The sequence below is a fragment of the Panthera onca genome, chromosome B1 (genome assembly GCF_046562875.1).
Source record: "Panthera onca isolate mPanOnc1 chromosome B1, mPanOnc1 haplotype 2, whole genome shotgun sequence".
Taxonomy (NCBI): Eukaryota; Metazoa; Chordata; class Mammalia; order Carnivora; family Felidae; genus Panthera; species Panthera onca.
In genome coordinates this window covers 3,125,374-3,247,269 of record NC_138342.1, presented here as the reverse complement: position 1 = coordinate 3,247,269, position 121,896 = coordinate 3,125,374, and the positions used below count along the sequence as shown (strand labels likewise).

Below are 121,896 nucleotides of genomic sequence, written 5' to 3'. Positions count from 1 at the left end.
AGCCAGATTTCCAGTCTGTATGACATGCCAGCCCTGTGCTGGGCCAACGATGTTGGGACAGCCATGCAGGGGACCTTGTGCCCGGGCCAGCCCCCCACTTCCTGGCTGTTTGGCCCATGGCGGTGATTTAGGCGTTTGGGGGTCAGCGGGCACGGTAACACGACTCCCCTCACACCGTCGTCTGAGGGTCCAAGGAGGTGGGGACAGCAAAGTCCCTGCACGCAGTAAGTGCTCATCGGAAGTCGCCCCTGTTACCCACTGATGTGCTCCTGGCAGCCCTGGGGGCTCGGGGATTGGGGGGGGGGTCCCGCTTTTCTAGGCATGGCGGCTGAGGCTTGAGAAGTCAGGGTCACCACCCAGGGGATTTCCGAAGCTGGAAACAGAGCTCAGGGCCACTCTGGGCTGTTTGGGAAGATAAGACTCCGTCCTCGTCCGCTTGGTGCTCTGCGGGCGCCTGGGTCACATGTGCCTGCTGTGCTCAGGCCAAGGGGCAGACCCCCAAAACGGAGAAGGGCCCCCAAGCCCGTCATCTGGGGCTGGGACACACAAGTGACCGGGTGGGTGTCTGGCAACCTCTGACCTGGCCCCCGCCGGAAGGAGCTCGCACTCACGCGCGGCGTGGGGAGCTCCGAGCCGCTGGCTGACTGTGCAACAGACCCACCCGAGCAGCCGACCGCTAGACAGCAACGTGCACGCGGCCGGCGGGTCAGGACTGGAAACTGACCAGACCGATGTCACGCGTCTTTTTTCTTTGGAAACACTTCCTTGATGGAAACTTCTATGTTCGCATAAGGAAGTCATGAAATAGATTTTCTTCTCCTTAAACATCTAACACTACGTCATCCGGGTATGATTAAAATACAATTTAATTACCTGATAAAGTCACATTAGTTAACAAAAAGCATCACGCTGGCATCATTAAGCGTTCAGCGAAGCAGAGCTTTGTAGAAAAATCAGAAAGCAAAAGATCATCCGACCAGAGAACCTCTAATAACGAGCGGCTGGCGGCCTCGTCGGGCCCACGCCCCGGGGCTGAGCCCTCCCGGTGAGGTCGGGAGACGGGACGGGCACGGGAGCAGCAGACGAGCGTTCAGAAGGCGGCAGCCATTTCCAGTATCTTCCGGAACCAGCATTTGAGGTCAATGTCCTCATCAGCCTACAGCCTCGACTTCAGACTTTCCACGTGGGTCTTACTGGCAGGAAACTCTGCCCACCACGATGCCCGCTCCAGCACTTTGCTCTCCTGAAGGACGGCGGTCCAGAGGTTTTTATAGAGCTGCGAACAAGGAGCACACGCGTGAACAATACACAAGGTTCCTGAGAACGGCCGAGGGGGCAGACGCAAACCCCCTCGTTAGCTTTTGCTGAAAACACAGGACGTTCTGTCACCTTTTAGAAAACTTTAAGGGGATCTAATGCACGGAAATCTTTTTCTCTAACCGAAAGCAAAGGGTAGAACGCGTTTACGAGGATGGCTCCTCGCGCCTCCTGCCCGGACTCTGCAAGCGTGCGCTAGCCTTCGGCCCTGACGTGCCCTGTCCCCACGCGGCTGCCGGCGGGGCGGGCGCCCGGCACGCGCTGTCCCCCTCTGTCCGGCTTGCCGCCTCCTCCGGGACCTCCGCACTCAACTGCCTCCCGCTGGGCAGCCCCGCGGGACAAGGAGAGCGGCCGCCGTCCCGGACGAAAGGCCGTGAGCGTCGCGGGAGCTGGTGGCTGGTCCTCCGCCCGCCCCAAACCCGGCCCCCAGGCTGACCTCCAGCCCGCGGAGACAAGGAAGGGGCCTACGCTGTGCCTGGCTGGGATCGACAGATTTTACTTTGGAGAAGCGCCTGCAATTTGCCTCCGACACTGTGCTCTGCTCCCTCCCAGACGCACACACTCGGGCTCGCCTGGTGCACGGGCTCCGTGGCCGCTTGGAGCTTCGGGCTTCGCTTAACGATAGTCTCTAATAACCTCTGGCGGCTGTGTTCGTTCACTCAAGACGAACGTCTCACGTGGCGGCACCTGGCTACGGTGTGTGCCACAGAAACCACCCCGACAGGTGAGCCTCGGGCCGGCTCTGGTTCCCACCGTGGGGTCCCCACACCGCGGGACGTGCCCCCGGGCACCGGTCGCTCTCCTGCCCGTCAGCCTGGCTGCCTCTGCAGGGCAGCCGCACGGGCACGGGCTCGAGTGGGCCAGCCGCACTGGCGCCTTCTGCGAGCGCCAACGCCCCCCTGTGCTCAGGGCCCCGGGGGCGGCCACGTCCCCGCGCTCCGTGACGCCACCGCCCCTGCCGTGTCTCCTCCTCACGCGCCCCCCACGGGCCCGGGCCAGCCCTCTCTCGTGGCCTTGTCGGCACGTCCTCCTCCGTGCGCCTGAGGGGGCCCTGGCCACACCGGGGACCCATTTCGGCCTCCTGTCTCCCCTCCAAACGGTAGATCTGTCCCCAAACCCTGGCTCCGTTGCCCCTGGCGGGGCAGCTGTGGGCAGGCCACGTGGCTTCTCCGGAGGGTGGGTTTCTCCCCGGCACGATGGGCGTGCGACATGCACCGTGTGGGAGGGGGCCAGACGCCCAACCCTGCAGCGCGAGGACGGCAGGCCTCCGCGGGGGCCACTGTCCCCCTGCCAGCCTGAGTCAACGGGGGACTTCTGTCCTGCCCACCCCGGGGCCCAGTGCACCATCCCAACCCCATGTGTGGCCTGGGCCGTGCCCCCTTCCCGGATGTGATCTTGCAAAGTACCGACTCCAGCGTTCCCCTGAGCACACGTGCAGGGGTCCTGTCCCCTTTTGTCCGATTTCCATCGAAACAGAGCCTGGGTCAGTGGCACGTGTCCCCACAGAAAACACATGGTCTTGGGGGTCGGGGGTCAGGCGGGAGTCAGTCCTGTTCCACTGCTCACAGTCGGGAGACCTCAGGTAAGTGACTTTAACACACTGAAACGCCCCCGCAGTAACACAGGGGCAAACACGGGGCCGCCTGTTGGTAGCGCGGTGCTGGGCATCAGCCAGCACACAGGGTTATGAGCTGGCTCAGTAACGAGCACAAGGATCACACGGCAGGACAAGGTGGGGGCACACGCCTGGGGGGGGGGTCACACGCCTGTGGGGGGGCACTTTGGTTGGAGCCAGAGAAGACATGAGAGGGGGCATTCTGCTTGGACCCAACGAATGGAAGTGCTCCAGGAACAGCAGGTACAAAGGCCCTGGGGTGGGAAAGCTCACACACCACAACAGAGAGGGATGGTGAGGCTGGAGTCCAGAGGGCCGGAGGAGCACGGCACAAAATGACCTCGGAGAACCAGGCAGAGGTCAGGCCGCCAGGCTGGGGGTGTGGGAAGGGCCGTGTGCCTGCAGTTTCCGGTATGAGGGCTCAACAGAAGAGCAGCCCGACGGGATCACTTTAAGAAATCATCCTGCAGCATGGCGCGACAGGACAGATCGGGGAGCCGAGGGGGGGCTGCCGGGAAGTGAAGGAACGAGGGGTGAGCGCCCGGTGGCCAGAAGGGGTCAGGAGCCAGCACGGGAACAGGCCCCCGGGGGTGTGAGCGCGAGGGCTGCACGAGGGCCTGTGCTGACCTGGCGCCCCGGGCCGACGAAGGTGGTGCCGCCGCCCCCATCTCAGAGGAAGGTGGGCTGGGGGGGGGCAGGATGGCTAAGTCACCCCAGGCATCTCCTGGCCGCTCCCTCCACCACCGCCCGAGCGTGACAAGTCCCCAGAAGGCGCCAGGGCGCTCCGGGCCCACGTCGGCATCTCGGGCTCTGCCACAGCCCCCACCAGCCCCCGGAGCGGCCCCTGCTCGCGCTCGGACACACGGCCGTTCCCGCCGGGCCGCAGGGGGACAGCTGCGCTCACCTCGCCGTCGGCTCTGCCAATCGGTGAGTCCAGGATAAAGTCGGGAGGGGCGATCACGTCCACCAGGGCAACGGCGTCGTCTTTCAGCTGTTGGGAAACAAAGTCCGTATGCCTGGCAACCCCTGCAAATCTCCATGGCGACCCCTAAGAAACAGAGCCCGGGCCGCCTGTTGCCACGACCCGCTAGCAACGCTGACCGCAGCAGGCGCGCGCGCGGCTCGGCCAGTAACGCATTATCTCTTCGTTGGCCTGGACTACAGATCCCCCGGGGGCGCGTCTGAATATTTTCACCACGTTGCTAATCACTCAGGACTTCCAGCGTGTTAACTGCCTTTCAGTAAGGTAGGGGCCCCTCGTAAAAGCGTCCTGCAGGCTCGCTAACTGGCAGCCGTCCTCCGAGATTTGTGTCTGAATCCTGACCCATCTGGGCAGCTGCCGCCGCAGCAGAGGAAAATACGTCCGGAAAAAATGTGACGGGGAAGGCGTTTACGGGGGCCCGGGAAGGCTGTCCCACGAAGGCGGCTGGTGCACAGTGCTTTTATGGCTCTCCCCTCGTGCGAGTCGCCTTTCACTGGGACACGTGGAACTTATGTGAGGAGCCTCCCAAGGACGTTCTTGAAACGCAGAAGCGTTTTTTTCCGAAAGTAACCGTGAAGTGTCCCGGCTGCACTGACCGGAGCCCTGGAGGCGGGCAGCCTCAGCGATGGAGGCAAGCAGGCGGCCAGCGCGGGACAACGGAGTCCGCGAAGCACAGGAAAGGAGAACACCCGCGGGGCTCAGGGGCTGCTCTTTAGCGCCCCCGCCCGTCCGCCCCGCGGCTGCGTGCCCTCTGCCCCTCGGGCCTCGCATGAACAAGCCTGGAGCCGTCAGCGGAGCGAGGCCCCTCGTCCAGACAAGGAAACGGTCCGGCTCGGGGGCCGTGCGTGGGGTCTCCGTCTCACCGCGTACCTCGGCCTAGGCCGCACACCCGCCCACGACGCCCACGTGACCCACTGGACCGGGCTGGCGCCCCTCCGCCTGCCCGACCCGGGCCTCCCCGAGCGAGAATGGGGACCTGGCCCTGCCAGGCGGTGGACGGAGACGAGGCGTCGGCCGCACACCGTGCACGTGACCACCTGCCTGCGGGGGTCACGGTCACCGGGCGGGGGTCTCGGGGGGCTCAGGTGTTTGAGAGCAGAGGAACACCCGCCGCACTCTTTGTGAACGGCAGCTGGCCCCCGCGGAGCCCACACAGGAAATCCCTGTGGTCGCTGGTTTTGCTCGAGGAACAGTAAACGTGGCCACACGCCGGGGCGGTGCAGCCACAGACGCTGATCCAGAAACCAGGAGGCAGAGGGAGCACGCTCACGAGGGGTCCGGGGAGAGGGGTCACCTGGGACTACATCAGCTCCGAGCACGGAGAGGGGACAAATGAGGTGGCCCGTCACCGGCCATTGAGACGTCTGATAAAATGCTGGCGGGGCCTTGACTTAACTGCCCAACGTCAGGAAGACAGAGGACGCAGCTACCTGCGGGGGCCCGACAGGGCAGCACCAGCACGTGTGGCCCTTTAACTGCAAATCGGTTCAAAGTAAGGACAGACACCCTCAGCCACGCTGGGCACACTTTCACCTGCCAGCCGCCCACGGGGCTGTGGTGGTCACAAGGGACAGCACGGCCCCAGGACACATCCACCCCCGTAGGCGTTCCCACTGGATATGGTGCCACCCGAACATAAAGCGGGGGCTGGACCCACCTGACCTTTCTGGACGACAAAGGTCAAAGAGTACAATACACAAAAAAATAACGAGGCACCTGGGCGGCTCGGTTAGGCGTCCGACTCCCGATTACGGTTCAGGTCATGATCTCATGGTTCGCGGGATCGAGCCCCAGGTCGGGCTCCGCGGTGTGCTGACAGCACGGAACCTGCTTGGGATCCTCTCTCTCCCTCTCCCTGCCCCTTCCCCACTCGCTCCTGTGCACTAAGTACCTAAATAAATAACTAAATAAGCCACGAAATGAATTGAAGCTGGCCACCGAGTACCTTGGAAGGCTCGAAAAAAGAATTACCCAGGTAGCTGTAAAACAGTGTATTACAGAGTCCGGATTCTAAGACGCTCCCTAAAAATCACGCTTTGCCTAACATTTCTGACACGAGCCTATTTTCCCGTTCTGGCCCAAAGTCGCACGCACGCTCCTGTGTGTGTGTCACCAGGCAGCGGTTACCTGGAACGCGGGTGAATCACAGGAGGGTGATGGCGACTCACCTGTGCGCACAGGTCCAGGATGGTGTTCTCGATCATTTTACCCGCCTGCTCACCAGAAAAGTAGCCACCTGCAAGCAGAGGGCGGGTCACACTGGGCACTGGTGCCCTGCGGCCACGCGGGCCCCTCCAGGCGCCCCGCCCCGCCCCCGGTGCAGAAGGGCTCCCTGCCCCCCAGGCCGGGCTGCAGCCCTTTTCCAGGAACACGCTGGCCGGGGCCAGGGCTCCCACGTCCCTGTCCCATCACTGCGCATGCGCCTGGAGGCCGCGGCCACCACCGTGGCCGGCTTGTGGCGGCGTCTAGTGGGCCCAAGCATGCAGCCTGTGCATTTGAGAGCAATTTGCCGCAGAATCTTTTCTTTGCCTTTTGTGATGGAAACTGCCCGTCACTGGGAGTTGTGTCGTAAAGCACGCGGTCTCCTGCCCTGCACCTGCCGCACCCTCTGTTTGAACCGCCCTCCCCTCTGCTAGCCTCGCATGAGCTCTCGTGGCCTCCGGGGGCAACACCAGCCCCGAGGGGGAACCTGGCTCCTGGCAAGGGGAGTAGGGCACACAGGCTGACTCCTCACCAGGCCGGATGCACGCACAGGACACTTACAGACACACAGGCAGGCTGTCTGCAGCATGAACGTGTCCAGAGGGAGATTGGGGAAAAAGGTCTAAAGTCTCTCCTTGGAAGGACAATAATGAAAACAGGTTGGGAAGCTCAGGCTTGCCCCATGTTCACCAATCTCCCGGGAATCAGCCCACACACCACCTCCTCCAGGCTGCCCTCCTGGGTCCACAGGCTGGGCGTTCCTGAGGGTGCCTCCCAGCAGCCTGGGCTTGTGTCTGTGTAGGACCTATGGGACTCGAGGGGTGGGTAACCAACTCCCTGTCTGGCTAATGTGGGCCTTCTGGAATATTCTCTGAACTGGAAGTGGACTTCAAAGGGACCCTGAGTGAAAGCGAAACTACGTCGGCAACATCGTCCTGATGCCGCTTTTCTTACCACGGGGCTGGAGCTCCTCATCTGCCCACAGGCTCACGCAGCCTGTGAGGACCGCTCAGGACGAGGAGGCCAAGCCTCCCGGACAGAACAGGCTGCACTCCGGGGCGGGCCGGGGCGGGCCGGGGCGGGGAGGCGGGCTCAGGGGCGGCCGCAGGGCCTCACCTCGGTAGAGCAGGGCCGTGTGCTGGTTCAGGGACCACAGGGCGTAGAGGGCACTGAGCCGCTGGAGCGTGGCCCGCAGCGGGGGCGGCACGCCGGGCTGGTGCACGTACTCGTGGAACCTCCGCACCACCGTGAGCTCCAGGAACGCCAGGGCCAGGGAACGGCAGCGGTACACCTGAAGACAGAGCACGGCCCGGGGCCACCGACCCCCGTGAGCGGGCGGCCGGGGCTCCCGGCACGGCGGTTTCTGGTGGAAGAAACCCTCGGGAACGCAGACGGAGGTCTGAGCTCCGGCGCACGTCCGGACGCGGGGACGACGACAGCAGGTGAGGCGGTGCACGGAGGGGTTACGGCGTGAGAAGCGCCCCCGCGGGAGCGCTGCAGACGGGCCCGCCCGCCAGAATGCCCAGCTCGAAGCTGGCGTTTACGCTCTCCGAGGCCTCGGGAAAGCCGGCGTCAGCGGCCCCGTCTGGAGCACACGGCCACGACTGCGCCCCCAGGAGGCACGGGGGCACGCCGCGGGTCCCCTTCCGCGCCCGGAGCCACGGAGAAGTCGCCGGGTGACCCGGGCCAGCCCCTCGGGGTGACGCTGTGCCCCCTCTCCTGGGCTGCTGAGGAAGCCGCTTCTCCATCCCACTCACACATCTGTCTGGAAGTTCGGGGACGGCTGACGGGCAGCCAAGGCGTGGGGCCGCCCCCGGCCGGGTCTCATCTGCGGGCGCGGTGCTGACGCTGGCTGGGTCTGTGAAAGCAGGAGGTCAGGCTGGGTCTGTGAAAGCAGGAGGTCACTGCAGACCTCTGGGCCCGGTGTCTCCTTTTTCACCCGGCATCCGAAGTACCTGCTGGTCATTGTTAGCTTTGCTCGCCGGCTTTTCTTTCTCCACTCGATCATCCGACCGGATTTTTTTAAGTCAGAAAAACTGCACTGGCATCACCTGACCTGTTATAACGAGCAGGTGGCGCCTCCGCACGGCAGCCTCAGGGGCCGCGTCTACGCGGGGACGGCTCCGCTGGCTGGGCGTCGGCCACCCCGCGCGTCACCTGAGAATCTGCGCAATGACGGCCGTGGAGCCCACGATGTGAGGGCCGCACGTGCTAGGTCCAGACGGCCGGGGAGGCAGGACGCCTGTGTGAGGGAGGCGCGGCCCAGCGGGAGAGGCCTGTGGGCTCTGAGACTCGGTGGGCCAGAGGGCAGGTCTGCTTCCGTGGGCTGCGGCCCCAGACCCCCCGAGGACCGCTGCACTCAACGTCAGGGGCTCTCTGCTCGCTTAAGTCTGCCCCCAGGGACGTCTGCCACCTCAGACACATCTCCGGTTCTCAAAACTCAGGGGTGGTGTTGACATCTTCGTGGGTAGAGGTGGGGGCGCCGTTGAGCACCACACAGAGCACAGGACAGGCCCCCGTCCCACCGAGAACTGTCTGCCCACGTGTCCACACTGTGGGGGGCCCCTTGCCCCTGGACGGGTCCGGATGGAGCCCCTGCTCCCCCAACCTCCACTAGCCGGGGACACGCGGTGGGGCCACAGCTCTGCTGTTCAGCTCCCAAGCGGTCTTCTGACCCTCCAGCGCCGTGCTGTTTAACCGTCCCCTTTGGGAGTCTGACGAGGCACACCTCGGACCCGATGTGGCCAAGGGTCACCCGTCACTACGCAGCAATGGACCTGGGACCCCGTTTGCAGAGAGCGAGCACTCAGAGGCAGGGCCGGTCACACGTGCAGAGTCAGGAGGGGTGGCCCCTGCCCCCAGCCCCGTCCCCTCCCCACAGTGTCCCCCGTGCCGGGCTCCCCTCTCCCACGAGCCCCCACCCCCACGACGTTTAAACCAATCGGGGTCCAGGTATTCATTTCTGCTGTGCTCTGATCACTGAGGACATCTGCACATGAACAAGCGACGGATACTTCCGGCAAAAAACTAACTCCTAACTGTCCCGGTGTGGACGTCGGCACAGCTGAGCCGGGGCACTTCTCTTGGCCTCGATTTCCTTACGCATCAGAGAGGCCGGCACGAGACGAGAATACGCGAGGAGCCCGTGTGTGGCCGGGGGAGGAAAGCTCATCTGCGTTTGCGAGGCAGACGGCTCTGGACGGGGGGCTCCGGGAGGGGGTCTCTGCCGCCCACCTGTTCACATTTTCTCACTTTGAGCCCGGGAGGGGATTACTCGGCCCAAAGAGGCAATAAACGCAACTATTCGAGAGCCTACTGTGTGCGGGCAGGTGGCGGGTTAGCAGAACGGCAGCGGTCTCTGGCGGCCTCCCCTGCCGAGTCCCGGCCAGCTCGTGCTGGGACGACACGAGAGCAGCCAGTGTCTGCCCCCAAGGACACAGCAGGTTCACTCCCTCCGTGACCCGCCGGTCACTGTCCTTCGACCCGTGTGGCCCTGGTTCACGTTAAGCAACTGTCGTGCCTGCCGCCTTGGGCCAGCGGCTGGTTCCCCGCCCGGGAGCCCTTTCCCTAACGGGGACGCTGTCTGTGGGTCATGCTGTACGTGCTTCCCCAGTCTGTGGTCTGTCTCCTGATTTCTGTTTATAGAAATGGTGAAAGTTTACATAGTCTGATCTGACAGTTTTTTTTCTACAGCTTCCGGGTTTCCTGTCTTAAGAAGGCTGGTCCCACGCCGAGGCTGCATCAGCGTTCTCTGACACGTTCTTCTCACGCCGTCCTGCTGGTCCAGTCATGATACGGGAAGAGACGGCGTCTTCTCTGGGACACATGAACGTCCAGCCCCGGCCGTGAGAGCTCTCGGCTGTCGGAAACGACCCAGTGCTCGCTCTTAAAATGCTCCGTGATCCAGACCAGGTGCGGAAAATGCAGACTGCTCTTGGGTCATTACCTCCCTTCCAGGCCTCACGGCTGCTCCCCGTGCTACACCCCAGCTTCTGAGTGCCGGTCAGCTCAGCAGCTCTCCCCAGGCACCCCACCTCTGCTGGACCCAGAACCCAGGCTGGGCCAGCTGTGGCCTCTCCGTCCTTTTCAGCCATGCCGCTCACTGAAATGCTGCTACGAGGTCCTTCGATGAAGGTCTAAGGGTGAATTATTTCTAAAACGGCTGCGCCCCTGCTCGGGGCCCGCCGTCAGGGTGTCGGGCACAGGCCGGCCGGCACAGGGGCGGAAGGACAGCACGGAGACCCACAGCCACCCCCGGGCAGCTCTCTGGCATCCGGACGGAGGTGCCTTTTGTCCCCTCCTCCCCTCCAGAAATGGAGGACCTGTTCCATGTCAACAGTGACGGCCTCACACGCAGAGAACAGAGGGACGTGGGACAAGCTACCGTGCTGCCGTCGCTGTCCAAAAGGCTAAGCCTGCCGTGGCCCCAGCCATTCCACAAGGATCATTTCCCTGCCCCCCCAGTTTTGGTCATTGTGACACGAGCTACAGTTTGCTAACTGCAGCCACCTGCTGAATTCGCTTCCTTGAGGCCCTGGGGCCGACCTGGGTCTACTCTTCCAGGACTTTCCAGTCAAGACGCCATCCTGTTCCCTGAGCTCCACACCTGGGCAGGTGTGCGCGGCAGGTCCCGGGAGACACCACCCGCTTTGCTTCTGGCCGCGTCCACCCGAGCGCGGAAGCCGCCGTCCCAGTGTAACGGGAGGGGGCGGGGGCATCTGCAGATGCGCGGATGAGGACGCCGAGTTCTCGACGCAGAGCCTCACGGAGCGAGACCAAGGAGAGGGGACGCCATCAGTTCTAGAGACTTCTTGTCTCCTTCATCCATGGCCTCCCCAACAATACCCTGGGTCATGACGGGCCAGCTCCTGACACCAGGGGGCGTTTCAGAGCAGGCTGCCTCCATACCGTGGATTCCGGAACCCAGGAGCTGGCCCTGACCGAACACGAGAACCAAAGCCACCCTGGGACCTGAGGCTCCTTGAGAAGGGCAGTAATGACCTGAGAGCAACCAAGTGCAGGGCCGGGGGGACCTCACGTGAGTCACCAAGCTGTCGCTGGTCGGCTGGGAGGGACCAGGGCTGGTGCCTGGCCCCAGAGCCCAGCGTCCCAGCTCCAATAGTGACAGCTCTGGACACTGAGCACTTTGTTTTTTTTTAAATTTTTTTTGAATGTTTATTTTTAAGAGAGAGAGAGACAGAGCATGAGTGGGGAAGGAGCAGAGAGAGAGGGGGACACAGAATCCGAAGCAGGCTTCAGGCTCCGAGCTGCAGCACAGAGCCCGACGCGGGGCTCGAACCCACAAACCACAACATCATGACCTGAGCTGAAGTGGGACGCTCAACCGACTGAGCCATCCAGGTGCCCCGAGGACACTGAGCACTTTAAACATGACACCCACAATCCAGCAAGGTCCCTGCAGCAAACTAGGGTGCAGACAGGTCGTGCACCTGAGGGCACAGGGGCAGGAGGGCCTGGCCGGCCACCAGCAGGACATTCAGCTTACGGGGACAGGGCAGCACAGAAATTCAAAGCAAATTCAAAAAGCAGTTTCAAGAACAAGCATACCTGGCTGTTGTTTCTTGCTTCAAAATCACTGCTTCCTGATCTCTTCTCTTGGTTTACCTTTTGCACACTCTCTCGGAGCAGGTAACAGACCAGCCACTCGTATGCCGCCAGCGGGACTTCAAGACAAGGACACAGAAGGGAAAGTAACGATAGAGCACCCACGTGTGCAGAGCACTTACACGGGCAGGAGGGGCTGAGGCTGCACGGTGCACAGTGATCTTCGTGGCGAGAGTGCGAGGCGGGCCCGGTTCACGGACACGGAGGCACCGGGAGGGCACGGCCCCAGGCCGGGACAGGCACCGGGAGGGCACGTTCTGGCTCCGGCTGAGGCCATGGGGCCACGAAGCCACTTTGGGATGGCGGCAAGTTCTGGGTGACGAGACGGGGCGCGTCGCCTCAGTGTCACTACGGCCCTGCACGGACGAGAGGACGGCTTCGCGGCAGATGGCGGGCGAGTGGCGGGAGGAAGGGGTGTCTGTTCAGTGGCCAGCACGGCCCTTGGTCTCCCTGGGACTAGCGGGCAGCTGAGCGGGGGCTTCTCGCTGGCCCTCCCGGGGCCTCAGCCCACGCGCCTTCCTCCCAAGGAGCTCTAGGCAAGAAAGGAGGTGGCACCACAGAGTGTAGACAGACAGGCACGTGCTGGGAGGGGCCGGAAGAGGGAAGGCCGCAGGGCGCCCCCTGGCCTGGGAGCCCTTGTGCTCAGCGGTCGCCCTCGGCGCGGGGCCCCCAGAAGGGACCACGGGGACCTGGCCACACTGGGTCCGGCCCCAAAGCCTGGGCGGAGGGTCCCGGGGATTCCTCCTGCGTCACACAGCCCACTCCCGGGGAAGACAGGCGGCACTCGCCGGGGCCCTGCCGCGGACACTCGACTGTCTCAGCACAACTGAGAGGTCCGTGAAAGAACAAATAAACTCACTCACGGGGCCGAGACAAAGCTCACACGCCGAGCGCACACGGCGACCCCGGTTCCTCTGGGGCCTCCTCGAGCCCGTGCCAGAGTCTGGCCACGTGTGGTGGCTCTGCGGGGGCCCCCAAAAGACACGCTCACGTCCTGACGCGAAGCCTGCAAGTGTCTTTCTTGGGAAAAGGCAGCCGTAAGCAGCTAAGGATTCTAGAGACTCCCCTGGAGAGTGCGGGCCCTAAATCCAACAAGTGTCCTCTCAGAGGGGAGATACACATATGGGGGGGGCCCATAGGGCATGGAGGAGACACGGAGTGATGCGACCAAGAGCCGAGGAGTGCCGGGGGCCCTGGAGGCTGGGAGAGGCAGGAAGGACCTCCCACCCCCAGCCTCTGCAGCGAGCACAGCCCTGCCCCACCTCCTGGTCCCGGGGCATCTGGACATACCCGCCGGGCACTTGGCTCCACGAGTGACACCAGAACCCCCCGTGTCATGACCCCTCCCCTCCCCTCCCCCCGGGGGCTTTGTTCTCACCCAGCCCTCCGTCCAGCAAGCCCCTCTAGGCCGGCCAGCCACCTTCCAACCACCTCTCTGCCTCCCCCGACACTGCCTCTGCTAGACCCCTGTTTCCTGGCCGATCCCCCCTTCCAGGGTGGGGCCCCAACCTCGGTGGGCCCAGAAAGCAAGGCTCGGCTGACTGGCACCAGCCCCAGGGCTGGCGTGGCAGGGTCTGGGTGTGGCCTGCTCTCCGTCCGTGCCCCCACACCCGGTGCTCCCACACGACCTCCTCTAAACCCGCAAGACCCCCCGCGGAGCCGGCCGCCGGGGAGACAGCTGAGTTCTCCCTGCTCCGTCCCTCCCGAGGGAGGGCTTGGAGCGGTGGCCCCCAGTGAGAGCGCACCGTGGGCCAGGCCCCACCGAGAGCAGCGTGGGGACGACTGTGTACTGCAGGGGAAACTGAGGCTCGGAGAGGCCAAGTGCCCAGCCGTAGGTCTCGTGGACTCCAGAGCCTGAGCCCCGTGACTGCGGCCCGGAACCCGCTGAACGGGTGGTAGGAGGCGAGCCTCTGCCTGGTGCGCACACGGCTGTGAGAAGCGCAGGTCGGACTGCAGATCAGCCAAGGAAAGGAAAGAACCGGGCCTCGTGTCAGGTGGCAGCACAGGTCCTCAAAGGCGCCGGGACATTTGCGAAACCCGTCCTCAGCACACACGCTGGCCTGCGGGTCAGAGGAAGCGGGGAGATGCGGAAGGCAGAGCCGTGACCCCCCGCCCGCCGCTGAAGGAAACCCTCTGCACCTTCCCGGCAGGCGGCTCTCTGCACTGAAGGGTCTCGTGTCCCGGTCCTACAGAGCTCGAGGGTCAGGAAGACTTCCCGTACTCTTTAGCAAGGACGCAGCCGACGCGAGCCACGGCCCACGTGTGGGATGTGATGGCCACACGCCCCAGGGACAAGGGGCCGGCCACGCGCCGCACGCTGCCTCCTCCGTGCGCGGAGAGGAGCGTCGGCATTCGGGGTCGGGCACTGTCGCCAAAGGAACTTCAGCTGCATTGTTTCCTCCCGAAAACGCAGGCCAGGGCAGTCACAGGGAAAACATGACTCTGTCCGGGCACGTGTCCTGCCGCGGGTTCGCAGGTGCTGCCTCGGCTTTCGGTGTCCGCGAGGGGCAGCGGGGGGGACCCGTGCGGAGTCCTGGGGACGTCACGCGGCTGGCAGACCGCTGGTGTTCCGTCTGGTTTCACGACGGGTGACGGTTTCTGGGGAAAAATTCTGGTGGCGTTGACGTCGCGAGAGGCATTAGGTTATTTTCCGGCGCGTTCTGTAGCAACGCTGGGCTGGGGAGCTCTGCCACCATCTGAAACCGATCTTCAATCGTGTCCCACCGCGTGTACCGTGTGTCCGGAAAGCCGTGACAGAACGTGGCGACCGATGAGAAATCAAGCGGTTAGGGCAGAACCTTCCTGGATGACGATGGAGGAGAGCCAGCTGGGAAGCCAGCCCGCCTGGGTCCTACTCTTGCCCCGGCTGCTGACATGGGCTGGGCCGGCCGGGGCCACCCGGCCCAGCCACCTCTAGGGAGACGTGAGCAGTGCGTGCCCCGCGGGGCCAAGCGGACGGTGTGCGGCCGGTTCCAGCACCCGCGGCTACTGCGATGTCTCGGGCTCTCGGTCCCTGGCGGGTGGGCGGGCGGGCGGCAGGTCCTGTACCCGGAGGACCCAGCGGCCCCCGGACCCCAGCGGACGCGGACTCTGGGGTCTCCTGACGCAGCTGCCCTCCTCCCACGCCGCAGGCGCTCTGCTGACAGCGGCCGGGGGAACAAAGGGCATCTCGCGGTGAGTCTGGGGAGGCCAGAGCCACGCGTGGCTGCGTTTACCGCAGTGGCCGACGAGTCCCGAACACAAGATGATAGGAGCACGGGGCCCAGTGTCCCCACGAGAGCCTGTCCCTGCCCACTCAGGGACGCCTGTGCTTCTGGAAGAAGTTGCCTTTCCCCCTGCGGCTGCTGGGTTAAGAGTTGGCTACGTGTCCGGCTCTTGATTCTGGCTCAGGTCATGGCCTTACGGTTCCTGGGTTTGAGCCCCGAGCCAGGCTCTGTGCGCTGACAGTGGAGAGCCCGCTTCGGATTCTCTCTCTCCCTCTCTCTCTGCCCCTCCCCGCTTGCTCTCCATCTCAAAAATAAATAAACGTTTAAAAAAAAGAGAAGAGCCTGGAGAGGCGGATGCTGCTATCGCCCCGGGCGTGGCCAGCAGGCCGAGGCGGGCAGGGCCGGAGCAGACCCAGGCGGCCGGGCGCCCTCTCGCTCTCCTGGCGGGTGGGCTGCACTTCCAGGTCCCGGGAGGCTCAGCGGAAGAGCGGCTCCTTTCCAGCCGCAAGGACGCGTGCTCCGAGGTCCGCCTCGCCACCAGCCCACAGAGGCAGTCCGCGAGGGCGCGGAAACAGGCGTTTCGGGGAGGAATGAAGCAGGTGCGTTCGGTGCTCACGGGTCGGACGACGGTGAGACCAGTGACGTTTCTGCGGTGGCTTCGAGCGCCGCGTGTCTGACACGGGACTTGACAAAAAGCTGAGCGGGGCCCCGCGGGAGGTGCAGGCCCGGGCACGAGTTCCAGCCCTGTTCCTGTGGGAGTCTCCTCCGGGAGCTTCTGGGGGCTGGTGCTGGGCCTCGGAGCGCAACAGGCCGGGCCTGACCCGGGCTCGGCACGGATACCACGGACGCGCCGCTGGACCTTCCTGGGCCTGGGCGCCGGGGGAGCGTGGGGACGTGGAGGGGACCGGACGGAGCGGGGGACGCGACCAGAGCCGCCCCACCTCACACTGCCCCCCGACCAGCACCGCCACCGCCCCGTCCGGGACACCCATCTTCTCTCGTGTTGCTCTGTTCCCAAGGCGGACAGAGCGGCCTTCGCTCCAGAGGGACGTTTCAGAGTGAATCGTCACAGCGCACACACAGACCTGTCAGTCAGCCGCTCTCTTCTCCAGAGTCCCGTGTTTCCCCCAGCCCTGGATCAACGCGCACGCTCCGCTGGGCACATCCCCGCCCCCGCCCCGTGGCCACCCCGTCCGTGTCACTGAGATCTCAGACGGGCTGTCCTGGGCAGCCAAGCCCAGTGTGTGGGCCCCTGCCATGCAGAGCCCCTGCTCCTTTGCACAGGCCTGTCCCTATTGGACCATAATGCCGCGTGAGAGCAGGAACCCAGTCGCGGCTGGCTCTGCCCCCCCGCCAGGCTGTCACGGCCACACAAGACGAGCACGGGGACCAATGGTCACGGCCGCTGAGCCTGTGCAGAGGCCGAGGGGGGTGAGCACACTGCAGAGCGGGGGCCGCGGAGGTGATGCCAGTGTGGCCGGCACGTGCAAAGGCCCTGAGCAAAAGGGCCCCAGCTTCCTGTGAAAACGGCTCAGTCACAGGGGCAGCCGGTGGGCAGGAGCCCAGCTGCCCAGCGAGGCAGGAACCCAGAGCCTCTCCGTCTTCGCCCTCAGAGGGGGAGGCAGCACCCGACTCAGGAGTCAGGCTGGGGAGGTGCTGGGTGAACGTAGGAACCGACCAGCCGCCTACAGGCCCTACCAAAGCCCCCCACTGCGGTACAGTGTGCCCCCCAGGATCACGAGGGGAGGGACATAGGGAGAGAGAGTGCTCACCTGACGATTCCAAGCAGCCGGCGATGCTGGGGCACGAGAACCTCTGGTTGAGGATGTCGGGATAGGCTTCCAGAAAGTCCACGGTCCCCAGAGGGCTCTCAAGGCGAGCGCTACCTACAAGCACACCCAGGACCCGGAGTGACGGACGCCGCCCCGCCTCGCTGACCCCCCCGCCCCCACCGGAAGGTGGTGAGTCACTGCCTGAGGACACACGTCCTTCCTGCAGACACGGGTGGACGAGCTGGCCCGGCGGGGGGGGCCCGGACGGCTCAGCTGCACCAGCGGGGGCGGGGCCTTACCCTGGAGGCGGAGCTCCAGCAGGCCGAGCAAGTAGCCGCTGGTCTGCTGCAGCAGGACGTTGTTGTCCCCTTCGTACGTGCAGTTGGGGTCGTTCTCGTTCCTGAGGTCGCCCAGGCGGTTCACTGCAACGGAGCCACGCGCTTCATCACTCCCTGCGCTCACGGGACGGTACTGCCACCATCCCCCGGCCCGACCGAGACACCGCACTCCGAGGCAGCAGAGGCCCCGCTCCTCCCCAGCCAGGTTTCCACCTCCCAGCCTGGCCGCTCTGCCTTTAAGGGGACACACGGAGCCACGCGGCCAGGCCCCCGACGCCCACGGCGCGGCGCTCGAGAAATGCCCTGCGTCGCCCGCGTCTCCCTCTCCCCTGCTGACCGTGGGCCTCGCTAGGGTCGCTCACAGACATGGGCCCCTCAGGGGAGCTGCCCACCCCGTGGCATTTTTTTACACAAGAAACGTCAGGTATCAGAAGACGACGCTCAGCTTTTTTTTGTTGTCTCCCCCGCCGATTTCCAGACCCTCCCGTCTGGGTCTCCATCCCCTGATGGAGAATGTTCTCCACAGGCCAGGCTGGGCCGGGAGGAGCAAGAGGGAAAAGCGGGAGCCTCCCAGGCTCACACGCTGCTGGGAAAGGGGCCAGAGAGGGCGCACGAGGTTCTGTAGCCGCCGCCGGGCTTGCGGTCACCTGTGCCACCCTGATCGTTTTCCCCCGACTCGGTGCCCCAGGCCGTAGAGAGACCTCCCTACAGAAACAGTCGGGTGAGGCCACGGAGAAATAACTTGCAATTGCTATTAAACCTGGACAGGGCCCGTGACATCCGCCCCGCTGAGTCGGGTCTCGCCCACTGCGGCCTGGCGTTTATACACAGGACACGGACACAGGAGTTTCTTGTCGTCTGCACTGCTGCACGTTCAAGTTCATTATCCCACTTACGGCCCAAAACGGCCAACTGTTTACAGGGACTCCAGGAGTCGTAACGACAGAAACTACAGAACGCTGCACAGAGGACAGCATGGGTGAGTGACACAGCACAGCCACGGTCGCCTGTTCGTCAGCAGGGAAGGGGGAGGCGGAGGCAGCCGAGGGACGGCCGAGGACCGCCCACGTGACAAGGAACGGGACAGATCCTCACTGGGAGCACGTGATCATCCACAGCCCGTCACTGACATGCTCGAGCTCGGCAAGAGCCTGCAACGCTTCTGAAGGTATCCGCTGATACGAGGCTGTCGCGTTCTGCTGTTTGGGAGGCGCATGGCCTTCTGGGAGTAACTGGATGTTAGACGCCTGGGGGGCTCAGTCGGTTGAGCGTCCGACTTCAGCTCAGGTCACGATCTCACGGTGAGTTCGAGCCCCGCGTGGGGCTCTGTGCTGACGGCTCGGAGCCTGGAGCCCGCTTCGGATTCTGTGTCTCCCTCTCTCTGCCCCTCCCCTGCACACGCTCTGTCTCTCTCTCTCTCAAAAAAATGAATGAACGTTGATTTTTTTTTTTTTAATTATTTCAGAGTGGCCCACGGGAAGCTCACGAATGATTACGGCATCTGCGAGAGTACCGAAAGTTCCAACGGTGACGCGGCCCCTGGCCACGTGCCACAGGCCCGACGCGGTGCCAACCACTTCACGTGTATTAACTCACATAAGCACCGCACGTGCCCGTGTCGCGGTACGCTCCTGTTGACCCTGGTTCGTAGGTAGGGAAACTGAGGCGCAGCGAGGCTAGCTGGCGGGCCCGTGACTGGCAGGGCAGGAGCTGGTCAGAGGCTGTCGCCTGCCTGCTCTCTTTACCACACACCAGCTGCCCAAACGACAGCCAATGCCAAGAAAAAACTCTCTTTTCCTACGTTTGAGAATCTTTCACCAGAACAAAGTCCGCTGTTGGTTTACTGCCAGGTCAGTCGCCGAAAAGTCACGACTCAACAAACGGATCACGTGCTTTCTGCTCTGGTCGTCGGCGGGCCCTTCGCACCGTCTCTCCTCAGACGTGGGAACATGAGGCCTCGGAGAGCGCAGGGATGTGTCTAGGCCAGGGGGTCGGCAAACTTGCTTTGGAAAAGGCCAGACGCTGAGCCTGATCTCAGGCTCGACGCAGACGACGCGACTCCGTTCGTCGTGCGAATGCGGCAACAGGAAACCCATGGACGGACGGGTGTGGCCACGTGCCGATGAAACTTGATTCGCAAAAACCGGCGGTGGCTGACTTTGGGCGCCTGGCTGCAGTCTGCGGACCCCTTGAGCCAAAAGGAGGGCTACGGACAGGAAACCGTCACGCCTCTCAAGACCTACCCGCCAGATAGCCGTGTCCTCCGCACGCCTCCCGGCATTCCTGAATTCCCCGCTGCGCGGTCCACGAAGCCAGGGGCTTGCTGCCCGACACCAAGGCGTGGATCTCACGTCCGAGCTCTGCCTTGGGAGAGGAAATCGACAAGAAGAGATGAAAAGAGGCTGACCTCTTTTCATCAAGAGATGACCGGAGGTCAGAGGTCAGTTCGCCCCTAGCGTCGAAGGCTCACGTCCCCTCTAGTCTTATCTAAGACACGCGACAGCTGCGGGACAAAGGAAAAAACAAAAAACCACCTTAACCTGAAAAGGGGAGTGGCTACACTGTGGTACAGACGGTTCCATGGCAACGAGCAGATGGACCGGGGCTCTGTGCAGCAAATAGACGCCGGGGGCATAAGGGTGATCACAGACGCAAAGCACAGAAGCAAGGAGTCCATCACGGCTCCCTTCCCGTGAAGCTCGTGAACCTGAAGCGGAGCACCTGCGGAGGAAGGAAGACCCGAAGGCGGGGCGGGGAGGGTGCGCCCCTCTGAGGAGAGGGGCGGGCGGGCCCGGGGCCCAGGAGACAGCGTGGGTGACAGGGAGCCACAGTCGTCTCCGTAAGGGTGTCCCGGCCAGCGTCTCGGGGCGGGTCTCACCCTTTGCTTCTACCTGACGTTTCACAGAAACAAGAGAGATGAACACACAGCCCCGCTAAATGAGATGGTCCGTTTTGCCAATGTTTTCAACTTGAAAACGTCAGGGCCACTCCCAGGCCCTGCCGTGCGCCGGTTAAACCGCTGGGTTTCGGAAAGAATAAAGCGTGATCACCCTAACGTTACGAACGGGATGAGTCCGATGTCAGCTGCGGAAGCTTCAGTGACTCATCCCCGTGCTCCCAGGGCCTGTGCTTTGCCGCGCAGTGCACCCTGCTGGCCGCCTCCCGACTCCCGGACGTTTACGCTGAATATTCCAAAACGTGCTAATTTGGTACAGGCTTTTTAGGGTGTTGGACTTCACACCGATCGGCAGGATTTCTGACCTGTTTTCAAACCTGTTTTCTCGTGATTCACATTTCACTCGTGCCCGGGAGGCAACGTGAGGGACTATGGAAAGTCTGTCGTAAACTGTTTACGCAGGAATCAGCCAAGGATGACTTTACACAGTGCCTGAGCTCAGCGGACGCTCAAATCTGGCATAAATCCTTGACTGTCCATTCAAATCCAGTCAGCTGGATTCAGCCTTTGCAGGATTGTTTACGAAAGGATCGGAGCCGTGAAATCTACTGAGGGGCCGGTAATGTGGATTGTGCAAACTCATCATGTTTTCAAAAGCAGAAGGCCAGCTGAGCTCACGGACTGGAATTAGGAGTCACGTCAGCCCGTCCTTGAGGAGCAGGAATACGGACGCACACCCGAACGGTCCACACCGCAGCGAGGGTTCTGGGGGTCCTGAGCGGGGGGGCGGGGCACGGCTAAGGACACGCCTCACGTTCGCCCCACGAGGCCGCCACGGACGGACAGATGTCGTTCGGGAAGACGGGTTGATGTGTGCCGTTCAACCTCGGCGACAGCTAACGAGGTTCAACACCGCGGAGAAAAGAGAATCGCCTCTCACCTGCCTGGTGCTGCGGTCCGTTGCCATGAGGCCTTGCTGAAACTCCGCCAAGTTCAGGAAGAGCCATTTGGAAAAGTGGTCTAAGGCATACACAGCCGCCAGGTAGGGAAGTAAGCGCCATCGCTAAAATCGACGAGACGCTCACGTTAACACAGCACGGTCCTCCCACAGAGCCCGCCCCCGCCCGCAGACAACACCCTCCTCCTCCTGAACCCACCCCCTTGGCGGAGAGCCCCCCTCGCCCCCGGGCAGAGACACACCCCTCCCTTCGTAGGGAACCAACTCCTCCTCAGAAAACGCACCCCCGCCTCGTAGGGAACCCAGCACCCCCCTCAGGGACCCCCCACCCCCCCCGGCCGCTCGCAGGGAACCCAACTCAGCCTCACTCAAAGGTGCTCTCTGTGTACCAGGTTCAGGGGTCTCACCAACGGGACCGCTGGGAGGGTGACTATCGGCCCCCCCGCCACGCCGGGCTGCACAGGTGATCGCTTGGGCTTTGAATGCCCACCAGGGGCCAAGTGATGACCCCTCAGCCACCTGGGAAAGTGAGGCCCACAGGGGGCCAGGAGTCCGCCCGGGCAGGGAGGGGGTCTCTGCACGCCCAGCGCCGCACGGCTGGAAGGGCGTGGAGGAAAAAGCGGGAAAGGACCCGGCAAACGGGCACCACCCCCGCCTACCGCTTACGGAACAGAGGGCCACACATCCTGCCAACCGCTCTCCATGGACTCAGGCGTTTAATCCTCATAGCCACCCCACGAGGAGGCGTCATCATCGGTTCTGGTCCGTGAGGAACCCAGACCCCGGGGAGGCGGCACAAGGCGGCCCTGCCCAAGGGCACGCGGCCAGCAGGGTGGAGCCCGAGCGTAGTGGCCCGAGTGGGCTCCCGGACCGTGATTCACCCTCGATGACCAGCAGTCGGGCGCGCTGACCTCGCAAAGGCCACGGGGCTCGCGGGGGAAGGAACGGCGTGCGCCACAGACATTCTGCTTCTCCTAGTTTGCTTATTACTAAAACAGGCACGCGGCCACGGTGAGAAGCGGGAGAAGAAACAGAGATTCTCTTACGGTTCCCTCAGGCTCTCCCTCAAACACCCCTGCGTTTCCACAGTGCTCGGCCCGAGACGGGGCCGGGCTTCACTGCCGGACTCGGACAGGAGCCCCCTGTCTGACCCTCGATGCCCCCACCTGTGAACTGGGACTGCGCCCCACCCGGTGAAGGCCAAGTGCGCCAGGAAGGCGTGTGAGAAGCGTGGAGGCCGGGCGGGAGAAGGGCGGATACCGCACAAGCACCGCGTGCTCCCGGGATAAAACCGCGCCCCCTTTGGCATCCAGGCCGCCTCATCCCCAAGGACGGGCCGGACGAGCATCCCTCCCGCTACTCTAAATGCTGTCACCACAAACGGCCCGAGCGCCCGGCTGCCACGGCGGATTTTTCCCGCGGGGTCGCTTCTTCGGGACGTGGTGAGGGAGCCAGAGAGTGGGGCCCGGGACGAGCCGCCACCGCCGGACCCCGCGGAGGCTTTGCGCGCAACCGCGCGGGAGCCTCACCAGCACACGCTTCTTCCAAGGGCCTCATTCGGGCTACCGCACACACGCCTTTTCCCGAAAACCCAGGTTCGAGAAGCCTCCCGCCCAGCGGCCAGGCTCCTTCCCGTCAGTTGCCCTGACCGTTGCCTGACGGGGTCTGACGGCCCCCCAGCAGCCAGAGCGCAGCGGCTCAGAGACCCGCAGGTGCCCCCGCGACAGGAGGGACAGGCCGGGACGCCCGCCACAGCCGTACCTGCGTCTGATACTCGAGCACCGGTACCTCCTCCTCGTCTGTCGGCCCAAACTGACGCCGCGTGGCTGAGAAACGAAGGGCTATGGAAACGGCCAGCTTTAAGTTCACCACGGACATGGCCACGATGATGGCCCGACCCATGGAGAGGTTGTTCAGGGATGCCCCGAAGCGCTGCTTGGCGTCCTACAGAGAAAGCACACGTGGTGAGCGCGAGCGGGACTCCTGGCGGCCTCGGGGACAGCAGCACGCAGACGGCCGCGCCTGATGGTTCCCTGGGCGCCCCCCGCCGTGCACCCCCATGCCAGGACCGCCGGGCGGGCCGGGCTGCGGAGGCACAGGTGTCATAAGGCCCCCAGCAGGGACCCTCCGGCTGCAGGAGGAGGGATGAGTGCCCCACAGGGCGCCACCCCCAGCCGCCCGGAGCCCCCCAAGGCTTAGCCACGCCCGGCACGAAGCAGGGACCCAGCGCCAAGGCGTCGCCACTTGGTGCCAGCGTCCCGTTCCCGTGACCCCCGGTGCCCCAGAATCCTCCCTCCCTGCGGAAGACGACCTTCCTGATGGCGTCCTTTCACGTGTTCTTTCACGACGCGAACGGCCTCACGGCATCACGGCATCGTGTCAATCCGCTGCAGACCTCAGGGCCCCGGGCACCGTGTCCCACAGTGGCGGTGCCGTGGGCACATCCCGCTGCCAGTCTTAACTCCTCCGGGCACCCCGACCTCCCTCACCTCTTGCCGCCTCTCCCGGCTTCGCTTCTTTCATTCTTTAGACTTTTCTTCCGCAGTCACACCCACGGTGGAACCGGCGTGGCCACCTCGCGAGCCCGCGCCTGCCGGAGGGCGTTCCCCACACCCCACACGCGCACGACACTTTGGGGGTCACCCCGCCGCCTCCTCGCACGCAGAAACCCGGAGGCTCAGGGAGCTTCGCTCCGTGGGAGCCAGAGCTGCGCCCTCTCCGGAGATCCCGGGTGCGTCTCTGGGAAACGTTCTCATGTCTCTGCGGCGTGCCGCACGGGCCCTCGGTCGGGTCTTCTCCCCGTCCTCGGACGCTCTTCGCCCCTGCTGCTCCCACACTTGCCTCCTCTCGCGCTGCTTTGGCCTCTGCTGCGCCTTCCGCGGACCCTTCCCTCGGGCCTCCCAGCCTCTGACCCGCACCTGCTCCGTTCGTCCCCTCCTCGTGTGCCTTCCGTTCCTTTGCCGTCTGGTTAGCGTCTAGCGAACGGTTGATGTTACTCTTTCCGTTTCGAAGAGACTCTGGTGTCGTGCTGACTTCTCGTCCCTAGCGCCCGTGCCACGCTTCCTTCCAATCCTGCCGTCCCGACTCCAGTCAGGCGGTGCGTGTCCTTGGACAGAGTCCTCCTCCGACGGGCCCACCTGACCTCAGACACCGGGAGGCGACCAACTGCTCCAGTGTGTCCGTGACCACCGTGTGTCTATCACTCAAAGGACTCCGGGATGTGGTGAGCCCCGGACACCAGAGAACACTGTCACCCCCATTTGGGATGGCCGCCACACGCCCTTAAACCCTTTGGGGGAACAGCACCAACAGGGGGCAGCCTCCCTGAGCAGCCCTGGAGGGCTGGGGGGGTGAGCAGCGTCTGGCATCATGCCCTGGGGGTGCAGGGGACCCAAGTGCCGCCTTCCTTGTTGGTGACACTGGAACCTGAACCGAGCGGGGTTTGCCACTGGCCAACCCAGCTGGGACGGGTCTCCGGGCAAGCCCCGGGAGCGTCCTGTGCAGCAGAGGGCCTTCCACCCGCAAGCTTCCCCACCTGGAGACACCTGTACCTTAAAGGGGGTGACGTAGGTACCCTCGGGGGTGACGTCTCCAGTCTGGTTCAGGAGGGCTCGGCGAGGAATTCTCACCTTGTGGAACATGGCAAATCTGTGGGGAGATATGGCAGGACTTCTGGTGACACGGGGCTCTGGCCCTGGCATCAGTCTCCTCTCCTTCCAGAAACCCAGTCAAGTAAGGGCAAAGGAAAGCCAAAAGGGTGCCAATCCCCCAAAGAAAAAGAAAATGGGAGAAGATAACAGAGACAGGAAATTTCAACGAGTTTTTCTAGCTAAAAAGCTTCAATAGAGGCTGCATGGGTGGCTCAGTCGCTTAAGTGTCTGACTTCAGCTCGGGTCACAATCTCACAGTTCGAGCCCCGAGTCGGGCTCTGTGCTGACGGCTCAGAGCCTGGAGCCTGCTTTGGATCCTGTCTCCATCTCTCTCTGCCCCTCTCCTGCTCTCACTGTCTCTGTCTCAAAAGTAAATAAACATTAAAAGAAAATGGTTTTTTTTCTTTTTTTTCTTTTTAAATTTTTTTAATGTTTATTTATTTTTGAGACAGAGAGAGACAGAGCATGAATGGGGGAGGGTCAGAGAGAGGGAAACACAGAATCTGAAACAGGCTTCAGGCTCCGAGCTGTCAGCACAGAGCCTGACGTGGGGCTCGAACTCACGAATTGTGAGATCACGACCTGAGCCGAAGTCGGCCGCTTAACCGACTGAGCCACCCAGGCGCCCCAAGAAAATGTTTTTTTAAAAAGGTTAAATGAAAAAATGTGGTGTGCGTGAGGCGGGGCTCTGGGCCAAAACAATGGCCACATACTGGGAATCATGAGCCAGGTTCCTGACGCTGCTGGGACAAAGCTGGTCGGTCAAGAAAAAAGGAGACGACTGACTTTTTTCAGGTTCTCACCCTTCAATTTCATACCAGAATCCACGATACGATGTGAAAAATGAACAAACTAAGGTTTTGAACTCTCGTGTGACACAAACGAACACCGTTACCGTATCAGTGATCCAAAAGCAATCAAATCCGTTTCTTCCGAAACGCTGAGAAGAGCCAACTCACTCCCACGTCACTTAGGGAAGCTATTTTTTATCGTTGTCAGGTTGGGAAAGCCTATTCCCTTGTCTAAGGGACAAGGTCAGGCAGAGGACTGGATGTTCCATAACCCGAACAAAAACCCCAAACCACCTTGTGAATACCGAGAGCTCCCACGGCGACCGATCTCATGACCAAGAGCACTTTGAGTGCCATCCAGAACGCTCTCTGGCTTACCCACGGGAGACGGCGGTTTAAAGCATGGCGTCATCGAGCCAGAGGGGAGCAGGGCGCCAGTTCCGCCCAAGCAGGGTCCTGGCCACCCCCTCCCTCCGTCCGTCTTCGTCTAGCGCCCACCCCCTCCGGCCCGGCTCACTGACACAACCACTGCTGGGCTCTCTGCCGGGCCACGTCCTCAGTCTGTCCTGCACGCGGGAGCACGGCCCTTTCCAAACTGCTGACCGGAACGGGGACGCCCCGCACAAGTCCCTTCAAGCCCCCAGCCCCTCAGAGAGATGTGGGGAGCCCTCAGACAGGGGCCCTGCCGAGAGCCGGGGGGCGCCCGCCGTGACCCTCAAACAGGCCAGGCTCTCCCGTGGTCCCCGCGCAGGCGGCCCTCAGAGCCCGCCACCCCCTCCAGAGGCCCATCAGGACTCTCCTCTCACCCCCCTGCAGGGGGTACCGGCCCTCTCCCTGCACCACTGCAGGGCGGCCCCACTCTGCAGTGACTGCCTGCTGTCCACGTCCTTGCTCAGCCACCTACTTCTCGGTGCCAGTTTCTGTGGGTCCGATTCACCCTCTTATGACGGGGCCATCGGGCCTGGCACCTGGCGGATGCTGAGAGAGCCACGAGGCGGGCCGACAGCAGGTGACGCGCTGTCCCCTGGGTGCCGCTGATCTCTACGCCACTCCCCGCGTCCAGGCCGGCCTTCCAGGACCCCCGGGGCTGTGCGCAGGGCGGGCAGGAGGGGCCCCCTCTCAAATTCCTTAGGAGGCGCCCAGGGGATCTGCAGGTGAGGGATGCTCGGCCCCTGGGGACCTCCAACCTCCGCGGGCCGCCCTCCCGAGCACGAGACGAAGGGGAGCGGCAGACGGGCCCCGCTGGGAGACTCTGAGGCCCTGCCGGGATCGGCCGCCTTGTCCGGGCCTCGTGGGGTGGCTCTGACCGGGCGTGGTGGAGGCCGCGGGGGGCCCAGACGAGGCCCAGACGGGGCCCCCCCCCAGGGCAGTGAGGGCAGCCATCCACCTTTTAAGAGCAGACTGGGCGCCAGCACCCCCGGAGAGCTCCAGCTTCTTGCTTGAAAGCTGAGGAATGCTTCTTCGAGCACGACTGAAAACTCCAAGCGCCCTTTTTAAGGAGTGGAAAATCTTCCCCTGTCGTGCCACAGGAGCTGGAACGAGGCTGAGCCACATTTCTACTTGTGCAAGAATTTGCTGGAGTTCGACCGAAAGCACAATCTCACACACTCTCGTCTGGGCATGTGCGGACCACAAAATCTGTTCCAGAAACAGATGGTGGCTAGCCCGCGGGTGTGGGCGTGACAGGGGCTGTGTGACCCCAGAGTGTGTGCAGCACGATGTGTATATGACACGGGGTACGTGGGACACAGGGTGCATTGGACACGATCTGTGTGCATGTGAGAGAGGGTGTGACACAGGGTGTGTATGTGACACAGCTCTCAAGTGACAGGTGACGTGTGCATCCCAGCACGCTTTCCCGGCCCCACAGGCGGCCGGGAGGGTGAGGACAGCACTGAGGGTCCTGGGGGCTCCCAAGCTGGAATCAGCAGGCACCAGAGAGCCGAGCAAGCACCCTCAGGTTAATGACCCTGCAGAGGAGACCGCGGCCATCGGGGCCGGGCACACACTCACCCGTTGTCGATGCCGTTCAGCCCAAGCTTCTTCCCTATGTCGCCAACCATCACCCCCGGCATGGGAAGAAGGGTCTTGGGGTTCCGGATCTGTACGAGACACAGAAAGCCGCAAACGGCAGCTGTTAGGACCACACAAAAATCTCAAGAAGACGTTACAAAACCCCGGTGACTAAGCCGTGGGCTCCCTTCGTGTATCTGCAGGGGGTAAGTGGTGCCCTTCAGAAACGTGACCTCGTCTGGGATCTTTGCGACTCTAATTAAGTGAAGGATCTGGAGACGAGGGGGCCCCGGATGACCCAGCTGGGCCCCAAGTCCAATGACAAGTGTCCTGTAAGAGACAGAGGAGGGGAGGACGTGGGGAGAAGAGGGTGCGGCCACCAGGGGCTGGGACGAGGCAGGAACAAGATGTCCCCTAGAACCTGGCGGGGGGTGGGGGGTTCGACACGGATCTCAGACTCCCGGCCTCCCGGACCGTAACCGCCTGCTGTTTTAAGGCCCCGGTTCGTGCCATTTGGCTACAACGGTGCCGGGCCAGCAGCTGAGGAGTCCTCGCAGCCTGGAGGCCGTCCGGAACACCCATGTCACGTTCAAGTCGGCCACCGGGCTGGCGCCGGGCTGTAGCGAATGACAAGATGGCCGTGCACCTACGTGCGGGGGGAGAACCACCCCCAGATTGGCTTTGGGCGACCGGTAAACACGCTTCCCTAAGTACAGGTGCGGCGAGCCGACAGTTCTCACTGTGCGAGCTCCGTGCAGGGACACGGAGCGTCCCCCCTGAACACCTTCACGGGGGCGATTCCGCACCCGCTGTGAGCCGGCACCCTCCCCCCGACCGCCGGGGACGAGGGCGCCTGAGGCCGGCCGGCTGTCCCTCCCAGAGGGCGCCCCAGGCATCCAGCGCACGGGTCGGCCCCACCCCAAGAGGATCACCCAGCCCGAAGGTCAACAGCATCTGGGAGCGGGAATACTGAGCCTGCACTATTGGGAATTTTTATTTTAGAGGAACACTCTTCTGCCTACACTGACCATCACGATAACGGTATTTTGGGGACAACAAAGGCTGAACCCCCAATGCAAACGCTCTTCCCCCTTCCGACTCTTCGGTAAGACCCAGTGACAGTTCAGACGCTACCCTTTTATAACATTTTAAAATAGAAAATCGCTGGTAAGAAAGCGCACATGGAGAGAAGAGGCACTAAAAGAAAACAAGCCGGTGCGTTTCGGGTCATCGCACAGAAAAATACCGCCAGGGTGGGTTCCGGTTCACGGGGAAATCTACGATGGTGCGGTGGCCCCAAATACCGCACTGACCTCCCAGTGAAGGAAAGGAGGCGGACTTGAGTCCACGGCAGAACGCGTTAATGTCAAACTCCTCGAACAAACCTGATCGCGTGGATTTCCGTATCACGTTGCCACAATCTGCGAAGGCTCCCCGCCTGGTATAGAACCAACCTGCGACAAATCGCGCCACATCGGCTGCGACCTGTGAGGTGCGTCACAACCCTAGAAGAGTCTTGTGATCACTCCTTTCAGGCTCTCTCCCTCCACGGGGACAGGGAAGCGCCCCCCCGCCCCACCCCACCCCCCGCGAGCCCCGGCCTGACGCACACTCGGCCTCAGAAATGCTCCCCTGGATGGAGGCACGACACAGCCCTGCTGAGTCCCTAGAGCACGGTGCGTAAAGAGTCTAAAACACCACGGCGCTCTCGACCACGGCACAGAAAGACTGAACAGGGCCAAAAGCTAGCCAGTTTCCCCCTAGAAGTTCACGTCGGGTACAAACACACACACCCAGAAACAGCAGGGGGCGGCCTGAGGTGAACCTGGTCTGCAGTGGCTCCGATGCGAATTGGAAAATAAGGACACGAGCAACAAGGGAAAAAGGGGCTGGAATTAAAACCCTTTGCGCCTCCAAGGACACGAACAAGAAAATGGGACGACGACCTACGGAACGGGAGACAACCACCTACCGGATAAGGGGTCGGCCTCCGGGACGTGCGGAGAGCTCTCCGACCCCAACAACAGAGACAAACCGCCCACTTCAGAAATGCACCGAGGGCACCTGGGGGGCTCAGCCAGTGGAGCATCCGACTCCCGATTTCGGCTCGGGTCACGATCCCCGGGCTCGGTGCTGACGGTGCAGAGCCTGCCTGGGATCCTCTCTCTCCGCTCCTCTCCTGACTGCACGCACTCACATTCTCTCTCTCTCTCTCTCAAAATAAACAAACTCAAAAAAAGAAAAGAAAAGAGACTGAAAGAGACTGAATGTATGGCACCGATGGACGGCCTCCCGACCAGTGACACTGGAGCTCTGACCCATAACCCACAGCAAACAGTGCAGGCGGCCAAGCAAGACGCCTGTGACGGTCGGTCAGAGATGGGGTCACTTAGCTTGGCAGGATGCTAACAGCTTCTCCTCTTGTCCTGCTGCCAGCCCGGGACCAGCCTGAGAAAACCAAGCCCACTCCCCCGGCCAGACGCAGTCACTGCCCCAACCTCCCAAGGGACAGTGGCCAAACCTCCCCCTCCAGGCAGCACACAACCTTTGCCTTTCCCATAAGGGAGGTCTTGGCTTATTTCCACAGGGCAAGGGACGTGAACAGACATTTCTGCAAAGAAAATATACACGTGGCCAACTGGCACACGAAAAGATGTTCAGCATTACTGGTCATGAAGAAAATGGGAATCCAGAGGCGCCTGGGTGGCTCAGTCGGTGGACCGTCTGACTCCTGACTGCAGTTCAGGTCATGACCCCAGGGTCGTGGGATCGAGCCTCCCCTCCCCCCGCCCCTTGCCCCCGTCGGGCTCCGTGCTGAGTGTGGAGCTCGCTTGGGATTCTCTCTCTCCCTCTGCCCCTCTCCCCTGTGCGCACTCTCCAAAAAGAAAAAAAGGAAAAGGAAATGCACATCAAAAGCACAACAGGGGCGCCTGGGTGGCTCAGTCGGTTGAGCGTCCGACTTCAGCTCAGGTCATGATCTCACCGCTCGTGAGCTCAAGCCCCGCGTCGGGCTCTGTGCTGACAGCTCGGAGCCTGCTTCAGATTCTGCGTCTCCCTCTCTCTCTGCCCCTAACCCACTCGCATCCTGTCTCTGTCTCTCTCCAAAATAAATAAATGTTAAAAAAAAAAAACAAAAACAAAAACAAATACTACCATGCCCACTCGTGTGCGTATTTAAGAAAAAAAGGAAGATACGTATTGGCGAGGATATGAGAAAATCCGAACCCTCACGCGCTACCGATGGGAGTATAAATTGGCAGAACCGTGGAAAGCAGTACAGCAGTTCCTCCAACAGTTAAACACGGAATCACCCCAGGACCCGGCACTTGCGCTCCTGGGTGTGGACCCCCGAGAACGGAGAACACGTGGTCAGACAGACAGGTGCTCGTGAACGTTCACGACAGAAACAAGGTGGAAACAGCCAGAATGCCCATCAGCAACCAGGTGCACGAACGGCGGTCCATCCACACGAAGGCTTATCGCCCCCCTTAAAAAGCACGGAAGTTCTAACACATACTGAGCACGTTCTGACGTGGATGGCCTTCAGAAAACAGGCTGAGGCACAGAGGTTCACGTTGGAGGGTTCCTTGCGTGTGGAACGTCCAGTGCAGGCGAATCCGTGGAGGCAGAGAGCAGGCGAGCGGTTGCCGGGGGCGGGGGGGTGGGGGGGGGGGGCGAGGAACGGTGCGGGGCGCCCTCCCGGAGACGGAAACGCTTTAGGACTAGACACGGGTGCGGATGCCCGACACTGGGAAGGCACCAAAGGCCCCTGAATTTCGGTTCACTTCGTATTACTTGAATTTCACCTCAATGAGGACAAAGGGACGCGGCTTACTTTCTTCTCTTCCGAGAGGCCCCTCACCCGGAAGGTCTTAACAAGAATGCCAGAGTGGGGTTGGGGTGCAGGGCAGCGGGGCTTCGGTCAGGATCCAGGTGGCCGGGACAGGAAGGCCCGGAGGAGCTTCCGGAAGCTCCGGGTTCAGGGACACCGCAGCCGCCCCGGGCGGTCGGGAGACAGGCCCCACCAGGGAGGCAGGAAGCCCAGGCCTGGCCATCGGTCCCAGGCGCCCCCGTGGCAGTAGCTGCTGCGTGTGGCCCGGGAACAGGAGACGTCAAGGCCCCGGAGTCAGACTTTACGTCGGCACGGGAGCCCACATCGGACGTGCTGGCTCAGAACCGCAGGAAGGCGGGGCCGGGAAGCCCAGGTTTGCGAAGAGTGTCTGGAAAGATGGCGACGTGGCCACGGGAGGAACAGGACGACTCTGCCTCAGACGACCTCAGGTCTAGACCAGGGTTGACCAAGCCCGGCCCACCGCCATCGGGGGCCGGATAATTGCCTCTTGCGGGTGGGCGGGCCGTCCTGTGCGTTACAGGGCGTCCACCGCGTCCTTGCGGTGTGCTCACTGGAAGCCAAGGGCGCCCCCGCCCCAGCTGCGATGAAGGCGCCTGCCAGTGAAGCCAAGCGCCCGTGGGTGAGACCTCCCCGCCGAGAGCCCCCTCACCTGCACCAAGAAGGAGTGCAGGCCGTGGCAGCGGCCCCCGGGCGTGTACAGCTGGGCAAACACCACGGCGTGGGTGGCCGTCTTGCCCATGTTGCCGACCCAGAATTTGGCGGCCTCGAAGTCCGGGGAATGTAGGATGAACTCCTGCGCGAGGGGAAAAAGAAGGTTAGAGCCGTAGTCCAAGTTCCAACGGACACGCCAAACACGTGCAGAATCCCACGTTCTCTGCTCAAAGTCCCCGAAGAAGAGCAGAACCGAGCGAACGCTTTAGCTCCCGTGTGGCACGAGGGGGGGCCCGTACACGGAGCGGATCCCTGGGTGTTGTGACTTAACGAAGACACCGGTACGGAAAACCACTCCGGGGTCGGACGATGAAACATACGCCAACTTCTCCGGAAGCCGGCCGGTGCCCGGGGAGCGGTCACCGCGACGCTCGTCTTCTGCGGCCCCTCCTCTGTGCGCTCCTCCCTGACCCCTCCCTGGGCTCTGACCGGCGACAGACCTTCTTTTCCCACGGTCTCCCCCCGCCTACGAGCTCCATGAGGGCCACGTGCCCAGGAGCACAAGGCACCTCAAGACATCAGGGTGAGTGAAGCCGGGGGTCACGGGAGGGGCCGGGAGGCTCGCCGGGTATTCAGCAAGGCAGGAGACGAGCAGGGGAGACACGGGGCGGGGGCCCTGGCTGGGGGCCGGGAGGGTCCATGAGTCGGGTGGGGTAGGGGAGCCTGTGAGCGATTCCAGGGTTGGGCGGGGGGCTTGACAGCTGGACAAAGCCAGAGTCCGACGGCGAGCTGCCTCCCCTGTAACCTGCAGGCCACTGCGGGCAGACCCCGCGGGTGTCCTTCTCCCCGCAGGTGGGAAGCTGTGAAGGGCTCACGGGGAACCCCCTCGTGCCGCCCAGCGGTGTGTACGGAGTCACGGCCTCCAAGCGCACCGTGTGACTACCTCGCAGATGTTGACGCCCCGCTGAAGAAAAGCGGGGGGATGGGGGACTGGAGTCCCCCCTCTGCTCCCCGCTCTGCAGGCGTCCTCCCTGCATGTGGCGTACCGCCACCGTCCCCTCCAGGTCTCCATGGCCCCCTGGCACACCTAACTTCTTCCAGCTGTCTGTCCGTGTCTCTGCTCCGGCACGAGGGATCCCCCAGAGCAAAGATTCACGTGTCACGTTCACCGCTAGCTGCCCGGTCCCTGAAAGCAGTGCCCGGCACGTAGCAGGTGCCCGACCAGCGGCCCACAGAGGACTTCGGGCTCCCGATCTCCCCCGCTGCGACGTCACGCTCACTGAAGTACGGGTGCCGAGAGGAAGCAGGTCAGAAGCAGGCCGCCCCATGGACGGCCAGGCTTCGCCCAGGCCCCCAGGCCACGTGGGATCTGCCCTCTCCGCCTCCCCACTCAGCACCGAGAGCCCTCGGCACCAGAGGGCAGAGAAAAGAGACGGGGCCGGGCCAGCAAAACCTGGGTTCGGATAGAGGTACCTCGTGGCTGAAAGGCCAATAGAAAACCCAAGAGGGCTGTCGCTGACGGCTCTCTGCCCACCGTTCTCCGGTGCACGGGACCACGGGCACTGCACCACGACCACCTTCCCCTTGGCCCTGCCCTGCCCCGCCTCAGCCCCCCTCGGCTTCATGGCTCTGCTCTGCTGGCACACAGCCCCTCAGCACACAGTGTGCACGGAGCCCACATCACTGAACGCACGAAGGAAGGAATGAGAAGCAAATACACAAGCACAGGGCTTTACTTTCCGTTACACGGACTCTTGCAAACCACACTACCGACAAGGGGCAGGCGAAGGGCTCCTGGAACACTAGGGCAGGTGCAGACCAAGCAGCGGGGACCGCGGTCCTCGGAGGAGCGGACGAGACTGACCCGGCGGTGGGAGAGGGGCCGGGGGGTGGGAGCGGCACAGCACGGAGGCCACGGGCGGAAGCTTCCCGACCCGTGCGCCCCATCCTCTCCCTGCCCTCCCTTCCCTCCGCGCCACCAGCCACCCGATAAATCATGACCCCATTTGCGGACACGTGTCTCCCCGAGAGCGAGGACAAAGCCCGCGACCGCACCGTGCTGCGACCGACACCTGCACAGGGACGTGCTAGACGGAGATGCGGACATGGGAGGCAGCGGCCAACGGCGCAAACGCCACACACGTCTGCACGCGGGCCACGGGATGCAGGAGGGCAGTGGGGCCGGAGGGGCCAGACACGGGGGCAGGAGTGGACGAGGCAGGCCCCGGCCGGCGGAGCCTGGCGCACACAGGGGGCAGGGGCAGCCAGCAAAGACCAGCGCCGGGGAGAGTCTTCTTCACGCTGTTGGTTTTGTAAACGATCCGGGCCGCATCCAAACCCCAGCAGGCAGGTGAACAAAGAAAGGAACCTCTCCCCCCAGGAGCTGCCACCCTCCCGGGTGAGGGGTCTCCGTGTGCACGGTAGAAGCACACGTGTCTAAAGACGGGTTTCTGGGCGTAAGGACACCGCATCACACGCGACGCGCACGTAACACCTACCTCCGTGGCGGGGTCGTAGTGAGCGGTCGTTCTGATGGCCTTGGCGTTACTCCCGTGACTTACTTCAGTCACAGCAAAACATCCAAAAATCTAACGCGGGAGCACAAAACAATGTAAGGCAAGAAAGGTTCCAGGAGGGACCCGCTGCTGTCCTTCCTTGAAGGACAAAACCCCAGGTCAAAGCGCTAAATCCCCACTCCCCCGCCTGACCCACCAGGGTGTTAGGGACACCACGTCCCTCAGCCTGTGAGGACGGCGGGGTAGGTGAGGTGACAGCCGCCTTGCCAGGGCCGTGGAAGGAAAGGGAAGGCCTCGCTTCGACGGCAACAAGCTAAATGCACCGGGTGCTGGGGTTTCGGCACACACGGCTCCCCGGAACCTCCTCTGGCACGCGGCCCTTTGCAGAGACATCTGGGGACCACGGGCTCACGGTCCGCCGGGACTCTGAGCTCACCTCCATGCTGAGGATCTTGGGAAGGTATTCTAAATGTCTTTCGGAACCAGACTTGTAAATCGCGAATCCAAAAACCTGAAAATATAGAATCATCAGAGAAACCGGTGGCAGTCAAGGAGTCCTGAGGTCCCGGGGCCTCAGGAGACACACGTGCTTTGACACTCGTGGCAGGGAAGCGGGGCGGGGGGGGGGGGGGGATGGAATCCGTGTCTGGTATGCTCAGCAGAAGCACTTCACACTTCAGATGCCTTCAGGAGGTCCCCAGGGGCCGCGGACAGGTGGAGACGGCAGGGGACAGGGGAGAGGAGGGAAAAGGGTGCACACGGGCCACACGTCCCACCCAGCCACACACACCTCTCCACCTCCACCCGTGTGCCGGCGGGGGGCGCTGGCGTCTCCCCAGACCTGCTTTCCCTTCCCTTCTTGTTTTTGGCTTTTGGGGGGGGGTTCTTTTAAGTTTTTTTGGCATAAAAGCAAAAGAGTCCCCCAAAGCTCCTTCTCTTCTGGGGTTTTCACTGCATGGCACTCCCGTCGAGGACTCACGTATGCAAATTTGCACACACAGCTGGAAGAAGCTGGACTTCTCCCTCAAACATCACAAGATCTGCCCACACATTCTAATCTCTGGTTTTGTTTCCTATATTATTTTTTTATTTTTGAGAGAGAGAGAGACAGAGACAGAGTGTCAGCAGGGGGAGGGGCAGAGAGAGAGGGAGACACAGAATCCGAAGCAGGCTCCAGGCTCCGAGCTGTCAGCACAGAGCCCGACGCGGGGCTCCAACTCACAGACTGTGAGATCATGACCTGAGCCCAAGTCAGACACTCAACTGACTGAGCCCCCCAGGCGCCCCTCCTATATTATTTTCTAGAAATCTCTTAAGAGAGCAACGGCTGGCTGGCTCCGTGGGTACAAACAGCACGTGACTCTCGGTCTCAGCGTCGCGAGTTCAAGCCCCAAGAAAGTAATCTCTTAAAGAAACCTCCCCCAGACACACACACCCCACGAAACCCTACGAGCGAGCAAACACCAGCCGCCGCCACACCCCGCGGGCAGCGTCTGCCTCTCGTGCGCTGAGGACCCTCTCTTGCACCTCCTCCTCCCGCCCGGCCCCGGACGGTGCCCTCCCCCGCCTCACGTGGGGCGTGAAGGGCTCGATCCCCTTGGCCTCCTCGCCGCCCACTCACCAGCAAGTGCAGCAGGAACTTCTGAGCCAGGGACCAGTCGTACGTGCCCAGGCAGGTGATCAGCGTCAGCACGGACAGCGGGTTCCGCACCATGTCCTCCACGCGGAGGAGGGCGCGCCCCAAGACCCGCTTGCAGCGGAGGAAGGTCAGCTCTCGGTGCTTCTCCAGGGAGACCTCGTGGCCGCGGGAGCGGGCGAACAGGGGGTCGTCCTCCAGGGCCGAGAAGATGCTCTTCTGGAAATGCGGGAGACGGGAACGGCCGGCTCGAAGGCGAAGGACGGCAACGCGCCACGCTCTCGCTCCGGCTCTTCCCGAGGCCACTGGTGCCGCGGGACACGGGCGACCCCTGCAACCCCGGGGCGGACGAAGGCCCCTCCGGCCGCGGGCACGGGGACCTGAGGCCTCAGAAGCTTAACCAACCTGTGTTCGCCCGGGGTGGGGGGGGGGGGCCTCCGAGGACACGGGCCAGGCCGGGGGCCAGGTAGGGTGTTTAGGGTCCTTAGGGGCCGCAGGGCCCCCTGTGCCCGCGAGCCAGACGCCCGGCATGCTGCCCAGAGCCTCACCTTCAGGCGCAGCATGTCCTCGCCTTCCAGGAACAGCGCCAGCTCCTTCCAGCAGAAGGAGGCGCGGGCGCGGTAGGCCTGCAGGGGTCCCCCGGGCAGGTCCGGCAGCAGGGAGGCAGCGTCGCCTTCCGACGGGGCCGCCATCGCACCGCGTCAGCCTGTGGGAGACGCGGACACCGGAGTCGGCCGCGGTGCCCGCTCAGCCGCCCGCAGCCGCGCGACAGGCGGGACAGACACAGACGGACTCGGAAGGGCCGGCAAGAGACGGTCACCGCCCGAGACCTCGTGCCCCCCTTCCCCAGAGAGAAGGTCAGGAGGCAGCCCCGGGCAGCTGAGGCCAGAGGACGCCTCGCCCTCTCGGGGCCACCAGACCCACCCCCGAAGGCCATCGACCCCGCAGTCCGGGAGGCCGCCCTCTGGAGTCCGGCCAACACCGGCCAGTCCACTCTGGCCGCACAGGACGGCCCGCCAGGGCACGGGACACCTGCCAGAGAGCCTTTGAACACAGCCTTTTGCCCTGAACTCTCCCGACGGACACACATGTGGCTTCCCACCCACGAAGAGGGCACCTTGCAGCCCAGCCCTCCTGACCAAACAATCCTCCCGGGTCTTCTCAGAGGACTGCTCCTTTCCCGCCGTGGATTCCCACTGGATTCGAGGAGCGGCGGGAGAGCGGAGTGCCGGGCGTGGACACCCCCGCCCCGGTGGACGCCATCTAGGACGCTGGGTTCCGAGTTGCTCAATTTTGCCCAGAAGCAAACGGGAACTTGATGAAACAAATCTCTTGATGAAACAACCTCGTGTGTTTGTTTCCACGTGAGAGGGGCAAAGTGGGACGGGGCCTTCTGAGCGCCTGCGTGGCTGTCGGGGACCGTGCCCTCTGTGGACCGTCTCTTCTGGAACCCTCCCCCAAAGCGCGAGCCCACGTTCACGTCCCTGCTGAGGGATGGAGAACCTGAAGCTCAGCCGGCACTTTCTGGGGCTCCCGGGACTGCAGAAGGGCAGCTCCCAAGCCCGAGTCCCCCTCCACAGGCGCCACCTTGTGATGGAGAAGCATCAGCACAAACTAAACCAAACGCAAGCAGACGTTAGACGGTGAAGACGGTGAATCACCAGAACAGAAAAGAGGAGAGCAACAGAGAAAACCGACAAAAGGCTGGTTCTCCGGAAAGACTGACAGAATTGACAAACTTTTAGCTAGGTTGAGCCAATCCAAAAGGGGACATTACTACCGAGCCTAAGGAAACAACAATGATTCTGGGGCACCCGGTGGCTCAGTCGGTTGAGCGTCCGACTTGGGCTCAGGTCATGATCTCCCGGTTCGTGGGTTCGAGCTCCGCGTCGGGCTCTGTGCTGACAGCTCAGAGCCTGGAGCCCGCTTCGGGTTCCGTGTCTCCCTCTCTCCCTCTCTCTCTCTGCCCTTCCCCAGCTCGTGCTGTCAAAAATAAATAAACATTAAAAAAAAATTTTCAAAAGGGAGGGGTGCCTGGGTAGCTCAGTTGGTTGAGTGTTCGACTTTGGTTCGGGTCATGATCTCGTGGCTCATAAGTTCAAGCCCCACGTCAGGCTCTGTGCTGATGGCTCAGAGCCCGGAGCCTGCTTCAGCTTCTGCGTCTCCCTCTCTCTCTGCCCCTCCCCCACTTGTGCTCTGTCTCTCAAAAATAAATAAATGTGAAAAAAAAAAATCAATAGACTGCCCACAAAGAAAAGCCACAGGGCTTCAATTGTGAATTGTAGCAAACATTTAAAGAAAAATGCCGTGTCCACAGTGTTTTCCAAAAGACAGGAACAGGGTGACCCACGAAGCCAGCAGGAGACAAGGGAGTCGTGCCGCAGGAAATTAAGGCCAGGTCAACATGTGAAAGCCAATCAGGGTAAGACACCACGCCAGCAGAATAAAGGACAGACATTCAAGATTGTGCCAACGTGTGCCGGAAAAGCATCTGACAAAATCCCGCACCCTTTCGTGAGAAATTCTCAACAAAGTGGAAACAGGAGGAAACTCCCCCCACCTGGTAAAAGGTGTCTACAAATACCCACAGCTACCCTCACACTTCAGTAAGGATTCATCGCCTTTCTCTGAACATCGGGACCAAGACGAGGATGTCCGCTCCGCCTCTCCTAACCAACATAGTGCTGGGCATTCTAGCCACCGCAGTTACGCAAGACAATTAAATCAAAAGCATGCTAATCAGAAACCTCTCTCTTATCTGCAGATGACATGATTTTGTATATAGAAAATCCTAAGGAGCCCACTAAAAAACCATTAGAACAAATTAGTTCGCTCAGTTTACATGCTACAAAATCAACTGTATTTCCATATACCAGCGATAACTCCAAAATGCAATTAAGAAAAAAAGTCAACTTACAACAGCGTCAAAAACAATAAATTCAATAAAAAAAAGTGTAAAGCATTTTTGAAAGAAACCTGAGACCTGAATAAACGGAAAGGCACCCCCCTCATTCATGAGTCAGAGGGCTTGATGTCGTCGCAAAGCCGACACTCCCCAAGTGATCTGCAGAGCCCCTGTGGCCCCAGTCAAAAGCCCAACTGGCTTTGTTCTCCGGGAATTGAAAAGCTGATCCTAAGATCCATGTGGAAATTTAAGGAACCCGGGATAGACAAAACCGTCTGGAAAAAGAGCAAAGTTGGAGAATCCATTCTGCCTGATTCCAAGACTTGCTGAGAAGTGACAGTGATGAAAACATCACGGCGTCGGCAGAAAGTCACATGTGTGTAGACGGACAGAACAGAACTGAGAGTCTGGAAGTAAACCCTGAAATGTAGGGTCAACTGCTTTGGGACAAGGACGCCAAGACAACGTCATGGGGAAGGAACAGTCTTTTCTCAAACGGTGCCAGCACCCCAATGTCCACGTGCAAAGGAATGAGGGCCAACTCTCTCTCTCTCTCACACACACACACACACACACACACACACAACCACTGAACTCAGAAGGGACACAGACTTAGATGTACAAGTTAACACGAAAACCTCTAAGAAGAAAATGTAGGAGTAAATCTTTACAATCTGAGGTGAGCCAAAGCCTTCTTGCACAAGCTATAGAAGTAGCTAACTTAAACTTCATCAAAAAACAAAAATAAAATCTTCTGCTGCAAAGGCTGCTGACGAGTAAGTGAAAAGACAAACCAGAGAATGGAAGTTATTTGCAAATCACGTATTGGTGAGGGACTTGTACCCAGACTGTACGAAGACTCTTAGCGATGAAGGCAAATAACCCAATTGAAAGGTCTCAAATAGAGTTTCTCCAAAGACACCACAATGGCCGATGAGCACATGGAAAGACGCTCAATATCATGAGCCATCAGGGAAGGGCAAACTGAACCATAGTAAGACAGCACATCATAGCCACCACGATGGCCACGATCAACGGGATAAATGACAAGGACGGATGAGGACGTGCAGAAATTAGAGCCCGTCCACCTTCTTCAAAAGTTTAAATATACGGTCACCACGTGACCCGGCAACTCCGCTCCCAGGGATACGCCCAAGAGAAATGAAACATCCGCACAAATCTGTGTGCCGGAAGGCTCATAGCATTTTTATAATACCCCCAAAAGAGGAAACAACTCCTACATCCATCAACTGACGGATGGATAAACACAATGTCTTCTTCCCAGAGGATGAAATGCTCTTTGCTACAATACGATGAACTAATGAACGTGGGCGATGTTATGTTAAGGGAAAGAGGGCACACACAGGAGGTCATCCGTGCCGTGACTACTGATGCAAACTGTTCACGTTCAGCACAGGTACGTACGTAGAGACAGAAAGTGGATCGGCAGCTGCCAGGAGCCTGGAAGGGACTCCTAACGGGGCCAAGGTTCTTTTGGAGTGAAGAAACATCCTGGAATTACGTAGGGGTGATGGTTGCACAACTCTGCAAATACAGCGCTGAATTGTACAGTTGAGATGGACGGATTGCATGCTGAGTTAGATCTCCACAAAGCAAGACTGTTTTGGAAAGTAAGGCACCAAGGGCGCCTGGGTGGCTCAGTCGGTTAAGCGTCCCGACTTCGGCTCAGGTCATGATCTCGCCCTTCCTGAGTTTGAGCCCCGCATCGGGGTCTGTGCTGACGGCTCGGAGCCTGGAGCCTGCTTCCGATTCTGCGTTGCCCTCTCTCTCCGCCCCTGCTCTGCTCATGCTGTTTCTCTCTCTCTCTCTCAAAAATGAATGTTTAAAAAAAAAATTTAAAAACAAAAAGAAAGTAAGGCACAGCTGTGGCAGAATCCAAGTGCACAAAAATACAAGCTATAAAGTCCAAGGGGAACTTGGGTCTTTCCCGACCCCCCTGTCCAGGCTGCATCCCTGTCTCCTCGTGCTCCCTCCCTGCGGTCCAGGACACCACACCGCTGTCCCTTCCTGCTCCCCTCTGGCTCCTTGCAGACTCCCAGCCTCGGCTATACTCTCACTCTGCAATACCTGCTGAAATTGTCCCTGATGCACAGAGGAGGCTTCACAGACCTGAAAGGAGACCCCCACACTCATTTGGCAGTTTCCTGGACATCCCTCCCCTCTCACGTTCTAGAGTTCCGCAAGCTCTGAATGTTCAAACCCAGGGCTCCCTGACCCAGCCTTTCCTTCCACAGACCCAGGTCCACACTGCCAGTTCCCCCGGGGTTACCGGAGCTATCAAACCTGAGAGCCACGCTGGACTCCCCTTCTCGGCTTGTCCCCAAACCTAGTTGGTTACCAAGCCCTCCACTGCACCTCTATAATGGCTATGGAATCGTTTCCCTCTGCAACTATTAAGTCGATCACAATACTGTCCAATCATTGAGCAATCACTGGGTGCAGGTGGGTGTTAAGTTACATGATCTTGGGGCGCCTGGGTGGCTCAGTCGGTTAAGCGGCCGACTGCGGCTCACGTCATGATCTCGCGCGATCTCGCGTGAGTTCGAGCCCCGCGTCGGGCTCTGTGCCGACAGCTCGGAGCCTGGAGCCTGTTTCTGATTCTGTGTCTCCCTCTCTCTCTGACCCTCCCCCATTCATGCTCTGTCTCTCTCTGTCTCAAAAAGAAATAAACGTTAATTAAAAAAAAAAAAAAGAAGTTACATGATCTCAACGGTGCTGGTGACGCCATGTATTATCAGTACTCTTAACTCTCCAACTCTTAATTTTCCAGATGAGCAGACTGGAGCTTGTTGGCGTGAAGTCGCCCAAGATCCACAGCTGGTATCACACCCGGTCTCAAATCCCATGACCCAAAGCAGCCAGTAAGATCCCTAGGTCCCCATGCCACCAGGGGTCACCAACATCACCGCAAGATTGTGCAGCTGTCAGCAACCAAGGATTCCGGAGCCACAATGCCTGACGTTGAGATGCCAAAGTCAGCGCTGGCTTCCGAGCTGGGTGAACTCAGCCTGTCGCCTCACCTCTCTGTGTGTCAGGGTGACCACACGGAAATGCTGGTCTGCTGTCTAGTATCCAGGCTGCTGCAATTCACAGGGGCACTGGAGCAGTCCCCGGCAGGGAATCACTGCAAGAGCAACAGCCGCCTTCGCTCAGTTTTCCTCTCGGGGGCACAAGAGGTGACTCTAAAATGCGGATCTGATGTGATCATCCTCCCTTTAGGGGACAGCTGTGTGGTGACCTCGGGGGGGCAACGTCCGCACTCCTCAAACTGTCTCGCACGCTTAGCGGCCGGGTCCCCAGCGCTTGCCGTCTCGCCCCCAGCAACCCACCGCGGGAATGGACTGTGTCCCAGGATCTTTGCACCTGCCGACCCCACCCAGGAACTTCAGGTGGTTTCAAAGTTAAGGCCTTTGTTAGCAGAGAAACCGCTTTAGCTTTGCCAGGCCTCCAGGATCTGTGCGTCACCTTCAACACGTGAAGGTCTTTTGGGAAACTCCCTTTATCCCTGACACCCGTACCCCCACCCCCACCCCCGCCTTAAAAGTATATACTCAATTGCTCTGACAATCCCAGGGCAGCAGCCCTTTCTGCTTGGGGGCCCTGTCCCCAAGCTTTAATAAACCTCCTTTCTTTTTCTTTTTTTTTTAAATGCATAAAAAACATCTCAAGAATTTCTTGACCCTTCATTCCTGGATCCCGGATCCCATCAAATCACATCAGAGTCAACTGGATTTGGCAATTCACCGCATAGAGCACAAGGAAGAAGTCCGAAGGTTTCCGTTGAAAGGGAACTGAAAGATGGGCAGAGTGGTCGTGGGAAGAGAAGGATGACCCCCCCCCCCCGCCCGCCCGCCCGCCCGCCCAGCTCGGGCCAGGCACTCCGTCCCCTGCCACGCGCGCCCCGCGGCCCCACGGCGTCCGACCTTCGATCTCGCTCGCCCTCCCGGCAGCTGGTCCAGCGCACACAGCGGGCCCCCAATAAATGCCCTCTGGAGCGCGCGCACGTCCGCGGGCGAGCGCTTGCAAGGCCTGGCCCGCGCGCGCGCGCACCGCCTCCGGCCCACCGTCCGGCCCTGACGTCATCACCCCGCGCCGCCCCCACGCCCTCCGGGCTCAGCGAAAAGGCGGCGCGCGGCGGAGGCTGGCGGGGCCGTCTCTGGGCGCGGGCGGGCGCTCCTCCCGGCCCCTCTCTAACTGCATCGGGGTGTTTGCCTAACGTGCAGGGGCCCCGGGCCGACTCCAGAGCGCCGGCCTGACACCCCCGGGCGGAGCCTGCGCCTTTTCCGGTGACCGAGCTGGAGCAGGTGCCCGAGACCGCTCCAGACCCGGCCTGCTGCCCAGTCCCCGCGAGCGTCCCCCGGCAGCGGCGCCCCGGCCCGCAGCCCCGCGCTCTGCCCCCACCCCCGCCTCGCTGCCCCGGGCCTCTCTCCTGCTGCCGGGTCACCTGCACCCAAATCCTGGTCTCGGGCTGTTTGGGGGGGGGGGGGGGAAGGGAGGTCCAAGCTAAGACACGCAGGGCATGGGAGCCTGCCTCATAGAGCTCGAACCTGATGTGGAGCTCAAAGGCCAGAGGAAACGTAGGTAGAATCAAATGTCCTTCTGGCCGGGAACCCATGGACAAATCCCTGACGCAGGCAGAGCGTGACATTCCCCCAGGAACTCCACGTGGTTTCAAAGTTAAGGCCTTTGTTAGCAGAGAAACCGCTTTAGCTTTGCCAGGCCTCCAGGATCTGTGAGTCACCTTCAACACGTGAAGGTCTTTTGGGAAACTCCCTTTATCCCTGACACCCGTACCCCCACCCCCGCCTTAAAAGTATATACTCAATTGCTCTGACAATCCCAGGGCAGCAGCCCTTTCTGCTTGTGGGCCCTGTCCCCAAGCTTTAATAAACCTTTCTTTTTCTTTTTTTTTAAATGCATAACAAACATCTCAAGAATTCTCTCTTGACCCTTCATTCCTGGATCCCGAATCACACCAAATCACATCAGAGTCAACTGGATTTGGCAATTCACCGCAGAGAGAACAGGGAAGAAGTCCGAAGGTTTCCGTTGAAAGGGAACTGAAAGATGGGCAGAGTGGTCGTGGGAAGAGAAGGATGACAAGTTCAGTGTTGAGATGTGTGACATGTAAGATGCCGGTGGGCGATTTTCGTGGAGACGCTCAGCTGACGCTTGGAAAGTCTGTCTCTGTTCCCACCGCACGTTGCAATACCTTCTCATTTGTTCCGTGACAACGCGTCTTCACAGTTGTGAAGCTGTTACTCCCATCCAAACCAGACTTCTAGTTGGGATATGTGGAAAATGCTGCGGTTCGGAGCTGACGGCCAAGAAAGAATTCTTGAGATGGCTTCAGTGCAAAAAAAGTGGTTGTATTTTTTTTTAACGTTTATTTATTATTGAGAGACAGAACATGAGCATGGGAGGGGCCGAGAGAGGGGGAGACACAGAATCGGAAGCAGGCTCCAGGCTCTGAGCCATCAGCCCAGAGCCCGACGCGGGGCTCGAACTCACAAACCGTGAGATCATGACCTTAGCCAAAGTCAGACGCTTAACCTACTGAGCCCCCCGAGGCGCCCCAAGAAAGTGGTTGTATTAAAGCACATGGACAGGAACTGTGGGCAGAAAAGAGCTGCCCTGGGATTGCGACAGACGACGGATTATATACTTTAAAGTTGGGTGGGGGTTAGGGACTTTTGGAAGGAAGGCAGAGGCAGCTGAATCCAAGGGAGATCGCATGTACGGATCTTCCTGAGTGGAAGGGGTCATCTGTAGGCTTGAAGTTATGGCAGCCAAGGGGTCTCAGCACCAGGTGGAGAGACAAGGGAGAAAACAGCAAAACAGGATTTGAATAACAAAAGGAAAAAGAAGTTCATCAGGTGCCTGGGTGGCCAGTTGAACATCTGCGTCTTGATTTCCACTCAGGTCATGATCCCAGGGTCATGGGACGGAGCCCCATGTTGGGCTCCACACTGAGCATCGAGCCTCCTTGGAATTCTCTCTCTCCATCTGCCCCTCTCCCCTCATTGTCTCTCCCTCTAAAATAAATAAGAATAATAATAGAACTAAAAATAAGCCCAAATAAGAGTCCTTTGGTAGTTGATAAAAATCCTCTCCAGTCCAAGAGTTTAACCAATCATTGAAAGAAAGACAGGGATCGCCTAAAGAGCCAATCTGAGTGTTCATGTCAGTCAGAAACCCAAAAATATTCCTGTGGCCATCTGGAATGTACACGCAGCATTCTGCGTTTATGAGAGTACGAGTTCCACCTCGTGCAACTGTTCAAACATCTAACGCCATTCTGTTTTGCAACACTGCCTTATGCATTTGTGTTATCTGAGTATTTCTTAGGGAAATGCTACTCTGTGTCATTTAGGACTCTGGCTGCATACTTATTAGGAGCTTCCACGTGCCAAACAACATCCTCCAGTCCCAGAGAGGGAACAAAGCTGGATGCTCCGTGGTCATGCCTTAGAAACAGAGCGTGTCCACTGTCGTTTTAAATTTGGAGGGTTAGCTATGTTGGTGATGGTTTTGATAATGGGTCCGGGCAGGCAAAACCCAGAGTACAGTGGCCTGTACTATCCAGCCTGGGGGAAGCCGTGGCCACAGGTTAGAGCTGCACAGCCATTGGGCCCTGTTGGGAGCCAGCCATCTGGTTCTGGGCCTCCTTGAGCTGCAGTGAGGATAGCAAGGGTCATTCGGGTCTGGAAGCCAACTTTTCAGGGGACTGTGAATGCCAGGCCAAACATAAAATAGTAATTAATTTTTAAGGCTTGAGCCATTTGCTGAGCTATTTGTGCAATAAAAGACAGTCCGTTATGGGACGCCTGGGTGGCTCAGTAAAGCGTCTGACTTCAGCTCAGGTCATGATCTCGCGCTTTGTGAGTTTGAGCCTCGCCTCAGGCTCTGTGCTGACAGCTCAGAGCCTGCAGCCTGCTTCAGACTCTGTGTCTCCCTCTCTCTCTGCCCCTCCCCTGCTCCCGCCCTGTCTCTCTCTCAAAAATGAATAAACATTTTGGGGCGCCTGGGTGGCTCAGTCGGTTGAGCGTCCGACATCAGCTCGGGTCATGATCTCACAGCTTGTGAGTTCGAGCCCCGCGTCGGGCTCTGTGCTGACAGCTCGGAGCCTGGAGCCTGCTTCAGACTCTGTGCCTCCCTCTCTCTCTGCCCCAATCCACTTGCATTCTGTCTCTGTCTGTCTCAAAAATAAATAAACATTAAAAAAAAAGAAAAAGATGAATAAACATTTTTTAAAAATTTAAAAGGACAGTCCAAAGGACGGAGGGAGTCCAAATCGAGGGACGATTTCTCTTAGCAAGGTTTTTGTCACTTCAGTGGTCTTTTCTGTTCCACAAGGAAAGGCCTCTATCCATCTAGTGAAGGGGTCTTCATAAAGCAATAGGTACTTACATCGTTTACAACATGGCATGTGTGTAAAATCTAATTGCCGGCAGTCTCCAGGATATGTCTGCCGCCTGGGAACTGGCCTTCAAGGGGGCGGGGGGAGTGAATTGCACCCTCTGGGTTTGCTTGCCTGCGAGTAGCACATGATTGACAGGCTCGCTTCGTGCGAGTGGTTAATTCCCTCAAAGGTGTTGTTACCCATCTGTTCCAAGGCCTTTTCACCCAAACGAGTAGCCCGGTGTAACCCCCGTATTATCTTCCTTTGGTTATTTTTTGGGGTGTAAAGATTTTTTTCCCTGATTATTAAGCCAGTCCTGTGCATTTTTTGAGTATCCTCGTTCCTGGGCTACGTGAATAGCTGGGCTATTCCTGGGCTGTCCGAATAGCTTGGAGTTATGGACTTCATTGGACTTAAGACCGGTGTAAGACTTAATATTTATTCTGTGCCATCTCTTGGCCACATAGCCTGACAAATAATTTCCTTCAGATCCTACGTTCTTATCCTTCTGATGTCCTTTGAGGAGAATTGCAGCTACCTCCTTAGGTAGGCATACAACCCCAAGAAGAGTAATCATTTCAGGCCTCTATTTGGGGAGTCAGGGCTTGATCATAATCCCTTTTCTTCCACGGTGCTCCGTGGGCATATAGGACTAGGAAGGCATATTTGGAGTCGGTACAGATAATAATTTTTTTTTAATTTTTTTTTAACGCTTTTTATTTATTTTTGAGACAGAGAGAGACAGAGCATGAACGGGGGAGGAGCAGAGAGAGAGGGAGACACAGAATCGGAAGCAGGCTCCAGGCTCCGAGCCGTCAGCACAGAGCCCGACGCGGGGCTCGAACTCACGGATCGCGAGATCATGACCTGAGCTGAAGTCGGCCGCTTAACCGACTGAGCCACCCAGGCGCCCATGTACAGATAATAATTTTGAGGCCCTTTGCCACCTGTAAAGCACGAATGAGTGTTACCAACTCTGCGTTTTGGACAGACATGTTTGCTGGGAGGGCTTTGACCACAACAGTCTGTGTCAGATTGGCCACGGTGGGCCCAGCTTTTCTTACACCCTTTTCCGTGAAACTGCTGCCATCACGTAAGCCAACTGTTGTCTGCATTTTCAATACCGGAGTCTTTTAAGTCTGATCGGCTAGGATAAACAATAATCTGTGAGCAGTCACGTTCTGACACGGAAGTACGACCATCAGGCCCAGGCACAAGGGCAGCTGAGTTGAAAGTCTGACAGGTTTTAAGTATCATTTCAGGGGTGTTTATAACCATAGCCTGGTATTTAATAACTCAGCCTCTGGTCATCCGTTGGTGGCCTTTGGTCTCCGAGACACCCTGGACCTGATGTGGGGTCCTCACTGGCAAGGACGGTCCTGTAGTGAGTTCTGAGGCTTCTGCTCCCAGGAGGGCTGTTGTATGCTCGGCTAACGCTTCTATTTTCAACTTTACATCAATAGAGGTGGCTCCTAGGACAAATATGGCTAAGGGATAAAACCATCAAGAAGCCCTCTTTGAGGGCTAGCCTTCATAATATCCTCATTATGAGGAATCACTGGCAAGTGGGAGACTTGTCTCGGGACATAAGGGCATTCCCAAGTGCACCGTCCAAACCAATCACAGGGAAAGGGGAACCATCCATTGTCTCCACAAGTCCACAGTTATTCCCATGGAAGGGGGGTTCCGCTTTGGTTTTTAAGGAGCAATTTTGTCATCCCGGCTACACGGAGTTGGTCAAGGTGACAGGTGAGTCATACAATTGCTGGGGAACCCACCTCATTTTCCAGCTGTTCAAATCATCATATGCCCGTGGGGGCCTGTGACCCCCACAGAATACAAGCATGAAGACTGTCTACACCCGAGCTACTGTGGCAGATTCTCTTAAGTGTACCTCAAGTTGTCTAGCTGAGGCAAACAACAAACATTCAAAGACAAACCAGGACGAGAACTCAATGTCTGCATAGTTTTCCTCTCTCAAATCACCCTTATTTCCAGAGAGAGTCAAATTAAGACTAATTTGTTTGCAAAAACAAGGCCGATTTTAACAAATGTGGCCTAGTTATTTACCTAAGCTCAGCAAAAATAGCGACTGGCCACATAGATCTCTTAAAAAAAATTTTTTTTTAATGTTTATTTATTTTTTTGAGACAGAGAGAGAGAGATACAGAGTACGAGCAGGGGAGGGACAGAGAGAGAGGGAGACACAGAATCCGAAGCAGGCTCCAGGCTCTGAGCTGTCAGCACAGAGCCCGACGCGGGGCTCGAACCCATGAGGTGCGAGATCATGACCTGAGCTGAAGTCGGACACACAACCTACTGAGCCACCCAGGCGCCCCCAGGTAGATCTCTTAAAGTTGCCTTTGCTGAAACTTTTATAAGGAATCTCAACTGAACTTTTAATAGCCTCTCTGGCCCAGAAGCCAAGCCAAGTACTTACATCAGACAGGCCTGCAATACCTGTAAATTTGGGTGAATTCCTCTTCACCAGGTCCCCAAGATATCCTGAGGTTCCTGCACCTGCCAGGAAGTGACATGCTGTACTCACCTGGTGAGGCTGCTGGGAACTCTGTAAGCAAGGTATCAGGCCAACATTTCCAAGGGACCCTACTGGTGCCACGCTTCAGAGAGTCAACCTTAGTTCCCTAACGCTGTTCGGTCATATCTGACACCATGTATGTCCCTCTGAAATATGGCACTGCAGTCAAAGCCTTGTATTTCCAACGGTGTCCTGTTAAATAAGGTTACGGATCATCAGAGACCTGGTAAAGTAAAACACAAAAATTGGGCAAAGAAATGAGGAAACAGTTCTGCGCACGTTTTCTTACCAAGAGCAGACCAACAATCTAAGAAAATTTTGTATCCGAGAGAAGGCAGAATTTCAATCTTATTCCAGTAAACTTTAAAAGTCCATTCATTTCAACCTTAGTCCATCCTGAGCACACATAAAACTCCTTTCCAAAGATTTCCCTTCACAAAACTTCCACGACTTGCCTTCGCGTTCAGATTTTGCCCGAAGCCCTTTCTCTCCCAACAACCAGTCTCGTTTAGGATAAGATTACTTTCTTTTACCTTCAACACAAATGTGTTTCCACACCTTACATCTTTCTTACAGTTGCTTCCCGTATTTCCGTCAGTCTCAATTACACTTGGCAGAATTTTAATGCTTAGGAACCATAGTCTCCGGGGAAAACTAAGTAGTAACCAATCGTGAACTGTTACACCAGAATTCTTTAGATGGCGAATTTGTGGATACACTTCAGCACAAAGCATGTTTTCCAACAGACCCAAATATCCTTAGTTTCTCTGCAATAAGGAGTCAAAAGCAGATAAACCTTATGCTCAGTAATCAATGCTCTAGCATTTTATCCTAGTTACGAAAGACTTAGCTGTCCAATGGATTCAAGCCCAGTTTATCATCCAAACGAAACATTGAAACTTCAGGTTACCAAAGACTTTGAAAGCTACCCTAACAATTACCCACGAAAACTTAGAGACAAAAGCCACCATTGTATCAAGTCATCCTTTTGCTAATTTCAACAGAGATCACGTGAGCTTATTTGACCTTTAGCAAACCTAGGTAGAACACGAGTTTCATATTTAATGCTGATAACTCTAACGACGTGTCCATTTCAAACTTAAATTAGATGGAATTCAAATTATGTTCAACCTGGGTCCACTTAAAAGTCAATCAATCCAGGGGCGCCTGGGGGGCTCAGTTGGTTAAGGGTCTGAGCGGCTCAGGTCACGATCTCGCGGTCCGTGAGTTCGAGCCCTGCGTTGGGCTCTGTGCTGACTGCTCAGAGCCTGGAGCCTGTTTCAGGTTCTGTGTCTCCTCTCTCTCTGACCCTCCCCCAGTCATGCTCTGTCTCAAAAATAAGTAAACGTTATAAAAAAAAAAAGTCAATCAATCTGTTCCCCATTGTCTTTTTTTTTTTTTTTTTTTTTAACCTGGGAACTCCGGTGGGGAAATCCGAAGTGGGCAGTCCAAGGGGGTGCTCTTTGCTTCTGGTCCTCCAGGGTGGGAGAAGGAGCCAATGTTACCGGAGGCACGGAGTCCAAGGGTGGCATAGAACCAGTTATGCAGGCTGCACCCGAGGTGGTGCAGAAACAGGAGGAGACAGAAGAGGGGAGGTGCTGTCAGGAAGCAGAAAGAGCATTCCTGGTTTTCAATCAGCTCAGACGGATGAGCAGAAGCCGTGTTTCCCGCCCCCCCCCCCCCCACCAAAGTGGAACCATGCTATCCAAGTTGGGCATTTCCCCGAAACAAAGGGAGATTCGGCAGCTGCTTAAAGTCCCCGTCCTGAGGCAGACTCACCAAAGACCGTGGTTCCAATTACAGCCATCAACCCAGGAAATGAATGAGGGAGAAGCCCCCACATGTATTAGGAGGAGGAACAGTGAGAAAGAGTAGCGTCCCCTTTGTCAGGGATGGCCTGTATTTCCTCCAGCAACCTGGGTTTATTCGGAGGAGGGCTGTTTAGATAATAAGAGGCCCTTAGGCCCCGATTTAGAGGCATGAAGGCCTGGACCTGGGGTACCTCGGTCCATTTGCCCTGTTCCCTGCAGAAGAGATCTAACTGCTGGGTCCCTACTAAGGCCACGCAGAGTTAGAGGACATTAGTCCTTTCCCGAAGTGTTTCCAGGGGGTTAAAAGGCATCCCAAGAGAGAGTCCTTGGGGACCGAGGAGGAAGCTCCCATGCTCCTAGAAAAGTAGTGAAGGTCTGTTACCGAGAAAATCCCCCCACCCCCAACACCTGGGTGGAGTCCCACATGCAGGACACGTCAGAGGTGCCTGGTGTCAAAGTGACCTGAAGCGTCACTGGCACAAAATCGCTACGATCACCGCCTGTAGGAGGGAGGCCAGCCCTCCTCCCCCCCCACCCCCCTGCGCTTCCCCATTGCCTTCTAGACTACAGCGGGTGCCGGTGTATGGACTGAGTGTGCCTTGCTGAGAAGGCCGTGCTGAGCCTTGGCTTGAATCCTCCCCTCAAGACAGGAAGAGCCTTAGATCATAGAAAACTTCCCTCTTTCTGTAACCTCTGAACCCCGTGCCTGTGTTGAATGTTGCACTTCTCATGTTCCATAGCCGTCGTCTTAGATGTCTGCCTCTATGGTCGCCCTGAAGGTTTGTCAAATGCAGGCTCTTAATTAGCTCTGCATTCTCAATGCTTAGCGCACCCAGGTCTGCTCCCCCCTCCCCCAGACCTCCCACCACATATCAGCAACGGGTAAGATCGGTAATGATTCATCGCGGGTGCTCTAACCAGACTACACCTGTTGGGAAAGAGTTAGGGGTTGTATTATGTCCTGCCCGAAAAACCATGTCAAGGTCCTCATCCCCTGTACCTGTGGCCTTATTTGGAAATAGGGTCTTTGCAGAGGAGACACAGAGAAACTCAAAGAGCAGGCTGTGTGACCACGGAAGAAGACACCGGAGTTGCATGGCCGCAGCCCAGGAATTGCTGGTAGCTGCCAGAAACTGGGGCGAGGCAAGAAGTGCTCTCTCCTAGAGCCTCCAGAAACTGCGAGAGGATAAATTTCTGTTGTTCGAAGCCACCCAGTTTGTGGTTCTTGGTTCCAGCAGCCCCGGGAAAGGAAGAAAGCCTCATTAAAATGGAGTGAGGTGGCCCTGAAGGGGGAGCACTCACCCAGGTATCTCTGGCTGCAGCCAGGATCACCGGCAGAGAAGAATCATTTGAACGAGAGAGGACATTTTGCACATAGGAATTCCATCTCCTACTTTTAAGAGAACGAAGGAAGATCCCCAGCCCACCCCAGCAACCACGCGGAAGCATGGCTTGCAGCCCGGGAGAAACTGTCCAACCTCAAACCTCGTGTTCTTCTCCCCTGAACTTTTGTTTAAAACTCCCTCCCGGTTTCCTCCTGAAAACCTAACATACGCTGAATTTTCCTTCGTGTCTCCAGACTTGGCCCTGGCTCCCCGTAGCTTGCACGGCCCGGCCTGCAACTTCTCTGCTCTTCCCGAACAAACTCGTTTTGCTAGTAAGATGGGGGGCTATTCGTTTTTTAAGATTGACCGGAGAGACAGCATGAAAATCAAGCACACGGTCCAAGACTAAAAGGGAAGGCGTGAACGGCTGTGTCCACGAGGTTCCATGCCTCCTTTTAGGTCTCACTGAATTCCACAGGAACGGGTACGTGCTCGTGTCTCCGACAAATCACCCGCTTTGGGTCAGGGTTCCCTTCTTCTGGATTCCCACAGAGACTCTTCAGCGAAGGGCAAAAGTCCCAACAAGAGGGACGAAAGCCCACAGAGGACGAGGGCTATCTGGGGCTTCTGGTAACGGCACAGACTCTGCAGGCTCTGCTGGAGATGTGGGTCCCCCTCGGCGGGCCCGGGTCCTCCCGGGGGGACACGCGGGCGACACTGGAGGACCGGCCGTCCCCAGCAGGCCCAGGACAGGAACCCTGCAAGAGGCGCGTGGCCGCGCGCTAGCCCCTGCGCGCTCCCGGCGCCCCGCCCCGTGACGTCACAGGCGGCGCCGCCGGGTGCGTCATCGCGGCGCGCCGCCGCCGGGAGCTCGGCGCGATTGGACTATGGCCGAGGTGGGCCGGGTGGCGGTGCGCGACCCTGGGGAGCTGCTCCCGGGGGGCTTCTGGGAGGCGGTGGCCGTGTGGCTGGAGAAGCCGCAGGTGGCCAACAAGCGGCTGTGTGGCGTCCGCCTGGAGGCCCGGCGGAGGGCCGCCCTGCCCCGGGTGTCGCCCCGCGGCCGCAGGCCCAACGCGGGCCCCGAGCTGGAGGAGCCGGGAGCGGCCGGACGGGGTCCGCGCCCCCCCGAGGGGGGCCCGGGTCGCGGGCCCGAGGAGTCCCGGCACCGGCGCCAGCAAGGGGAGGGCCCCGGGGAAGCAGCCGCGGCGCCCCTGCTCGTAGAGGGCCCCGGGCAGCCCGACAAGGCAGGAGCCGGGGAGGGCGATTTCTCCGCCTGGGATCTGGATTCTCTGTGGGACGATTTCTCCCGAAGCCTCGCCGGCGGCAGCCACGAGTTGCTGGCCTTCCTCACCGGGGCCCGTGCGGGATCGCAGCCAGAGGCGCCGAGCGAGCTCGACGTGGTTCTCAGAACCGTCATCCCGAAAACAAGCCCGCTTTGCCCGCTTGCTGCTCCGAGGAGAGAAGTTGTCGTGCAAGGTGGGAGTGTTTCCGGTAGCGAGAGGTGCCCGAGGTCAAGGCGGACGCCAGTTAAAGCGGCAAGGAGAGCTACAGATTTTAATTACACATATATTATTGCAGTAGGGAGAGGTGTCGGGCCTGAACTGAGCTCCACCTGCATTTGTGCAGAGTTGACCTGCGTTTGAAAGGGAGAGGGAGGGAGTAGGGGGTGGTGGTGGGCTCCGCAGAGTGAGAGAAGTGACAGTTAAGGAAAGACAGAGGTTTGGGGTGAGTCCGTGCCCCTGAGGCCTTCAGATTGGACGTCAGCGTTACCAGATCGGCTTCGCTGCAGGGGAGAGGCAGGGCTCCTCTACAAGGAGGGCCGGGTTTTTTGTTTTTTTAAGTTTACTTTTGAGAGAGAGAGCACAACAGGGGGAGGGGGAGAGGAGCAGAGAGAGAGGGAGACACAGAATCCGAAACAGGCTCCAGGCTCCGAGCTGTCAGCACAGAGCCCGACGCGGGGCTCGAACTCACGGATTGTGAGATCATCACCTGAGCTGAAGTCGGAGGCTCAACCGACTGAGCCCCCCCCCCCCCAGGCGCCCCAGGACTGCCGGCTTTAGGACTGCTTTCTCCCTTGTGCGCCCGGCACCGTGCAGGCTAGGGATGCAGCAGTGGATGAGACATATGAGCATGTCTGACCTCCTGGGCGCTATGGTAAATAGAGCGAGGAAGAGCCATGGGAGAGCAGAAGCCTGCTGATTTATTACTGTTTTTATTGACGCTTCTGCTAAAATGCTGACAGACTGTTTCATTGATTATCCCTGTGTCCCGCTTCCCCAGATGTCCTCAACGGAACTGTAACATTTTTACCTTTGGAGGAAGATGACAAAGGGAACGTAAAGGTTGACACAAACAACGTGTATCAAATCCGGCTCAGTGGGAGCAAAGAAGAATGGTAAGACCTGAGCAGTGGCTTCCTCCTCTGGCACTTTGTTTCCAGGCGGGTGTTTGAGCAGCTGCAAGATTCAGGCCCCGCAAGAACTGAAGGGGCAGCCCCGGTGTGAGAACCTTCCTGGGAGACTTTGTTCCTCGTTGGCCCCTGTGTGGGGGTGGGGCAGTCACCGCCTGGCCTGAGTCTGTGTTCTTCGCGTTCCGTGAAGCCTTGAGAACTAGTAGCAACCGGTTTTAGCGTCCAAGTCAAAGAATTGCAAATCCTTTCGTTTTATTTCTTGCAACTTGGTAACTTGAGTGAGTGTAAGCTTCCTTTTTTCCTTCCTGCTGAGGCTCCCCCATGGTTTGGATGGAGTGGGTACCCAGTGGTGCTTCTCACACAAGTGGTACTTGAGCAGGACCCCCTAGTTCCGTGTGGCATTTGGGCCTGTCCAGCAAGCGTGAAATCTGGTTGACTTCTGTTTGGTGTTTTTTAAATGACCGAGTCAGAGGGAGGGTAAATTCACTTACCGCTCTGCCACTCATGTTTTCCTGGGAGCCACATCTGGAGGGTACAGATACTTTCCAGAACAGCCTTGAGGATTGTGTCTGTTTCATCAGACGGGGCTTTGCACATGGCTTTGTAGAAAGGAGAGGAGTACAGTGGGAAGCCTGGTTTTGCAGTCCGAAAGGTCAGAAAGGGCTGGGTTTCCCCATTAGCAGTGTGGCCTTGGGTATGTCGCCTCTGTGGCGCCCAGTTTTCCCGTCTGTGAAATGGATTTAATAATTCTTGAACCTCTGAGGAGGGGCCTAGGCTTCCTGGGGACCTGTTGCAGGCAGAGAAGCTTGCTGGGAATTCTTAGGACCTGGGTGAAGCCTCTTTGTTTTTGTTTTTTGTTTTTATATTAAATATAATTTATTAAATTGGTTTCCATACAACACCCAGTGCTCATCCCAACAGGTGCCCTCCTCAGTGCCCATCACCCACCCTCCCCTCTCCCCCACCCCCCATCATCCCTCAGTTTGTTCTCAGTATTTAGGAGTCTCTTACGGTTTGCCTCCCTCCCTCTCTAACTTTTTGTTCCCCCCTTCCCCTCCTCCATGGTCTTCTCTTAAGTTTTTCAAGATCCACATATGAGTGAAAACATATGGTATCTTTCTCTGCCTGACTTATTTCACTCAGCATAATACTCTCCAGTTCCATCCACGTTGCTGCAAATGGCACGATTTCATTCTTTCTCATTGCCAAGTAGTATTCCATTGTATACATAAACCACATCTTCTTTATCCATTCGTCAGCTGATGGACATTTAGGCTCTTTCCATAATTTGGCTATTGTTGAAAGTACTGCTATAAACATTGGGGTACAGGTTCCCCTGTGCATCAGCACTCCTGTATCCCTTGGGTAAATTCCTAGCAGTGCTATTGCTGGGTCATAGGGTAGGTCTATTTTTAATGTTTCATTTTCATTTGTTTCCATATATTTTTTAACTTCTTCTCTAATTGCCTGGTTGACCCATTCATTCTTTTGTAGGGTGTTCTTTAACCTCCATGCTTTTGGAGTTTTTCAGACTTTTTCCTGTGGTTGATTTCAAGCTTCATAGCATTGTGGTCCGAAAGTATGCATGGTATGATCTCAATTCTTGTATACTTATGAAGGGCTGTTTTGTGACTCAGTATGTGATCTATCTTGGAGAAGGTTCCATGTGCACTCGAGAAGAAAGTATATTCTGTTGCTTTGGGATACAGAGTTCTAAATACATCTGATCCAATATATTATTCACGGCCCTTGTTTCTTTATCGACCGTGTGTCTAGATGATCTATCCATTGTTGTAAGTGGGGTATTAAAGTCCCCTACAATTGGGGCGCCTGGGTGGCTCAGTCGGTTAAGCGGCCGACTTCGGCTCAGGTCATGATCTCGCGGTCCGTGAGTCCGAGCTCCGTGTTGGGCTCTGTGCTGACAGCTCAGAGCCTGGAGCCTATTTCAGATTCTGTGTCTCCCTCTCTCTGACCCTCCCCCATTCATGCTCTGTCTCTCTCTGTCTCAAAAATAAAAAATAAACGTTAAAAAAAAAAAAATTAAAGTCCCCTACAGTTACCACATTCTTATCAATAAGGTTGCTTATGTTTGTGATTAATTGTTTTATGTATTTGGGGGCTCCCGTATCTGGCGCATAGACATTTATAATTGTTAGCTCTTCTTGATGGATAGACCCTGTAATAATTATATAATGCCCTTCTTCATCTCTTGTTACAGTCTTTAATTTTTTTTTTTTGTAACGTCTATTTATTTTTGAGACAGAGAGAGACACAGCATGAGCAGGGAAGGGGCAGAGAGAGAGAGGGAGACACAGAATGTGAAGCAGGCTCCAGGCTCTGAGCTGTCAGCACTAGAGCCCGACGCAGGGCTCGAACTCACGAACAGTGAGATCGTGACCTGAGCCGAAGTCGGGCGCTTAACCGACTGAGCCACCCAGGCGCCCCTCTTGTTACAGTCTTTAAAGTCTAGTTTGTCTGATCTCAGTATGGCTTCTCCACCTTTATTTTCACTTCCAGTAGCATGATAGATAGTTTTCCATCCCCTCACTTTCAATCTGAAGGTGTCATGAGTCTCTTGTAGATGGCAAATAGATGGGTCTTTTTTAAAAAATCCATTTTGATACCCTATGTCTTTTGATTGGAGCATTTAGTGCATTTACATTCAGTGTTGTTATAGAAAGATACGGGTTTAGAGTCATTGTGATGTCTGTAGGTTTCCTGCTTGTAGTGATGTCTCTGGTCCTTTGTGGTCCTTGCAACATTTCACTCACAGAATCTCCCTTAGGATCTCTTGTAGGGCTGGTTTAGTGGCGATGAATTCCTTCAGTTTTTGTTTGTTTGGGAAGACCTTTCTCTCTCCTTCTATTCTGAATGACAGACTTGCTGGATAAAGGATTCTCGGCTGCATATTTTTTCTGTTCATCACATTGAAGATTTTCTGCCATTCCTTTCTGGCCTGCCAAGTTTCAGTAGACAGGTCTGCCACTAGTCTCATCGGTCTCCCTTTATATGTTACAGCGCGTTTATCCCTAGCTGCTTTCAGAATTTTCTCCTTATCCTTGTATTTTGCCAGTTTCACTATGATATGTTGTGTAGAAGATCAATTCAAGTTACCTCTGAAGGGAGTTCTCTGTGCCTCTTGGATTTCAATGCCTGTTTCCTTCCCCAGATCAGGGAAGTTCTCAGCTATGATTTGTTCAAGTGCACCTTCAGCCCCTTTTTCTCTCTCTTCTTCTGGAATTCCTATGATAATGGATGTTGTTCCATTTGATTGAATCACTTAGTTCTCTAATTCTCCCCCTCGTAATCCTGGATTTTTTAATCTTTTTCTCGGCTTCCTCTTTTTCCATAGTTTTATCTTCTAATTCCCCTATTCTACCCTCTGTCTCTTCAGTCCACGCTGTGGCTGCCTCCATTCTATTTTGCACCTCATTTATGGCATTTTTTAATCCATCGGGAGTATTTTTTAGGCCCTCGATCTCTGTAGCAATAGATTCCCTGCTGTCCTCTATGCTTTTTTCAAGCCTAGCAATTAATTTTATGATTATTATTCTAAATTCTTGTTCAGTTATATTGCTTAAGTCTGTTTTGATCAATTCGTTAGCTATCACTTCTTCCTGGAGTTTCTGTTGAGGAGAATTCTTCCGTTTCATCGTTTCGGCTACTTTTCTGTCCCTTTTGCCTTTTAAAAGCCTGTTGTGTGCTCTGCCCGTGCCGGCACTGGTGTATGAAAGGAGGGTCCCACGCCGTCCGGGGCCTGGCCCTTCAGGAGATTGTTACTTGCTCTCTGTTGTTGTGACCTTGGTTATTTTATTTCCTACTCATAGTGATGGTTTGGACCCTCCACCAGGTGTGCTTTGATTCGTTCCTTGGAGTAGCCCTGGAAAGGAGAACAGACAGACAGGAGACGAAAACACGCACACACACACACACACACGACAAACAAGTAAACAAAAACAAAAAACAAACTAAAAACGATCCAAAAGCAGAAAACCAGAAGCACCGACCACAAGTAAAGAACAGGGTGGAGGTGCTGACAGAAGAGAACAGACAGAAGTGACAGGAGTGGGGGGTGGGATAAACATTGACCAGGCAGAGAGACTAAAAGGCTTGGTCCAGAGACAGAGAGAGAGAGAGGAAAATAAGGAAGGAGGCGGGGAAAAAGAAAGGAAGATACGGTTACCCAGACAGAGAAACTATACGGCTTGATTATTCCAGAGAGAGAAAGGAGCGTAAAGAAGGAGGTGTGGAACGTGTCAAGAGAATGCGTTAAATTTGTCTGTTTAGACAGACCAATAACCAGAGTAACCAGCCTGGGGGAGGGAAGAGACGAGGAGGAGAAATGGGGGGGTGGGCAAGAATATAGCTCCAAATCCAGAAGTGACCTAGAGTTAATCCAGGCAACGCTGCATCGCTGGGCTGGGGGAACCGTCCGCAGGGTCTGTCCAGCTCCGGGAGATACGCGGTCACCCAGTGCGGAGGGGCGTGGCTTGGCGTAGGCTGGTCCCGCCTTCACCGTGGGCCCCAGGACTGATCCCTGAGGCCCCGCCGTGGTGGTGGTGGTTGGGGGGTGGGGGGGGGGGACGGCGATCCCCCAGTCTCTTCTCCGCGGACCCGGTAGGCCCCGTTTGAGTCGTCCTCACTGTGCCACGGGCGCAGACGGGGCGGTCCTTCTCGCTCCGCCAACTCCCCTGACCCTGCGCTTGGCTAGGATTCAGAGTCCCGCTCCGTGTGCTCTGGTGCTGGGGAAGCGCCTCTCCATGCGGCCTGATACGTGGTCCCCGCTGGCCGTGTCTGTTCCCCCGCGCTTCAGGGAGGACCGCCTTCTACTGCGGACCTCGCTACCAGCCTCCCCACCGAACCCCGGGGGCGGCGGACGCGGGCGGGCTTTGTCTTTTCCCACAGCGCTCCAGGGAGGGGGCCGCTTTCTCCTACTGCGGACCGCGCCCCTGACCGACCCCGAACCCGGCCGGCTCCCCTCCTCCCCAGGTGCGTGAACAGGGAGCCGGCCCCAGTCCGATGAAAGCCCCGCGGTTAGAGATGGGACCCCTCTGAGTCCCGGCCCGAGGTTTCTCTCTTGTCCAGATACAGCCCTACGCTTCCCCAGCCGTTCTCTCTCTTCCCTTTGTCCCTCGGAAGAAGGGGATCCCTCCCCTTCGTGCCTACACGGCCCGTTTTATCTCCCCCAGTTCACAGTCACCCACTTAGGGTTTCTCAAGTTTCCCCATTTTCTTCCCGGTAGTTTCAGTCTCTTTTCCTGCCAGCCTCTTGGGGTTCAAAGTCCTTTGGCTTCAGCACTTCTTTGTTTGAGAGACACAGGAAGTGTGGATCCCCTTACTTCTCCGCCACGTTGGCCCCCCTCCTCAAGGACCACGGGTGAAGCCTCTTTGAATTTTCTAGAGACTGCCCGAGGGACCTGGCCCCAGGCCCTTGCCTCAGCGAGCGCAGGCGCCTTGGGGAAAGCCACGTCTCCCGTGGCGGTCGCCTGGGGTGCTGATGGCCGAGCTGTTAGGTGAGCACTGAAGGCTCCTGCTCGGGTCTGTTGTGAGGGCGCCCAGCGGGGCCCGGCCCTGGCAGTGCCCCGTGCAGGTGATGCGTCGTGGTCACGTTCTGGGCTGACGTCCTGAGGACTCGGACTCGGCTGCCCGCTCCCCATCTTTCCGGGTTGGCATTTCCTGTCCTTGCCCCACCGGGCAGCCGTCCCTCACATCCCCTTGGGCACTGGGACCAGATACTGAGCGTCAGTTAAGTGGGAGTTGGTGGGGCCGCCGCACATGCTCCCCACCGGCACCTTCCGTCGCGGCAGTGTTGGCGCGTGCCCGCCGCGTGCTCAGCACTGGGTAGAGCGGTGAGTGGGTCTCGCGGGGCGACACATCTACACGCTCTGCCACCAGGTAGTGCTGAGTGCCGCGAAGTACCATAAAACAGGTGAAGTGGGTCTCTGCCTTCCCTAACGAGGGGACATGGGAACGGTGTCGTATCCGGTCCACGCAGGGTGCGTGGGGAATGCCTCCGAGGAGGGGACGTCGCACGTGAGGCCTGAGCGGATGAGGGAGTGGCCGTGGGGACTCTGGGGACACCCAGGGAAAGGGCACGAGGCCCAGGGAAGAGCAGGGAAGGGCCTGGCAAGGTGTGCGGGCCCCAGCGGGAGAGCTTCCAAGGTGAAGGGAGTGGAAAAGGGGTGCAGCCCGAGTCCTGCCCAGGCTCTCGCCGCATCGTGACCTCGCGGGGGTGCATCTGTCGTGGAGAATCGGGGCCTGTTACTTAGGAATGACTTGTGTCCCTCCGACGCACACGCCGGCAAAAAGCCCGCAGGTCCCTGCTCCCTCTGGGGCAGCTGGCCGCTTGCCCTTGTCGCCTCGCGCCCTCCCCAGCCCTGCCCCTCTCATCCGGCTGCCTGTGCTTCTGCTTACCCTCAGGGGCCCCTTCTCTCTGCCTGACCAGCTCCGTGCTGCCCTCCCCTTTATTGTGCCGCCAGCGTTGGGCCCTCAGAGGGGTATTGTGAGCTTCTGCTCGTGTGTTCCCGCAGACGGTGAGGGCCTGCTGTGCGGCCTGTGTGCCGTGGGTCCCCGCACCCGGAGCTGCGGGCTGGCCTGGGCCCTGAGACACGCGGAGACGGTGAACCTGTGAGCTGCCCGGGGCTGTGCCTGTGCTTAGCTTTGCGACTGAGCACTCAGCTCTTCGGCCAGTGAGTTTTAGCGACCGGTGTGCTCGCATTTGAGTTGCCCTTGTGAAAATGTGGAAGATGAGAATGGGAGGAGAATCCTTGGACGTTGGGAAGCTGGCTAGTCAGTGTGTGAGGCAGATGGTAAGAGGGGCTTTGTTATTGGTCGTCGATCCTTGTGATGGGATTCGTGGGATGGGCAAAGGCATCTTTAACCTTGGTGGCAGGAGAAGTCTTCCTGCTTTTAAAACGTGCATTTTTCTCCATTGGGTGAAAGTTCTGCAACTCGTTCCAGATTTTTGGGTTTCAGGTCCAATCGTTGTGTTAACATGCCCTCTACTCTTGGGGTAAACGGTTAACGTACAAATAGGACTTGAAACCAGCCCTGCTTATTCGTGTTTCTCTTATTTTTAAAGGTTCATATCTATTTTAATTTTCTGTCCAGAAAGATGGCATTCAGACGGAACTGTTTACCCCAAACCCGCCTGGCTGGGGGAAGAGCTGCTGGCCAGGCTGGCCAGGTGGTCTGTGGGGAGCAAGAAAAGTGGGTTTAAAAGCACCCTGTCCCTCATTTCCATCATCGAATACAGCAAGACTTACCAGGCGCTTAAGGAGAAGCATAAAGACATGGTCAAGGTAACTCTGGGGAAAACGTTTGTGACTCCCTTGTTCCGATGGGTGGCAGTGACCAGACAGCAGGTCAGGCGGGTCAAGTCGTTTCTCCCGTAGACCTTCCAGTTTATCCCGACGCAGACATCACGGCGGAACATCCCCACTTACGGGCCCCCACTGCGGGCGGGCTGTACTTCGAGATTTGTATGGATGCGAACCGCAAAAATATTGACAGATGTGTTACGGAGAGGGATCTTTTCTTTTGCGCTTTGCGAATTTTTTTCCAAGCGAATAAGAGGGAATATTTAATTGAAACTACTTCAAGATTAGTTACTAAATTGCCACATTTCCTTAGGACGTACTTAAGGATGTTTAAGGAGAATACATAAAAACTTAAAGCACGAAAGCGTATATTTTCCGAAAGGAGATACATTTCAGATCACGTCTATCACTGCATATTGAAGACATAAAAAGAAGGTAGCAGCAGACGTCCGTGTTCACACCCAGAGGAAGAAATAAAGCCTCACTAATGGGGCTGAACTTCTCTTGTGCCCTTGCCAGGGTCCGGCCCTGTTCCTGGAAGGAACCACGACCTGTCCTTTCCACGTGTGGTTTTTTCTCAGTTACCTGTTGTCGTGTAACAGGGTGCCCCAAAGGTCACAGGCTGGAGGCAGTGACCCTTCATTAGGGCACCTGGCCGACCTAAGCTGGGGACCCTCCTCTTCCAGATGCTGGTCTGTGAGGCCTTCATTATCTTACTAACTGTTGGGTTCTTTCAAGAAAGGACCTTCTGTTATTCCAGCCTTTGAAATTGTCCTGAGTCACACAGACTGCCCTGCCTAATCCCCCATGCCTAGAAACAGAATCCAGAACAGGACAGAATGTGTAACCTTGTCGTTGGTGTTTCCTCTTCTGCCAGATGTCCTCTGCACGTTGCTAGTTTCGACGATGGGGTGTCACGCTTGTGCAGCTGGTGTTGCACAGCTGTGAGAGCACCTGACCGTTGTCGTGTGTGGCGGCTGAGGTTTTCCCCTCAGGCTTTGTCCCTGCTTTACAGATAGGGAGATGGGGACCAGCTGACAGCCAGTCACCAACAGACTAGAGGGCTAGAGCTCTGACCTCCTGACCCTTTCGCTCTCCTCGCCCGGCGCCTTGCTCATTTTCCTCATCTACATAAACGTCAGGGAAGGCATGGCCGAGAGCTTTCCTCTGATGTCCTGTGGTCTCATCTGAATGTCTTACGTGTGTTGTCCTTGTTGGAAAATCCTGCCTTGGACGGCATTGCCCTTGACGGGTCCTGTGATGCATCCAGGGTACAAGTTTTATGTGTCTTGATGCGGATCTCTTACTGCAGCAGAGTGATCCTAAGTGTCTGCTTTGCAATGAGCTTATTTTTTTAAGTTTTACAGCCTGATGAGTTTGACTTGTGCCTTATGGGGATACTTAAGTATAGCAAGATGGCTAGGTGCTGGGAGAACAATTTACGTATGCTCTTGCCGATTTCTCAGGTGTGGCCTGAAGTTACTGATCCTGAAAAGTTTGTGTATGAAGATGTGGCTATTGCTGCCTACCTGCTGGTAAGGACCGCTGTCGTCATCTAAGCTCCTGTGGGGCGGGGCAAGGTCGCCACTGGCAGAAGCTGTCAGCGGGGAACAGCACGTACCGAAGGGAACCGCACGTGTCGAATTCCCTACCTTGGGGCGTGTCTGGTTCTGCTTGCCAGGTTGGTAACAGGTGCAGCAGTCGGATTTTGCGTGAGTGTGGAACGAGTCTGAGTCGTGGGAAGCCGAGCTGTGGGGACTCCAGCTTAGCAGGTGCCTGCTTGATTCACCGTCGCCGTGGACACGCTGGGTGGCCCTCGCTGCTGGCGGGGCCCATGTGATAGGCACTTGCCTTCCAGTCCTGAATCTTCCCTTAGCTAGCTCACCGGCTCCAAAATGTGCCCTCTGACTTGATGGTCTTGATTTTAGTCTAGATAATTTCCAGTTTCCTTTCCTCTGTGATTCTCATCGCCCGTTTAGAAACGGCATATCTTGCTTTGATCATCAAAGTAGATAGTCTTGAAGAACATAGAGAAAGCATGAGGACACCAACAAACAATAATCTGTAAAGCTCTTGCCCAGAGATGACCACTTTCCTGTGGACTCTTGATGGAAGAAGAAAGCTTCGATGCCCCCACAGCATCAGGCAAGAGCAGGGGCCGACACCCCTTCCGCTCCCTCCGCTCACCTGTCCGACACGCGCACAGAAGCCCAGGGCCACAGACGAGGCCTCTCTACCTGTTTTGGAAGCGTGATTTGTAATCCCACATGGGGTTTGTGTCTGAATGACTCTTGGAAGAAGTGAATCAGGAACTGATTCTCTTTTTTTTTTTTTTTTTTTTAATTAGATTCTGTGGGAAGAAGAGAGAGCTGAGCTGGGCCTGACAGCCAAGCAGTCCTTTGTTGACCTAGGCTGCGGAAATGGTCTCCTGGTTCACATCCTGAGCGCTGAGGGGGTAAAGTGCACTTCCCTGGCCGTTTTGGCTCCTTTTCTAAAGTGTCTTCCGGTCCAGCACAAGGGCCCTTGAGCTCTTTCTCTGCCGGTACGAGCCGCATCCAGAGTCCGCCTGGCTGTCAGACTCGTGACTGAGGAGAGTCGGCGGCCCTGGCGCCACGTAGAACAGGGCTCGCGGGCGCGCCTGTAGAACGACAGAGCCCGCAGCACGGCGGTTTCTGCTGTCAGGTGCCTCTTTGGGACACTGGAAGGGAGTGGAAGGGAGTCAAGGCAGTGGAAGGGAGTGGAAGGCAAGGTGGACTCTGCCCTCCAGAAGCTTGAGTCCGGCTCGGAGGACAGTTTTTACGCTGTGATGGAACACTGCCATACCGAGTCTTGCACCATTTTCTGGGCCCGTGAAGTAAAGGCAGGAAGTGCTTAGAGCAGCCCCCGCCTCCGGGAGCGGTTCCGCGTAAGTGCGAGCCACGACCCGCCCAGGCTGGTGCTTCCAGCTGGCGTCAGCCTTCCTGTGGAGTCGCCGAGCGGAGTCGCCTTAGCTTGGCAGCTTCACACTTCGTCACGGGGACCACGGCTGATTTGTTTTTTTTTTTTAATGTTTATTTTTGAGAGAGAGACAGAAAGTGTGAGTGGGGCAGGGGCAGAGAGAGGGTGATGCAGAATCCGAAGCGGGCTCCAGGCTCTGAGCTGTCCGCACAGAGCCCGACGCGGGGCTCGAACCTAAACTGTGAGATCATGACCTGAGCCCAAGTCAGACGCTCAACCGACTGAGCCCCCCAGGCGCCCCGCCCCGTGAGCTGATTGAGCTGATTTCTTCTGAGGGTAGCATTGTTTCCTGTCTCAGACACGTTCTGTCCACAACTGTAGGAACTTAAAACGGGGCTGTTACAATGTACTTTTAATTGCCCTATAAAAAAAACAAGGTCGTGGCACCTGGGTGGCTATGTCGGTTAAGCGTCCGACTCTTAATTTGACTCTTAATATTGTCTCGGGTCGTGATCTCACGGTTCGTGGGTTCGAACCCCATGTTGGGCTCTGTGCTGACATCTCGGAGCCTGCTTGGGATTCTCCCTCCCCTCCCCTCCCTCTTTCTCTCCCTCTGTCTCTGCCTCTCCCCCTCTTGTACGTGCTCGCTCTCTCAAAATAAACAAAAATTAATAACAAAAATAGAAAACTGAGTTCGTAATTCTAACAGCTGTTCCCAAGTTGTCTGTGGGATGTCGGCACATCAGGTGGTGACTGCAGGCTGGTGGGTGAGGAGGACGGGGTTCCTTGTGCATCCCCTTCTCCGCCTGACTTGGAAATAAGCACGGTGGCCCTGGAGAGCTGGCGGGCGCGGGCACGGCGTGCCTGGTAAGGAGCAGCTGAGGAGGACGAGCCTTGCCTGCCGGCAAGCTGGAGGGGCAGACGTGCTGGGGTCTGCACTTGACTCTGGGGCCCTGGCCCTGGACGTGTGCCCGCTCCTTGACTGCATTTCCCCTTCGTGAAGACTCCCGGTGACCCTTAGCGGGGCACAGGTTCTTAACCTGTGCCTTGGAGGGGCACGGGTGTGTGTTGAATTGCCGAGAAACCGCGGGCGCCTTAACCGTGGAGGTTAAGGGTCTCTTGTGCTTCATGCCGGTGGCAGTACCTGCAGAGTCTGATTTGTTCTTGCCAATTTGTAATAATGCGCTGCCGTTAACCTTTGATTTCTGAAATCATTTCAGCACCCAGGCAGAGGGATCGATGTCCGAAGAAGAAAGATCTGGGACGTGTATGGACCGCAGACTTGCTTAGAGGTACTGGCTTTGTTCACTTGCTTGAGCCCAGCAGGTTGTCCCCCGGTGACCCTTGTTTTGCCGAGTGTCCAGGGGCCTGGTGCGTGTTACCCAGTCCTCACACGGGGCCGGGTGTCCATCCCCTGTTGTCCCCGCCGCCCGCAGGGCAGGACACACGCATATCTGTTTGTCCCACCTCCTGTTCTCGACCGTGTTTTTGGATGACAAGTTACATTATGTAAATCTTTGTGCAGAAATCTTAGGTAATAAACCTTAATCCACGTAAGATAAGTCTGTCATAGGCTGAACTTTAAAACCTTTTTTTTTTTTTTAAACACTTATTTATTTTTGAGACAGAGACAGAGCATGAACAGGGGAAGGTCAGAGAGGGAGGGAGACACAGAATCCGAAACAGGCTCCAGGCTCTGAGCTGTCGGCACAGAGCCCGATGCGGGGGTCGAACTCACAGACCATGAGATCATGGCCTGAGCCGAAGTCGGATGCCCAACCGACTGAGCCACCCAGGTGCCCCTAAAACGTTTTTAATGATACTGTCATGATGGTTTTCAGAAAGGTTTTCTTTCAGACACTTTCATTTCAGGAAGAATTTCACATGCCGTAAGATACGCATTCAGGAAGACAGAAGAAACTAGAGATTTGCATATTTACCAAATACTTGGGTGCCGTCTTCCTGCCAGGCACTCTCAGGTGTTGATGCACATGCTGCCTTCACGGGGGTGGGAGGCGCCCCCATGTACAGCGTGGGTACGGGGCGCCAGCTGTGACGTGTGGAGCAGGGTTGAAGACCTGAGCAGGGTGGGGAGGGTGAGGGCGCCACTGCGGGGCAGGTCCTGCTGTGTGCGTGGTGGCCCCAGGAGGGCCGCCCTGCAGGAGGGCTGGTGGTGAGAAGTCCGGGGAGAGAAGGTCAAATGCAGCCGGCTGGGGGGCCGCGGACAGGGGCGGCACATCTGCTCTGAGCCCATGCCTGTGGGGCCAGGGTGAACCCAGGTCACTCCCGCCTTGCTCTGGAGTAGCTCCCTCGCCCTGCTACCAATCAGAATGTGTCCCAAGGGGGAAAGTGACCGGCCCCCTCAGCACTCCCACGTCAGGTGCGGGGTCAGGTGCAGATGGTGTCGGCGTCTGGTCGAGGCCTCCGAGCTGGCCGGCCGGCGGGGTGCTCGGCGGTGGGGTCCACGCCCTTCGCTCCTCCCCGCCATCCAGCTCTGCTCAGCTGCCCCGGTTGCCTCAAGGCCTTCGTCCTGGACTTAAATGCAGGGTGGGACAGGACACGGGTTCTCCTCCCCAGAGGGCAGAGCGCCGACAGGACTCTTCATGTGTTGATTTCCGGGAGAAGAGCCTGGCGCCCCAGAGCTCACGGCCTCGGCAGGTACTCTCTCAGCCCTCCCGCGGCCCCGCTGCCCTCGTGAGGCAGGGCTCAGCTCTGTCGTTCCATCTGCAAATAGGAAATAAAACTGACAGCATTTCTAAATTTTTCTCTCTGCCTCACTTTTAAAGTTGAGAATAATACTGAAAAAAATACTGCAAAAAATAAAAAGGATTCGCCTCTGGAGAGAGGTTCATTGCAGGCTTCGCTCATGTTTTCCTTGTATGTTTGTGTTTTGCTTTGTAATGTAAGAATTTGCACTTGCTTAGACATTCATACATCAAAATAGGTTAAAACGTTGAGAGAAACCTCAGGTTTGAAGAAAGTTGAGGAGCCGGGCGACGGACTTGGGGGGACTCTGCAGACGTGCAGACAGGTGCACACAGACCATGTGTCACCTGGTCAGTCAGGCTCTGGGTTTAGTGCGAGGCTGATGAGCAGAGCCACACGAGTTACGTGGTTGGTTTCAGAATTCCCTGTGTCCCTGTGTTCTGTGAAAACGCAGAATAATTTCTTTGGGTAAGAAGCTCAAACAGCAGTTGAACAGGCCCTCTGTTTAGTCGTGACCCTAGGACAGAGCTGGCTGGCATGAGGTGCCCCTTGGAGAACGGGGAGAAGGTTCTAGTTCTTTATTTGAGGTTCCCCAGCACCCCGACTTTTCTGTGGAGGGGGAAACTGCCCCAGCCCACTCATTCCAGGCCTGCTCAGAAGGTTCTGGGTTCTGATCTCATGTGGATCTTATTACACCTGGACCTTCAGTCGTGGTGTTGAGTCCTGCCTGTTCTCATGTGCAGCGTGAGGGTGGATGCTGACCACGTTTCTGTTACACCTGCTGCAGGGGAACAGCCAGAAATGAGCATGCTTTTGTTGGCGAGTACGAGTGTTTGTATATACGTCCTGGTGTGTGAGTCTTTGCCACGAACAGGGACAGTCTGTACAATGGCTGAGCATGAGTTTACAGCTTCTTCCAAAAACCCTATTTGATTGTAAGCAAGAGACTGTTAAGAAAAAAACACTAGTTTAAAAAAGTTTTTTTAATGTTCATTTATTTTTGAGAGAGAGAGAGAGAGAGACAGGACATGAGCGGAGGAGGGGCAGAAAGAGAGAGGGAGACACGGAATTGGAAGCAGGCTCCAGGCTCTGAGCCGTCAGCACAGAGCCGACGTGGGGCTCGAACTCACAGACCGCGAGATCTTGACCTGGGCCGAAGTCAGACGCTCAACCGACTGAGCCACCCAGGCGCCCCCAAAACACCTGTTTTAAATAACATGTTGCACGGATCACAAAACGTCTTAATTGTGTTACGATGCTGTGTAGGAAGGGGAACTGCTACAATTTGCTGTGTTCAAGATGTTGATGAAACAGGCCTCGTCGTCTGACGTGCCGCTGGCCGGTGGCTGTAACCGTGATGATGGCAGTCGTGAACTGTAAACCACGTGTTTGTTAACGCAGGCCGTTTAAACAGAAATACACGAATTTTAATATGTGTGTAAATAGAAGCACGGATGCTTAATTTAAGAACCAGAAAGATTGTAGAGTTCAAATTCTACTTTTGTATACGTCACGTCTGCAAAAGACGCGTGGCTCTGTTGTTGTAAGGAACGGCCTTGGACGGGAGTGTTGTCCTGATGTCTTCCCGCTTTGTTCTGGCCGGGGGGGGGGGGGGGGGTAGCAGGTGTGCCTCCTTCCCTTGGGGAGTCGTTCTTCAGTTTTAAAACAACGAGGATTTTGAGTGGTCGCGTGTATCTTTTTTGTCTTCAGCTCTTACCGACAGACCTGCTGTTGGGCCCTGACTTGAATCATGGGTGATGGTCTGTGAAAACACAGAGCAGAAAGAATAGGGTGTTTATGTCAAGTTCCTAAGTCACAAAATGAAGCTGTTTTCAGCCTAATTAGAGAGGTTATCAGAACAGTTAACACGCCTCCTCAGTGGGATTTTACTTGGCCTCTGGGTGTTTATAAAAGATAATCACGTGATAGCAGCCTATTTGTTGTTTCTACGTAAACTCTAGCAGTTCTCCTGGCCTCACCCTCACTTTTCACGGGTCTGGAGGTTGTGGGACGCGTTGTGGTTCTCAGCAAATCAACTTCAGGCCAGCTTGCTTCCACTCTCTTGCCCCCGTATTCTGCCCACGTGGAGACAGTTCCTGTGTCCCCTCTCCTGTAGCTCCAGTGTATGTTCGTGTAGAGAAGCAGTTTTTTTTTTAAGTTTGCTTATTTATTTTGAAAGAGAGAGAACAGAGGAGGGGCAGAAGGACAGAGAGAATCCCCAGCAGGCCCTGCGCTGTCAGCACAGAGCCCGGCTCGAGGCCGTGTATCACGAACCTTGAGATCATGACCTGGGCTGAGATCAAGAGTCGGACGCCTAACCGACTGAGCCACCCAGGTGCCCTGAGAAGCACGTTGTTAAGGATCCAAAAGATTGGCAATTAGCATTTTTAGTTTCTCTAGTGATGATGCTGTAAGTTGCTGTATTTCATGCCCCCTGGACAGACGCGGGCCCGGTGCTCAGGGGAACGCCTGTACCCATGGGGCCCCAAGGGGCTGAGGTCACCCCAAGCAAGCTGCGGTTCCTCGGGGCCTTTGCCTCAGTAGCTCCGTGCTGCTCTACTAAACGGTGGTCTTATCTTGCGTTTTTCTTTTAAGGAAGGTGCAATCACACCCAGTGATAAGACCCTTTTCCCTGACGTTGACTGGGTAATTGGTAACCATTCCGATGAACTGACGCCGTGGATACCTGTGATCGCGGCCAGGTGAGTAAGTGTCCCGCACAGCAGGGCGGGCGGCGGGAGGGATTTTGTTGCCTAAACCTCGCTGTCCGGAAGTAGCCACTTGGGGCTGTGGAGCACTGGAGACGGAGCTCGTTCGGACTGTGGGGATGAGAACGTGCCGAACGTGCTGGTTTAGGGTTAGATTCTGACTGCTTCTTAAAAAAATTTTGTAAACGTTTATTTTTGAGAGAGAGACAGAGAGCGCGTGAGCCAGGGAGGGTCAGAGGGAGAGGGGAGACACAGAATCCAAGGCCGGCTCCAGGCTCTGAGCTGGCAGCACAGAGCCCCACGTGGGGCTCGAACCCAGGAACTGTGAGATCATGGCCCGAGCCGAAATTGGACAACCGACTGAGCCACCCGGGCGCCCCATCTGACTGCTTTATTTCACTGTTTGAGATATGGCTAGAAAACATCAAAGTACATCTGAATAGTGCTGACGAAAGCTGACCATTTGTGCAGTATTTCTGTCCAGGGAGACAGGTCATGTTTTGGAAGTTATTTTCTGATAACGGGAGTGAGTGTCTCCAGAGGGAAAATCTGCCAACACAGAGACGCCTCACAACAGTACTGATGTTCACAGAGGGGGGCTGCGCCCGTGGCCGTGCCCCTGGGTCAGCGGGGACCTTGGGAACACGCAGCTTATGGTGGCGGCCCGGGTATTTTGTTGCCGTGGCTCCTGATCCAGGCGTCTCGTGAACTGTTTCAGCTCTCGAGGAGCCACGCAGATCACGGAGCAAGTCTTAACGTAATCTTTCTCGTGCCCACCTCTGAGATCTCGCTCCCAGCCGACATCCCAAAACCCTTTGGGAAGTTTTACGTTTCAAGTCAGTAAGAACAACCTAGTGGAACGTGCTTTGTACAGGCAGTTAGGCTCCTGGTTCGTAGGAGGGATAGACCACGCCACGTCGTCTCTGGGAGCAGAGCGAGGGACAGCTCGGGTTCGGGCTCTGCTCCGGAACAGCCAGGGGGCAGCGGATGCTTCTCTTTCACCCTGGTGCACGACGGCCACGTGGCTCTGCGCTGAGTGTTTTTGTTTTTGGGATTGTTTTCGAAGGTCTCATTACAGCTGCCGTTTCTTTGTCCTTCCCTGCTGCTTCTTTGACTTCGTGGGGAAATACGCCCGGAGGCAGAGCAGAAAGACTCAGTACCGAGAGTACCTCGATTTCGTGACCGAGGTGGGGCTGGCCTGCGGGTTCCACGTCCAGGAGGACTGCCTGCGCATTCCCTCCACCAAAAGGGTGCGTCCTGACCGCTTGGGGCGTCCTCGGTGGCCTCGGTGCGGCGTTGGCCTCTGGGGGGAGGGTCCGGGTCCGTGTCGCAGAGCCACAGGGGACCCCGTGATGTTTGAAAGCCTGTGCCGATTCCAGCATCTCGGACGCTGGTGGGGGTCAGAGGGCTCGCTCCGTCCCCGCGACCCCCGCTTTGAAGGCCTTCTGGCACTGCCTTCCCCAGGCCCGTAGCAGCGCTGCAGGGAGCCCTCACCGAACCCTCATTTCCTTCCCAGAAACCTGAGTGGCCCTAGGGGACCTTCCCAGAGTGGGCATCAGCTGGACTCGTGTGGAACGTCCTAAGCTAGTTTGTCCGAGGCTGCTCACCACCTCCGGGGTCCTCGGGTTTCCCAGTCACGGGCCGAACCTGAAGTTTGGTTCCAGGTTCAGAGCAGTTCAGCGTCTCGTTCCGCGCTTCAGTAATTCCGACGTACCTGCGATGCGATTTGCCCAGGCAGACGCCGCCCCTGCCACAGTCTGTGACCGCAGCACCCGTGCCCCCTGTGACCCTGCCAGCGGGCCAGCCCCCTGGAGAAGTCGAGGGAGGTGCCACCGTCAGCGCGTGTTCGTGTCGGTAGCTTCCTCTTACCAGACTCTGTGGCGGTCAGGCTTCTTACCATCAGCAAAGCACAAACCCGTCAGATCCAAATCGTGAGTTTGATCGCTCGATGTGGCACAAAGGATCCAGGACAGGTTTAGGTGAACTCTTGGCCCTGGCACTGCCTGGGCGTGAACTCCGGGCACATTGCACACTGCATCTGTGCCCTCGTCTGTCCGGGGGGGAGGGGGGGCCCTCCTGGGCTCATCTCACAGACTAGATAGAACGGTGCCTTCGTTGAAGGGCTCCGTGGTGGCCGAGAGGGGCCCACGATGGCCGCAGGTACGTCATTGCTGCCGATGCTGCCACTGCTCACGTCACCGTGAGAACGTTCTTGGGGACCCTGCTTCAGAGCCACGATGTCCTTCTCCTAAATGCCCTCTGCCTGGGCAAACCGCCCTGCCGAGGCTGGGATCGATTCTGCCAACTGCTCGAATTCGGGTCACGCGGGTGGGTGTTTGCACTGGTCTTTCCAGTACTCGTTGCTGGAGACCACGCACCAGTCCTTAATCTCTCTGAGCCTCAGCTTTCTCGTCACCCTGTGGCTCTGGGGGCAAACACAAGGGCAGATGTCCACAGGTGGCAGCTCTTTGGTGAGGACTGGTCCTGCCCGGCACGTCCGGGAACGAGCCCCGGATCACGCCTCTGGCAGGTGGCAGAGCCGGAGAGCGGTCAGGGGTGGCTCTCGTGTAATTAGATTCGCTGTCTTTCGTTGCCCCTAAGCTGGCCGTGTAGTTCGTGGCCAGGAGGAAGTCCAGAGATGCCGTGCTCAGGGCAGCGTCCTTGCCCGGGGGCTCCAGTGCGCGGGCAGCCGTCATCATCCTGTGTGGACACGCAGGAAGGACAGTGCACGGCACGGACGTCCGTGCCGTGCCAAGTGCTGCCTCCCCTCTGGCAAGGTCGATAGAGGGACGTCCCGTTTTGAGAGCTCTGGGTGCCGTCCGTGTCTGCACCTGAGGGAGGGGGCGCCGGATGAAGGCTCCCACGAGCGATGTGTTCAGAACAGGCACGGCTGTGAGCTCGGTGCGCGTGCACTCGTACGCGCCTCGTAGGTCTCTGAGTGTCCGAGCCGCGAGACTCTTCGTGGGCTTTGGCTCTTGGTTTATTTGGGACACTGGTATTGGTATTGGCTTTTAAAGTAGGCATTTCTTTCACGATAAGCGTCTAAAATTTGAACGTAATCTGTACCGCAGGACGAGAGACGCGAATGGAAAACGTGACTTGCCGCGGGATCCTGGTAAAACACTCTGCTTTTTTCACATGCAGGTTTGTCTCATTGGGAAACGCAGAACATACCCCCCCACCGGAGAAGCCCCCATGGAGGAGCAGAGAACCCGGTACATTAATAGCAGGCGGGGCCGCCCCGTGAGCCCGCCTGGCCGGGAGCCTCCCCGTCCTCCTCCCCGGGCCGCTGTGGCACGTGCGGGTCGCCCCCATGGGCGCCAGGCCCTGGCCGCCGGGGCCGCCGAGGAGGGGGCGGAGGCCCGGGCCGCCGGACTCTGGCTGTCTGGATTTCGCCCTAGAGAAAAAGCCGAGCGCGTGAGGAATTGCGCTGCCCTCCCTCGAGACTTTGTTGACCAGGTGGTTTTGCAAGTGGGACACCTGCTGTTGGACGCAGAGCGGCCGTGCCCAGCAAGTGCTCCGGGCGGGAGCTTGAAGGCCTGGAACCGAGGAGGTAGGCCCCCGGGACCCTGCCGCGTGCCTGCCGGGTTTCGGGCGGTGGCGCGGCCCTCCTTTGGGACCAACTTGGAATCCTGTGGTTGTTTGTGATTACGTATATTTTGAAGAGATATCGATAATAGGCCACCTACACACTTGTTTAGAATTTTTTCTTACAGTTCCTTTTAACATAAGGGACTCCGCTCCCTCAGAGGAAGGAGCTGAGAGCAGAGTGGTAGTGTTTGGACCCATGATTAACCTTTACGAAGTGTCCAGGCTTCTGGGTGTAGAGCCACTCATTTTCCCTCTATGGAAATTATTTAAACCACAAGCAGGTTTCCGAATGCCAGAAAAGCGTGCTGTCCTCTTGAATATAAGGTACCGTTTCGGAGATGTTGTGGTTTGTTACCGTAGTTCTCTTTGAAATCCCCCAAATGGCAAAAATCAGACATGATAAAAGGGAGAAAATGACATCTGATTGTTCTCGAGTGGCGTTCAAGAGAAGGAGCAAAGCGTGGGTTTTGAGGATTTTTGTAAAGTTGTGACCGGGACGCTGGCGGTCGGCACCAGAGGGCGCTGTGGAGCTGGCTGGGTCTGGCGGCGCCTGAGACTTGCCTGTGAGGTTTTGGGGTCATTGGAGGAACTGGAGGAGCCCTCCCTCAGCCCGCCAGGGGGGCTGCTGCCTGGCTGGCCCCGTGGGTGGGGGGCCAGGGAGGAGGCGGCGAGCCCGGGCTCCCTCGCCCGTGACGTCCTGCCTGGTGTCTTCGCCGTCCCGGCCTCCCTGGCCGTTGTGACCTTGCCACGTGGCAGCGCCCCGGAGCGCCTCCTCTGCTCTGTGGGTCGCCCCACCCTGGTGGCGTCTGATCAGAAGAGCCTCTCGAGGGATGAGGTGGCCGTCCTGGCCAGAACCCCCCACCCCACCCCACTCCAGCTGCTGACCGTCCGTGAACCTGCACAAGCCCTGAGGGGCCGTGGGCCGTTGTGTGGGTTGGCACCTCACTTCCCGGTGCGCCCTGCTGAGGCGGGGGCAAGCTGGGCGGGGGGGCGGGTGCTTCTGGCCAGGCCTCGAAGGGCAGGGAGCCACAGCAGGGGGGCAGGGGCCACAGAGACCCTCGGGCAAATTTCCCCTAACCCTAACCCTAACCCTAACCCTAACCCTGGCCTTTGCACCCCAGGATAGTCCTGTCCTCTGCTGGGTCCTCTGGGCTTGATTGAGCTCAGGAGGCGCTGGCCTGTGCCGGGGACGGACCCTTGCCGTGAGCACCCCGGCTCTGTCCCGGGCTCCGGGGTGGACGGCAGGCGGCTCTGGTCGTCGGGCCTCGGCTCACGGGCCTGCCCGCCTGTCGGAAACACCGGCAGGGCTGGTGTGCACACCCCCCCCCCCCCCGCCGCCCCTTGGGTCTCCGTGGTCTGGGGCTGGCCTGAGGTGGTCCCTCCGCCCCTGTGCCTGCCCCGTCTGCCCTGCGGGAGAACCACGCTCCGCTGAGGTTGGACGTGTGCCCTTGGCCTCTCTGCCCGAGGTGGTCCCCTCGCCTTTCGGTGCTGGAATTTAGCGACCTCTCCGGCCTGCGCCTGTGTGATGTACGAGTGGGTCAGACCCCTGGACCTGAGTGATCTCAGTCTGGGGTCTGCCCTCTGCAGGGCATGGCTGAGGGGCCACAGGGCAGGAGGGGGCGGTCCCTGCCCTCACGGTTGGGTCAAGGCGCGTGCACGTCTGAGGATGAGCAACTGGGAGGCAGCGCGGAGCAGCGCGCGTGAGCATCAGGGTCCAGGAGCGTGTGCAGGGCCGGGGCACAGGAGGGGCAGGAGGGCTGTCCCGGCCGATCCCTGCCGGCTCCGAGTGGGTTTGAGGCGGCTGAGAGGGGCATCTTGAAGGTCGGCTGGGCTTTGGTAGGTGGAATCACAGGGCGGCCGCCTCCCCTGGGCGCCCGGGGCCGGGCCGAGCCGGAGCGCTGCTTTTCTGTGGGGGAGGCTCCTGCAGAGTCGTTGGTGGGAGTAGGTAAGCCCCGGGGTGTCGGGCCTGGCGGGTGGGCGGCCCCCGCATCTCCGGTGGCGATGGCCGTGCCCGGGTTAAACGAAAGCCCGCGGTCCCTCCCGCCGACGTGCGCCAGGGGCTGGAGCGGACGGAAGCAGAGCCGCGCGCAGGGCCAGCGGCGAGCCGGTTCCACGGCTCCTGACGGCCTTTCTGTTGGTGTCGGGGAATCCCGCTTTTCCACAGGAAGCCTCTCCTTGGCGGACGTAGCCGGAGAGCTGGACGGGGAGACCCTGCGGAGGCTGAAGCGGGAATGTGGAGGCCTGCAGACGCTGCTCAAAAACAACCATCAGGTGTTTGAAGGTAAAGGGATTGAGCCTTGCGGTTCGGGTCTTCCTTTTTTTTTTTGTTTTTGTTTGAGAGTGCGGGCACACGAGCGAGAGGGGCAGAGGGAGAGGGAGAGAACCTCAAGCAGGCTCCACACTCAGCGAGGAGAGCCTGACACAGGGCCCGATTGCACGACCTGAGCCAAAATCAAGAGTCTGACGCTTAACCGACCGAATTACCCAGGCGCCTCCCTCCCCCCGCTGCTTTTTCTAGTAAGCAAAGCTCACTCTGGAGGAGTCTGAGATTCCTCGGAAGGTGGGAGAAAGAGAACAGAGTTCTCTCTGCCCATGACCTGCGCCTGCCTCAGCGTCTTCCGCCCCGTGGAACGTTAGCCAAGCCTCTTCTCTGATTCCCTCTGGTCCCTCTGATTCCCTCTGGGCACAGCCGCCCCGCCCCCAGTCCTGGCCTTACCTGGCCTGTGTGAGTGCTCACGCCTCACACAGAAGGAAGACCGAGTCCGGAAGCCTGCTGGCTCCGTGCCGCTGGAGGACTTTCTGGGTGGGGAGTTGCTAATTGCGTTGGCCTTGGGCCGCCTGCAGACTGGAAGCGTCCCGGGGTCCCAGCTGGGCCCTGGGCAGATAGAGGAGGGAGCCCCCGATTCCTGTCCACTCCCCTACTGTCACGTGTGCACTGTGCCCTTGGAGCAAGGCTGGCACTGCCCTCCTGCCCTGGGGCTCCGGGCCTCCGGGACCGGCGGGAGGACGAGGGCCTAGGGCCTGCGCTCTTTCACTCGGGCAGCTGCCGTCCCTGCCTCCTGGGGTCTGCGGTCTGACGGGGGGCGGGGTGGGTGGGTGGGGACACAGAACAAGCATTCACATGGGTGCTTGGGGTTAAAAGAAGTTCCCTTATTTGGAGTTTTCTTTATGTTTTAACTTATTTTTGAGAGAGAGAGAGAGAGTGCGAGGGGAGGGACAGAGGGAGAGGGAGACAGAGTCCGAAGCAGGCTCCAGGCTCTGAGCTGTCAGCACAGAGCCCGACATGGGGCTCGAACCCACGAACCGTGAGATCATGACCTGAGCTGAAGCCCAACTGACTAAGCCACCCAGGTGCCCCTATTTCGAGTTTGCAAACGTACATCCATCGTCTAGATGGTTGATACCTTGTTACATTTTGTTTTGAGATCTCCTTCCTCCCTTGATCTTTATGGAAGCGTTTTAGAGCGCGTCCCGGCCTGCCTGCTGTCTTACCTGCGAGCGCCTCAGCCAGTGGCTTTGAAGGTGGCGGCGTTTCGCACCACTGTAGTGCCATGGGCACGCTTGCGCAGGAGGAGTCAGGAAGGCTGTGCTCGGGAAAGGACATCTCGGCTGGGACTCGGTCAGGAGGCCCAGGAGCAGCCTTCGCGAAGGCTCTGAGTTGGGGAGGAGGAGGCTTGCGGTGTGATGACGGAGGGGTGGGGGAGGCGGCGCCGTGGGGAGGGTCTGGCCTCCGTGGCGGCAGGGGAGCGGTGACCCCGCGTGGCCGAGCCCCCGTCCAGCTGCGGCGTCGCCGGCTGTGTGCCTCTTCTGTGGCGTGTCCGGAGCCTCAAGGCCAAGTGCGGGGCCCTGTTCAGGCCCCCCCGCGGCGGAGCGTCCGGCTCCTCAGGACTTCCTACGTGGAAGCAGCTTTTGTTCTGTTTCCACCGTGAGGTGTCCCACGAAGGGCTGGTGTGGGCTCGCGCTCCTTTCTGGGAGGGGGTGTAGGGGTGCAGGGGGCTGCAGACGGCAGGTTGATGTGCAGAGTGGTGGCTCCGGGCAGAGGTGCGGGAACACGTGCTGAGGACGTGAAGGCCAGAGAAGACCGGGCCGGCAGGGGCTGCCGACGTGCCCCCGGGCCCACCTTCCCCTGCCGGGTGGGGCTCCTGGAGGGCTGCACGCGGCGTCCGCTCCCTGCCTGCCTCCTGCCCGCCCCGGCCCCACCCGCTTCTGCCAGACTAACCCCCCCCCCCTCCGGCCCCCCCCACGTGGCTCCCCTGCTTGTGTGTCTGTCACGATGCTGTTTCTTCCCCCACAAGGCTGCCTGCTTGCTCCCCGCCCCCACGTCAGGCCCTGGCCTCTCTGGTGGCATAGCCATAGTTCCGGACCATAGCCGGGCATCTTCCCTAAACTGCTGCCCGTCTGCCCCACCCAGTCCTGCCTCTCTGGGCTCCCAGAGTCTGCGTGAGCTTCTGTCACACGGCCTCCCGTATTCGGTCACCTCACTGCCTCAACTGGATAGACCGTGAGCTCCCTGTGGATGGGCCCGGCTGCTCCGTAGCCCGAGAGGCAGCTGGGAGCCCGTGTCTCAGGTTGAAGAAGGGAAAGTAGCCCCGTGAGGACGGCACGCCTACCCGATCCTTCCTCGCAGGGGGTGGTGACTGGGGGCAGACTGTTGCGTCCCGGAGTCCCAGTCCGTGCGGTGCCATCGTGAGCAGAGCTCAAGGTAGGATGAGAGGAGGCCCTAGGGCCTTGTCGACGGGGATGCGGGCAGCTGTCTGAGCCCCGGGATCTGGGCCAGTCCCCACAGCCCCACCTTTGTGCTGCTGCTGAAGAGGGTGGTCGGGTGGCGACTCGGGGCAGGTGGCCACAGCTGACGGAGGCACTTCTGTCCACTCCCAGCCTAAGGGAGTTGAGTACAGCCACCTTCTCTTCCCTGCCTGGGTGTGTGCATGCGAGAGCTCCGGTGTGTGAGGTCCCTATAGGAGAGCTGGGGTGTTCGCGCCCCCTACGTGTGCATGGGAGAGCTCGGGTGTGCGCCCCTGCAGTGCCTTTGGGTGGCCTGGTTGCCCTTGTGGAGCTAGACTGTTTTCGTTTGGGCCTGACTTTGCTGGGGAAATGCTCACGATGGCATCGGGCCTCGTAAGCAGTGCTGGGGGCCCCATATTTGGAGTGGTTGCGAAAGCCGAGGCCCCGGGACGGGCAGCCCCGCTGGGGGGTGGAGAAGCGGGGAGCGGGGCGGCCCTTCCCGAACTGGCAGTTCCTGCTCCAGCTGGGCTCTGGCCAGCGGCCTGGAATCTGCTGTTTCACGAGGCTTTTGTCAATTAAAATACTTATTGTAACCGGGAAGGGCTGCTCTCTTGTTTTTCCCAGTGCGTTGTTTTGTTTGCCTTCGTGAAATTGTACCTTTTTTTCCCCATTATAAATATGCGTGCATACCATCGCTTTCTGTGCGGTCGACGTCGGGGGGCACGTTTATTTTTGGAAATACTTCCAAGTAGGCGGCTTCGGGGCTGAGCTCTGAGTAAACATTCTACTTGCAGTCATGCCGAAAATATGCACTGAGGCCGGTCTTATCTCTGAGGATGTTTTATTTTATCTTACTTTCTTGAGGGTGTTTTAACCAGGGTGGCTAGTCTCTGGTGGTGTTTACGGGACCGAGGGGTAGGATCAACTTTGGATGCCCCCAGTTCCCCCGGCGCCGTGCGCCATGGGAGGAAGGCCTGCCGGGGGTGTCGCGGGCGTGGTACCGACTGAGTGGTCTGTGCTCACGGTGCCGACCGTGTTGAACATGTGGCCGCAGCTGAGCTCTGGGGCTTGCCCCGAGTCTTGAATGTTGAGGCTGGACTGGCCACCCGAGGCGCGTGTGATCAGGGCCTGAGCACAGGGCACTGCTCCGGTAGATCGTCCACGGGGGTTTCGGGAACAGTCTGCAGCCCGTTCCCCGGAGCGTTCTGATGATGGCAGCGTCTGCTTGTCAGGAGCGGAGGGGATGGACCAGTAAGTGGCTTCCGAGGAAGCGAAGCTTCAGGAGGAAACAAACGTCGGATAAGTGAGCTTAGGTGGAGAGCACCTTGTTCCTGGGGTTCCGTGGTGGCGTCGGGGGCGTGTTTCCACGTGGGGAATCCCGCTGGTGGTCTGACCCGTGGGCTGGCTGGAGCGTGTGTGCAGCCAGGGCCGCGAGCGCCCTCAGGGGCCCCGCACGGGCCGACCCGGGATGGGAGGGGGGTGTCAGGAGCTGCCCTGTGTCCTGGGGGTGTGCGGGAGCGTGTCGCCCTCCTGTGCCAGGGCCGATCCTCTGTCAGCAGTGCCCGCTCCTCGGGCCTTAGAAATCCTGGCTGAGAAGGGGCGGCTGGGTGGCTCAGTCGGTTGAGCGTCCGACTTCAGCCAGGTCACGATCTCGCGGTCTGTGAGTTCGAGCCCCGCGTCGGGCTCTGGGCCGATGGCTCGGAGCCTGGAGCCTGCTTCCGATTCTGTGTCTCCCTCTCTCTCTGACCCTCCCCCGTTCATGCTCTGTCTCTCTCTGTCTCAAAAATAAATAAACGTAAAAAAAAAAAAAAAAGAAATCCTGGCTGGGCCCCCGCTTCCCCTGACCCTGCTCCAGAAATGTGGCTGGGTGCCCTCTTAAGTCACCAAACCACTGTGGAGCGCCTGTCGGGAGCCAGCCTGTCCTCAGGGGAGGGACCCCTGTGGAGGCGGGGCCCACGCCCCTCCCTCTCCCCCAGGTTTCTGTTGAACACATCCGAGCCTTTGGGCCGGGCCAAGGGCTCCTTGCTTTTTGGGGTCCACACCCTGGGCATCTGGTGGGAGTCTTGCCTCCAAGGCTCCTTCGGGGCATCTTTGGGGCCATGGCATTCGGCTGTGGGAGCATTTAGTGGATCCCAGTGACGTTCCCCTGACCTGAGCTCCCGGACTGATCCCAGGCATCAGCCTTGTGGGGAGCAGGCAGGAGGCCGGCTCCGAGGAGGGGGACGGTCATGCCAGGCCCGGAGTAGGTGCCCTCGGCTGCCCGCAACGAGGAGTCCCTCCAGTGAGCCCCTCCGTGCACAGGCGCCTCTCCACAGCCCTTTCTCTGCTTTAAGGGCAGATGGTTCATACACGGCAGTCTGTGAGGACGTGTTGCAATCACACGAGGTGATTTGAAAGCAAATCCGAGCTTTAGTTTGTGCTCTCACGGTCTCATTAGCGGTTGGAGAGCCAGGTTTATTCAGTAGGCTTCTTTTATTTCTCCCCGAGCCTTTCTGTCTCCAGTGGTCTCACAGCTTCCAAGAAAACCAGGATGCAGTGAGCGGCTTTGGCCGTGTTTCTGTGGAGTTGCTGGCGTCTGGGGGAGAAAGGCCCCTTGAAAGCCCGAGCGGTGCTGACCGGCTCGGGAGGCAGCTCGGTGCGGGGCCCGGTCAGCTGCTGGGGCCTTGTCCCCCCGCGTTCCAGGCCGGCCTCTGAATCCCTGCTGACGCGGCCGCTGTCTCCCACCCGCTGTTCCCCGACCCGCTGTTTGCGTTTGGGGGCTCTGGTTATGGGGGCACCGGCAAACCCTCCTCTTCGCCTGCCCAGAAAGGACCTTGCCTGTTTCCTCTCTCGCGCAGCGGTGAGGTTCTCCGGGACAGATGGCAGCGCAGTTCCCCAACTTCCGCTCTCACGCCGCGGGCTCCCAGTGCTCCGCCTCCTTTCCCACAGGCCCATCCTGCTGCCGTCCCCGCCGCTTGTCCCCGTGGTCACGTCCTGGGTCTCGTCAGCAGCAGACCCTCAGCTTCCCTATGCCCCTTCACCCCTGCCCCCGGTGACCCCTGCCCCCGGTGAGCAGCTCATGCCTCCTGACGGCTCCTGACCCCTGACCCTGGCCCCTGCAGGCGCCCTCGCCCTGGCATACGTCCACCTCGCTCCTTGCCTGTTCCCTCGGCCCCCTCCTCACACCTCCCTGCTGGGCTCTGCCTCCAGCGCTCCCCGTAGGCCGCGTTGCTGGTGTCGGGCGGGGCTGCGGCCCGGCTCGCCATCTCCACGCCTGGTCTCCTCCCTGCTGGGGCGCCGCCGCCCCAGAGTCGGGCCCTGTGAGCACCGGTCCCGGTGAGCTGGTGGACTTGGAGGGTAACGCCTGGGCCGTGTCTCTCTCTCTGTCCTGAACCACAGTTCGGAGCGGGCGAGTTCACCTTCGCGACTGGAGAGAGGAGAGGCTCCGGAAGCAGCGGCAGCCGGAAGCGAGACGCAGACTGTTCTCGGAAGCTTTCAAAACCCGCCTGTGCTGGTTTTTCAGCCACCACCCCGACGGCTGCGCTCTGCCTTCGGACTGCTGCCCGTTTGCCCACGGGCCTGAGGAGCTGCGGCCGGCCCAGACCCCTAGGAGGAAGCAGGTTCTGTGAGCCTCTTCTGCCCTGCGAGTGCAGGCCTGGCGCGGGGGGCCAGGGCGCGGGGAGCGCGCTGGCTCCTCCGGGGACAGCAGGCCGAGCTGGCCGGGTTAGCGGCCCCCGGATTTCCGCCGGAGCGTGGCCTTCCGTGTCACAGACACTCACGCCGCCACCCCGTCTTGGGTCTGTGGTGTGAACGAGGTCGCCCCTAAACGTCCAGCACCTTTACCTGGGGAAGAGCGTACGGGAGTTGTTGTCGCATCTAGCTGTGGAGGTGGGGCAAGTGCCTGGCCGCCCGGCCCTCTCAGGGGCCCCGTCCCGGCTCGCCTGACTCCTCCTGTGTGACGGCCGGCCTGCCCCACGGAGCGTGGCCCTCCTGCCGCCCCCGGCTGCGCTGGAAATTCACCTGCTCCGGGGGTCGGTCACCACGCTGGTAATTTGGAAAAGCTGTAGCACATTGTTGAGCAGGTTATTTTTAGTTACGGAGAACAAGAAACGGCCCTCATTTCTTTGGCTAGGTCGCTCTAGGTGACGTGAAAAAAGAACCCTAAGGAATACAAAGCAAGGCCAGAAAACAGAATTATCACAGAAAGGCAAAAACTGCCCCTGCCCTTCCTTCCCTGCTAGGTTTTCTCCCAAGTGCTGTTAGTAATTGTTTGTATTCTGGGAAAAAAATCCAATGTGTTTGTGTTTAAAATTATTTTTGGTTTTACGTGAAAGGCCACATCGACACACACGGTCCTGCCGCTCACTTTTCGCACAGTGTACGTATGTACCTTGGTGGCCTTTCGTCGTGTGGGTGTTCGTGGTTCGCCTGTGGCAACGACAGTAAATTCTTCCCTTTCCCTGAGCGGTGGCTCAGCTTGGTGCAGCCCAGGAAGTGCCTGGCCGGCCTGGCCAGGGGTGGGAGGAGCGTCCAATGGGCCCCCGGGGGCTGCGTTGTTTCCCGCCCCCAGCCTCTCCCTGTGTGAGGTTCTTGGGTGGCCTGAGCGGCCACGGTGACGCCCCCCCCCCCGGGCTCTGATGGGCTTGGCCAGTGCAGGCGGAGCCCCCTCCTGCCGCGTTGGCAGGACATGCCTGCCTGGTGTGGGAAGTCACGCCTGGCAGAGTGGAAGGAGAAAGGCCCGGGGTCCCAGCGCTGGGGCCGCAGCCTCCCCGTCTCTGGCCTCTGTCACAGAGATGAGGTGCCTTCGTCAGTGAGGCCGGTGGGTTGAGATTTCCCTTAACTCGCTGCCTGGCACGTGTGGGACGATTCCCATCAAGACGAGCTTCCCGGCCTCCCTGCCGTGGGATCAGACCCAAAGCAGCCTCCTTTCCCTCTCCTCAAAAGGACAACACCTCCTGACAGGGAGACGTGAGCCCGGGACTCCCCGCACAGACGGCTGGCCCCAGCCAGGCCAGGGGGGCAGCTCCCGCTTTAATTACCACGTGAGGGAGCGAAACCACGACAGCCACGGTTTCTGTGGTCTGTGCCTCTGTCCCCGGCCCCGGAGCTGCCAGTCCCAGAGTGGGTGAGGTGCCCTCGGGAAAATGGGCTGCCCCCCAAAGTTTTGGGACGGACGGTTCACCCTGAAGAATCCCAAGGTTGCATTCTCCGCCACGTGTGTTCGTTGGGGTCGGGGTGCCCTCTCGCGGGTGCCCTGGGAGACCCCTGTCCTGAGGTGGGCGTCCAAGGGTCCTGCCAGGCCGCGTGCTGTGCTGACTCACCACACCTCGCAGACCCCCTACATGCCGCCCAGGACGGCACAGATGCCTGGGTAGGCCCGTCCCCTGGATCCAGCCTCTTGGTTCCAGCTGCCACTTCTTACTGGCTACGAGAACCACGGTGTCCCCACCCAGGCCACTAGCGGCAGGCATTACGCTCACCGTGGGGTTGCCAGGCGCACCACACGCGCGTCTGCGGGGGTATGTGGCCAGATGATTGCTGTCGGCGGCGGCCTGGGCCTGCTCCGAGGACGCGCCAGGGGGACAGCTCAGCAGGTGCGGAACATGGGGTTTCTTGAGTGCCTCACAAGCGGTGGAGGTGAACCGGGCCGGGCGCCCAGCCCTCTACCCCGTGCGTGGCAGGCAGTCACGCCCTTAGAGAGCAGCCTCTGCCCGGGCAGGCCCCGCCCTCGCCCCTCTCCAGAGCCCGGCTCACCCCACCTGCCACAGAGGAGGGGCGCTGGGGAACTCGGAGCCGTTAACCTAGCAATGGGGCGGTCGGGGACGGCACGGCAGCTGACCCGAGTGTCCTGAGGGCTGGGTGATGACAGCCTGGTGCTCTGGTGGGAAGGAGTCTGTCTGGTGCACTTGAGGCTGTGGGCTGCGGACAGTGCAGGGTTGGGGGTGGGGTGGGCAGGGGAGGGGCCTCTGGTCGGGTCAGGTGGCCCATCTTCCACGTACCCCCAGCCTCTCCATCCTCCTCCACCTACCACGTGTTCCGGGTGGCAGGGGTCCACTCCCACCTTGGAGGTGACCCCCGTCCACCCTTCCCGTTGAAGACCCTTCACCCCCTCAAAGGGCACTGGAAGGCGACACTGCGTCTCTGTCCCTCTCTCCTCCTGGGGTGACCGTCCGCTGAGGGTCACCGCGCAGGGGGACGACAGCCCAGCACGGAGAGGCTGAGAGCGCCCTTTAACCTCCTCCCACTCAGCTGTGGCCGGCACCTCCCTGGGGTGCTTTTCCCATGGGCTCCGTCCTTGGGGAAGAGGCAGCTCACGAGAAAGTACATTGAAAACGGATGAATCTTGGGGTGTCCCAGCTCCTGGCTGAGTTCTTGCAAGCATGGCCGTAGCTCAAGAAGCGGTTACCATGGCTGTTTGGAACGACCTGGGTCACCTCCCCCCCCCCCCCCCCCCCCACGAAGCCCTGGGTCCAGTGAGCGAGGCCAGAATTCTGGAAGGCCCCGGGTCGGGAGTGTCTGCCCCGTGAGTCTCTCGCGTCCTGTCGTGCTTGGTGCTTGATGGAGCCTGCGTGTTGTCGCGTGTAAGCCCCGCCTCCCCGTGGCACGTGGGTCACCTGGTGCCCTAGAGAGCAAACTCTGTCTCCAGAGGCTGGGCGACTTACCAGAAGTCATGGTTGGCGGCTGCCAGGGTCAGGGTTCAAACCCGGCAAGCCCTTGACTGGAGGAGACACCTGGGGTTCAGTCGGCCGGGCGTTGATTTCCGTCCCACCCCTTGGGGCCCCGGCGCTGCCCACCATCGTTGGTGCTGAAGCAGCTTTCGAGATGAGCCCGTCCCCGTAAACAGCAAGTCACCGTAATGCAACATGCTCAGTAGTTGGCATTCAGCTGGTGTGTGGATGGGCGTCCTCAGATCGTCCCCATCCGGAGATCCCTGCCCTGTGACTTCTCCAGAGTTGCAGCCAGGCAGCATCCTCGTCTCAACCTCTGGCAGAGGTCAGAGACCACTGACCTCCTCGCCACCCCGCCCTGGGCTGCGGTGGCGGTGCCTCGGCACCCTTGTCTGCGGACCCCGGGATGTAGCAGCAGCACGGAGGGCAGGCGTCAGGGCCAGCCGGCTGGGCCCCAGCAGGAGCCGGACTGTGCGGCCGACACCATCCGTCAGCAGGGCGTCAAGGCCTGGGCCTGGGGGTGGTCCACCCCGTGGCTTCTCTAGTGAGGAGCGCAAGTGCGTGGCTCGGGGCCACAGAGCTGGGAGGTCAGTTAAAACCACACGGTAATCCATCCGGCCTTTGTCGCTCTGGGGGGACCTGGCTCCCAGGGCTCCTTGGGTAATTAGGAGTCTAGGGACTTTTGATCCGAAGAGGCCACAGCGGCCTTGGCGGCAGGGCTCCAGCCCCCTCTCGTTCAGGTGATTTATCCAGGTGAGGGGCAGCGGGGCTGCTCTCCGCCCCCGGAGCCGTCCGCCCAGTGCGGGGAATGGGACGTTCGCTGGCTGGGACAGAGGGTGGGGGTGGGGCGCCGCAGGATGGCCGGGGCACACTCCTGGTCGGAGGTAAGAGCATTGCCCTCGCGCTCAGCAAATATCACAGAGCACGTGTGGTGGGCCGGCCGTGCTGGCACTGGGCACGCGGTGGCGCTATCCAGAACGCACAGGGAGCCCTGGCGCGTCAGCTCAGGCGGGCGGTGGTGCTGGAGCAGGGCCCCATCCAGGCGGGGCCCGGCTGGATTCCAGGGAGACGGGCCGTCCTGGGCGGCTGCGCTGTGGGGGGAGAAAGGGCCGCTCGCGGAACAGGTGCGAGCCGTGGGTCGCGTTTGTAGCGCTCGCTCAGGATTTGCGGTCCGTGCCCTTCGTGTGTCAGTGTCCACCTCAGATCAGTATTGAAACCGCTTCTGGAGAAGGCAGAAGCCTCACAACCGTGTAAGTCTATTCACGTGCTTCCTGCTCTTGGGCTGTTGTCATACTGCCTTTTACTTCTCGTGAACCTAACGGCTCACTGCTCTTGCTGTCCTCGAAACCGTCTATCAACTTTTTTTTTAAAGTTCATTTATTTATTTTGAGGGAGAGAGAGCGTGAGCAAGGGTGAGGGGGGCAGAGAGAGAGGGAGAGAGAAAATCCCAAGCAGGCTCCGTGCTGTCAGCCTAGAGCCGGACGCGGGGCTCAAACTCACGACCCAGGGAGATCATGACCTGAGCCGAAATCCAGCTGGACGCTTCACCGACTGAGCCACCCAGGCGCCCCTAGAGTCTGTTAACCTTTAATCGTTAAGACGAAAACATTTCGTGTTGACCCGCATACTTCCCATTTCCCGTACTCCCCTCTTGCTTCCTGTCCGTGTGAATTTCTGCCGGGTGTCACTTCCTTGCAGCCTGAAGATCTTCCTGTAGCATTTCTCGTAGTAGGCGTCTGCTGGGGATCTGACCGTCTGTCTTTTGTTTGCCTGGAAAACATCTTTATTTGGTCCTTGTGTTTGAAAGGTATTTTAGTTGCCCGTAACGTTCTGGCTCCACAGTATTTCTTTTTCAGCTCTTTAAAGGTGTTGTTCCCTGTTCTGGCCTGTGTTTCTGATAAGAGGTTCATCATGGTTTTCACTGTTGTTTCCTGTATGTGATGGGCCCTCTGTCCCTGGCTGATTTTAAGAATTTTTTTTTCCATCTGTGGTTTTCAGCAGTTTTGTATAATGTGCGTGAGGTGTGGTTTTCTTTATCTTGCTTGGGTTTGCTGAACTGTTTAAGTCCCTGGGTTGCTGTTTTTGATCAAGTTTGGGAAAGAACAGCCAACTTTCTATACATTTTCTTTCTGTGCTTGTTCCTCTCTCTCTCTCTCTCGATCTCAATCTCAAAATAAATAAACGTTAAAAAGATTAAAATTAAAGTCCTTTTTTGCCAGCCCAACATTTGGGTCATCTATGGGTCTGTTTTTATTGACTGGTTTTTCTCTTGACCGTGAATCACATTTTCCCGTTTCTCCTACGACTGGATTGTTCTGTTCTTACTGTATAACAGACGGTGTGGATGATACGTTGTAGACATTATAAATCCTGTTATCGTCCTGTGAAGAGTGCTGAGTCAGCACCCGTTTATCAGTGATCACTTTGACTTGGTGGAGGCCTGAGGCTTGGCATTAGTTTGTTAAGGCAGATCTATTTCTGGTTTGCCCTCATTCCACCCCCTGGTGTCCTGGGATGGGTCTTACTCCTAAGATGGGACTTTCTGGGGGCGGGGGGGGGGTGCCTTGCAGGACTTGAATCCCACACGCTCTCCCCTCAGGCACGCAGTGGCTGTGGGCCATGCTCAGCCGCCTTCTAGCTCCTGTCCAGAGCCTTCCTTCCCTCAGCCTGCTTCGGTGCAATTCAGGGGGCATCCAGGGTTTCAGGGGGGCTCATAGGCAGATTGTGGGGCACCTCCCTCTGTGGTCCCTTCTCTCCAGGACTGCCCCTCAGTTTCCAGTTGGTATGGCAGCCCTGAAGTCCGTCCGTGGGCTCCTCAGGGCGGCGAGACGGCGTCTTTCTGCCTGATCTCTACCCGCGTGCACTGCGCGGCCCGGGCAGTGTCCTCCCCTTCTGTTAGGGATAGAGCTTCCAGTTACACCTGGTTCTGACCCGTCTCCGGTACCCGGGAGCACTTGTTCTTTGTATCGCAGTTTATAGTTGTTAGCAGAAGAGTCTGCCCCGCGTAGACTAACTCCACGATCGCTGCCGTCCAGGGCCCTGGGCTGTGAGCTGAGAAGGAAACGATTACGCAGGTGACCTCCCGTTCTGATGGCCAGCTTCCAGAGCGTGATGCCTGGCAGTCATCCTTGGACCCCTGGGTGAAGTCCACCCTCCTTCCTCTGTGGGGCCCTCCACACCAGGCCAGCCCTCGAGCTCAGCGCCCCCCTCGGTCCTGCCCTTCAGGACTCTAGCCTGGACAGCTCCTTCCTCCCCCCTGAACTCTCTAGACCTGCTCCGCCCAACGGGACTTTCTGCAACAATGGGGTTTGCCCCAGACCTGCACTGTCTGGCGTGGTGGCCCCTGGCCACTAGCCATTTGAAAAGTGGCCCTTGTGACTGAGGAACCAAACTTCTGGCTTCATGCAGTTGTAGTCCAAGTTGAAATAGCTGCACATGGCTGGTGGCTAGTGCCCTGGACAGGGAGCTCCAGACCTTTGTTCCTTTGTTCCTCCGAATGTGGTCTGACACGCAGGGTCGGCCTTGCCTGGGAGTGTGCGGGAAGTGCGGAATTGCGGGGTCACCGCAGACCCGCGGGCAGAAACCTGGGGCGGGGGCTGGACTTGCTGTCCAGCTGGTGTGTGTGGCCGAGATGCTGCGCCTCTGGGCCTGTGCACCTGCTCTTCCCTCTTCTCTGCTTGGCAAGTTCCTGCCCTTCAAAACCCAGAGGAATCCAGCCCCCAGGGAAGCTCCCCCCCTCGGCCCCCTTGCCGAACTCCTCACGCCGGCCGTGGTCCTCTCCTCGTCTCCAGTCCCCGGCCGGGGGCGGCCCCTTTCTGGCGCTCAGGACTATCCGGTAGAACTCAGGCACCGGCAGTGCCTACGCCACCCGCCCACGATTTCTGCCCCAGGACTTTGCTTTGTAGCCGGTGTTTTAAGCTTTGGAAATTCTTGGGGTAGTCAGTAGGGCTTAATTCTTGGGCAAATTTCCTTTCAAGAGCCCTCCCCCCCCCTTTTTTTTTTTGTTCATCCTTTGAATGAAAATACCGGTTTCTTGTTTAATAGAAAGAGTAAAGAAATGCAGACGTTGGTCTGCACGACGAGGAGATACCTCAGGGAGAACTGGTCGGATTCCTCCATAACAGCTGGGGGTTCTGAGCCGGGGGTGATGGAGGCCCCGTGGCTGTGTGTGCGGGCGGGGGTAGGGCGAGGCCTTTCGGGGGGCCAGGGGTCCCACACACCCCGACGCCCATGCTCTGAAGCGCGTCCTCCGGCCTCCGCGGACACCCGCGCGTCCTTTCCACCGTCCGGTGGGGTCCGCCCCCTGGGCCCTGCTCCACCCCAGCCAGTGCCCGGCCCAGCCTTCCCCTGAGCTCTGTGCTGGCAGCTTCTGCCTGCGGAGAAGTCCCGGCCATTCTGTCCCTGTGTGACACCCTAGCCAGGATGCAGGTGACAAACTGCTTTTCACGGAGCGCGTGGGAGCCCGGACTGCCTGTCGGGTCCTCAGGATGTGAGCGGCAGGTAGCTTTTCGCGGTTCCCTCTTTTGCAAGGGCTGCTAGGAAGCTCAGAAGCAAGTTGCATTCAGGTCTCTGGGACATGGTGCTTTGCATCTCTGGCAAACTTCTCTGTCCTCTTCACCTCTGGGAGTGCAGGAAGGGAGACAGGAAGAGTCTGTTTTTCTGCTCCTTTGCCACGGGAAGCAGGACTGTGCAGACGGCACCAGGTAAGGTATCGATCTTCCCTGGCTGATGAGTCCTCCGAACACACCCACACGTACTGGGCACCCTCAGTGTGCTGGGGCCCCTGCCCTGTCTGAGCCCCTCCTCTCCAGGTCCCTCTGGCTGTGGGGTGCAGAGAGCACCCACCACCCTCCCCCCGCCCCCCCCCCACCAGGCAGTAGGCGTCTCAGGGAGGATGCTGGGCCTGCCAGCTCCCCGCAGCTCTGGGGGCCCCTGAGGGCCGGGGAGCGGCCGGGGAGGCAGCCGTGCCCAGAAGGAGCGGCCGGGGCTGAGCGTCGGGGCTCAAGTAAGGGAGGAGAGGCAGTCCCAGGGGCCTCAAGTGGAGGACACAACAGCTCGTTCTGTGCCACCCTCCGTAGTGAGACTTTGCGACGTGCGGGAACCAGACTGGGCACGGGTTTCTGCTCAGTCCGTAAAAGAAAACACTTTCGGGGCAGCACAGCTGAAAAGAAGTAGAACACGCTGCCTTTGGGTAGCGAGCACCCTGTCACCAGGGTAATGTAAGTGGAAGCTGCAGGATTATCCGGCAGGGATGCTGGACGATGGCTGTCCCTGCTATTTGAGGGGGGTGTGAGCTCCGTCATTTCCAGAGCGCCACCTGCGTTGGTCTGTGTCTGGGGCTGGAGGGGTCTTGGAGCCCGGCTGCCGAGATCCGGAATCTCCCTGTCGTGCTTCCGGTCAGCTGTGTGATGGCAGACGAACCCCTCGCCCGTCCTGGGCTCCAGGCCCTCCACCTGTGAGACCGGAAGCCTGCACGGGCGGCCCCTGCAGCGGCCGTCGGCAGTGCTCCCCGCCCAGGTCTGGGCACCGGGGGGACGGCTCCCACCCCAGACAGCCGGGTTTCCTGCCTCTTGCAGAGTCCTCGGGGAGGCAGCTCCCCGCTCCCGGAAGGAAACCCCACCGGGTGTTCCCACGGCAGCTGGATGTGCCGGCAGAGGGGCCGTGGACGTTTTCTTCCCAGAGACCATCGGTTTGTTGTGATGAGTCTTGACGTGGCCGTCTCCAGAATGGCTCGACCTGTAAAACGCGATCCCGTGCACGGGTGACAAAGGCTGGGGGCGTTTTAGAACACTCCCCGCGTCCCGAGCGTCCCCGTGGCGCAGTCCCCGTGACGGGCAGTCTTGACTTCTTTCCACAGCGCTGGCGGACGGCCTGTGCGTGTTTCCCACAGACGGGTTGTCAGGTGCGTGCACTCTGTTGCCTGCGGCTGCGTGACAGACGCTTCGAACTGCAGTGAACTTAACGGCCTGAGGCGGCGCCTGCGAGTCGTCTCCTGGCAGCCCTGGGTCAGGAGTCTGAGCGCAGCCCCGCGGCCGGCCGGCCGGGGCCGTGGTCTCCGCTCAGGCTCGCCCGGGGAGGCAGCTGCTTCTCCAGGCACACGGCCGTTGCCGGCATTCAGCTCCTTGCTGGCGGTCGGTCGGCCGGAGGCTGCCCTCGGCTCGCTGCCCCGTGGCCCTTTGCGGGGGCCACTCCAGACCGGGCCGCTTGCTTCTTCAGAGCCAGCGAGGGGGACGGCCGCGAGCTGCTCCACTCGCGGTCCCACGCGGCGTTCCCCTGGACGCGGCCGCCCGTCACCCCCGTGGACCCTGCCGGTGAAAAGTCAGGTGTGGGTCCCGCCCACACCCGGGGGAGGCAGGTCAGAGCGTGAACACAGGGGTTGGGCCTTGGGGCCGCTAGCCTGTGCGCCCCTGTCCTCACCCTCGCAGACACACGCGCCCGCAGTCACACACAGGCGCGAGGGCCCAGGCCCGAGCAGATCGGGATGAGGATCGACGGACGGGGTCAGACGCGCCCCCCACACCCGTCCCCTGCACGCGACGCGAGGGGCGGGAGAGCGGGCTTTGCGTTACCTGCTGTGTGACCCCGGGCAGGCCGCCTCCTGCTGGGTCTCTGCTCCTCATCCACGAGCGGCAGTGGGGCTCGGCCCGGCTCCCAGATGCCACACACGTGTCCCCCAGCGTCCACACCACCCACCTTCCAGGGGGATCAGTGGAGGTTTTGTTTTCCGAACGACCAAGCAAGTAACTCAGTTCTCCGGGGACCCTGGCTGAGCGTCCCCCAGATCTGACTCGGTCCAACTCTGGCTCCGTGGAGATGGTGTCAGACCCCGCGGGCGGGGGCTCAGTCCCCAGGGCCTCCCCCTCCCCTTCGGGCTGCAGGACGACTGGCTGTGGAGCAGAGGGTCCCACGACCCCCTCCTCGGCTTGGATCGTTGGCCGGGGCGGCTCGCAGAGCTCGGGCGAACGTGTCGCGCACTGGATCGCTGGTTTATGATGAGAGGATGTCTGTCACTGGAAGAGCGGACGGGAGAGATGCGTGGGGCAGGTGCACAGGAAGGTGCGGAGCTCCCCGCCCTCCCCCGGCCCGTGGCCTCCGCGGCTCCGCGTTCACCGCCCTGGAAGCCCTCCCACGCGGCCCCGGGTCGGCTGGGGGGTGGGTCCCGGAGGCTTCACGACCCTGGCCCGACTGACGGATCACTGGCCCTGGCCGAGGGGTCTGTCTGCAGCCCCTGTTCCCTCCGGGGTGCAGGGGCGGGAGGGGGAGACCCTCCAGTCACATGGTCGGTTCCTCCCCCAGCCCCCATCCTTGGGGGCTTTCCAGAGGCCACCTCACTCGCATAAGACACCTTGTCACTGTCATCACTTAAGAAGCCCCAGAGTTGGATGGATGAGGACCAAACGTATTTCACACTATGAAACAGCATCACGCCTGCCCACACAGAGCCCTGAGCCCGGCAGATGGGACCCGGGAGCCAGCCCAAAGCACCAGACGCTCAGGTGGGAATCCGCAGAGTTGGTGGTCAGGTGGAGGGTCCCTGAGCAGAGGGGACGTGCAGGGGCACTGGCAAAGAGCAGAGAAGGCTGCCTCGGGAGTGGCCCCTGCTGCCCGCTGTCTTCCGCCCTGTACTTGCAGATGGCGGGGCTGATCTCGGGTGGACGGGGATCCTCCGAGGTTTCCTCTGTGGCCCTGGAGGCAGTGGGGGGAGGGGAGGTGGAGGAGGGGGTGGGCGGAGGTCACGGGGTCCCCCGCTCCGTCTGGTTGCCGTTCATCCTTGAGCAACCCCAGAGGAGGGCGTCTTCATTGGCACTCTGTACTGATGAGGAATCAGACACAGAGCGGTCGAGACACTTGCCCAAGGCCACACAGTGAATGGCAGCCCCAGAGCTGGAACCCCGGGCTGTCTGGCTCGTGTGCACCCGGGACAAGGAAGGATGAAGGGCTCTCACTGCTCCTGTGGGTATTTTACGAGGAGATGGGGCCCCAGCAATGTCCTAAGCGCCGCCCCCCCCCCCCCCCGCCGAGATCTGGAGCCACGGCGGGGGGTGTCCCACAGCTCCACGTGAGCCACCCCCGATGGCAGACCCAGCCCAGAGCTCCCACAGCAGGGGTGAAGCGAAAGGAGCTTCTAACACCTCAGCCGCCCCGGACAACGTGGCCTGGAATGCCCCGTTTCTTAAACAGCCTGTGTAATCACCAGGCCGGACGCCTGGAGCGGGGCCCTCAGCCCCGCTGCCCAGGCTGGACAGGAGTGAGGACTATTCTCTGCAGCCAGGGCCCAGCGCCATACTCGGCACCGATTCACCCCATTTAACCTCGAGCTCGGGCTCTGCTCCATCCCGGGGTCCCCGCGGGAGCCGGCAGGTCCCTCCCTCGGCCGGGGGGGCGGGGGCGGTCCCCCCGGGAAGCCAGCGCTGTGCTTGGACCACTGGCCAAGTGCTGCGTGTGCACTTCCTCCGCCCCGCCGAGGCTCAGCAGAGGCCCAGCGTGGAGGGTTGGGAGCCGTTTCTGGGCAGGAAGAAACACTGTAACTCAAGCTCCCTCTCGCTCTGAGTGAAAAACTCTGCTGTCGGCCAGGCAGCCTGCCCTCTGGGCTCTCCGAGGGCCTTGCTGCAGCTGGGGACCCAGGGGCCCTGTCGATGGAGCCCCTGAGACAGGGTGGCTGGCCTTCCTGTTGGGCCGGCCCCAGGGAGCTTCCCCTGCAGGCGGGGTCCCTCACTGGGCCCCCCCGTGGCAGTCTCTCCACCCCACGCCTCTCCCAGGCTCATCTGTGTGCCCTGACCCAGGCTGTGCTGTGTTCCCGGCTGGGGGCAGACCGGCCCGTCAGAAACCCGGGGTCGTGTGCCAGTGACTTATTCTGCCCTAGGATTCAATCTAGAGAGAATGAGGCCAAACCCTGGGAGGAACCTAAGCAAACAGAGTCCCATAGGTTCCTAGAGTGCCTAGTTCTAGAAGGTTCCTGAGCTCCCGAGGAACACATCCCTGGCCGTGGGTTCTGTGACAAGAGCTTCTCTCTCTCTCTCTCTCTCTCTCTCTCTCTCTCTCTCTCTCTCTCTCTCTCTGTTTTGGCTGCAGGTAGAGTTGGTCTCTCTTGCATCAAAAAAGAGTTAACTTGGGTGTGGGAGGTGCCCCCTGCCTGGGGGTCCTGGGTCCTGCCCCAGGCTACTCTACCCAGAACAGGGCTGCCCTTCAGTGTACAGAAGAATTCAGGCTCTGAGGGCTCGAGAGCCAGCCCGAGTGACCACGGTCCGCACGGGCTCCCCCACCCCGCAGCACTGTCCCCCAGTTGGGGACCCACCGGGATGCAGATTCCTGTCTGCAGAAATGCCCGGCCCTGGCACGCGCTCGGAAGTTGGGGGCATCTGCTCTGTCTTCAAGGGGCCCCGAGGCGGCCCCAGGGTGACTGGGGTTAGGAGAGGCAGGAAGGTCACATTCCCAATGTCTGTGCCGTTATTAGCCGGCTGGGGGCCACTGGCCCTGCCTGTGGTTGTAGGTCATTGTCGGAACAGACTGGAGTCCCTGGATGCATCCCAGCTGGACGGGAGGCCTCTGACCAACCTGAAGCCGCCCCGTGTCCCCTTTGTGTCACACAGCCGCTCAGGAAGCCCCAGTGAGAGTGGATGGGAGGGAAGCCCGTCCCTCAAGCATTCACGGCCGTGAGGGTCTGGCCGACCCTGGCTGTGGCCACGTGGCTGCAGGGACACGGACAGCAGCTCTAATGTGAAGTAGGTGCCACGCACCTCGGGTGGCATGCCCACGTGGTCCCCTTTGCGGTGGGTCCTGAGACTGGTCTCCTGGGTTTGGGGCAAGTCTCTTCCCCTCTCTGAGCCTCAGTTTGTTCACCTGTACAGTGGGGATGTCCCTCTCTGAGTGAGTGACTCCTGTGTCCTTGGGCTGACCGGCTGCTTCGGGGCCCCTTCCCTCCCCAGCCTCTGCTGCCCCACAGGGCCCTGAGGGCGGGCAGGGGCAGGGCCTGGGGGCGCCCAGCCAGCCACTCCTCCCTGGAGCTGATGACAGACATGTGGAGTTTCCATGGAGGCTGGAAAACAGAACACAGAGAACTCGGAGATTTTGTAATCGCAACTCTCGAGTAACCGAAAACAATGAAATCGTAAATCTAACTCCAGCCACTGGAGCTGGGTTTTCTCTGCGGTGTGGAGGTGCCCCCCGTGAAAGGGTGGCTGAGGAGGCAGGGAAGAAGCCGGGTGCCTGCGGTCAGCCTGCGCCCCTTATCAGACGCCCCGAGACATTTCCAGGGACGTGGGATAACGGGCCGTAGCTCCTGGGCCGCCCGTGGCAGATGACACTCGGAAAACACAGGACAGGTGTCGGCTGTTCTTGGACCCAGGTCCCCTAGAAGCAGAGCCCGAGACAGGGGTTGTGGCTGTGTGATTTGTTGGGAACGTTCCCAGGACAGGGCAGGGTCTCTGCCGGAGTCACGCTTCGGCCTGGACCGCAGAAGCTCTGAGTGTGAACCAAGCCACCCAGGCAGGCCCAGCGTGTACCTGCGGGTGCTCTGGATTTGGGGGGAGAGGGCAGCCCCGGGGCAGGCGCTGGCCCAGGGCCGTTTTCCTCTGAAGGGGCAGCTGTGGGGGTGAGTCAGCCCGATCCTCCGGCCGCTGGGGGAGGCGTGCGGGGCCTGGTCAGGGAGCTCCAGTCCCTGCAGCGGCCGTGTGTCCGTTCCCATTTCACAGGTGAAGAGACTGAGGCCCAGAGAGATCATGGGGCTCGTCCAGGTCACACCCCACACGCAGTAGAGGCCGGGCGGCCCCGGGCGTGCCTGCCCCACACATCGTTCTTGCAAGGAGGAGGCTGTTGTGTGCCGACCGCCCCCCCACCCCCCCAATGCCTCTGAGGCTGGTTGCAGCCCCTCCACGTTAGTGTGGAAGCCACGCCCGGGACCGCCGGGGCCACGGGGAAGGTCTCACTGCTGAGCCGGAGCGGTGCTCTGTCCCCGCTGTCGCCGCCCCGGGCTGTGGGGTGGGTGGAGAAGTAGGTTGTGGGCGTGCAGAGTGGGAGGTGGCCGTGCGGAGGGGCGGTGGGAACCCGCGTCTGGAACTCAGGCACGGCATTTCGGTGCCATCCGGGCAGAAACGGTGCAGCGGGGTCTTGTGCTATGATAAATCACCACTCTTAGCAGTTTAAATAACCCAAATGTGCTATGGGGTCTCACTGGCCACGGCTGGGCCCGGGGCAGGACTCCCTGACTCTCCCTCTTGCCTGCCCCCCAGGTGAGTGTGGAAACAAAATTAAAAAATTTAAAAAAAAATTTTAATGTTTATTCATTTTTGAGAGAGAGAGTTGGGGAGGGGCAGACAGAGGGAGAGAGGGAGACACAGAATCCGAAGCAGGCTCCAGGCTCTGAGCTGTCGGCACAGAGCCCGACGCGGGGCTCGAACCCACGGACCGTGAGATCATGACCTGAGCCGAAGTCGGACGCCTAACTGACTGAGCCTCCAGGTGCCCCTGGTGCTTCCTCACACATCTTAAAGCGGGGCTCCCAGCTGTCACCCCAAGTTTAAACGGTGTTGCATGGTAATATGACAATTTTTTCTTAAATGTTGACATTTAAAATAATGCAGGAAATTGTATCTGTCCTCATCTGGTACAAAGCAGATCACACGGGATCCAGATTCCAACTGCTGAATTGGAAATTGTGCGCTGTTTATGACTTCTGAGCCTTCGGACCCACTGTGATGCACAAAATGAGGTAAATTGAAACAGATTTAAAAAGAAAAGTTCTGTGATCCTTATTTATATTCTAATACCTTACTTTTTTTTTCTGGCTTTAGTTATCCCTACATTTGTTATTAGAACCCAGTTGACCACAACCACGTAAGTACAAGGAAAATTAATTTTGATGACAATTATTAAACATAAGCTCATGTTTTATTGGAAACAGCGAGATGGGCAGGGCCGCTATTCACTGTCTTGTGTTACCCACTGCGGGAATTTGAGGGGGGTCTGGCATCCACCTACGTTCACTTTTAACTTCATAGATGAAGAATCGAAGAAGCCCTATTGACACAGTGGCCCCTTGTCGGGGTCGGTCAGGGAGGCAGGACCACTGTGTCTCTGACGTGTATCTGTTTCCTGTGGTTCTTGAACATGTGTGTGTATAGACGTGCATATATGCAAATCTGTAAATAAACCTGTAGTTAGGCAAAGGATTGCATACGTAAATAACGAATATGTTTTTAAGTACAATTTATTACAGAATTAAAAGTAATTTTATTAGATCAATCAATACATTTACATAAACATGTACAGACATGTGTGTACATGAACTTACACATTTCTACAGAGGCTTACCTCTAGCAGCACACGTGTCTGTATCTGTAGATTCCTCCATAGGTAAAAGCATGTACACACGCATACATCCACATGCTTGAATGCAGGGCGGTCTGCATCGTCACACGCGTGTATCTACATCTGTTTCTAACGGGACAGGCAGCTGGGGTTGGTCCTGCGCGGTGCTGGTGGGCTAAGCGGTGTGACGGGCTGTAGCGGCCGGGTGGGGGGGAGCAGGAGCCCGCCCGTGGGGCCCCCTCCCCGCTCCTGGGTGTGAGCGGCAGGTGAAGGTGTCCTCTGTGACCTCGGCCGTCTTACCCATGAGGGGGGAGCAGGACACCTCGTCCGCGGTAGGGACACCGGGAGTGCTGGGAACGGAACAGCCTCTGCAGAGCGCAGGGAGGAAGGGAGGAGGGCACTGCCAGGAACACCCCAGCGGGGTCTTCCTCGGGGGGACCTGGCAGGTGCTTGCAAACCCCGTGGACACCTGGAGAACGAAGACCAGCCGACCTGAGGGGGCAGAGCTCGCTGGAGGGCCTCCGCCCGGCACCGACACCTGTCCCTAAGCGGCAGGACGGACACGGGGAGGGGGGACCCCAGGCAGGCAACACAGCCGTGGGAGCGTCCACACCCGTGTGGGTGGATGAGAGGCCGCTGGCTGGGGTCAGCGGTGGGGAGAGTGAGCCTTGTCTACCGCAGATACCCAGGCTCCATTCTAGAAGGATCGCAGTTTCGGACTTGAAGGAGAGACGCCAAGTCTCGGGAGGAGACAGGACGGGGTGCTCATGACCCCGGCTAACGGTTCCCCGCCAGCACACAGGCGATCGCGTCACGAAGGGCCACGCCGTCGACTGGACCGTAGACGGCTGGAGGTGTCAGTCCATCAAAGCCGCCGTCGAGAGAACCAACCAGCCAGCCGGCTCCAGCACGCGGGAGCTAATGGCCGTGCCCGCGACTGACCGAGCGTTTGCGTCTAAAAAACAGGAAAGTGGGTTAAAAAACTTTGAAACGACACTTCCCAAGAGAACATTCAGATGATCAATACGCATGAAAAGCTGCTCAAGTTTATCAGCCCTCAGGCAGACGCACGTTGGCCTGCAATGCACTCTCGCGAAACACCCACCAGACGGAAGGTGCCAGGGCGCTCTCGGGCGCCCGCGGGGCCGGGGCGGCGGTCTGTACTTGTGACCTGGGCGGTGGCCACGTGCACGTGTCCCTTTCGTGACAGTTCATCTTGATATTTGTCATCCTTAACAGATTGACCAAAAACATGCGCCCAAACCAACTCAGGCTGCACAGTAAGAAAACAGAATCCCAGCGCGACGTCCTGTCCACGTGCACTGGGGGCTCTCGCTTCGTGTGTGACACGCAGACTCGCAGAGCACCTGCTGGGGGCAGAGTCCTGCCTCAGCCCCGGAGGAGCTGCTGGTGGACCGTCCACGTGAGCCCTGCCAAGCTGACCGCTGGGAGCTCGCCATCCAGGGAAGGGTGGCCGCGAACCCGCATCCTGGGTTCTCACTTGGCCCCAGGCCTCTGAAATGATGGATGGGATGCGAGCACACGACATTTCCACTGCCTGTTCTGGGTGCGGCTGCTTCTGACACAGCCCCTGCCCCCAGGCTGCCCCCAGGCTGCCCCCAGGCTGCTAGGGACGCGGGGCCAGGGCTGTGGGAGCCCAGGGGAGTGCCACACCCAGCCTGGGGAGGGATGAATCAGGGAGGCTTCCAGGGGGCGGTGGCTTTGGGAATGAGCCATGTAGGAGGCGGGGGCTCCTGGGTTGCTCGTGGCTCGGGGAGCAGCGTATCTGTCTTTCTGCAATATTGTTTCCCCAAGTTGCTCCCTGCTCCCTTCAGCCTCACCTCAAATACCTCTCCCCAGTGTGGGATGATGCGGGCTGTGCCCACTTTTGCTTCTGGGAGCAGATGCTTGGGTTCTGTCCGGCTGTACCCCTGGAGTCCAGCCCAGAGCCTGGTTCACCCCGGCAGCTCAAGAAATACCTGTCCATACGGCCTTTGATTGGCCAGCGGACACGGCGCCCGGGAACCCCACATTCCGGGTCAGCTTTACGGCCCGTGTCACGTCAGCCTCTCGGCCAGAATCACCGGAGATCTTGCTTGGCATTCCTAGGTCCCGGTGTTGGCACGAACACCTGTGATCTTGCCCAGAACAGGTCTCTCTCTGGGCCTCAGTTTCCTCCGTGTGTCGGGGGACACGCACCTGCTTTAATCAGAAACCGGCACCCCAATAGTGCTCGGGAGGTGCAGCGAAGCATGTTGCCGTGTGCAAGGCCGCATGATTGAAATGTCACACTGTACCGTGTCTCAGAGACAAGAGGCCGGGGCCGCGGCCACCGCCGCAGGTGGGGAAGCACATTGGGAGGTGGACACGCGGACCGCACAGCCGGCATGGCCGTTTGGACTGGGGTCTCGTGACCAGTGACCAGGGATCCATCGCAGGCTGTCCGCGACGCCACGGAGAGGCCGCCAGCCTCACCAACACTTTCCTCTGTCTGTAAACAAACTGCCCTCCTTCCGCCGGCAGGTGCTTCTTGGCGGGGAGACCCGGAGAGATGTGATTGCTGGGGCTCAGCGCACTGTCCTCCCATGGGTGGGACAGATGACGGGCCGGGTCTTCCACACCCCTCTGGCCCCCCGGGGCCTTTCGCGCAGCCTGCACGGAGGGTTGCTGGGGGCCGAGGCCCAGGGGAGCTGCGCTGAGACAGCGTCCTGAATGAGCTCGGTTTTCCTCCCGGTAGGTCCCTGAGCTGGGTGGTCCAGCGTGGGGAGGGCTGGGCTGAGGGAAAGGAACCTTGTGCTGTTTGAGAACGAGAGACCCCGAGTCCCCACATGGGGACAGACCTGAGATAGCGGGACCCCCAGGACGAATGGCCCACTTCCCTTTGTGTTCCCAGCAGCCCGCTCAAATGATCTATGGGGAAGGGCCATTTTCAAGAGGTTCCAGTCGGTCCGGACCAGCACTTTGGTAAAATATAATACAAATAAGCTGCTAGAAGATCAAAGAAAAAGGCCCATTTAAAAATTATGATTATTATGAGGTTTACAAACACAAATCTCTGCGTCTGTTTTTCCCTGACGGTGACAATGGTTTGCAAATGGCTCTGGGCTGCGGCACGCTTGGGGTCACGCTGGCCAGGTGGGGTTGGCCTCAGGAAGGTGGTTTGTCCTTAGCTGGGGAAGGCGGGTTGCCTGGAGTGGAGAGAGCCCCAGTGCCCCAGGGACCAGGGGTCCAGCTCCAGGCACTCAGTGTGTGGGGGGCGGTCAGCAGCAATGCCGGCGTGCGCCCCGAGAGGCGGCGGAGGTCATGGACGGGGCTTGCAGTTGGACACCCTGCTTCTGAAGACAAAAAAAATCATGGCAGTTGGGGGTTCCTGAGCTAGGAAGGCCCATGTAGGAAGTCAGACCGAGCTGATCGTTTTAAATTCCTTCCGTAGCGTTAATTTTCTTTTTTCCACTTTGGCGAGATCAAAGAGAGAAATGGGGGTGAGGAGGAAGGGGAGTGAGGTTTGCTGCTTCCTTTTCTCAAGGCCCAGGACAGCGTTGCCCCAACAGCAGATTGAGAGGGGCTTGGGTGTCCACCAGGGGTGCCTTGAACAGGATGTCCATGGGCTGCGTGGAGAGATTCACGGGGTGTGGGGGTACCGGAGAGAGGCCCTCCAGGAAGAGAGCAGAGGTTCAAGGGGCAGGATGGAGCTGATGCCCGCCCCCCATGTTTGCAGTACTCCCAGGGGGAGGATAAAGCTGTCATCTGAGGCACATTCAGTGCCTCCTCCTTTTCTCTCTCTCTCTCAACACCCAGGATGGCATCACAAACAGGACAATCACTTCCATCAGACAAACAAAGAAACAGCAGGAGAAGCAAATGACCTGCTGTGTTACACAGGAAGTAATCACAGCCATGGTGCTTCAGCCTGGCCCCTCAGACCCTGGAACGCAGGCTCCTTCTACCGTCCCCCCTACTTTGATCACGGCTGAGTCCATGGCACAAACACTCCCATGTTCGGCATGGTGGGCTTGTGTGGCTCATGCAAACGAGCAAAGTGCCTCCTGCACTCCTGCTGTGCAGTGGGGCCTGGCTTTTGTTTCCTTCCCCGCCCCAGGCTGTGAACTCCAGAAAGATCCATCCACCTGTCCATCATCGACTCGCCTATGTATCCTTCTTCCCTCATTCCTCTCTCCCTCCCTCCCTCCCTCCTTCCACCCATCCATCCGTCCTTTCCCCCTACAAGAGGCCGTTGAACCTCGGACAGCCAGGTGCTAGGTACTGTGTGATCCCACCTGGGCATCTCTACCGGCTTCGCAACAATGTAACCTTATAACAACTGGCGCTTCCGCTCACAATATCTTGAAACTCCTGCTTCTCTTGTAGCTGATTTTAAACACAAAGGGAAGGATCGGTGTGCAGACAGGAGGAGCTGCCCCCCTCCACTACTGTGTGGGACGAGAACCGACGTCAAAGCAGAAACAGCCTGGGAAAGTGCAGGGTCCTTAGCGACGGGCCCTGCTTGCCAGGCGGCCTTCAGCAGGGGGCCGGGGTGGCAGCGGGCAGGGCATTTGTGCCGTCTTCAGCCACTGAATCGTTTACAAGTTTTCGAGGTGGAGACGGCAGGAAGCCGTTTGACAGGTGAGACGGGACAGAAGCCTCCAGCAGGCACAGGCCGTTTCGGAGGTTTCCTGGTGCCGTGGTTCACCCAGAAATTTATTTCAAAAGTCATTGCTCACCAGTGGTGATCGTGGCATGTTGAAACCAGACCCCGGTGAGGTTGTCTCCCTTCCTCCAGCACCCAGGCTGTTTGGAAGGGAAGTGCGGGGCCTGCCAGGGTTAGGAGGCCATGGCAGGCGTGTTGCAGCCCTGTCACCAACCTGCTGTGTGAGGCTGGGACACCCCCCCCCCCCCCGCCCCGACCTTGGGCCTCTGGATACTCATCTGCGCGCTGCACATGGGCCAGGTGGCTTCTGGGTCCTTCCTGCTCAGGTGCCCTCAAGTCCCCGACACTGACACCGAGTCTGTTTTCAGTTGCGGGAGGCGGTGGCCAGGAGGGGGGGCATGCACGGGAGCACAGGCTATGGGGTGAGCCATGCACTCCTGAGTAACCCGGGTCACCCTCTTCTGCCCTGACCCACACAAGGTGGGTGCCCAAGGCAGCAACCCCGGGCTTTTCGGGGAAGAAGGGCGGGGGAGGCAGGGCTGTTGGGGAGCCCTGGAGTGGAGGCCCTGCAGGGTCCAAGTACCCAAGGGCCAAATGAGAGTGGGGGTGGGGCAGCCCCCTGCCCAGAAAGCCCCCAGAGACAGCCTGTTGGAGGCCGGGAGGGGCCCAGGCAGTTCGGCACAAACAGTCCCTTCCCAGCTGGGCTCCTTGGAAGATCCCCACGCTCTCCCGTGGTGGCCCAGGCTGGAGGCCACGTCAGCAGCACGCCCCGCCTGGGAGGCAGCCCGGGCTCTCTGGGTTTCCAGGAGGCACAGGCTGCCGGCAGGAGGCGGGGGAGGGCCGGCGCCTGGGGACCTGCTTTCCTCTCAGCTCCAGAGAAGGAAAAAGTGACTTCCAAGAACTGAGTTGCATTCAGGAGGCTTCTTGCCTTGAAAGGACCCTTTCTCTGCACTGGCTGGTTGCAAAAGGCTCTAATTCAGCCTCCTGGCTTCAGTGGCCTGTGAGGGCATCAGGGGGCAGAGGGCCCGTGGCGAGGGGAGCTGGTCCAGGAGGGGGGACAGCGAGGGGGCGTGAGGGCTCCGGGTGGGACAGTGAGGCCTGGAAGGGACTCTCGCGGGGCAGGGTGGCTGGGAGGCAGCAGAGGCACGGATGGCAGGCACAGCTCTGCTCACTGCTGGCTTCGTGGCCACCTGACTCCTGTGGCCACACCAGCCTGGACAAGGCAGTTCTGGGAGCCTCAGCCTGCCCACCTGTCAAATGGGCGGAAGGTCGCTCTACATTCCTCAAATGCTTTTTCCAGTTGTTTGCAGCCCTGATGATGGGTGTGGGTGGGTCCTGCCCATGCTCTCATGGCATTTGCCCTTAAGTCCCATGATCTGTCCCTGTGTCCCCCAACAGAGGAGATGGGGGGACCCAACTGCCCTCCCAGGGGCCAGCGGTGCCCTCACCCTGGGAGATGGGAAGGCGGTGGGTAGCGTTGGGGGGGCAGTGCCTCCTGGGAAGACAGAAGGCACCTTCACAGAAGCCCCGTGCTCAGCGCCCCATCTGGTCTGTGTCGGGGCAGAGGAACATGTGGGGAGGGAACGAGAGGGTGTTCACAACAAGTGGGACAACAGCCATGTCTCCGGAGGGCTCAGGGGCGCCTGGCACTGTAGCCGCGAGCCGGCTCGCTGGGTGGTCCTGGATCCATCCGTCATCCCCTCCGATGCCATGTTCAGAGAGCCAGACGGGGTGTGCCCGCAAGGGCTCTGGCCGGCCTGCTCGCCCTCCTGGGTCACTAACTCTGTGAGTGCCCCTGGGTCGGCCCCTTTCCTTGGGGCCTCAGTTTCCCCATCTGCAGAGTGATGGAGAATGAGCCTTGGTTAGGGAAGGAGCCAGGCTTCCTCTGGCGGGAAGGGGAGGAGGCGCAGAAGTCCGGTGTGGAGCTGAGCTGGGGAAGGGGTGGGCTTGGTGAGACCCCAGCAGACAGGCTGAAAGAAAGGGCAGGCACCGTGGGGGCTGCAGGCGCAGCCTGCAGGGGGGTGAGTGAAGCGCCCCAGGGCTTCTCCCGGAATGCTCCTTGAGGGGCACGGAGAGCAGGTGCGCACCCCTGGCAACCCCTGCTCTTCCCTCCCTCTTGGCTGGAATGCAGATGTGCTCGTTGGAGCCACAGCAGCCAGATCGTGACTCTGAAGACAGATACCACAGTATGTTGAAGCAGAAAGAGAGGAGGATCTAGGGTCTCTGCCAACCTCACATCTCCTGATTGCCCACCTCCTGACCTCTTTTACCTGAGACAGTAAACTGCCGATCTGTTTCAGCCACCTTCTTCTGTTTTCTGTGGTCTGCAGCCCCGGCTGATCTTCCCTCGCACTGTCATCCCGCGTGACTGGCTGGAAGCTGGCCTGATGGGTCAAGGGAGGGGAAGAAAGGCGGGAGATCAGGGGATTCCGGGACGGTTGTGAAATAACTTCTGGAAGAGCCAAGTCCTCATGTCCACTTATTAGTATAGTGACGGAGATTCCGTTTGGGCAAAGTCTGTCAATACCACCAGTATCAGGAATGAGAGATGATGCCCACAGTCTACAGATATTGGATGGAAACATACAGAATGGTATGAACCTCACGGCCAAAATTTCAACAAGTTAGCTGTGGGCAAACGGACAGATTTCCTTGAAAGACACAAAGTACAAAAGCTCATTCAAGAAGGAAAAGATAACCCAAGTAGCCCTTTTTCCATTAACAAAAAAAAAAAAAAAATTGAATTAATAGTCAAAAACTTCTGCACAAAGAAAATTCAGGCCCTGGTGGTTTCATTGGAAAATTCTACCAAAATTCTAAGGAAGAAATCACAAAATTCTACCCAAATTCTTCCGGGAAATGGAAGAGAAAGCATTTCTCAACTCCTTCTGTGAGGAGTTCCCCTCATCCATCACCTGGACGCCCAAACTAAATGTTGTAAGAAAAGACAACTACAAGCTAATCTCTGTTATGAATATAAGAGTAAAACCTTTAAACAAAAATTGAATCCAATAATATATACGTAGGATAACATATCGCAACCGAGGCAGGTTTATGCCGGGAACACGAGGTTGGCTTACCACTTAAAAAGCAGTCAGCGTAATTCACCACATTAACAAGCGAGGAATGAAAAACCACACGATCATCTCAATAGAAGCTAAGACACCTTTCATAGAATCCAACATCTGGTTTTGGCAAAAACTCTCAGCAGACTAGGAGTCGAAGGGAACTTCCTCGGGATCGAGGACACCTGCAGACACCCAGCGTTCATGTCCTCCCAGGTGGAGCGGGACTGATGCCTCCGAGAACAGGGACAGCACCCTCCCCCCCTCTGTTAGCATCACGCCAGAAGGCTGGCCAGCGCAGTGAGGCAATGAAGAGAAACCAAAGCCATGCATATTGGAAATGAAGATCTGAAATGGTCTCTATTCACAAACAACACAGTAATCAGTAGAAAGCGTGGTGGAGTCTGGAGTCTGGAACAGTCTGGAAGCTGCTAGAATAGTGAGTTTAGCAAGGTTGTGGAATGAATACGAGGTCTGTATGTGAAATCAAGTTTTTAATATGGTGGCAACGAACAGTTGGAAACAGATTTTATTTTATTTTTTTTAACGTTTATTTTTGAAAGAGAGTGCGAGTGGGGGAGGGGCAGAGAGAGGGCGAGCCTGAATCCGAAGCAGGCTCCAGGCTCCGAGCTGTCGGCACAGAGCCCGACGCGGGGCTCGAACTCACGAACTGCGAGATCGTGACCTGAGCCGAAGCTGGAATTGTTTGACTGACTGAGCCCCCCAGGTGCCCCAGAAACTCAACTTTTAAATGACCATTTACAATAGCAGCAAAAAGTGTGAAATACTTAGGAATAAATCTGATGGAGGAGAAGCAAGGCTGGTTCACCGAACGTAGCAGAGCATCTCTAGAAGAAGTTGAAGGTCTGAGGACGGGCGAGGGGTCGAGTTGCCCCTTTCCCAGGTCGTCCGTAGACCCGGTGGATCCCAAGCACGGTCTCAGCCCGCTGGTTTGTGGAAACTGACCAACCGGGTCTCAAATTCGTGTGGGAGCGCTGAGGACCACAGTGTCCCACGGGAGCTGAGAAAGAACAGAGCTGAGGCGTTGCACCACCCGAGGGAGAAAGGCGCTCGCGTCGCGCATTATCTCCTGGCATCCTTTCAACCACCGCACAGGGAGACCGAGGCACAGGAAGTCACCGCCTGACCCCACGTCCCGCAGCCCCCCCCCCCCTCCCCAGCGCGGAGGCGGGAGGCTCAGGGGCTGCGCCCGCTCCACTGACTGCTGTGTCTTTGGCTTCCAGCAGCAGGCCGGGCACGTCGCGGGGCTTGGTAAGTACTGGAGGTAAGAATCGTCACGGCCGGTAGTTACCGTGCACTTCTGAGGCACGCCTGGCTCCGTGCGAACACTGTGGGTGTGTCAGCCCTGTTCGATGGGTGGGACGGGGGCGGGGGAATGCGCCGTCCCGCCGCTGGTGTCCCGAAGAGGGACTTGGCCTCAACCCTCCTGGGGCCGGACTCAAGCCTCCCTTTGCCCCTTGCTGGAGGAGAGTTCCTCCCTGCTGGAGCGTGCCGCACGAACACACGCGCCCCCCGCGCCCTCCGTGCCCGCCACGTGGACACCTTCCCGTCAGCAGAGTCCGGCACCCCCACAGGTTTGGGGCAGCCGGTTGGAGCGGCCAGGCCGTGGCCTCACCCCAGAGGCTGCCGTCAGGAGGCTGTTATTGTGCCACGTCCGCACTGTGCCCTCTGAATCCGGCCTTTGGTTCTGTTTTGAGTAATAAAGCTACTGTCCTGTGTCCACTCCCATCCACCTGACTACTTCGTCTCCCAGTGGCTCCAACCAATCTTGCTCAGGGCAAAAGATGATGATTGAGGCTTCTTCGCTCCCGGAGATAATTCACACCGCATCCCTGCGGGGGCGGGGGCTACTGATATTATCCTCATTTGGCAGACGAGGACACCGAGGGACAGGGAGATGAGCGGACGAATGAATGAACCAACATACGAATGAATGATGGAAAGGTCAAAGTGTCGCCAAAGCTTGGGCTCTTTGCCATGAGCTACCCAGGCTTTGCCACGAAGAGGCAGGTTGGGCCGAGGGCAGGTGGGCGGGGCCGTGCCCGGCTTGCTGGGTGATGGGGCCGGACCCTCTCGGGGCTGGATCGGGGCCGCTCTGTGCCCGGTCGCCGTGGCTGGCTGGACGTGGCCCCCAAGACCATCGGATCGTCTCTTAGCGATGGGTTCGTAGCCGGGACATGGATGGCAACCCAGCATGGAGCCAGGGCCGGGTCTCCAGCCTCTCCCACCCCCCACCCCCCCAGCAAGGGCTGGACACAGAAAGGGCCAAGGAAGTCTTGTGGACAGAACTGTAGGGTTTCCAGCATTTCAACCTTCTCGTTCTGACTTTTAGGAGAGAAAGCGAAAGGCCCGTGTCTCCCCGTGCAAGCTGCCGGGCTGTGTCCCCGGCGGGAGACCCGCTTCTCGCGCTGAGCCTCGGTGCCGCGGGGTCAGGGCGGCCACCGCGGGCCGCAGAGCGCGCTCAGCCGGAATGCGGCCGAGATGTTCCCGGGGCCGTCTGGAGCAGTCTTCCCCGGAGCTCGCCTCCAGCAGGGGGAGGCTGCCAGGACTGATTTTCCACTGTGCAAAGGAACGCTCTGGAAGGAAGGAGGTGGCCACGTGGACTGGAGCCCCGGTTCCCGGCCAAGCCTTCCAACAATCCTTCGCGTTACGGTGAGCGAAGCCGTGTCCTCGTGTTGTCCCAGGGCTGCGGGGCCACCGCCCCGTCAGCAAAGTCAGGCAGCCCCACGGCTCGGACTTGCTTCCCGCCGCAGGGCGCACTGTGTCCGGTGGGGAAGGCCACGCAGACAGAGACGGTTACACGCCCACGGTCACGCTGCAGCGGTGGTCGTGATCGTTCACGGAGCCCTTCTGCTGTGCCCGGAAGCTTGTAAGGATGACCTTATTTAACACTTGAAACAGACTTTGCGGCCTTGTTTTATAGACAAGGAAACCGAACTAAGAGAAGCTAAGGAACCTGTATCAGGCCGCCCAGCTAAGAGAGAAGCAGGGTTTCCACCTGTGTTGACGGATCGTGTTTCTACGTGGTTTCCGCTGTGGGCAGCAGAGGGGCTGTGGGGGCCCAGAGGAGGCACCAAAGACAGGCCTGGCATCAGAGAAGGCTGCCAGGGAGCGGTGAGCACACAGCTGGGTGCTGAGGGATGAATAGGAGTGGGCCCAGGGCAGGAGGTGAGGGAGGGCAATTCAGGTCTCTAGCCAGGTCCCTGACCCCGGGTCGCGTGGTAATCGGGAGGGCTTCTGGGGGGAAGGTGTTTCCTGCGGTGACCCCAGCTTCCGAATCCGTCTCCGTAGAGGACCTGGGACAGACAGAGGCTGAAAGCTCAACGGCTTTTCATCGAGGGCCCTCCAGGAACCCAGCTTGAAAGCACGTAGGCCTCCCCGTGAACCAGAGAGGTTTCTGGGCCACAGAATTGGCAAAGGGCAGCAGAAAAGCAGGGCAGAAGGAAGACGCATTTCAAAGGAGGGTCAAGAATTTGCTGCTCAGGAAATATTTCTGGAAAAGTTCAATGGGGCGTCCTGTGGAATCTCAAATATTCCACATTTAAGAGGAAGGAAGGTTTGTGTTCCCGGGATGTCGGCCCGTCTAGGCTCTTATTTCACGGGCGGGCGAGGCTGAGGGCTCCAGGGAGGGGCAAGGTCAGCAGTGGGAAGGCGTGCCTGGGGGAGTGGGCGCCTGAGTGGGGGCTGCACCAGAATCAGCTCCGCCCCCCCCCCCCCCCCCCCACCTTGTGGGCCAGCCCTCAGTCGGCCTGTCACTCTCCCTGCTCTGGCACCGTCTGCATGGCTGCCCTGGGGATGGGCATCGTTCTTCGGTGAGCCCCAGGCGGTGCACTAGGCGACACCCAGCAGGCCCCACACCCCAGTGGCTCGGGGACACGGTCCGGTGCACGATGCTTCCTCGTCTGCGCGCCGCGAGGGGAGAAGCCGCTGCCGTGAAACTAGGACACTGCTCTCACCTCCGTGCCAGGCCAGCCTCATCGTGCAGACACGCACGCTAAGGGGCAGTGACCCTGCCGCGTCCCCCTGCCCCCAGGGGGTGCGAGGGTGCGGACTGGGGGCGAGCGCGGTGCCGTGGGTACAGTCACTGAGGGGTGATGCTTGTTCCCCGGGGGCTGGAGTCTGGTCACCTCCCATTTCTACCTTGGCATTCTGGTCTCAGTTTTGGGGCTGAGGAAACTGAGGCACGGAGAGAACCTGTGGCCGTGGGGGCCAGGGCTGGAATGCCCCATCTCAGCACCCCACCCCCCTCCCTGGGCCGGGCCCTTCTGCAGCCACGGCCCCAGAAGTGACGTTGTCCTGGCAGACGAGCCTGTGCAGGCAGACGTGAGCTTGGGAGGCGGGAAACGAGCCCTGCCGGGATGGCCTCGTGTGCGTGTGTGTGTGAGCATGTGTATGAGTGCACGAGTGTGTGTGCACGTGTGAGAGTGCATGCGAGTCTGTGCGTGTGAGTGCACGTGTGCATGCATGAGTGTGCGTGTAAACGTGTGTGAGTGAGTGTGCGTGCACGTGTGTGTGTTTGAGTGTACGTGCATGTGTGAGCGTGTGACTGCATGTATGAGCATGCTAGTGTGTGCGAGGGCAGGCCCATGAGTGTGTGTGCGAGTGAGTGTGCTAGTGTCTGGGTGGTGAGTGTGTGGGGGGGTGAGTTGTGACTGGGTATGTGAGTGCACATGCGTGTGTGTGTGTGGCTGCGTGTCAGGGACCCTGCTCTCCGCGAGCTGATGTGCACTCACCTGGCCCAGTGGGCGTGAACGCCGGGTTCCGCGAACCATGCAGTCCCGTGCGTGTGTAAATGACTTACGAGAACAAAATACGAACAAGGATGATTCTCCACCTTTTCTTGATCCGAGGCCCCCGGACGCCTTTCCTCTGAGTCCAGGTTTTTACAAAACTCCTGTTTTTAAGTTTATTTGCTTTGTTTTTACAATTCTCTACAGGCCGTTGGCTCTTTGGCGTGTGGTGTTGTGGGTTGTAACACGTATGTAGATTTGTCCAAGCTCAGCAGCCGGCCGCCCGGAGAAGCCCCTCAGGCCGCGCTTGGGCGCCTGTCCCCGGCCCTGACGCGCCCCCCACGGCTGCTTCTCCGGGACGTCGTGTGGGCAGAACAAGACAGGACACAGGCCCAAAGCAGCCGCAGCAAAGGTCGCCCGAGAAGAGTGAGCCGTGGAGGGCGGCTTCCTTCCGCAGCGTGAGGCCCTTGGGGACCGTCCCTGTTCGTCACATCATGGGACGTGGCCTTGTTTGTCTCTGTTCGCCCACCGAGGTCATGCGCCTTGTTTCACGTTTATGTCCTGTGCCAAATGGGGTGAGTCGTCAGCCACCGTTTCTCTGGATGCCCGTCACTCCCTCTCCCCGGACTCCAGCGACACAATCCTTAGACCCTCTGCTGTTTCCCCACAGATCTGCGACTCTCTGTTCACTTCCTTCCTTTTTTATTTTCTTATTTCTTGTTTTACTTTTCCCTTTTTAATTGTATTTTCTTATTGAGACAAAATTCATATAACATCAAAGTCACCATCTTAAGCTTTTTAAAGTTTATTTATTTTTTGAGAGAAAGAGACAGAGCACGAGCAGGGAAGGGGCAGAGGGGGAGACACAGAATCCGAAGCAGGCTCCAGGCTCCAAGCCGTCAGCACAGAGCCCGACGTGGGGCTCGAACCCACAAACTGTGAGGTCGTGACCTGAGCCGAAGTCGGACGCTCAACCGACTGAGCCACCCAGGCGCCCCGATCTTAAACATTTTAAAGTGACAGTCTTTAGTACATTCCCAGTGTTGTGTAGCCATCACCCGTGTCTGCTTCCAGAACATTCCCATCACCCCAGAAGGAAACGCCGTACCTATGAGCCGTCACCCCCACCCTCCTCTCCCAGATTGGGCAGCCCCCCGTCAGCCTTCTGTCTCTGTAGATCTGTCTGGCGTGGACATTTCACGTGGACGGGAACCGTGTAACCCGTGGCCTGCGGTGTCCGGCTTCTGCCACAAGACGTCCCCACGGCTGTGTCCTTTCAGTGGCTGAGTAACATTCCATTGTGTGGACACATCACACGTTCATGAGCTGGGGGGCGTTGGCCTCGTGTCCCCTTCTGGCTGCCGTGAAGGACGCGGTGGTGAACATCTGGGTGCCAGTGTCTCTGTGAACCCGTGTTTGCAAGTCTCCTTGAACTAAATTACGTGTAGGGGTGTCATTTCCGGGTCTCACGGTAACTCCGTTTTTGACTTTTTGAGGGACCGTCTCCCACAGTGGCTGCACCGTTTTACACCCCCCACCAGGTTCCGATTTCTCTGCATCCTCGCCAACACTTACTACGTTCTGTTTTCTCGTTATTTAGAGAATACTTTATTAGTCTCTGCCACGTTCTGTTTTCGATGATAGCTGTGCTAGTGGGTGTGGGGACGTGTCTCCCTGTGGTTTGGATCCGCGTGTCCCTGGTGACGAGGGATGTGGACCCCCTTCTTGTGTGCTTCCTGGCCATCCGTGCGTCTCCTCTGGAGAAGTCTCTATTCAGATCCCTCACGTGTTAAAATTGGATTATTGGTCTTTTCATTGTTAGGATCCAGACACCGGACTCGTATCAGATACATCATTTGCAAATAGTTTGTCCCATTCTGTGTGTGTTTTTTCCCCAGTTTCTTGAGAATGTCCTTTACAGCAGAAGTTTTTAACTTTGGTGAAGTCCAAATGATCTGTTCTTTCTTTTATGGCTCGTGCTTTTGGTTCCGTATCTAGGAAACTGATGTCAAGTCCACGGTCACAAAGTCTTCTACGTATGGTTTCCTCCCAAGGGTTTTACGGTTTTAGCTCTTACGTTAAAGTCTTTGAATTAATTTTGGGTTCATTTTTACGTATGGTGTGAGGTAGGGGTACAGATTTGTGGTGTTTTGCATACAGATGTCTAGTTGCCCACCACCGCGTATTAAAAAGACTCTTCTTTCCGCATCGGGTGGCCTCGCCACCCCTGTAGAAAATCGGTCGGCCGCAGCTGTCTGGCTGTATCTCTGGGCTCTGAATTGTAGTGCATCGGCCCGACACACTACAGTGTTCACCCTGACACCCGCAGCTCCCTGTCCTGGTGAAGCTAGCTCAGTAGCAGGATTCGAAGTCAGGAATGTGCCTCCTCCAGCTTCCCCTCCTTTTCCTGGGGCGGGTTTGGCCTTTTGAGCTCCCTTTGCATTCCAGATGCGTTTGAGAATCAGGGCCTCCATTTCTGCAAGGCCAGGCAATTGGAATTTTGACAGGGACTGCACGGAAGCTATAGCTCCATCTGGGGGATATTGCCGCCCTAACAAAATAGGAACCCCTCCAGGGGCTCCTGGGTGGCTCAGTTGGTTAAGCGTCCGACTTCGGCTCAGGTCACGATCTCACAGCTTGTGAGTTCGAGCCCCGCGTCGGGCTCTGTGCTGACGGCTTGGAGCCTGGAGCCTGCTTCGGATTCTGTGTCTCCCTCTCTCTGGCCCTCCCCCGTTCATGCTCTGTCTCTCTCTGTCTCAGAAATAAATAAACATTAAACAAAATTAAAAAAAAAATAGGAACCCCTCCAGTCCACGGACACACAAGGTCTTTCCATTTATGTAGCTTTGCCCTCACTTGCATCTTGGGGTTTTACCTATAGAAATTCATGTCACATGTAAATTGAGATGTTACCTCTTCCTTTACGATCTGGGAGCCTGTAATTTCCTTTTCTTGTCTGACTCCCCTGGTTAGAGCCCCTGTACAATGCTGAACAGAAGTGGCCTCGCTCCTGAATTCAGGGAGGCACCCAGCCTTGTACCGCGGAGCGTGACGGCAGCCGTGGGTGTTCTCTGGTCCTCCTTGATTGGGTGCAGGAAGTTTTCCCTCCTGTTCCCAGTTTCCTGAGTGTGTGTGTGAGTGTTTTTAATCATGAGACACAATCATTTTTCAGCTCTTTTGTTCTCTTTTGTTCGTACGGGATAATTTCTGCTGCTCCCTCTTCAAATTCAATCGCTTTTTCTTCTGTCATTTCCATCCGGCCATTGAGCTCCTGCAATGAGTTTTTAATTTCCGCTCCTGCCTTTTTCAGCTCTAAATTTCTCATTTGGTTCTTCTTTACATTTTGTGTTTCTTGGCTGGAATTTTTAAAAAATCCTTTCTTTCATTTCAGTAGCGTTGACGCATTCTTCTTGGATTATTTTTATGATGCTGCATTAAGGTTTTCATCAGACAGTTCTGACGTCTGAGTCATGTTGGCGTTCGTGTCTGATGGTGGTCTTTTCCCAGGCAAAGTGAAGTTTTCCTGGTTCTTTGTATGCCAAGTACTTCTGGATTGTATCCTGGACATTTAGGATATTATGTTATACGACTCTGGGTCCTGTTTAAACACTGTGAGGAATGTCCATATTTTTGTGGTAACGGGAAACGGATCCAGCTGGGTCCAGCCCAGAGTTTCCACCAGCCGTCCTGGGTCCAGGTTTAACGTCCATTTCCAGCCTTTGCGGTGGTTTGTCCCGTGTGCACCACCCAGTGGCCAGTCTGGGCCCCGAGAGGTGGTCCGCACTCAGCTGAGTTCCCAGAGTCCTGGCACGCTGTCGACATCAGATCCACGTGTGTGCAGCTCAGGGGCAGGCCTGGGGGGTCAGAAACAGCCCTGCGGTGTCAGGCTCCAAGCTCCTTCCTCTTTATGACGTCTCGGGGGCTTTCTGGCTCTCAGGGGTCCCCTCCTCAGTCTTCTGGGCCGAAGGCCAGGGGCTCGGTTAGCCGGATTGCTGCACGTTCCGTGGAGCTATGCTGAGTGCAGGCCGAGGCGGTGCCAGGATGGGACACAGAGCAACCAGCTTTGTCCCGTGCTCTGGGGACTTCAGTTCCCCTGATCGGAGAGGAAGCTTTGGGTGCCCGTGGGTCCCGCAGCCCGCCGTTAGTGTGGTGGCCGCTGTGGTCCCGGAGACGGCGGGAAACAGGCCACCCGGCCCGCACAGATGGAGGCCCAGCGCCTGATGCGCCCGTCCCTGTGCCCCCCGGCTTCTCCCTTAGCGCCCTCCGCCGGGTGCCCAACCCCAGGGACTGAAAACTCCCCACCTGCCCGCTCCCCTCTTTCACCTGGCAGCCTGCAGGTGCCTCTGCGACAGGCTTCTGACTCTTCGGAGGGAGATAGTCTCTCTGCTACCCCACCCCTCCTCTGGAGCCCCTCCTCTCCTCCCCCCTCCCTCCTGCCTCCACGCCCACATGGCACTCACAGCCATTTCTGTCTGTGCCCGTCGCCCCCCAGGTGCTGCATCTTTAGGGAGGAGCTCTCGGAAAACCAGGCTCAGAGAAGCCAAGGAAGTGACTCGCGGTGGCAGAGCTCGGTCTACAAGCCGCATCACCATACTCTGCCTTCCCCGCTCTTTGCACCAGAGATCTCCGAGAAGTTGGGGTCTCGCCTGTCGACCGCCTACTGCCCTCCTCCCCTCAGGTCAGCCTGAAGCTCCCCGGATGGGTGGGGGCAGTGGGGGGGTAGACGGGGGGGGGGGGTGGGAGAACAGTGCAGCACAGCCACGTTGTTCCTGCTCACGTGCAGGTGTGCAAGGAACAAGGACAACTCCCTCCGCCCTTCCCTCCCTCCTTTTCACCCCTCCCTCTCCCCTTCCCCTTTCCCCTCCCCCTTCCCCCTCCTTCCTTCCTTCCTCCCTTCCTTCCTTCCCTCCCTCCTCCTCCCCCTTCCCCCTTCCCTCCCTCCTTTTCACCCCTCCCTCTCCCCTTCCCCTTTCCCCTCCCCCTTCCCCCCTCCTTCCTTCCTTCCTCCCTTCCTTCCTTCCCTCCCTCCTCCTCCCCCTTCCCCCTTCCCTCCCTCCTTTTCTCCCCTCCCTCTCCCCTTCCCCTTTCCCCTTCCCCTTCCCCCCTCCTTCCTTCCTTCCTCCCTTCCTTCCTTCCCTCCCTCCTCCTCCCCCTTCCCCCTTCCCTCCCTCCTTTTCACCCCTCCCTCTCCCCTTCCCCTTTCCCCTCCCCCTTCCCCCCTCCTTCCTTCCTCCCTCCCTTCCTTCCTTCCCTCCCTCCTCCTCCCCCTTCCCCCTTTCCTCCCTCCTTTTCTCCCCTCCCTCTCCCCTTCCCCTTTCCCCTCCCCCTTCCCCCCTCCTTCCTTCCTCCCTCCCTTCCTTCCTTCCCTCCCTCCTCCTCCCCCTTCCCCCTTCCCTCCCTCCTTTTCTCCCCTCCCTCTCCCCTTCCCCTTTCCCCTCCCCCTTCCCCCTCCTTCCTTCCTTCCTCCCTTCCTTCCTTCCCTCCCTCCTCCTCCCCCTTCCCCCTTCCCTCCCTCCTTTTCTCCCCTCCCTCTCCCCTTCCCCTTTCCCCTCCCCCTTCCCCCTCCTTCCTTCCTTCCTCCCTTCCTTCCTTCCCTCCCTCCCTCCTCCTCCTCCTTCCCCCTTCCCTCCCTCCTTTTCTCCCCTCCCTCTCCCCTTCCCCTCCCCCTTTCCCCTCTTCCTTCCTTCCTCCCTCCCTCTCTCCCTCCCTCCCTCCCTCCCTCCCTCCCTTCCTTCCTTCCTTCTTCCCTTCCTTGTTTAAGAATCATGCAGTTCCCAATGGCTCACACTGTCCTTGACCTACCAGGGAAACCAGGAGAGATATCCATTCATTCATTCATTCATTCACTCCTTCCTTCAGGAGACAGGATTCTGTGGGTTACAGTCGAACAGAGCTGGGTTCTACTTCTATTCTGTCCTACAGGACCTGGGGCGGTGGCTCAGGGTTCCTGCCTGTCCCCCCTCCTCTGATTTTGCCCTCAAAGCCAGCCCTCAGCTTCCTTATCCTCTACTCAGCCCTTGCTTCTCCCCGTGGATGGACTTGTGGTGGCCTCACGGGCACCCTTGTCACCGTCACGGTTTTCCGCGTGCGTGAGTCTTTGCAAGACCCGCTCCGAGCAGAGCTGTAAGCCCCCAAGGACAGGCACGATGACCCAGCCCCTGGCACACAGTAGGCGTTCAATAGGTAATTGATGAGTTAAAATTTTCCTTTGAGGGAGGTGGGAGGTAGATCTTTGTGGAATATTCCAGAAAGGAAGGAGGAGCAGGAGTGCTCGTGGCACCCCCTGGGCAGATGGCCCTGCCCATTCCCCGAGCCCCACCCCCACCCGGGATCGGCCCTCTCCTCCAGGCATCCCACGTGCAGCAGGACAGACGCCCCAGGCCCCCCTCAGCCTCCCCACTCCCCACTTCCCAGGCTCAGCGTCTGGGCCGGTGTCCTGGGTTGGACACCTCGAAGCTGCACACAGACATTTACTCTCACTGCCTGGAACGTGCAAGCGTTCATTGGAGGTGTGGGCGGCGCGGGCTCCCTCCTGGGGCCCCCAGGGAGGGTCCCTGCCGCCTCTCCCAGCTCCTGGGGCTCCAGGCGTCCCTGGGCTTGTGGCCACGGTTCTCCGTCTCCTTCTGTCTTCACCCGGCTTCTCCTCTGCGGTCTGGAAAGGAAAGGGTCTGTGCGCCTTTTCCTTTTCTTATAAGGACACCAGCTGCGTTGAATTAATGACCTCATCCTAGCCTGATGACAACTGCAAAGACGCTATTTCTTTCTTTTTTTTTTTTGAGAGAGAGAGAGGATAAGTGGGGTAGGGGCAGAGAGAGGGAGACACGATCCCAAGCAGGCTCTGTGCTGAGCCTGATGTGGGGCTCGATCCCATGAACCGTGAGATCATGACCTGAGCCGAGATCCAGATCCGGACCTTAGCCAGCTGAACCCCCCAGGTGCCCCCAAGGACCCTGTTTCTAAATAGGTCCAGTCACAGATGGGGGTAAAGACGTGGACGTATCTTTTTTGGGGGGACAGTTCCACCACCACAGCATCGATCACAAAAGGAACCTTCCCTGAGAGGATGTCCCGTGGACTTTTCTCCGTCTTCTGGACACACGAGTGCCCCTCGTCCGGGTCGGCGTGGGCAGGGCCGGGCGGCACAGGGGGCCCCAGAGAAGGTGAGTCTCCCAGATTCTGCTCGGATGAGCCGAAGGACGAGCCGGGGACGGCTCAGGTCCCTCCCTGGCGAGTGCACAGAAGAACCACACAGGAGGCTTCACCCGCTTTCTTTCCCCTGGTGGACGGGGCTTAGCGACTATCCTGCTTCTCCGAGAATGCGCCTCAAGTGCGTCCTCAGAGGGGAGAGAGACGGGAGAAGAGCAGCTTGCTGGTGGCCGAGGCTGCTTCACTTGGCAGTGGGGCCCTCCCCTCCCCGCCAGGCCCCGCCCCTTTGTCACGCAGCCCCCATCTGCCCCTGCACCGGGCACGGGGGACACAGCAATCCCGAGGCTGTGCCCTGCTTCGTGCCGTGAGCATCTCTGATAATCGAACGGAAGCAACTCAGCGACCCGACTCGTGACCTGCTCAGCCGGCCACCCAGGCCTTGTCGGTGCCGGGCAGTGCCCCGCAGGTGGTGTCACAGGTAGGAGGCCGGGGCTCCGGAGGGAAGCCACGTGCCCCAGGCCCATCCGTCCCCAAGGCTGAACTGAATGGGGGCGAGTCCTCCCTGCGATGAGCCAGAGGGAGGAGGGGCTCTTTCCGTCATCGAGGTAAAGTCCTGCCTGCCCCGGGTGCCCCCGGTGGGGACCCTGCGAGGACGCGCCCCTGGAGGGGGGTATCAGGAGCAGTGGGCATCAGTGCCCATTCGCCCTGCTTCAGTGACAAAGGTGGACAGACCGCCCTCCTGTGGGGGATGGGCTGGGAAACAGACGCTGCTGACAAAGCCTCCCGCCTTCTAGAAGGAGACAGGAATGAGGGCTGAGAGAGGGTCTCAGGAACGGGTGGCCTGTGCCATCCGGGAGGGAAGCCTTAACCTGTGAGGGCATTTTGGATCCCTGCTGAAGGGGTGGGGGACCCGTGGGAAGAGAGGCCTGCAGGGAGAGACCGGTCCTGGGCGGATTGTGCCACGGGTCTCCGTGCCCCTTCCCCGAAACCCAGTGACCTGGCGAGATGGCCCAGCAGGATCCAGTTCCGTGGCCCCTGGGACTGGGGGTGGGGGTGGGGTGCAGGGGCCGCTTCTTCCTCTCCACCAGCTGGGTGCTGACACACAGGGTCCCCAAGCCCGGGGCCCCCCCACCCCTCCCCCCATCGGCCGGACTCCCAGGAGCATGAGAGCCAAGGTCTGTCCCGCCACCCACGGATTACTCTAACCCAGTCACTGGCCAAACACAGTGAAAGCAGCTTATGCAGGAAAAGCAAAATACGAAAAGGAAAGAAGAAAACGGGAGAATAAGCCTTAATCTCTCAAGGAGTCTCTCCACAGCCAAGGTATGAGGGCAGAAGGAGACAAGACTTTCTGTGCTGCTGATACATGGGGGCCACGCGACACGAGCTTGAAAAGAGTGTGGGCAGGGCGCCTGGGGGGCTCAGTCAGTGAAGCGTCCGACTCTTGATTTCGGCTCAGGTCATGATCTGACGGTTCGTGGGTTTGAGCCGACAGCACAGAGCCTGCTTGGGATTCTCTCTCTCTCTCTCTCTCTCTCAAAATAAATAAATAAACTTAAGAAAAAAAGGAAAAATGTGGACAAAATTTGACAGTGGCAGATTGTAGGAGGGTAAAGCAAACAAGAGAAAGAACAGGGCAAGTGTGAAAAACCACGGTGAGTTCCGTGCGGTCCACGCACTTGTGGGCCTGAAGGAGAAGGGACCTCGCAGCCAGCCCTGAAAACTCCTGTGTTTTCTGGAGAGGTGAGTGAAAAACGTGGTCATGGAGACACAGAAGAGAAGCAGGGAGCTGGGTGATCGATCAAGCAGAGGGAGACTGTGGGCACCAGCACCACCCAAAGGCCCCTCCGTGGCCGGCGACAGGGAGTCCCGGGCCACGCAGCTGAAGCTCCCTCTGTGGCCACAGGCGACCAGGAGACGGGGGTGGGGGTGGGGAGTCAGTAGAGGTTAGTGGCTAACGCACAGGCTTCGCATTCACTGTCTGGGGCCAAGTCCCAGCTCTTGCTTTGCTCAGTCTCACCAGCCGCTCGCCCCTGGTCCCACCCTCCCTGGGTGCTGGTTGAGACGGCACCATCTCTGAAGGTGGACTGCATTTGGAAGGTCCTGACGGAAGTTCTCGCGGTGGGAACAGGAAAGAGGCGAGTCTGTGCAGTCAGGTGTGTGAAGACGCGTCCTGGGCAACGGGGCTTGAGCAATCAAGGGGGGCCTGGGATCCCAGACTGAGGAATTGAAGGGTGGGGTCTGAGCTGTGGGCACTGGGGAGGCATTGGACGTTGTTGAGCGGGGAGATTACCTGGAATTGAGATCCAGAGAGGATCAAAGTACTGAAGCCTGCTCTGGACAACTGAAGCCAAAGAAGAATGTGCTGGGAGCATATGAAGCCATTAACGGAAGCCAAGGAGAGGCCCGGGATCCAGACTTTGAAGAGGGTGGGAGGGTGGGGCTGGAGCAGGGCCCAGGGAGGTGGAACGAGGCAGCGTGACTTCTGGGGCCATGGCACCGTGAATGCGCCGTGCCCAGTAGACCCAGGAGTACGGTCCAGGGAGAGGGCGGTGGTAGCCTGGCTTGGGTCTTGTGTGCCCCCTCTGCGAGGCGGGGAAGGGGGGGGGGGCCCTGACCCATATCTCAGCCAGGTGGTGGCCAGTCGGGAGGAGGAGTCCTCAGGGTGAAGTCTGTGGCATGGACTGTGGACTGGATGCCGGGCAGGCAGGACAGGGGCATCCGGCCCAGCTCGCATCCCCACTCAGAGGTGAATGGCTCACTCAGGGACACAGGTTGCTTGTGGCTGGGCAGCACCGAGAGCCAGCTTGTGAGACGGCCCAGAGCGTTCCTGTCCCAGTGGGCTGCTGGAGGAATCGAGGGCAGTACTTGATGCAAACCAGATGTTTGGGAACCGCGTCAGGCGGATACGAGGAGCGGGTGGGCCAGACGGGAGGGGGACTGGCTCCACAGAGCGGCCCTGTGCTCTCACTGTGGGGACGGGTTCCAACCCCAGGTAGCATTGCTTGTGGTGTGGGACCCCTGGCGAGGTATGTGACCTCTGTCTCTGTTCACACTGCTGGGACTACATCAAAATAAAAAGCTTCTGCCCAGCGAAGGAAACCACAAAACAAAAAGGCAACCTACAGAATGGGAGAAGATATTTGCAGATGACATTTCTGATAAAGGGTTAGTATCCAAAGTACATAAAGAACGGATACAACTCTCAACACCCAAAAAACAAATAACCATTTTTTAACAAATTAAATGGGCAGAAGAAGACACGAAGAGGCATTTCCCCAAAGAAGACATCCAGATGGCCAAGAGACCCAGGAAGGGTGCTCGACATCACTCGTCATCAGGGAAATACAAATCAAAAACAATGAGATACCACCTTACACCTGTCGGAATGGCTAAAATTGACAACACACGAGACAACAAGTGTTGGTGAGGATGCGGAGAAAGGGGAACCCTCGTGCACAGTTGGCGGGAACGTAAACTGGTGCAGCCACTCTGGAGGACAGTGTGGAGGGCCCTCAACAGGTTATAAATAGAACTGACCCATGATCCAGTAATTCCACTATGGGTATTTATGCGTACCCATAGTTCATAGCAGCTTTATCTACAGTAGCCAAGCCGTGGAAGCAGCCCGTGTGTCCATAGAGAGATGAATGGATAAAGAAGATGTGGCATACGGGTACAAGGGAATATTATTTAGCCATGAAAAAGGATGACATCCTGCCATCTGCAACAACATGGATGGACCTGGAGAGCAGCATGCAAAGCGAAATAAGTCCGAGAAAGACAAATACCCTATGATTTCACTCACATGTGGAATTTAAGAAACACAACAGATGAACAAAGAAAAAACGAGACAAAAAACCAGACTCTTAACTATAGAGAACAAAGAGACGGTTACCGGGGGGAGGTGAGCGGGGCACGAGGAAAATAGGCGATGGGGTTAAGAAGACGCTTATGTTGGGGCGCCTGGGTGGCGCAGTCGGTTAAGCGTCCGACTTCAGCCAGGTCACGATCTCGCGGTCCGTGAGTTCGAGCCCCGCGTCAGGCTCTGGGCTGATGGCTCGGAGCCTGGAGCCTGTTTCCGATTCTGTGTCTCCCTCTCTCTCTGCCCCTCCCCCGTTCATGCTCTGTCTCTCTCTGTCCCAAAAATAAATAAAAAATGTTGAAAAAAAAATTAAAAAAAAAAAAAAAGACGCTTATGTTTTTGTTTTGTTTTGTTTTTAATTTTTTAACGTTTATTTATTTTTGAGACAGAGAGAGTCAGAGCATGAACAGGGGAGGGGCAGAGAGAGAGGGAGACACAGAATCTGAAACAGGCTCCGGGCTCTGAGCTGTCAGCACAGAGCCCGACGCGGGGCTCGAACTCATGGACCATGAGATCGTGACCTGAGCCGAAGTCGGACGCTTAACCGACCGAGCCACCCAGGCGCCCCAAGAAGACGCTTATGTTGACGAGCATCGAGTGCTGCATAGAATTGTTGCCTCGTTACCGTGTGAATCTGAGACTGCTACACCACTGTTCATTCATTATGTTGGTTGGAGTTTAAAAACAAACTAAGGAAAGCTGTTCGGGTGGATGAAGTTTTGGGGTGAGGGTGGGGAGGTTGGGAGCTGACCCCCAAGAAGGAACTCTTGAAGACGTCTTGGGTGCAAAAAGGTGATTTTATGAAAGCCCGGGGACGGGACCCGCGGGCAGGAAGAGCTGCCCTGGGGTCGTGACGGGTGACTGATCAGATACCTTCGGGTTGGGAGGGGGTCAGGGATAGAGTAAGTCTCTAAGGAATTTTGGAAGCGAGGTTTCCGGGACCTTGAGGGGCCGGCTGTTGATAGGAAAACGCCATTTATTACCGTTTAGTAAAACCTCACTCGTGAGACCCTTCAGATGTGCATCGGGGCCATAAGCTTGGACTATGA

The 121,896-nt window shown here is 58.7% G+C and overlaps 2 protein-coding genes across 5 annotated transcripts; one reads left to right on the top strand and one right to left on the bottom strand.

Moving 5' to 3' along the window:
- Positions 1–1,153: 1,153 nt before the first annotated feature.
- ACOX3 (acyl-CoA oxidase 3, pristanoyl) lies at positions 1,154–42,992 on the bottom strand. Of its 3 annotated transcripts, none has more exons than XM_060655503.3 (18): positions 42,871–42,992; positions 36,570–36,727; positions 36,007–36,240; positions 34,822–34,896; positions 34,368–34,457; positions 31,868–32,011; positions 27,366–27,454; positions 24,463–24,559; positions 22,673–22,855; positions 20,894–21,016; positions 19,301–19,421; positions 17,019–17,141; positions 16,720–16,833; positions 11,685–11,800; positions 7,233–7,407; positions 6,083–6,150; positions 3,837–3,980; positions 1,154–1,276 (listed from the first exon to the last, which is right to left on the bottom strand). In XM_060655503.3, exons 2-18 carry the CDS (start codon positions 36,711–36,713, stop codon positions 1,157–1,159), a joined length of 2,160 nt encoding a protein of 719 aa, XP_060511486.3. In that variant the 5' UTR covers positions 36,714–36,727; positions 42,871–42,992; the 3' UTR covers positions 1,154–1,156. The 3 variants fall into 3 exon arrangements, with proteins under 3 accessions (XP_060511486.3, XP_060511487.3, XP_060511488.3); XM_060655504.3 differs by having other exon boundaries at positions 3,837–3,923; XM_060655505.3 differs by lacking the exons at positions 20,894–21,016; positions 22,673–22,855.
- Positions 42,993–52,868: 9,876 nt separating this feature from the next.
- On the top strand, positions 52,869–82,557 carry TRMT44 (tRNA methyltransferase 44 homolog). Of its 2 annotated transcripts, XM_060655507.3 has the most exons (12): positions 52,869–53,500; positions 54,305–54,419; positions 61,515–61,734; positions 63,219–63,287; positions 64,100–64,207; positions 65,910–65,981; positions 69,991–70,097; positions 71,170–71,353; positions 73,248–73,318; positions 73,505–73,656; positions 75,859–75,975; positions 81,798–82,557. In XM_060655507.3, exons 1-12 carry the CDS (start codon positions 52,912–52,914, stop codon positions 82,025–82,027), a joined length of 2,034 nt encoding a protein of 677 aa, XP_060511490.3. In that variant the 5' UTR covers positions 52,869–52,911; the 3' UTR covers positions 82,028–82,557. The 2 variants fall into 2 exon arrangements, with proteins under 2 accessions (XP_060511490.3, XP_060511489.3); XM_060655506.3 differs by having other exon boundaries at positions 52,870–53,500; positions 73,248–73,656.
- The last annotated feature ends 39,339 nt before the right edge of the window (positions 82,558–121,896 follow it).

What these genes read in the sequence shown, in the direction of transcription:
- ACOX3 (XM_060655503.3), bottom strand. Translation starts at nt 36,713, where the DNA reads ATGGCGGCCCCGTCGGAAGGCGACGCTGCCTCCCTGCTGCCGGACCTG. An exon ending in TGCTCGAGTATCAGACGCAG is followed by an intron (nt 21,017 to 22,672) that starts GTACGGCTGTGG and finishes CGTCGATTTTAG; the next exon opens with CGATGGCGCTTACTTCCCTA. An exon ending in AGGACACGGCTATCTGGCGG is followed by an intron (nt 17,142 to 19,300) that starts GTAGGTCTTGAG and finishes GCTCCGTTGCAG; the next exon opens with TGAACCGCCTGGGCGACCTC.
- TRMT44 (XM_060655506.3), top strand. Translation starts at nt 52,912, where the DNA reads ATGGCCGAGGTGGGCCGGGTGGCGGTGCGCGACCCTGGGGAGCTGCTC. An exon ending in GACCGCAGACTTGCTTAGAG is followed by an intron (nt 65,982 to 69,990) that starts GTACTGGCTTTG and finishes TTTTCTTTTAAG; the next exon opens with GAAGGTGCAATCACACCCAG. An exon ending in ATACCTGTGATCGCGGCCAG is followed by an intron (nt 70,098 to 71,169) that starts GTGAGTAAGTGT and finishes TTGTTTTCGAAG; the next exon opens with GTCTCATTACAGCTGCCGTT.